This window comes from Phascolarctos cinereus, unplaced genomic scaffold (genome assembly GCF_003287225.1).
Source record: "Phascolarctos cinereus isolate Bilbo 61053 unplaced genomic scaffold, phaCin_HiC Scaffold_3;HRSCAF=262, whole genome shotgun sequence".
Classification (NCBI taxonomy): Eukaryota; Metazoa; Chordata; class Mammalia; order Diprotodontia; family Phascolarctidae; genus Phascolarctos; species Phascolarctos cinereus.
The window spans coordinates 247,213,158-247,335,053 of record NW_027555736.1 but is presented as its reverse complement, the minus strand read 5'-3'; the positions used below and the strand labels follow the sequence as shown (position 1 = coordinate 247,335,053).

At 38.1% G+C, this 121,896-nt stretch overlaps 1 pseudogene; it reads right to left on the bottom strand.

Annotated features, from left to right (window-relative positions):
* Positions 1 to 14,902: 14,902 nt before the first annotated feature.
* Positions 14,903 to 63,105, bottom strand: LOC110220652 (vacuolar protein-sorting-associated protein 25 pseudogene; annotated as a pseudogene).
* Between the last annotated feature and the right edge of the window lie 58,791 nt (positions 63,106 to 121,896).

Here is a 121,896-nt window from a genome sequence, read left to right as displayed (position 1 = left end):
TTCTGCTTTGGGAAAATTACTTTGATACCGGAACTATACATAGAGCCTTTGCAACATGGTAGAAGCCATCACAATTTGTGCTTTACTAGTATTTCCTTAGAGCACCCAGGGCTTCCTCTATTCCACAATGATTTATTGGAATAGAACTTTGTGAAGGAAAGTAAGTCAGAGGGGAAGTAGAATTTGATTTATACACAGTTTTCCAGATACATCTATCCTATAAAGGACAGTATGAGGCCAATTTAAGCTGAAAAGATATTCTTGCCAAAGTGTTTATGAGAGGTACTATTGTGCTAAGTGTAAGAGATAAAGAGAAACTGCTAAAGTACACTTAAAAAGTGACAGATAATATTTTTACCCTTTACCAGTATTCTTCATCCTTGAGGATTTTCCCTTTATTCTATGTTTTACCACCTACAATCATTTCCCTAGTACTGAGAGGTAAACTGATTAGAAATCCCTAAAGCTATTTGGGAACAAAGACAAATACTAAGGATTTTCTTTTTCAGCCAAAGGCAAGGTTTATTAGAACATCTGTTATATTGGGCAGACTCTTAAGAAGTCTGAACATTAGGAAGCTATTGGCTAGATTTTAAGAATCTAAGCATCTTAATGGAGACAAGATGGACCTTGTATACAGAAAGACTATGGGAGGGGTCTAGGAGTGGCCAAGTAGCCTATGAGGTAATACAACTCCAGGGACCTGGATCCCATAGCCAAGGAAGAATGGAGCCTAGATAGGATTAAGGGTGGGAAGTGGCCTGGGTCCACAGAAAGGTAAGGCAATGGAGGGCTAGGCTAGGTTAAGGGTAACAATTGAGAGAACGGTGTAGCCACAATGAAAGGCCAGTTGATGGGATTATAGCCTCAGACGAATGCCAGAGTTTTGGCCATGTGGGAAAGTCCAGGGGTTTTCCTTTCTGGGGCCCAGATCCCACCCCATCATTCCCCCTCAAACAAATGGGACCCAAATTTTTTGGAGTAAGGGGCAAAGGTCTTGGCTTCTGAAACTGCTGCCTGCCATCAAGGGACCCCTGCCTCGAGGGGGTCCCAAAGAGGAGGTTGACTGGAACCAAGCACAGGCTGCATCCAGGGAATGATGGGGGGACTTTGGCTGGTACCTGCTGTTTGCTACCAACTATAGGTGAATGGCCCATAGTCTGGAAGACACAAATCTGACAGAAAAAACTGTAGGGCCCAGATACTAGATTTAGGGCCCAACTTTTAGGAGGTAAAGCATCCTTAGCTCTGTTTGGATTCAGATAATTCAGTTTTCCAACCATGCAGTATCAAATCCACTCCATAGCCAGACTCAGGAATAGCCAAGTGGGTAACATTCCCTTTCAAAGGAACGTAATGGGGAACTGAGCCAGAAGGAGTCCATCGTAGATTGAGGCTAAAGTTGTCCTCTCAGCTTTTCCCAATGCTGACTTCTCATCAGTATCACACTCTGAGTAGCTTGTGCTGTGTTTCAGATGGTGGATTGTTGATTATCAATGGATTATTAAGATCCATTAGACAACTCAAAATAAAATCCCATGAGCTTTTACCTCACACAGCAAGTTTCACTAATTACAGCTGAAGAAAAACGTTTCCAGGATTTATATCTCAAACTTAAATTTGTCCTGGTATAAAAAGCCAATCATTAGAAATTAATTCTATATACTTGCAAATTCTCTGCAAGACAAAACCCAAACACGCTTTTTGGCAAGTTTACACATTAAAACAATAACCAACAGTAGGCAAATTATTTTAGTGGTAACCAAATTATGAAAAGTTGCTTGACACAACTGATAGAAAAAGTTCACCAATTTGAAACTTGAAACAAACCCATTACCAATCAGGTGACTTCAATTTTGTTAAATGCATTTCCAGATTACTTTACACAGAGAATCAACATCTCATTAGCAGTTAAAACTAGAACTTCAAAAAGAGCATGCTTATCCAAGTTCTGAGCCTAGCTTCTTTACCTGGAGCAGGAAGTGCTGAACCTGGGTGATACTTCCAGGCAAAGGTTGCCCCAGGGCCCAAGGCCATTGCCAGTGGGACCCATACTATAGCTGCTGCCCCTCCCCCCTCCTTCCTTTCCCAGGTGGGGGAGGGTGAAATCAAAGGTGAAGGGTAAAGGGTGAAACTCTCTTCTCCTATGAGCGGGGTTAATAGATACTGTCTTGACTCAAGGGAAGGGAGTGGGAGAAAAGAGTGACCAGGGTTGTAAGGAGGAGTTTCAAAACTGCTTAATGATCAATCACAAAATCTCCAGAATCTGCCAAGATATATTTAGCTGTTCTAACTTTTTCCTATAACCTCCATGAAGGAGGATTCAGAGGTGTGGAGGGAAGGGAGTAAGAATGCCTCAGGGAAACAAAAAGCAATTGCAGTTTCCCCCCATTCTCTAGTGCTGAGAGAATTGACAGAATTGGGCATACACTTCCAGATAGGCCATTGGTCCTTGTCCTCTATGCTGAGGAAGGTGTACCCAGGTCCATGGCCTCAAATCGACCCAGTGGACTGAGAGCCTGAGAGTATGAGGCTGAGTGTGAGAGAGCCTCGTAACTCTCTGCCTGAAAAGCACCTCCAAGCCTTGGTGCTTAGAGAATGACCCCAACTTCAGAGCAAGAAAGGAGAGGTGGAGGAGGCTTACATACCTTCCAGTCTTGGCTGGAGAAGAACTTGGGGTTAGACAGTTTCCCCATATGTGCCACCAAAATGTTGAGGTGTAGAGGTGCTGGAATCCCACAATCACAATACGGGGGTCCTACCCGCAAGAATTTGACCCAAACCTTCTTTCAGCCAAAGATAAGGTTTATTAGAACATCTGTTATATTAGTCAGACTCTTAAGGAGTCTGAACATTAGTAAGCTATTGGCTAGATTTTAAGAATCTAAGCCAAGGATTTTTTTAGAAGAACTTGCATAGAAAATCAATAATTAGTATACTTTTTGGTGAGCAAAAGCTTTATTTTCTTGAGGTGTAATCTCTCAGATATGATGAGAATAAAAAGAAGATAAAAACTTATAGAGGGATTAAAAAAACCTGCTATCTAAATTATAGGTGTTTACTAAAGTATGAAATATGCATGATTAAACAGAGCCAACCACTGAGACAGCATTTCTGATAGATCCTTTGAATATTCAATTTTAGATTTTTTCCCCCTAATTTTAACTCATCTTAACTTGGGCATTGTTACTTTCTGATATCAGCTTTTTCAGATCTAGGGACAGAGTAGGAAATGATATCAAGGAGGTTTGAGATGAAGAGAATGGGAGAAGGTGGAGTTCACCTTGAATGGCTTCAATTTTTTTCAGTAGAGGCAAAGTCCTCACTTTGAGAGGAGGGAGGGAAAAGTTGCTAGGGGGAGTGGCTGAGGAGGGACTTCTTATTCTTTTTACTTCAGGAGTCACAGTGCTCATTTGACTTAGGATCTTCATTTCACAATATGCTTTTGATGGTGGGTTATTAGGCCAGCTTGTTCTTTGAAAACGGTGGTACTGTCAATAAAGTTATTAGATCATACATCTCAAAAGGACTTTTAGGAAAGAAAATTAGGAAAGGCATAAGAAGAGAAAACTCCCCAATGATATTTTCCATTCTTTCTAGGCAACTTCCAGTAACCCTGGAAATATTATTGGAGTTTCTGATGTTAGGTGTAGTTCTAATTATTGCCAGCTGATAGCTGGGACAGCAGTTCTCTGGTTCTCACAATAAGGAAAGAAATTTATTCTTTTACCCTATTTCTACCTTTCCTCCACTTTAGAGAGGTTGCTGAACTCTTTAGTGCTTCACTGCCCCTCATGAGAGAGTGGGTGGGCAGTTGGGGCAGGTGGACAATCACTATAATTCTGTAAATTAGGTGGAGAGGTAGAAACGGTAAGAAGTTAACAGATCTGCAGTGGAGAGAAACTTCACTTGTAGCATTGTACCGCATATGTTAGAGTAGGGCATCTTTAATAGCTCTGGGCTGACCACAACAGTTTGGTAGCTCAGATTCAGGGTATGAATGAAATGAAATTTTTGTAAGCTGTCTAACAGTCACCAAAAGGACATTTGTTTAGCAATAGAAGTAAAAAGCTATTTAGATATTGTTGATTCAAGTGAATACAGCTTGCTGGTCAGAAACTGGAGGGAGGAGCAGGGCAAATATTTGTAATCTGGCTTTTTGTACCTATGGTGTCAGAAAATTATACGAAGGTCCCAAGCATTTAGCCACTTGTTGCAATTGGGTCTTAATTTCAGTACTTTTTTATAAGTACTGTACTAGGTCGGTCCTGATGGTGGTGAGGATGATGTTGATGGTGAGGATGATGAAGTTGATTTTTTCCTTTTGTTTGGGACCTGTGATTTTATCAGTGTAAGAACTCCTACAACCAAAGAAGCCTGGCAACTCTACTATAACATGTATCCTTAGACAGTTACTGTAATTACTGAGAAGTTAAATGACTTGTCGCTCATCACATCAGCTAATATTTGTCCAAGGCAAGACTAGAACCCACACCTGCCGAACTCCAAGGCCCTAGGCTGCCTCTCAGTAATAATGATAATATTAATAATAATAATATTGGATATTTATCTCTCATTTTATAATTTTCAGAGCAGTTTATACCATGAGATCATGTTAGTTGCTCTCATGAGTGGTACATCTGTGTCCAGATTTCAATTATGGAAGAAAGAAGCAGCAAAATAAACAACTCATTAAGTTGAAGCTGGTTTTAATCCTCTTTTTAGGGGGTTGCTTTTTGCTAATAAAGCAACTGGCATGAGATTTTGGCAGATTTGTGACAGAAACCACATTATGTTTGATGAGATGCATGCTCCTATTTGAGCTATATCCAAAAAGGGGCAGATGGAAGGTTTTCACAAAAAATCCCAGTTAGCATGAGCCTGGAATTCCTAATTTTCTTTTCTTTTTTCCTTCCTAGCAATAAATAGTTCTCAACAGATGGAATACATCCTAGTTAGAGGCATGATTTCAAAAGTTACAAACTGTAAACAACTTATTCCAATCCATAGAGAGTCAAATACATGCAAATAAGAAGCAAAACCCATACCTGGAGAGCCCAGACTCTATTGCGAGTGGCACCATGTGGTTTAAAGATACTGACAAATCCATAATCACGAAGCAGTCTCTGCCACATTTCTGTTGCTGTTTGTTTTGATTATATGGTTCTTTAGCAGATTATTAATGTAATTTATCTTCAGCATTTCAATGCTGTGGAAAATACTGTGTCTTTCTAGGGGGAAAAGCTGTGTGGTGTAACAGAGTGTGCCAGATGGGCAAGGAAGAACTCACGTGCTCAGATACAAAGTTCACCAGGCGTGACCCTTGCAGATGTTTTATCCACAGTGTTACTGATTATACCACACGCACCTAGTCAGGAATCACAAGTCAGAGACCCTCAAGTTGGCCATCTCCATCAGATACCAAAGGCCTTTCTCTTTTTTGTCCCTAAATTGAGACTCTCTTTGCCAAACAGAGAGGCATGAAAAAAGAGGCATTAACTGGTTTGATGATAGTAAGAGGAAGAACACCCAAAATATGATATCCAAGAGATTTGTAGATAATTCAGCACGAATATGTGAGCTCTTTCATTTCTTGGGCACAGTGGTGTTTGGTCCTACTAATGTAAATAACAAAAATGCAGCACGATGAATTTCGCTGGGGTTTTACTGAAGGGCCAGATCCAGATAGGTTCTTGCCTAGGCAAAATTTTGAAGAAAATGAGGTTAATTTGCCTTTTTGCCCCCACCAACTGTTATTCCCTCAACCCCAGTGCCATTGATCTGGACTTTAGACTGGCCAGAGATACTCCTGGGCCTGCCCTCTCCAGAAAATGCCAATTCTCTTCTTCAGGGTTTTCTGTTACAGTATTATTTTTTTACTGTAATGTATCCCATCAAAGTCAAGGTTTTGCTTCCATCCAATGACAGCTTTCTGAGAAACTAATGCTTGCTAAAAGGTTAAAGTTAGAGGAGAAAATGATTGTCTTTCTTCCCTCCTTCAAAGCAGTGAGTCTAACAATGATCATTTCAGACCACTAGTTAAGAGGCTAGGGCAGTATTTTGGGAGGCACTGTGCCAGGTATCAGTAAAAGACAAGAGACAGGCAGGCTCTCAATGTGACTGCAAAAATTGCTCCGTCTCGTCTTGGAAAAACGCTAGAGCCTAAGCTGTTGAAACTCAAAATGTACAAAGAAATTACATCACTACACTCTGCTCCAGCACTCCCTATCATCCATACAGAATCTAGTTCCCAACTTATTTACGTAGTCCTTTAACCAAAAAGGACAAATGTACCTTCTGTGAGTTGACTTTATGTTATAATAGCGCCTGTGCTATGCTGCTAATTGTCACCACTTCAACAGCTATAGGGCTAGAGAATTATTGCTTAGAGTTGTATTTCCTTCTTGACTGAGGGCAGCCCAAGTCTATGTCTACTGAGCTGTCATCTTCTTCTTCCTCAGGATCTAACACATGAAACAGACCCTGAAGATGCATGTAGATGAGGATATGGAAGGTTTTCTTTGAGTGGTTAATGTGCTCGTTTTCCTTTGACGCAAGTGCTAGTCCAACCAGCCTGTTCCTGGGTTCCAGCTGGTAACCGGGGTATTTATCTTGCACTGAAATATGGCTTATTACACCAGGCCAACCATAGAATCTGACCATTGAAAGGAACCTCAGAAGTCAGAGTACCAGAGTGCTAGTGTTGGAGTAAGGAAATCTTGGGTCTGAGTCCTACTTCCGACACTTAACTAGCTGGGTGACCACAAGCAAATCATTTAACCTCTGTGGATCAATGTTTCGCCATCTAGAAATGGAGATAATGAAATCTCATAGGGTTGATGTGTGGCTCAAATGAGATAACATATATAAAATACCTTACAAACCTTATGTAAATTCTGTTTATCATTGTTACTATCACCTATAGCAACACATTTTTAAAATTAGGAAAACTCTCTACAAGAATTCTTGTGACATTAATCATTTAACATTTGCTTTAAGAACAGAAATGGGAGATTCAGTACCTCTTATGGTAGAACGTGGGAAGGCAGCTATAAGTGGTGGGAAGTTTTCTCTCATATACATATATACATACAAACACATGCACATGTGTGTGTACATATACACGCATGCAGATATATAATACACAGATACACACATATACTATGTAATACATGTGTATATACACATATAAACAAATACATATGCACACGCATATAATGTGTGTATATAAACATGCAGTACACATATATGCACATACAAACATGCTCACACATACATACAAACATGTATATGTCTTTGTAAATTTCACCTACTAGTTCTAGTTCTCTCCTCTACAACCAAGAAAACAAGTCTAATTTCTCTTCCAAGTAACAGCCTATCAAAATTGGAAAACAACTATCACAACCCCCACAAAGTTTTTGCTTTAGGTTAAACATCCACAGTTCCATCAAATGAGCTTCATTTGTCAAGAGTTTAAATCCTTTCATTATCCTGGTTGCCCTCCTCAGTATCTGTTCCAGTTTTTCGATGTCCTTCATAAAATGCCTTACACAGAATGGCACACAATGCTCCAGAAGTGATTTGACAAGGGCAAAGAATGGGGAGATTTTCACTTTGTTCTAGAAACAATGCTTCTATTGTATAGTTCAGTATTACGTGAACTTTTTTTGACTGCCAAGTCACATTTTGGACTCATGTTGAACTTGCAGTCTTCTAAAACCCCAGGACTTTTCTTTTGAGCATTTTATTGATGTTTCTTTCTTTCTTCTTCTTTTTTTTAAAGACTCTGGTCTCATTTTCCAACAACTCACCTCACCCTCCACTATTATGACCTTTCCTTCTAACAAAGAAGTACAGTTAAGCCAAACTAACTTAAATATTCACCACATCTAATACTATATGTCCCATTCTGCATCTATAGATCCACTACCCCCATACCAAGAAGAACAAAATGTATTTCATCATCAATGCTCTAGAGTTAATATTGGTTATTGTATTAACCTAAATACTGGTATTTTTTAGATCTGTTTTCCTTTCCAAAATGGTTACTGTGTACATTCTTCTCTTGGTTCTGCTAACCCCACTCTGCATCATTTCATACAAATCTGCCCAATTTTCTCTGCAATCTTGATACTCATTATTTCTTAAGTTGTGATAATATTCTATTACTTTCATATACTCAATTTGTTCAGCCATTGCATGAACAATAAGCCACCACATTGTTTCCAGTGTTTTGTTACTACAAAAAGTGAGACTGAGAGTTGGGTGGCAGGGGGACACCAAACGTGGATGAGAAACCCTGAAAAGGGTTTGGCAAGCCCTCACACCAGAGGTGCTAGTACTTCGCGAATGCCCAATGCACTCCAGTAAAACCATCTTGGCAGATGGGCGAGACCAGGATGAGGGTGACCAATGGTCCACAAACCTGTCAGTAAGTTAGGGAAATATTTACCCCAAACATATGGAGACTTTTCCCGGCAGAATGGGTGGACGAGAAAAATTTGTTCCAATGGCCACGAAGGCAGCAGAAGCAGGTGCTGTGGAGCTCTTAGAGTTTACTCAGGAATTGAAGACACCGACATCATCCACTGCATCCCAGGTCACCACTGGTTGTCCTGACTTTTGTCTTGCTACTGAGCCTCGGTGACTCAGAAAGAGACAATGAAGCTAATGACTTTGTGCAGCTCTTCCTCACTTAAATCTAATTCATGCACAAGTCAAGATATCACCCAATGATGTCATTGGTCCTTTTCAAAAACAGAGGATGAAGAGCAACAGCTATTACAAAAAGTATTGGCAGAAGTATTTTGATGTATATATGGGATCTTTCTCTCTGTCTTTGACCTTTTTAGGATGCACACCTAATAGTGGCATTGTCTGGGTTAGAGGTTAACCCCAGGTTCTTTTCATATGAAGCCTCCCGGCTTTCCTGGTTTCTCTCAAGTCTCAACTAAAGTCTTACCTTCTGCAGCATTTGGTAATGCTTCTTAATTGTAGTGTTTTTCCTCTGAAATCCACTTATACTGTACATATCTTGTTTGCACATAGTTGTTTGCGTGTTATCTCCTCCATGGGGTCGTGAGTGCCTTGAGAGCAGGGACATTTAAATTTTTTTGTTTTTCTTTGTGTCTCCCGTACTTTGCACAGGGCCTGGCTCATGCTGTTGTTATTCAGTCGTGTCCAACTCTTCGTGACCCCATGTACCATAGCACACTAGTACTGTCCATGGGATTTTTTTTTGGCAAAGTACTGGAGAAATTTGCCATTTCCCTCTCCAGAGGATTATGGTAAACAGAGGTTAAATGACTTGTCCAGGGTCACACAGCTAGTCAGTGTCTGAGGACAGATTTGAACTCAGATCTTCCTGACTCCAGGCCCAGTGTTCTATCCACTGAGCCCCCTAGCTGCTTCCATCTGGCATATGTTGTTCGGTTGTTTTCAGTCATATCCAGCTTTTCATGACCTCATTTGGGAATTCCTTGGCCACAATACTGGAATGGTTTGCCATTTCTTTCTTTAGTTTGTTTTACAGATGAGGAAACTGAGGCAAGCAGGGTTAAGTGACTTGCCCAGAGTCATACTGCTAGTAAGTAACTGAGGCCAGATTTGAACTCAGGAAGATGATTTTCCTCACTTCAGGTCTGGTGCTCTATTCACCAAATCACCTAGCATTACATTGTATACACTTAATAAAGTCCTGTTGATTGACTGAACTATTGCTAGCCATATCTCCCTTTACTCTACTTTTTCTTTTAATTTTTTCAACCCATGTGGGTTAAATTTCATCTTATTAGATTCAGTTTGTTTGTTCCAGTCTGTCATTTTTTTCTTATAATCTTAATTTTGTCATCTAACAGATTTGCTTTATTTCATCAGCAAATTTAATAAGCAAGCCATATGTGAAATTAGGGGCGTTTAGCCTGGAAAAGAGAAGATTTAAGTGGGATATGAGAACTGAATATAAATATCTGAGGCTGTCAAATAGAAGAGTGATGATATCTGTTCTGTTTGGCCTGAAGAGGGTAGAACTAGGGCAATTCACAGAAGATATCAGATTACTCACTATCTTAGGGAGGGGAGAGGGAAGGGAGAGAAGGATAGAATTTGGAACTCAAAACTTAAAAAAACCCAAATGTTAAAAATTGTTTTCACATGTAATTGGTGGAAAATAAAATATTATTAAAACAAACAGAAAAAACTTAATGATCAGTGCTATCTAAAATTAGAATGCATCAGGAGGTAGTGAGTTCTTTTTTAGGGGAGGTCTTTAAGCAAACGCTGGAAATGAATTTTTAAATTTAAATTTAAAAAATTAAAATTAAAAATTAAAAAAGGCATAGGGGTTGCAGCTACTGTATTTGCTATACCTTTAAATACTACTGTAGCTACTATTTTTGCTATGTTTTTAAATGCCCTTGGGCCAAAACTCTTTGCAATCCCTTGGAAAGATCAGCTGGGACAGGTCTAAAACTTGTAAATACACAGTAGAAATACAAACATTAGTGCTCTAAAACAACAAGGATGATTTTCATGGCCAACTAACCTTTGGTGCCATTGAAACTAAAATAAAACAAATACACATTAATAGTAACATGTGGTAGACATGGCACTATATAGGATGTCATCTGATTCTCTATAACATACCTGTAGCATCTATAGGATACTGTAGTGACAACATGCCTAACAACACACAAGATATTTAATATATGCACATTTCAGAAGTGTATGCACGTCCATAGCATCAAAAATAATAAGCATGGCTAACTAACAAAGCAAAGCTGGCTAGCTGCAACAATATCAATAGACCTGTGCATAAAATAAAATTTAACAAAAAGTAGTCGTGTATATACACGACAATCAGCAAATAGAATTGCTATTGCATGAACATGAGATAGTTTCTGAGATGCTCCATCAAAGATGAAGAAATCTTTCTAGATCTTTTTCTGAAAGGTCTGGAATCATCTAGATTCTGTGAATTGCCCTTCAAGCACATCCCACATCCCATTCATGCATGAAAACACGCTGATGATCCTCTTGCTGGGTTCCTGCCTCAACCGGTACTTCTACTCTTATGGTATTGAGGAGTCTCTAAAGTCAAGATCCAGCATAGATGGCGAACAGCTGGGGCTCTTGTGGTGTTCACTGGAATTTCTTGCCTCTATCCTCTTATAAGTTTCTGTACTGTCTGCATAGATGGTCAAATATGCAGGTATTGAATCCCAACTTATTGCTTGCAGTATCCTGTTAGAATTTTGAAAGGATTAGAATTAATTCTGATCAGTGCTGTGTGAGAAAATATTTTATTGTTTATTAATATTGTTTGAACTTAGCTTTATGGGGCTAGAAAATTGTCTAACCCAAAGCTTAGGATATAGCTTAGGCTGACCTCAGAGGTGCTCTGGGGAAGCCAGATGGTTATAAGGAATGCTTCAGTTCCACCCAGGTCTTGTTTTAGGTCAACCCAAAGGTTATGTTTTGGGTTGCCCGAATTTGAAAATTTATACTTACCTGCTGACATACATCTCAGACTGCCCTACTGTCTACATGTGGTGAATCAGGCAAATATCCTTATGTTCTTATCTGAACTTTACATAATATAACCTCACATAACCTCACATAAATTTGAAAAGGGAGCCATATCCTTTCCCCACATCTCTCCTTTACTAAATAAATGTTCTAATAACATTCTTTCTAAAACTATTTCAGATTTTGGGGTTTGTTCTCTACTGATAATTACCAACACTTGACATTCCAGTGAGCATTGTAGAATCTGGACATGCCAGAGTCAGAGTGTCTGCTTTTCTGCTGTCACTAACACCTTCCTTAGGGAATTTCAAGCTCAGCTGGATATATCCAAGTATGGATAGACTTTATCACTTAAACCACCAAGTTCAAGCCCTGTCATAGGTTTTAAAGGCATTTTACTCAAATACCTGTCATAAAAATAGAAAATGATGGTGATTTGAGATCGCTGATAGCATTGCAGTCCATGGTCTCAACTTTTTCCTATCGCCGCTGCATGAAACCCTATGAGTCCAAGTGGAAAAGACCCCTTGGGAACTGATGATGAGGTCAATGTGACTGTTCTTGGGACCCAGGATGACCTCCTTCCCTGGCCCCCTTCCAGTTTCCTGAAACTGGATCAGGAGATTTTAACTTCTTCATGACCAAGGCTGCGTTCTCTTTGCCAGTACGTCCAACATAAGAATGGCCACAATTATAACAGAAGATGGATCTGTTACTCTGATGGGTTACCTGATGGAGGTGGTCTTATATCAGACTCTCATTCCCTCCATTCCCTTGGTCCTCTACCTCTCCAAGGAGGATAAGATTGTGTACTGTTCCATCTCTTACCTGATTGTCTTAGTGTCTATGACTGCCATTCAGCACTGATGATGCTATTGTCCTGTTTTGCTCCTGTGGTTCACACTTAAGAAGTCCTAGAGCCTGCTGAGGCTAAGTCCTGTGGATTATATTGATTCTTGAAGCTCAGGAGTATTTCTCTCTCTCTCTCCTCTTCCCCTCTAATCCAGCTTGCAAACAGAAGTGGAAAAATAGTCCCCAAAGAGACCCCAAGGATGGCAGCTGCTTAATGACCCTTAGTGAGGAAGAGAAATTCTGCCTATGGATTCTAGAAAGGTGCTGGTACGTTGAGCCCAGAAGAGACCTACAGCTAAGGGGAATACTGTGAAGGGAGAAAAAGACTTCTGGGGCCAGTAGGAGTGTGCCTCATACCTATTATACTGTAAGTATGAGCCACCTCTCCCAAAGGACCTTGTGTGTGTGTGTGTGTGTGTGTGTGTGTGTGTGTGTGTGTGTGTGTGTATGCATGTGCGTGCCTGCTTGTGCATGCACTCAAAGGGAGAGTGTGCCCTCCAGGATGAGAGGGATATTTTGTAGCTACTGGTTTGGTTTTTTGTTACGATGTCTTTGAATACCCTTTTCTAGAAATTGATTGATGTTAACTGGTTGACTGATATTGGGGGAAAGAACATTGGATGGGGGTTCATCATCAGTAGTGTTAAAAACCATAACTCTTTAGGGTTGCTCCTAAAACCCTGAGGGGAGTAGTAATCTACCAACCTACCAATATGCCCTTCCATCTCTGTCCTCTGTTGTTGGACACTACCACTCTGGTACCTTCTGCCACCAACTCTTTTTGCTAGTGAAACCTCTCTGATAAATCACCTAAGCTGACTGGTTGCTTCGATGCACCTGTTTCAGGATATTCATTCACCTAATATCAAGAAAAAATAAACATGAAATAAATAGAGGTACCAGTGGCTGGATGGGAGGAAATTTCTCTGCTCTTTCCCATTCAGCAGCTCAGAATCATCCTCCTCACTTGAAAGTCACCAGGGAAAAGAGTCAAAAATTGGCAGCTCCAACATTTTATATGCACATTCTTTTTCAGCTCAGCTTTTCCTGAGTCATCAGTCCTTCAAACCCCAAAGCCAATTAAAAGGCTTTTTCATCACCACACAGTTCCAGTCTCAGTCACTCATGGCTAAAAACTGGCTATCCAAAGTTCCATGGATTGGGGCTGGAATTAGGCAAGGAATATCCAGTGTACACTCTGTATAACCCATCAGCACACACTCTAAGGACTTGGCCCTCATTGGCCAGTTTTACAATAGGAAGAAACTCACAGGTAAACAGCAGTAAAGGATACAGAGGAATAGCATGTAGTAACAGAGATTCTTCTTTCCTTGGTCTCAGCTCACTTTCGTGAGTTCTTATCTCTGCTAGGTCTGGGTGGAGGAGGAGATTGCCAATTTACATTTGTATTTTCTCTGTCTGTCTCTGTCTCTCTGTCTCTCCCTCTCTCTCTCACACACACAGACACCCCCCCCATACCCCAAACTTACTCATGGAAACTTATACTGTCTTATCAGTACTATCTCAGTATATTACTTTTGTGAGTTTTGAATAGATTCAAGGTCTTTTCTGCTCCTCCAGCCCTCCCTTTCTCAGGATGAAGCAAGAACTTTTTTTCCCCCTATTTCTATGTCTCTTTCTGCCTCTCTCTGTCACTTTGTCTCAGTCTGTCTGTACCCAAGATCCAAGACTTTCCCCGACTACATACATGCTAACATTAATTACAAAACAATGGGTAGCAGCTGCCAAATTTTCTTTCATATCAAGGAAATTAAAATGTAGTAAAGGAAAGTAAAATGTAGTAAAGGAGAGGAGAACAGTTTGTGAGAATAGGAAGAAGACAATTCTTTTTCTTTTTTCCTCCTTTCTATCTTTCTTTTTTCAGAACTGAGCATCTTTCTTTCTTTCTTTCTTTCTTTCTTTCTTTCTTTCTTTCTTTCTTCTTTCTCTCTCTCTCTCTCTCTCTCTCTCTCTCTCTCTCTCTCTTTCTTTCTGTCTGTCTTTCTTTTTTTCAGAACTGAGCATGCAGATTTAATAATATAGATCAGGGCCATATGGGTCTAGTGCCTTGTTGCCAGGGCTCCTTCTCCGATCTTCTATTCCTGTGATGCCCTGTGGGCTGCCTGCAGCTAGGTCCTCCATGTAACCTCTACCCCTCTTTAGAAGATTCAGACTGTAAATCTGAGGGGAGAAGTCAATAGGGATTGTGTACTTATAGGTATATGTGAATATACATTTTGTTTACTGACCTTGGATTAGAGGAGGTCTAGAATGAGGAAGTAGAAAGAATAAAGAAAGACCAGGCACATCTTTTCTCTTTGAGGCTGTTACCTCCACTCATTCATAGAGTAGAATGGTGGGATAATAGTGGAATCTTCTGGTTTTCCAATTTTTCCATAGTTCTCCTAGCCCACAACTGGTGAAAGTTGAAAAGTTTCTTTAAGCTAGATTGGGCCTAAAATCTAATTTGTGAGGAGAGAACCCATCTCCTTTGGACAATTTAGGAAAAGAGGAAGGGATACCGTTAAAAGAACTTAACCCCTCCACCATTGATGACTGCAGTGATGTCATACTTGTGCTCTAGTTCCTTCCTATCTTTATAAACTATTCCCTTCTCCTTTTCTTACTGTTCTTTAATTACTATCATTTTAATCTACTTGTGGGACATTTCAAAAAAGTTAAAAAAAAAAAAAAGGAAAATCTTTACTAGGACCCATAGAGCTTCCTCCAGTCTGTGGAATTCCTCATTCTCTGTTTCATCTCCATTGCTTTGTTCATAAAAGGTAAATACAGAGTTGTTCTGGCTCCTCTTTGAAACCCACTAGTAGTTGAGCTCCTACCATTTTTCTGGCTTTCATCACATGATCAAGAAACTGGACTTGTTCTTATCCAGCCACTCCAGGTTCCCCTTTTTTCTTCAGCTCCTCTAATACAATCTGGATACATACCATGGGGACCTTCCTTTATAGCTTGTTGTTACTGAAGAGCAGGCTATCTTATGCCTCCATCACTGTCAATTCAAGCAGCAGAAGGACAGGATGAGAGAGTACCAGGTGGCCAACTGTTTCTGCTGGGTGTCCTCATTTGGCCCTAATGTGAAGAAGGACAGAAAGCGTTATTGCCATGGTCACTTGAAACTTGTCACCCTGGAAGCAGACAATTCTTATGCTGCACATTCATTTCTTATGATGCTACACATCACAAATTTTGACTCCTTCCATCCCATGGGAAGGAGAGAGACCAAAGATTGGAGATGGGCAGTTCATGGGGCTAGATTATTGCTCCACCATGGAGACAGTAGAAAGGAAGCTGTCTTGGAAGGGCATTTTCTTCTTCTCACCAACAATTGTTGTTCTCTATTCTCAGCATTTCTTTGGCCCACTTCTAAAAACAGATCCAGAAGTCCAAGTTAAAAAAAAATGAAACAAAACTCAACAGATGAATGTTGGGATACAATCTACTTCAGTTTCTCTTAACCTCACAACAACACAAGCTCTTCACACAGAAAAGTCAATATAAACTATACAAAGTAATGTGGTGAGTATGGGCAGCAGAGGAGAGCCCTTATAATTAGGGAGATCAGTAAAGGTCCCTTTTAGTAAATGGTGCTTAATCTGAGCCTTGTAGGGGGCTAAGTATTTCAAGAAGCAGAGGACAGGTAAGAAACCATTACAGGAATGGGGTGGAGGTGGAGGGCTCAGCCTGAGCAAAGGCACAGAACTGGTGAATGGAATGCCATGTATAGAAACAGCAAGGAGACCAATATAGATGGAACCTAGAAGACATGGGAGGAATAATGAGTAAGAATTCAGGAAGACTAATCAAGACCCTTTAGAGCTGTCCAACTGAAAGGTGATGAGTTCCTAAGATAGTGGCCATCTGAGTGGAGAGAAGGAGATGGATGTGGGACATAGAATGCCAGAATCTATAAGACTTGAAAACTCCTCCACATCTGTGCATATGGCAGAGTGAATAATTGAGGCTGACTCTAAGGTTGTGAATCTGGGGGACTGGAAGGACTGAGTTAGAAAAATGAAGCACAGTAGTAAATATAGTGGGAAAGATAATGAGTTCTGTTTTGGGTATACTGAGTTTGAGATGCATGTTGGACAGAGAAAGAGAGAGAGTTCCAACAGAAAGTCACGTAGGACTGGAATTTAGGAGACAAACTAGGCCTGAATATGTAGATTTGGGAGTCATCTACAAAGAGATGATGACTAAACTTGTTGGGATTACCGAGATAGAAATTCTAGCAAAGTCCCTTTATATAAGAATTTCAAGATATTGGCTTCTTGATATAAACTACTCCTTATATTCATTTCAAAGCTTGTGTTGAGCTGAAAGGAACCTTAGATATCTGGATCTAGTTCAAACCCCTGATTTTATGGAGTAAGAAAATAGGCCCTACTCTAGGTCTAGGAAGAGACTCCATTATTCACTTGATTACAGGGGGTACTGGAAAGTGGAATGCAACGACTGTGGCTGTTCAGCTTTAATCATATCTCAGTCTTTGTCACCACAATATGTGTTGTGTCAAGTGAAGCAGAATTGTGATGCTACTGCTGTTGCTGACTAGGGGTTTGTGATATCTTTCAATTAGTCCTGGGCCTGGCTCTGCTACTAATCAGTCACGTCCACTTGGGTAAGTCATTCAACCTCAGCCTTTAATATCCTCACCTACTATATAAAGGGGATTGAGTGGACTTAAATTACCTCTGAAATTATTTTCAGCTCTAAAATATTAGGAAATTGTACAGTGTAATGTGCTACTACTATAGAGGCTTGTAGGTGAAGCTGTGGATAAAGCACTGGGCGTGGAGTCAGAGGGACCTGAGTTCAAATTTGGTCTTTACCATTACTAGCTGTGTGACCCTGGGCAAGTGACCTAACCTGTCTGCCTCAGTTTCTTCAACTATAAAATGGGAATAATAATTGTACCTACCTTCCAGAGTTGTCATGAGGATCAAATGAGATAATATTTGTAAAATGCTTAGCATAGTGCATGGCCATGGTGTCAAGCATTAAGAAATACTTATTTCTTTCCTTCTTCCTTCCCATGCTACCTCAAACTGCATGAACTAGGAGAATCATGATTCATTTGTATTGCAAGTCTATGCCCTACATAGTCTGTTCTCAGGTAATTAATAATGTATAAACGAAAGGATCTCTCGCAGTGGAAGATCAGACTGAACTGGGTTAGTTGCCTTTCAAGAAGCTGCTGGTAGAGGAAACTAAAAACCTAATGGCTGCAACATTGATAGTATCCACCTATGCAGGGAAAGATTTTTCCCTGAGCTCACTTCTCCTTATGCCATTGCTTTTTCCTTCTGGTCTTTTGGGGGGGGGGGATTATGTAATGATGATGATGGCAGATTCTTTTGTGAATTGATCTGCATCTCTTGGGAAGCAGGGCATTTTGCCAAATCCATTTCCACATGAATTAACAATTTCATACCTTCAGGTTGACTTGCTAACTTGCTATGTATTTATATCTCACCTGCAAGAGAAACTTGCTGTGAATTTCTGATCTGTGACCAGCTGGGCATACACACCTTGGTAAATGAGTGTCTTCCTTTTGTCTGCAGTAAGGAACTGATCTTCGGTTCGTCTCCACTTTGTACCTCTTTCATTTACTTTTTATACTATACTTTGCATTTTAGTTTTTGCATATCTTTATATTTAACCCTCCCCCAAGAATATAAACTCTCTGAGGATAATGATTCTGTAATTCATATTTGTATCTTTTGTAGTGCCTAACACAGTGCTTTGTGCACAGTTCAGTAAATGTTTGTTAAATGAATGAATGGATGAAGAGATATTTCGACTGACTGTCTGGAGTTTCCTCTGAGATATATATATATATATATATATATATATTATAATATAATTATATATAATATATATATATATATATATATATATATATATATTATATTATATATATATATAATATAATAATATATATATATAAATATATATATATAATAAATCTTCCTTGGGCTTTTGTTTACCCAACCTGTCACTATTTATAAACCTATTCTTCTGCTCTGGATTCTCTACTTCCTGATGCTGAATGGTGAGGAAAATAAGAGGAGACTTGTTTCTGTTTCCTTATTAAGGGGAGGAAAGAAATCCAGGACTCCCAGGGACTAAAAATAGATGTAGAAATTTTGGATTATGTTGACTCTTATCATGCAGTCTCAGAGTTGAAAGAGACCTTAGAGATAGTTTATCAAATCTAACCCTCTCACTTAGCAGATAAGTAAACTGAGGGCAAGAAAGATTTATCATCTTTTTCAATGTTACATAGCTAATTAGTGAAAGAGCCAGGACCATATTCCAGATCTCCTGAGTTTTATTCTGGTATATATTTAGCACCTCCAGAGTTTCCAAGCAAATTTAACCTCAGACCCAGAAATAGATCGAGGAACCCCAAAATTCTAGTCTACAGAGACCTGGGATAACAAGAAAAAAGGTGATGCTAAGAAAAATTTTGGAGAAAAACCACGGGGATAGATGAGAAAGTGTGAAGGAAGGTGGTGGTGTATATGTCAGACAGTGTAAGGATGGGATGGTATATAAATCTTCTATAGTGTAAGGGGAATCTGTGATGTGATGTAGATGTGTGGCACAAGGTAGTAGAGGAGATGGATGGTGAGGTTTCTGTGTGATGCTAAGTAAGTTCTGAGGGCAATGTTTGAATCCAGATACCAGGTCCAGCACTCCATCTACTACACCACACTGCCTCTCAATGAACCGGCTTGCAGCAGGTTCATGTCTGGAGCCTACATGATCAATGTAGGCTTGATTGGTTCCCTAATAGTTCCACTGCTTAATTCATGCTTCCATCAGCCTTTGCTAGCATTATAATTTTCTCATAGAGTTTACAGAAAGACAGCATGGCACAATGGATAGAGCACTAGATTTGGAATCGGGAAGACTTGATTTCAAATCCTATCTTAGACACCTATTAGTTGTTTGAACCTTGGTTTCATTTTCTGTAGAATGAGAATAATAGTAGTACCAATTTCTCAGAATTTTGTGAGGATCAAATGAAATAATGTATATAGAATGCTCTGCAAATGTTGACTGGGTCCACTAACAATATATGTTTTCCAATCTTAACTGGACCCTCACTGGACCAACGCAATCCTTTTACTTCTCCCTATTGATTCTCAATTGTGCTCTCCACAGTGGTTGTTTCAAACCTCTCATACCACCTCCATTCCCTCAGTAGACCTTGTCTTATACTTTATTGAGAATGTAGAGACCATTCAATGTGAGCTCTCTTTTCTTTCCTTTTCTACATCTCAAAATTCCTTCACATCATCCTCTACTGTCTCTTCCTTTACCTGTTTTCAACTAAGAGATCACTCCTTCTATTTGTAGAATTGATCCTGTTTCCTCCCATCTTCTGCAGTAGATTGTGTCGGGAACCAGGGATCTATTGTGGACTCTTTGGAGCAGTGAGAGCCATAGTAGGAGGTAGAGCCAACTCAGTGACCGGGTTCTAGAAGAACCGTGGGGATGTGCATGAGTCTAAAGTGTTATTTCCAACATCTCCCTGTAGCCTGTTGGAGCCACAGCAGGAGACAGAACCAATTCCCAACTGGTATCCTTACAAACAGAAGAAGAAAGAGATTGGCTGAAGTCAAGAGCTCAAAGTGAGCTACTAGTTGATTGAGTCAGAAGCCAGGAATTAAGGCAGGTCCTTATACTAACTACCCCCATCCAAATTTTCAGCAACAGGAGCATGCAGACTACAGGAGGGATAAGATCAAACAAAGTCTATTCAATTTATCCAAGAGTGTCAGGGGAACAGATCTGATGTATAAAATCCCAATCGAAGAATTTAGGTTGAAAAGAAGAGTAAGCAGAAGAAAATGCTGAACACAATAAAGAAAAGGTAAAGGTTAAGGAAAGCCCAGAGAAGAGAGTAACCTTATCATAACCACAAGCAGAGCCATAGAGAAATTTAAAAAAAGGCCTGGCCATAAAGACTATAAGCTAGGAAAATTGGAGCAAGAAGTAAATAATGAAATTATGAATGAAATCAGAAAAAAGGAAGCAAAATAAATACCTTAGAATAGAAGGTAGAAATCCTTACCCTAGTACTGGACTTCCTGAAAAATATGTAACACAGCTGAGCTTTTACAAATAGAATATTTATTTCTAAAAATGGGATTGTGAATATACAAATATACTTCCCCCAACATGTGAGAGGCATAATCTTCCTCCTACTTTTTACCACCTCAGTCTCAGGGGAGGTGAAGAGGATTAGGGTTGCAGCTTAACTTGGTTTCTATAGAGCCCACTCCCAGTTCCCTGTTCAAAAGCCCTTTGGACTTGAGTCCTAGACACTCAGGCTTTTCAGGGCAGTTTGCATTGTGCCTAAAATCCTGGCTTCAAGGTTGCCATGGCTTGAATGATTAGTCTAGTAAAGATGACCTTTGGTACCTAAAACTGGGAACAAATAACATAGAAATGAACCAAACATCCAAGGCCCATTTTGCAAAACTGGGGTGAAAGAGAGAGATCCAGGAAGGACTTGGCTTCTCTCATCAGTTCTATTCCTGGTGTCCATGCTGGGTGCAGCAGATAGGAGTCACTGAAAGGAGCATAGCTGAAAGATGGTGGAAATAAGACAGCTACCAGAACAACCTCATAATTTTTAAAGACTCACATAGCCAGGCAAAGGGCAGGTAGGTGTCACAGTGGATAAAGTCAGTAAGATAAAAGTTCAGATCCAACCTCAGACGCTTACTAGCTGTGTGACCTTTATTTAATCCTGTTTGTCCATTTCCCTAAATGAGATCACAAATAGACATGATAGAAACAACTGAACAAGCCAGTCGAAGGAGGCAACCCCAATCTATGTAGTAGAGGATGCAATGGGCTCCATGTTAGACAAAGCCCAGCTTACACATCTCCCCCTGATTGAAATTTGCTGTCTCTATCAAATAGAGAGGAATGGGCTCAGATTCTTAAGATCTGGCCTGCTTTCTGGTCAATGTGGTGGATGTTCTAATAAACCTTGTCTTTGCTGAAAAAAAAAGAGAGGAATGCATTTTTTTTTAAGCACAGTCCTTATCTCAAATTCAGAATAGTTCTTTATTGTCTCTGAGGAGGCATAAGAAATGCCCATTCACTTCCTTCCCCAGTGACAGACAGTGAAGTCTCAAATATCATACACAATCCCACATGTACAGATAAAATCAGTTGCCTCCAAATGGTTACAAATAGGGTGAACTCAGTGACTCCATGACAAATAAGAAATGTTAGAATACAGTCAAATGCGGGGAAAAAAACAGAAGAAAATCTAAGTTATCTACTACTACTAAGTTATTTACAATACACATTTAGGGAGGAAAATTTTTGAGCAATAAAGATTGCAAAGTAGGTGGTAGCAGAATAGCCCAGCTTGCTCTCACAACTTCTCCAAGAAGGATCAAGGAAAACACTAGACCAATTGGTGACTGAATTATCTAAGGAGAAACCACAGTGAGTCATTTTCCAAACCAGGTCATAACAGGGAGATAGCTGGGGGGAACCTGAGCAGAGGATTGAGCCAGAAAGGCCTTCTGCAGATCCTTCCAGGATGTGGACTGGGCTTGGGCCCACTGCTGTGTATAGCCAGGGAACAAGAAGACGAGTGAACCAGAAGCTGAGTTTCTGTGACCCTCAAGCAGACAGAAGTTACAGTGTGGACTGAAGCCTGGGCTCTGTATGCTAAGTAACCAGTGCAGGGACTGTGGACCGAGTATGGACCTACAACTCGGTGTCTTGGACTTTAGAGCAATATCACAGATTCAGTTCATAGATCTGGCCTGGAACCTGCTGCTGAGTGACCAGGGCAGCAACTTTAGACTAGGACAGAGTCTAAATCATTGTTGCTCTGATTCAGGTGCAAGATCATGGTTTTAGGACACTGACCGCTGTCCTCTGTAGTTGAGTAACTAGGATACAGAATGCCAACCAGGAGTGAACCAATACACTGGTCTCTCTGAACCAGCAAAACTTTCCAGTTACCTGACAGAGGCTAGAGACAGCAACTTTGTATTGTCTATTAGAATGAGAACAGAGGGCAAGCCTACAGCTGTTTTGCCTGGACAAAAATTGAGGGTGGGAGCCTGCACATGGAGGGCAGCGATCAGACCATGTCTCAGACCAAGGGTGTCAAACACCTTAGCCAGTGAAGCCCAAGATTGAAACATAATTGGGAAATACTTAACAAAAAATATAATAGAACATAAATAATGTTAATTTGTGTTTTTCTAAGTCAATATTTCAGGGATTCTTATGTACTATTTAGTGGCTTTATTTCTATTTGAGTTTGACCATACTGTCATAGATCAAACCACTGAGGGCTTATTGAAACTTCGCAACTCCCTAGACTGATCCACTTCTGAGGTCCTTGAAGCAACATAACATTCAATACCTAGAGAAGGCAGCATAAGGATCCCAGATAATATAGATCAAGACCATATAAGGGCCCAACATCCTTTCAGAAATGCCTAAACCTGGTCCTAACACAAAGACCCAATTAAATTGATCAATGAATCAATCAATAAACATTTATTAAGTGCCTACTATGTGCCATTCACTTTACTAAATGCTGAGGATACAGAAAAAAATCAAAAGACAGACTCTTCCCTTAAAGTACTTACTATCTAATGGGGAAGACAATGTGCAAATATAAGCAAAACAAGCTATACGCAGGATAAATAGGAAATAATTAACAGAGGAAAAGCCCTGGAATTAAGAGTGGTTGGGGAAAATTTCCAGTAAAAGAAGGAATTTTAGTTGGGACTTAAAGGAAGCTAGGGAGACCAGTAGGCAGGGCAGAAGAAAGAGAGCAATGTAGGCAGAGGAGACAGCCAGAGAAAATTCTAAAGCCAAGAGATACAGTCTCTTGTTTATGGAACAGTTAGGAGGCCACTGTTGCTGGATCAAAGAATATTTGACAGAGTAAGGTGGATGAAGCCTGGAAAGGTAGGCAGGGGCTAGGTTATGAAGTACATTGAAAGCCGAGTTTCTTATATTTAATCCTAGAGGTGGTATGGAGCCACTAGAATTTACAGTAGAAAGGTGACATGGTTGACTCCATGCTTCAGGAAAATGACTTTAGTGGCTGAATGGAGGATAGATTGGAGTGAAGTGACTTGAGGCAGGCAGATTCACCAACAGGCTGTTGCAGTGGTCCGTGTGAGAGGTGATGAAGGCCTGCACTAGAATGGTGGTGGTGTCAGAGGGGAGAAGGGGACTTATTGGAATGATAGGTAGGAGAAACAGCAAAGTAGAGTATTAATTGCAACACTAATGCATTGTTGGTGGAGTTGTGAATTGATTCAATCATTCTGGAGAGCAATTTGAAACTATGCTTAAAGGACTCTAAAACCGTGCATACCCTTTGATCCAGCAATACCACTTCTAGGTCTGTATCCCAAAGAGATCATAAAAATTAGAAACAGACCCACAAGTACAAAAATATTTACAGCAGTTCTTTTTGTGGTGGCCAAGGATTGGAAATCGAGGGGATGCCCATCAATTGTGGAATGACTGAACAAGTCGTAGTATGTGAACATAATGGAATACTATTGTTCCGTAAGAAATGATGAGCAGAGATTTACATGAACTGATACCGAGTGAAGTAACAGAACCAGGAGAACAATGTACATAGTAGTAGCAACATTGTGCTATGACTAACTTTGATAGACTTAGCTCTTCTTAACAGAATAGACTTAGCAATTCAAGGAGCTAAGACAACTCCAAAAGAGTCATGATGGAAAACGCTATCCTCATCCAGAAAAAGAATTGTGGAGTCTGAATGCAGATCGAAGCAGACTATTTGCTCTTTTTTAAAAAAAAATCATTTTGTTTCTTCTTTCCCATGGTTCCTCTTGTTGGTTCTAATTTGTCTTTATAACATGACTAACATGAAAATATGTTTAATATGAATGTATTAATATCAGATTGCACACCATCTTGGAGAGCAGGGGAAAGAAGGGAGGGGGAGAACTCAAAATCTCATGGAAGTAAATACTGCAAACTAAAAATAAATTAATTAATTGAGAGAGAGAGAGAGAGAAAGAGAGAATTCAAAAAACCTAGATAGAAAAGAGTATCAAGGGGGCAGCTAGATGGTGCAGTGGATAGAGCAGTGGCCCTGAAGTCAGGAGGACCTGAGTTCAAATCCGGCCTCAGACACATACTAAGGCTGTGGAGAGGTCAAGGAAAATGAGGATAGAGAAAAAGCCATTGGATTTGGCACCTAAGAGATCATTAGTAACTTTGGAGAGAACAGTTTTGGTGGAATGACAAGGTTGGAAGTTGGATTGTAAGAGGTAAAGAAGAGAGTGGGAGGAGAGAAAGTATAGACATCTATTGTAGATGGCCTTTTTCAGTTTAGCTACAAAAGAGCAGACAAGAGATAGAGTGATAGCAGAGATGCAAGAATCAAGTAAGTATTTTTTCAGGATGGTGGACACATAGGCATGTTTGAGGCAATAGAAAATGAGCTAGTAGAGAAGGAGAGACTGAAAATGAATGAAAGAATGGGGATGGCAAAGAGGGCAATCTGTTGGAAGAGATGGAATGGAATGGGATCATTTGAACAAGCAGAGTGATTAGCCTTGGTAAAGAAGTGAGGTCACCTCCCATGAGACATAGATGAAGGAGGAGGGAGTAGTAAAAGACATCTCGGTGATATAAGATGAAGAAGAGGGGAGAAGAGGGACTTTAAAGCAAATGACTGATATTTTTATTTTGTAAAATATGAGACAAGGTTCTTAGCTGAGAGAGAAGGGGAAGGGGAAAGCAATGGAGTTTGAAGAGGGAAGAAAAGGTTTCAAAAAGCTGCTATGGAGAATGGGACAGGGAGTTGATGAGGAAATTATAGTAGGATTGCATAGCAGCAATGAGGGCTCAGATGAGGTCATGTAATTTAAATTTGTAGAGGGTCTAGTCAGAATGGTTTTGTGATTTTCTCTTATCTTCTTTTAGAAGCATTTGTGTGGCAACAAAGGCAGGGAAGGTTGAGGCTTGGCTAGGCATAATCAGTTAAAGATAAATGGACTAGGGATTCAAGAGAGGAGCACTGTATAATGGAATTGTTACACCAAAGGGTCAAGATAGGGAGAATAGGAAAGAGTGGTTTTTGCCGGGGAGATAGGTAAGTAAGTAAGCCTAGAGGAATGAATAAACAAAAATAGACTGATGATAAAAGCTACTGGGCAGTCAGGAATAATGAAGACACAAACTCAGAAGAAGAGAATAACTTTAGGACATCTACAAACAAAGCCTCAAAGAAAAACACAGCTTGGCTACAAGGTCAACTAGAATTCTTGGAAAAAAATTAATTGAAATGACATATATTTTTTCTCTCCTTGTCTTGTTTTCCATGAAAGTTATTTGTCATTGAACAACCCGAAAACCATAACCAAAAAAGAGCCTGGATATCACATTTCTAAAAGTCAGGAATGAAAACTGCCAAGACCTATTAGCTGGCGAAGTGAAAATAGAAGGAATCCATCATATATCTCTTGAAAGAAATCCCCAGTGAAAACTCTCAGGAACATTATAATACAAACCCAGAGCTTCTAGTTAAATACAAAAGTATTGCAAATATACAGAAAAGATATTGCTCGAGTATGAAGGAGCCACAGTCATGCTTATATAGTATTTGATAGTTATCGTTATAAAGGAGCAGAGAAATTGGAATATTACATTCCAAAAGACAAAGATATAGGCTTGTTACCAAGAATAATGCACCTAGCAAAGCTGAGTATAATCTTATGGGGGGAAAATGTATCTTTAATGATATAAAGGCCTTCCAAATATTTCTGCTGAAAAGACCAGAGCAGCATAGGAACTTTGAAATGCAAATAAAGGATTCAAGATAAACATAAAGGATGGGAGTTGGGCCTTACATGAACTTCACTTTAATCTGAACCAGTTAAAAGAGGGCAGAACACCCCCCCACACACACCTACCCTCACAAATTTTCCCTTCCCCTCTCCCCTTCCACACAAAGTGTTTGGTGTAGAAATATATACCTTAACAGAGAAACAGGAGGTAAATAGAAGGGAGAGAAAGGGAAAATAAGAGGCCAGTTATATTCAGGAAAGGATTAATCATAATCGAAACAAATTCTAATCTCAGAGAATAGATCATGAAGAGGAGTTTAAACAGAAATAAAGAATGGGTAAGAACATATATTTGAGGTCTTATTAATTGAAAATAAAAATAAAATATAATTTAAAATATAAAAATAAAATAAAAAAGTTGTCATATGTATGACTTGCTACAAATAATTAGAATCCTATAACTATAGCTGCAAGATATATTTATATATTCTGTTATATATTCTCTAGTATTTATATATTACATACAATATGTGTGTGTTATTGTTGTGCTGGTTGTTTTTCAGTCACGTCTGACTCTTCATGACCCCTTTTTGGTGTTTTCTTGGCAAAGATACTGGAGTGCTTTGCCATTTTCTTCTCCAGGTCATTTTACAGATGAGGAAACTGAGGCAAACAGGTTAAGTGACTTGCCCAGGGTCACACATCTAGTAAATGTCTGAGGTTAGATTAGAATTTAGGTTCTCCTTACTCCAGGGCTGGTGCTCTATCCACTACACTACCTAGCTTCCTGGTGTGTGTGTGTGTGTGTGTGTGTGTGTGTGTGTGTGTGTGTGTGTGTATGGGGGAAGTAGGTGGCACAGTGGATAGAATGTCTAGCCTGGAATCAGGAAGACTCATCTTTCTGAGTTCAAATGTGACTCAGACGCTTAATGCTGTGTGATCCTGGGCAAGTCACTTAACCCTGTTTGCTTCAGTTTCCTCTTCTGTAAAATGAGCTGGAGAAGGAAATGGCAAGACATTGCCAAGAAAACCCCAAATGGGATCATGAATAGTCAGACATAACTGAACAACATCACCAACATAGGAGCAGGAATGACACTGCCTGGAGCAGTGGTGTCAAATTCAAATTGAAATGGAAGCTAATAAACCCATAAGGATCCTTGGGGGTTCATGTTTACTTTGAAAACCACATGTTAACATTATTTATGTTTTATTGTATTTTTATTTATTTTGTTACATATCTCCAATTACATTTTAATCTGTTTTGGGTTACATTTGTGAGTGTTGTGGGCTACATGTGCCCTCAGTTACCTATTTGACACCTCTGACCTAGAGCATTTAGAGGGCTAGTGATTTGCCTAGGGGTCACACACTCAGTATATGTGAGAGGAAGGGCTTGAACCCAGGTCTTTCTGGTTCCAAGACTGACTATCTACTACGTATACTGTCACACTGGATGAGCATATACAAAAAATAGAATGCTTTTCATCTACCTAAAATACTCATATTCTTGCTGGGATCTTTGAAATCTAAGTGGAAATCCTTTGTATAATGGCATTGTGAAACTAAAATCTTTCACCTAAATCTTTCATGCAACTTGGACTATTACAAATACCTAGGAACTTGGTGACCTGTCTTCAGAAACCCAATATTACTAACTGGGGGGTTAAAATTTAATTTTGAATCTATTTTGGAAATATTTTGTGAAATTTGTATTTCATATGTATTTGGTCATTTGAAATATCCAGAATGCAGTAAATCTAACTACAGGATTCCATTTTTTCCATTAAGAACCCAGTAACCTAAATAGAAAACACATATACAACTAGACTGAACCAACTCTACCCACACAGCTCCAATATGCTTTCTGTTGCTTCCAGTAAAGAAAATGTAATTTTAGCCGAAGGAATCATATGCTATTATTAGGAACATTGAAGTTTAAGTAGAGTATAAATACATAGTGGCTTAAAAACAAAGGAAACATGAAAGCTCCAGTGAGTACTTGCTTATTACAAATAGCTCTAATCCTGGGAGCAGAGGAAGTAAATAAGTATTACCCTTAGCAAAGGAAAGTCTTTGTACAAAATACTTAACATGTTGACAGCACTTAGTCTGCCTAGAAGACTTTGTTTCTAATTACCATATGCAGTTAAAATACTATAGCCATAACAAATAAAATTTTTAAAAGAAATGAAAAGGGGAAGAAGATTTTTTTAAAAATTAGCAATATCAATTGACTCATTAAAAAAACCCCTCTGAATATATGTGCTGTTTCATGCTCACAGACCTCTTATCTTTGCAAAGGAGTGAAAATGATGTCTTCTTATATTTCTTCTTTGGGATCCTGCTTGGTCTTTGTAATTTTGCAACATTTAATTCTGATTTTTAGGGGCTGTTGTTCTTTCTACGTATATTGTTGTAGTCATGTATCTTGTTTTCTTGGTTCTGTTTGCTCTGAATTAGATCATTTAAGTCTTTTCATGCTTCTTTGTATTTGCTGTATTTATCAGTTCTTATAGCATAGTAATATTCCTTTGCATTCATTTACTATGATTTGATCTCTGTTCCCTGATCAATAGATGTTACTGTGTTTCTAGTTCTTGGCTACTACAAAAATGCTGCTTTTACGTATTTTGGTGTACATGAGGACTTTATTTTTTCCAATGACCTCCATGGAGTATGTAACTAGTAATGTAATCTCTAGGTCAAAAGGTATGGACATTTTAATCATTTAATTTGCATAATTCCAAATTGCTTTCTGAAATGGTTGTATAAATTCATAGCTCCATCAATAATGCACTAATGTGTCTATGTTCTCATAGCCCCTCTAACATTGCAGAAAGTAGAATTTTATGTAGGATGACTTGGAGGAAACCAGAGAATCTAGGAGGCAGAGATGAGGAGGGAGAGAATTCCAGACAAACTGGAGAGCCAGTAAAAATATCTGGAGTTGGAAGATGAAGCATCTTGGTCAAAGAACAGCAAGGAGGCGAGTGTCTTTGGATTGCAGAGTATGTGGAGAGGAGGTAAATGTGAAAAGGCTGGAAAGATAGGATAGCCCAGGCTGTGAAAGGCTCTAACAGCCAAACAGGATTTTATTTTTGATTTGGGAGGTAATAGGGAGCCACTGAAGTCTATTGAATTGGGGGAGTGCTGTTGTCAATGGACAATTCTTTCCTTCCTGAACTAAAAATCTTTCAGGATGGGAGTTTCAGGCACATGGGAGGGATAGTTTTCAATGCAGAATTTTGCTCAACACCTATTAAATCATATTATGTAGTTCGTAATTTACTCTGCCTTGTTGTGAGGCTGACAGAACTAATTATGGTTTGGCCTGGCATTGCTTTTCTTCACATGCAGAGCCAATGTGTCCACTAGATGGCATTCAAATAGAATGAATGGTCCAGATTCTTATATCTATAGTTGTTTCTCTCTCTCTCTCTCTCTCTCTCTCTCTCTCTCTCTCTCTCTCTCTCTCTCTCTCTCTTCTCTTTCTCTCTTCCTTTCCTCCCTCTTCTTCCTTCCTTCTTTCTTTCCTTTCTTCCTTCCTTTTTTCCTTTCTACCTTCCTCCTTCCCTCCCTCCTTCTTCCTCCTCCTCCTTCTCTTCCTTCTTCTCCTCCTCCTTCTTCTTTCCTTTTCATTAGAAGTTTTCTGTTTTCTGTCAGAGTATCAAGTTCACACCACCTTTTGCAAAGACTTATAAATCTATTTTCTGTCATCTGTTGTAAGCAAACCTCAGCAAATAAATCACTTTTCATCTAACAGCCTGGTTTCATGTAGATTAAAAATGCTATATTTAGACACAACTGAGTATAAATTAACCAGTCAATAAAGATTTACTGAGTGTACCTAGCATTATCTTACTTGCTATAGATAAAGAGACAAATAAAAGACAAGGAAGACGATGGCCTTATTGGGAGAATAAGTTAAACAATTACAGACAATACAATCAGGTCAATGAGTGCTATGGAAGGTGAAAGAAGAGAGACATTGCTTTAGGCTGGGATAGTCTAGGAAGTTTTCATAGAAGATATGAGAGGGGAGTTTAGCTTTGAAGAATGGGTGGGATTCATATTAGTGGAAGAGGTGAACAGCAGTGAGCAAAATCTACAAAGATCGAAATTCACATGGAAAGTAGATAGGAGGTAAAGGGGCTCATTCTTTTCTTTGTAATGCATTTATTAGATAAAGTGGGACATTCTCATGCTTTTAAAGTGGGACACTCTTACTTTTAAAACAAGAAAGGTGGCAGAAGTTTTCCTAGTTTGTAAGATGATGTGAAAGAAAGATTGGTTTTCGGAGAGAAGGACTTAAAGGAAGGAAAGTACCAGTAAAGGCTAAAGTCAACATAACCAAAAAAAATTATTTGACATTTACTCTACGCATAACTATGGGGGGTATAAAGAGTTATAAGCCACAATGCCTGATCTCTGGGAGCTTACAATCTAGTTTCTATAATCAAACAAGTATGTCCAGTCATTTACAATCCTGCACACATTCTTTAGTGGATAAATGTTCAAAGTATATGAACAAATAGTTCTTAAGAGAACAATTGTAAAAAAAAAACACCCTCAATGATTAATAAGAGAAATGCACATCAAAATAACTCTAAAGTTTTACCTCATTCCCAGCAAACTGGCAAAGATAACAAGAGGTGAGAATAGTCAGTGTTGGCAGGTTGTGGAAGGATGGGCATACAAACATGCTGTTGGTCAGACTGTGAATTTCTCCTAACAATCTGGAAAGGAATTTGGACATGTTAAGAAAATATCTGACATATACATTGACCTAGAGATCTCACTGCTAGACATATAATTCAAAGAGGTTGAAGATAGAAAGTAAGGTCCCACATACATAAAAATATTCATAGCAACACTTTTTGTAATAATGCCCATTGATTGGGAAATGGCTAAACAAATGTGTATGGTTCTGAGCTAATAGACAAATAAGCAAGCAAACAAATAAATAAAAATGAATGGATTAATGAATAAAAGATATATAACTGGAAGTATGACTAGGAAGCACTGGAGAGAAATATCTCAGGGAATGGGAGTATGAGTCATTAGCTCAGGCCCCATATTCTTAATGACAGCTTATTTATTTTTGGAAGAACTCTGTCAATCACTTTTTTGTCTGCTCACCTTCCAGTGTACTGAGTTTCCTTCTCACTGTGGGAAAAAGGGTTCCTGTTCTGCTGCCTGTTCTGAGATCCATGTGCCTTCTGAGTAGGATTCCCTCCTCCCCAAGACCATCAATCACCGCAGAAAGATATTCTGGCCTCAGACTAGGCTACTTTTGAGCCTGTCTGTCAGGTGGTCTTGGAGAGCTTAAGGAGGCCAGCAGAAACTTACAACTTACTACCTCTACATGAATGAAATGCAATATTACTTCATTGTAAGAAATAATACATGTGAAGAATACAATCAAACTGTGGAAAATATGAATGATGATGCAAAGTGAAGCAAGTAGAAAACGGGAAGCAATATATACGCTGATTACAACAATGTTAAACAACAACAAATATAAAAACTGAACATTGTGTAATTATAATGACTAAGCTTTGACCCAAAGCAGAGATATAAAAATGCACCTCCTTCCCCTCTTTGATGAGATGGGAGCACTTTAAAACTTAATTGGCAGGTGAGTTAGTTTTTTTAACTACTTTTCCCTTTTTTTGTTGTTGAAAGAAATGTCTCTTTGGATGGGAAATGGACATATTTGGAAGGTATCATAAAAACGTATGTGAGGATTTTTTTTTAAAAGATAGTAAAAAAAAGTTTTCAAAAATAAAAACTTCCATAACATGACTCCCACCTATCTTTCCAGTCTTACTTCACATTACTTCCCTTCATGCAGTCTCTGTTCCAGTCAAACTGGCTTGCTACCTGTTCTCTACACAAGATATCCTATCTCCTCCCACTTCCCTGCCTTTGCACAGATGATCCACCATGCTTGCAGCTTCACTTTTTCCTACTTTCCACCTCATAGAATCCCTAATTTTTTTTAAAAAAGAACACCACATAGCTCAAGTGCTACTTTTTTGAATATTCAAGTTATCAGTGTTTTTCCTTCCTGTTTACATGTCATGTCCTCCTATCACTCACCTAAAAGGAGATAAGCTCCTTAAGGGATGGCACTATTTTATTTTTGGCTTTATAGCCTCATTCCTAGCATAGTGTCTTTTAATATATGTTTACAGAAATTGTTTAATTTACTAAAGCCATAATTAAAATACAAGACAACATATGTCTAGGGCCAAATGAATGCCACAAACAGTACTGTCCTAGAGACTCCAGAGGGCAGAAAAATCACTGTGGGATAGGAGGGGTTAAAAAAGCTTAATAGAAAAATAGGAGAGATCAATGTATGTGTAGGAATGTGAAGTAATGTGAAAAAGGGTTCACAGCAAAATATTTCATATGTTTGATGAGAAATCAGCACATTGTTGGATTGTCAGAGAATTTGTTTAAGGGAATGTGTAAGATGAGGTAATTTGGGGGAAGATTATGTAATCTTAATAGATGCTAGTTCAAGGGTGGGGAATCTGTTGCCTTGAAGCCACATGTGGCCTTATAGGCTCTTAAGTGTGGACTTTTGACTGAGTCCAAGTTTTACAGAACAAATCCTTTTATCAAGGGGAAGTTTGGATTCAGGCAAAGGGAAGCACTTGAGGACCTAGAGGGTCACATGTGGCCTTGAGACCACAGGTTCCCCACCCTTGTGTTAGTTGATTAATAGATCATACGTGTATAGGTGTGGGTGACGAAGCTCTGTTTCACAAAGAGTAGGGAGTCACTGAAGGCTTTTGAGCAGGAGAGTGATGTGATCAAAGCAATATTAGAAAGATTAATCTGACAGCACAGGCAGGGTGGATTGGAAGAGGGAGAAACTAGAAGCAGTGGTTCCTTGTTGCCTCTAGAATAAACTATGAATTCCTCTGCTTGGCATTTAAAGTCCTCATAATCTGGCTTCAATCGTGTGTATGTGTGTGTAGGCAAGCAAGTTTAAGTGACTTACCCAGGGTCACACAGCTAATAAGTGTCTGAGACTGTATTTGAACTCAGGTCCTCCTGACTCCAGGGCTGGTGCTCTATCCTGGCTTCAATCTTATTTGATCTTTACAACAACCTTGGGAGGTGGGTGCTATTATTGTTTTCATTTTACAGTTGAGGAAACTGAGACAGACAGAGGCTAAGTGACTTGCCCAAGCTCACATAGCTACTAAGTATCTGAAGCTGGATTTGAGATCAAGTCTTCCTAATTCTGGGTCCAGCACTCTTTCCACTGTACCACGTAGCTGACATGAGCACTTTTCGATGTTGTTTCTTTTGTGTTTATTCTTTCTTTTTCTCAGGTGAATAAGTATTCCAAGAGGAAACTTCCCAAGTGACCACAAGATACATCAGAGCCATTAGAGATTCTACCAGCAAACAGAGTTGACCCCAGAGTTTGCCAGTGTGGTAATGACTGATGACAGGAATGGCCTGTTAGATTAAGGTGGAAAGAGTTCCTCAAGGTCAGCAGAAGCTCCCTGGATTGTGACCCCTTGTGATGGATAGAAATGATGTGTAGGGACTCTAGAGAAACACCGAAACTTAGGGCCCAGCAGAGCTCCACCTAAGCAGAATTTCATAAGGCCTCTACAAAAGGTAAAAAGGATGCACAGAAACTAAGATTCATAGCTGTGAGTCACTCCTTTAACATATTGTTTTCTACACATGTGTTTCATTACATTTATACTTTGCATTTAGTACCACTCTTTTCTTATGTATGCACATTTGAGAGGACTGTTTTGTAACTACTCTTGTTATGTCTTATCAGTAAGACTTTTCTAAAAGCTAATAGAGTTGTATTGGCTGATTGATAATGTGGAGCACACTGGATGGGGCTCATGAGCAACAGTACTAGAAACTCTAACCCCTCCCTCAGGTTTACTCTTAGAAACCTGAGGGAAGTTGTAGTGAGGTAACCTCTATGAACCAGTGCTGGTGCCAGTTAGGCTAATGAGCCCAGTGTATAGTAGTTAGAAGGTACCGAGGGCTACAGAAGGAAGAGGCCAGGTTGTGAAGAATTTTAGATGCCAAACAGGGCAAGTTATATTCTATCCTGGAGGTAATTAGGAGCCAATGGAGTTCATCGAGTAGGTGAAAACCAATCTTCCCTTCAGGAGATCACTGGCAGCTAAATGAAGAGTGGATTGGAGTGGGAAGATACTTGAGACAGAGTGACCTCTAAGAAAGCTATTGCTGTAGCCCAGTTGAGAGATGATGAAAACCTGTTCTCAGGTGCTGGCTGTGTGATTGGAGAGAAGGAGACATATATGACAGATGTGGTGGAGGTAGAAGTAACAAGATTTACTTATCTGTGTGCATGTTGTTTTCCTAAGTAGAATATAAGATCTTTGACGACATGGACTGCTTCGTTTTTGTCTTTGTAGCCCTGGTGCCAAGAACGTAGCAGATATTCAATAAATGCTTGATTTGAATTGAATCACCCTCTAAGTCTCATCCTCCACTCCTACCCCCCACCACACACACACACACATACACACACACACACAAAACACAAATGTATACACCATGACTAGCAATATTGGGTATTTCTATTTGGCTTCAGTGTGGCTCAAATTGGTTTGGTAAAAATGACAGAGGAGGCAGGTGATAGCAATGAGGTTAAGAAATGAAGGAGTAGGTTTAGGAATTCTGGGAGCCAAGAAGATGTGGTAAGAAGTAAGTTGCTTTCACTCTTCCTTATTGACCTCTGAAAGCCCAGAAAATATCACCCCAGGAAAAACCCTGGAACAGATGTGCCAGCAGAAAGACAGGGTGCAGGAGTCTTGTAGCCTGGGAAGCTTGGGGGATTAATGAAAAAGGTAACTCTTGGTAGAGGGGAAGTAGTACAGGATGGGAGGCATCCCAACAAGACAGCGGCAAAGCACAACTCAGCAAACCGGGGGGAGATCCTGAGTCCCAGGGTGGTGGAGCAGGCAAGCCCCAGCACCAGGACCCCCAAGTGCCTTGGCATAGACAGGGGAAAAATAGACTCACTCAGAAAACCACCAGGTGCACTGGTGGGCAGGCATCCTCCAGCAGCCAAACCTCTTGGTGCTTCGGCACAACTCCAGGAAGCAGAAGTCTAGGAGGCACAACTACAGGCAGGCAGGTGTCCTCTGATGGCTGAGACAAAACATCTGGAGTGAGCAGGCATCCTCAGGGGCCAGATTCCCCCTGCCAAGAGCTTCAGTATTGCTAACTCCAGCTCAGCACCAGGTAAACTGCCATACCCCAATAGCCACCAGCTGCCAGAACCTGAGGCCCCAGCACACAAAGCCAGGTCTGTGGACCCCAGCACAAGAAGCTTAGGTCAGTGATTCCTGTGCTCCAGCAGGAGAGCTCAACTTTAAAAGCCAGGAAATAAATCAAAGATCATGAGCAAAAAGCAAAAACGGCCAATGACCATAGATTTTTACTATGGGGATAGGGAAGATCAAGGCACAAATTCAGAAGAGGATAACATTGTCAATATACCCATACCTGAAACCTCAAAGGGAAATATGAACTGGTGTCCAGACCAAAGAGCCTTCTTGAAGAGCTCAAGAAGGATTTTAAAAGTCAAATAAGAGAGGCAGAAGAAAAATTGGGAAAAGAAATGAGAGGTATGTAAGAGAGAATCAATAACTTGGAAAAGGAAGGACAAAAATTGCCTATAGAAAACAACTCTTTAAAAGTAGAATTAGCCAAATGGAAAAGGAGGTACCAAATCTAGTTGAAGAACAATTTGTTAGAAATTAGAATTGGCCAATTGGAGGCTAATGACTCTATGAGGCATCAAGACTCAGTCAAAATCAAAAGAATGAAAAAATACAAGAAAATGTAAAATACCTCATTGGAAAAACAACAGATCTGGGAAACAGATCCAGGAGAGATAATTTTAAAATTATTGGTCTACCTGAAAGCCATGATGAAAACAAGAGCCTGGGACATCTTTCAAGAAATCATCAAGGACAGCTGCCCTGAGGTCCTACAACCAGAGGATAAAATAGTCATAATAATTCACTGATTACACGTGAAAGAGATGCCAAATTGAAAATGCCAAGGAATATTGTAACCAAATTCCAAAATTATCACACCAAAGAGAAAATACTGCAAGGAGGCAAACCCCCCCCCCAACAATTTAAATATTATGGAACCACAGTTGGGATTACACAGACCTTGCAGCTTCTACACAGCCTTGCAGGCTGTGGAATATGATATTTCTTAAGGCAAAGGAACTTGTATTACAACCAAGGATCAACTACCCAGTGAAACTGAGCATAATCTTTCAGGGGAAGAGATGGGCATTCAGTGAAATGGGGGACTTCCAAATGTTCCTGATAAAAAGACCAGAACTCGACAGAAAATGTGATCTTCAAATACAAAACTCAAGAGAGGCATAAAAAGGTAAACAGTGAAAGAAAAAATATGTTACTAATAAGGGCAAACTGTTTACATCCCAACAAGGGAAGATGATACTTACAATCCTTGAGAACTATATCTTCATTACAATATTTAGAAAAGGTATACATAGAGAGAGGGCATGGGTATAAGTTGACTTTGATGTGATGATAAAAAAATCTAATTAAGTGGTGAAAAGGGATTGTACTGGGAGAGGGGAAAGGAGGAAGCAGAAAAGGGTAAATTATATCACATGAAGAGGAAGAAAGACCTATTAACAGTAGAGGGAAAGAAGGGAGAGAGATTAGCATTATTTGAACTTTACTTTCATCAGATATGGCTCAAAGAGGGAATAACATATCAGTTAGGTATAGAAATCTAATTTACTTTATAGGAAGTAGGAGAGGAAAGAGAAAAGAAAAGGTAGGGGGAGGATAGAAGGGAAGGAAGAAGCAGTAAGGGAAAAGGGGAAGAAAAGGGAGGGAGCTGATAGGAGGAAGAGCGGACTGAGGGAGGCCGTCATCAAAAGCAAAACTCTAGTGAAGAGGGAAAGGGAGAAAAGAGAAAGAAAAGCATAAACGGGGGGGGGGAATAGGATGGAGAGAAAGACACAGATAGTAATCATCACTGTGAATGTGAATGGGATGAACTCTCCCATAAAACAGAAGCAGATAGCAGAGTAGATTAAAAAACATAATCCTTCCATATGTTGTTTACAGAAAACACATTTGAAACAGAGGGACACACACAGGGTAAAGGTAAAAGGCTAGAGTAGAATATATTATGCTTCAGCTGAAGCAAAAAAAAAAAGCAAGGGTAGCAATCTGATCTCAGACAAAGCAAAAGCAAAAATTGATCTAATTAAAAGAGATATGGAAGGAAAATACATCCTGCTAAAAGTTACCACAGACAATGAAGTAATATCAATAGTAAACCTATATATACCAAGTGGTATAACATCCAGATTCTTCGAGGAGAAATTCAGGGAGTTACAGGAAGAAATAGATGGCAAAACTATACTGGTGGGGGATCTCAACCTCCCCCTCTCAGAACTGGATAAATCTAAACACAAAATAAACAAAAAAGAAGTTAAGGAGGTGAGTAGAATTTTAGAAAAGTTAGATGTGGTAGACCTCTGGAGAAAATTCAATGGGGATAGATAAAAATATACCCTTTTCTCAGCGGTACATGGCACCTACACAAAAACTGACCATGTACTAAGACATAAAAACCTCACAATCCAATACAGAAAGGCAGAAATATTAAATGCATCCTTTTCAGATCATGATGCAGAAAAAATTACATGTGATAAAGGGCTATGGAAAGATAGATTAAAATTAATTGGAAACTAAATAATCTAATCCTAAAGAATGAGTGGGTCAAACAACAAGTCATAGAAACAATCAATAACTTCATCCAAGACAATGACAATAATGAGACAACATACCAAAATGTATGGGATGCAGCAAAAGCGGCCCTTAGGGGAAGTTTAATACCTCTAAATGCTTGCATGAATAAAATAGAGAAGGAGGAGATCAACGAATTGAGTATGCAACTAAAAAAACTAGAGGGGGCAGCTAGGTGGCGCAGTGGTTAGAGCACCGACCCTGGATTCAGGAGGACCTGAGTTCAAATCTGGCTTCAAACACATAACACTTACTAGCTGTGTGACCCTGGGCAAATCACTTAACCTCATTGCCTAGCCAAAAACAAAGAACAAAAAACAAAACACTAGAAAAAGAACAAATTAAAAATCATCAATTGAATGCCAAATTAGAAATACTGAAAACCAAAGGAGAAATTAATAAAATTGAAATTAAGAAAACTATTGAACTAATAAATAAAACTAGAGTTGGTTTTAGGGAAAAAAACCCCCATAAAGTAGATAAACCTTTGGTTAATTTAATTAAAAAAAGAAAGAAGAAAACCAAATTACTAGTATCAAAAATGTAAAAGGTAAATCCACCATCAAGGAAGAGGAAATTAAAAGAATAATTAGGAGCTATTTTGTGCAACTATATGACCATAAATTTGACAATCTTAGTGAAGTGGATGAATATTTCCAAAAATATAAATTGCCCAGATTAATGGAAGAGGAAATAAAATATTTAAATAGCCCCATTTCAGAAAAAGAAATTGAACAAGCCATCAATGAACTCCCTAAGGAAAAATTTCCAGGGCCAGATGGATTTACAAGTGAATTTGTTTTTTTTTTTTTTTGCAAGGCAATTGGGGTTAAGTGACTTGCCTAGAGTCACACAGCTAGTAAGTGTCAAGTGTCTGGTATGAGACCAGATTTGAACTCAGGACCTCTCTGACTCCAGGGCCGGTGCTCTATCCACTGTACCACCTAGCTGCCCTACAAGTGAATTCTATCAAACATTTAAATGAACGATTAATTCCAATACTATATAACTATTTGGGAAAATAGACGAAGAAGGAGTCCTACCAAATTCTTTTTATGATACAAATATGTTACTAATCCCTAAACTAGGAAGAGTCAAAACAGAGAAAGAAAATTATAGACTTATTTCCCTAATGAATATAGATGCAAAAAATTTAAGTATAAAATTAGTTAGGAGATTATAGCAACTTATCATGAAATAATACACTATGACCAGGTAGGATTTATACCATGAATACAGGGCTAGTTCAAAATTAGGAGAACTATTAACATAATTGACCATATCAATGACAAAACTAATTGAAAACATATCATTATCTCAATAGATGCAGAAAAAGTTTTTCACAAAATATAACACCCATTCCTATTAAAAATACCTGGAGAGCATAGGAATAAATGGAGTCTTCCTTAAAATGTTAAGCAGCATCTACCTAAAACCATCAGCAAGCTTATATGTAATGGGGATAAGCTAGTAGCATTTCCAAGAAGATCAAAGGTGAAACAGCGATGTCCGTTATCACCACTGTTATTCAATATGGTGCTAGAAATTAGTTTTAGCAATAAGAGAAGAAAAAGAAATTGGAGGAATTAGAATAGGCAATGAGGAAAAAAAACTATCACTTTTTGCAGATGATATGATGGTATACTTAGAGAATCAACTAAAAAACTAGTGGAAATAATTAACAACTTGAGCAAAGTTGCAGGATATAAAATAAACCCACATAAATCATCAGCATTTCTACATTTTACTAACAAAGTCCAACAGCAAGAGATAGAAAAAGAAATTCCATTTAAAGTTACTAAAGATGTTATAAATATTTGGGAGTCTACCTGCCAAAACAAACCCAGGAACTATATGAATATAATTACAAAACACTTTTCATACAAATAATGTCAGATCTAAATAAATGGGAAAACATCCATTGCTCATGGGTAGGCCAAGCTAATATAATAAAAATGACAATTCTACCTAAATTAATTTACTTATCCAGTGCCATACCAATCAAACTACCAAAAATTATTTTATAGAGCTAAAAAAAAATAACAAAAATCACCTGGAAGAAAAAAAGGTGCAGAACATCAAGGGAATTAATGAAAAGAAATGCTAAGGTGGCCTAGACGTTTCAGATCTTAAATTGTTATTATAAAGTAGTAATCATCAAAACTACTTGCTACTGGCTAAGAATTAGAGTGGTGGATCAGTGGAATAGGTTAGGTACACAAGATGCAACAGTCAATGACTATAGTAATCTACTGTTTGATAGATCCCTAAGACTCCAGCTTCTGGGATAAGAACTCACTATTTGACAAAAACTGCTGGGAAAACTGGAAAAGAGTATGGCAGAAGCTAGGCATAGACCAACATCTTACATCATATATCAAAATAAACTCAAAATGGGTACATTATTTAGATATAAAGGCTGATACTACAAGCCAACTAGGAGAGCAAGGAATAGTTTACCAGTCATATTTATGGAGAATAGAAGAATTTATGACCAAACAAGAGATAAACAACATTATGAAATGCAAAATGGGTAATTTTGATTACATTAAATTGATAAATGGTTGAAGGATATAAACAGGCAGTTTTCAGATGAAGAAATTAAAGCTATCTATAGTCATATAAAAAATGCTCTAAATCACTATTGATTATAGAAATGCAAATCAAAACAACTCTGAGGTACTGCATCACAGCTATCAGAGTGGCTAACATGATAAAACAGGAAAATGATAAATGTCGGAGATGTGGGGAAATTAGAACACTAATGCATTGTTGGTAGACTTATAAACTGATATAGAGATCTGGAGAGCAATTTGGAACTATTCCCAAAGGATTATAAAAATATGTACCCTTTGACTCAGCAATACCGTTTCTCGGTCTGTATCCCAAAGATATCATACAACTGGGAAAAGGACCTACATGTTCAAAAATATTTATAGCAGCTTTTTGTGGTGGCAAAGAATTGGAAGTTGAGGGGATGCCAATCAATTGGGGAATGGTTGAACAAGTTGTGGTATGTGAACGCAATGGAATACTACTGTGCTATAAGAAATTATGAGCAGGAAGACTTCAGAAAAATGTGGGAAGACTTATATAAACTGATGCTGAATGAAGTGAGCTGAACCAGGAGAACATTATACACAGTAACAGCCACATTATGTGATGAATAACTTTGATAAAGTTATCTTATCTCCTCTTAGCAATGCGAGGATCTAGACAACTCCAAAAGACTCATGATGGAAAATGCTGACCACATCCAGAAAAAGAATTGTGGAGTCTGAATGCAGATCGAAGCATACTATTTGCTCTCTCTTTTTTTCTTTTTTTGTTTGTTTCTTTCTCATAGTTCTCCCCATTAGTCCTAATTCTTCTTTACAATGTGACTAATGTGAAAATATGTTTAATATAAATATATATGTAGAGCATATCAGATTGCAGATATGCAGAGATATAGCAAATTGCATGCTGTCTTCAGGTGGTGGGAGGGGAGGAGAGGTAGAAAATTTCAAACTCAAAGTCTTGTGGAAGTGAATAGTGAAAGCTAAAAATAAATGAATTAATTAATTAAAAAAAGAAATAGAAAGAAATGAAGGAATAAAAGAACAGAGAGACATGGGAGGAGTGGAGAGAAATACTTATGGTTCTGGAGCCTGCAGCACCTGAGCAAGGAGCTCCTAGCTCCCCTAGCCTGAAGTGGCCACTTGGATATGGCATATGGATTTACCAAAACATGAGCAACAGAAGGTGAGGGACAGAACGAATTGTGACTAGCAAGTATGGGGATCATGGAGAAGAAGCACAAAGGTATTTAACTCATGGTGACCAGCATACTCTACCCTCCTGTACCTGTGACTAAGAAATCTTCCATTTCCAACTTCTCCATTTAAGGTAGGAGAAAAGCTGTGCTTAGATGGAGGGTTCTTTCAGTTGAGTAAATTCTACCTTCTCTACTAGCTTCCTTTCTTTCTGGGCTCCCCATTATTCTACCTCCAATTTAATGTTAATATTAATGGATTCTTGATAGAACAAAACTACAATTCTGGTTAGAGTCTTAAAGAATTGATTATTTATTGAATGTAAAGACCTGGTCATCATTTTAATCCTCCAAGTGAAGGCCAGTAAGATCTGAGATGAAGTCCATTTCTCAAGTGCAGGCTGGATATAATGGGATTTCAGTTCCTTGCAACCACATTTTGTAGTATTCTTAAGACTAGGTTATTAAATTGCAAGCTGCTGTGGAGTTGTACATAGAAACTTCCAAGCATGTTAAACCTAGAAGGTGGTTTCATGTGTTAGTTTCTGACTGAAACAATTTAAAGTACTGCAGAAAGCAAAAAGCAGAGTGGCAAGGGCAAAGTGATTTAAACATAGCCAGATTTACCCTAGCAACTGAATCCAAGGTTATAGACTCCAAGATCCAGAAATAAAAATAACATTACCAATAAACCAAGATGGTAAAATTTATAAGAGCTTATTTATTTTCACATTTCAGGGCTTGAACCAGTCAGATGTGGAAGAGATGGGAAGTGAATGAGAAAGAGAGTTGTAACCCATATCTACCCAGAAGTACCACTGCCATCAGATGTATTCACATATGCCTTTTCCTTTTACCTGAAACTATTGCCTTGGGCTACTTTGTAAAATTGGACTAAACTATCTCTAGGTTATAAACGTTGCACAAGCCCATAAAAACTTCACCAGATCTTTTACTAGGTAATAACAGCTGAGGGCTTTGAACATGAAAAGGTCAACGAAGTTGAGTTTCAGCATACTTCTCTACTCCCCACGCCACTCCCCACCCCAACCCACTCTCCACCATTTTTATTTAGCACCTTTCCTTGCTTAAGCCAAATTTTAGATCACGCATAATTCCCCCCAGGTATTGTATAAATTTTACCAGATAAATTAGGCAGATCATAATTCAAAATCTTTAGCATAGTGCCTTGCAGCCTTGCACATAGTGTGAGCTCCGACATTTCTAGAAAGGAAGAGGAGAGAGAGGAGGGCAGAGAGAAAGAAAAGACGCTAAGGAAAACAGGAAGGAAGGAAAAAAGGGAGAGAAGGAGAAGGGAGGAAGGCAGGAAGGTAGAGAGGGGAAGGCAGAGAAGGGAGGGAAAGAGAAGGGATGAGAAGGTGATAAATAGCTAGTTGGAGCCCTAAGAAAATTAAAGAACTTGTAGAATCAAGATTTTCAAGAAGGATTGCTTGGGGCTCTGAATCTTAACTCAATCCATAAGGCCCTTAAAAAGGAAGGTTTTTACATTTACAAAGCTGAATTTCCCCATCCCCCCCTCATCCCAGAGAAATGTCTTAAGGAAGATTAGGAACACCAGTCCATATTGTAATAGACATGTTAGATGCTCCCATGTTAAAAGTTTATTTTCTACTTGTAGTACAGAGCAACATGGAGATAGCTGTCAAGATTTTTCCAATTTTTTTGTAAGTACACCCAAAATATGAAAACTATGAACCCCTGAAGAGGGCAGTAGCACTTTAAATTTCAGCACAAGAAAGAATTTTTGTTCGTGAAGCCAGAGCCTAACAGGCACATGATAGTAGCAGCCTCTGTTCCTAGACATGGACACTTCTAGCCACAATTTAAGACAAATCCAATTAATTCCCAACTACATTCTTTGAGCCTTTTATAGCTTAGAACACAAAGACAAATTTAAGACTCTGTTTGTGAAAAGGTTTAAGTCTAAATATTGTCTAATCCTTTCTCTATTGGAGCAGAGGATTTTTAAACTCTTTAAAAGCTTCCTGTTTCCATCTCACCATGGATCTTCTTTTTATTTGTGAATGAAACTGAAAGAAAAATGGAGACTACAATTCAAACCCTAATTTTTAAAATGGCTCTGCTTAACTACTAAGGAAAAAAGGACAAATTATGTTTTCAATTTCCTATATTTCAAAATACAGAATTAAACTTATGTCTAACTTGACAATGTAAACCATAGGACCTAGTCTAATTCCTTGCACCTAAATAATTTTATCAGTGTGGAAATTCCTTCAACTGGAACAGATTGTGACTTTTTCATGACTTCTTTTCCCCTAGCCTTAAATTACCATATGTATATATATATATATATATATATATATATATATATATATATATATATATATATATATATATATATACATATATATATGGTGTATGTGTGTGTGTGTGTGTGTGTGTGTATATATGGTGTATGTGTGTGTATATACACACATATAAGATTTCCCTGTCTCTGTATATGTAGAGGTAGTGTGGCCTAATGAATAGAGAGCCAGTGTTGGAGCAGGTATGACCTAGATTCAAGTTCCATTTCTGGTACAGACTGGCTGTGTGACCCTTGACAAGTTACTTAACCTTAGAGTCTCCTGACAACTCTAAATGGAAGTTGTAGGGCCAATATTAATCTGCCCTGGTAGAAAGACTTTCCTCACTGATGAGCTTATCCTGATGAAATCATAGTTCTGAGCCAAAAAAGAAAAAAAGGATACATTTATCCCACAAGTAGAATATAAGTTTCTTGAAGGTAAAGGCTCTTTCCTTTAGTCTCTCCTAGAGACTAACATGATGCCCTAAACATAGTAGATGCTTAATAAATGCTTGTCGAATTGTTGAAATTGAGCTGTTCTAAAAAAAATAATAATAAAACTAGAGAGCAGCAACATAAGTAGCTAGAACAAAGCTACAGGTCTGGTTAGATGCTTAAAGAATTAAAAAAAAATTGATTGTTTAATGAATGTAAAGGTCTGGTGGTTATTTTATTAACCAGCTGATACAAATTTGATTTTTTAAAGCTCACTGCATTCTAATGGCATGGCACACTTGGGAGAGAAGATGAAAGTTTTATCAATGTAATGCCCTCTCTACTTGAATCATGATCCTCTCTTTAACATGTCAGACAGGTGGTCATCCAGCTTCTACTTGAAGACCTCCAGTAATGGAGAACTCCTCTACTGAAGTGTATATTATGGCAATGTTGAAGTATTAAAAAAGTTGAGTCAAGTGACCAGAGGGAAGAGCTGCCAATAAATAATAGCTCTAAGCAGTGAAACCTCTCTCCCTGAATCTGTTTGCAGTCAGGAAAAGGAATGAGACAGAAGTCAAAACCCTGGGCTTATGTATTAGATGGGCCTATTACGGTGGTACTTTTCCTGATTAACCATAAAAGAGATACGTGAGAATTCTTCAAGGTGGAAGAGTGTAACTGGGCATCTGGTGTTCCTGGGTGGCTTTATCTGTTCTCCTGTGTTGTGTTCTTCCCTGGGGAAGTTTTGTGTATTATTCTGTGCTGTGAGTTCCTAATATTTTGGAGATAGAGAACCACAAAGGGTGTGGTTACCTTAATAGTCTAAATCTTTTGTTCCTCAGAATGAATTTGATTATTATTTTGTCTAACTTTGTAAAGTATCCCCTTGGGAATTTGATTGATATGGCAGATCTGTAAATCAACTTAAGTAGCATTGCCATTTTTATTAATTTGGCATGGCCCAGTCTTGAGCACTGAGTATGTCTTTAGTTTTTAAATCATTAAAAAAATTTTTTTTTATTTCTTTAAGGAGCATTTTGTGTCTATTTCAATTGTGCCACTTTAGATTGAGTCTCGGATATTTTATGTATTTTGCAGTTATTTTGAATGGGAATTTTAATTTCTAATATTTGCTTCTGGATTTGTTATTGCTATGTTAAAATCATATTAATTTTGTGGGTATCTTTTGCATCTAACTACTTTACTGAAGCTGTTTTCTCAATTTCTTTGCTGACTCTTCAGGATTTTTAGACTATCAGCAAATCTAAATAATTTTATGTTCCTTCTTACCTCTCTTTATGCTTCTGATTTGTTTCTTTTGTTATTAGCACTCCTTGAATTATGTCAAACAAATGGGAAGAAAGAAACCTTTTTTTTTACTTCTATATTTATTTGGAGAGCTTCTAGTGTTTCCCCATTACATATAATAATAGCTTTTGCTTTTAGATAGATACTTTTAAAACTCACATTAAAATGAACTTCTTGCATATGTGTTATAAGATTTTTATCTAAGCCACTTTGTCAAAAGGCTTTTTCTGTATCTATTGATATAATCATGTGGTATTTGAGATTTTAATTTCTAAGGATTTTTTTTTCATATATGTGTACCTATATACATATATGTATATATTACAACTTTGAGATAACCTCAAAGGGAAAGGACAAGGATTAAGGAGCACTGGGAGAGACCTCTTTAAGAATGTGAAATTTTGAATGAGACTTGAAGGAAGCCAGGAAAGACAAGGAGAGGAGTTGAGGAGAGAGAGCATTCAGGCATAGGGGACAACCAGACATCCTGTCTTCAAGACCCATCTCTTTGGCTTGCAGAGCATTTCTGTGTTATTCTAAGGTTATTGTCCTTTGCTTCTCTTTTGCTTTTTCTGTTTGTTTTGTTTTGTTGTTTTTTTGTTTTTCTCCACTTCAGTTCAAAATCTACTGCGCTCTCTCTCTCCTCTTCTTTTTAGAGAAACTTTATATGTGGATTCAATATTTTTTACTCTGCAAAATAACTTTCAAAATTCTGCATTTCATTCCTCATTTCTTCTTTTATAGATTTAATTTCTTTTTTGAACTATTTCATGGTTTCTGGTTGTTTCGTGTTATCTTGGGAGTCTACAATATTCCTATTTCATTAGTTCACTTTCCTTTTTCATTTGACATTAACTAGGATTAAGGACTTACTCTCCACCCTCCATTCTGACTTTAGAATATTTTCTCTTGTTTCCTAGATTACTGAGTTCTTATTGAAGTCCTTTCTCTCAAAATCTTTGGTAGCGGTCACTCACTTTCTGGTTCCTTCCCCTTTGCTGGTGGGCACACTCCTGAGTCAAGCTGTAAGGTTGCTTGATGGTAATGTCATCCATGTCACCTCATCTTGATTTCCTACTTGGTTCTTCTTTACTTTTTTCTAGTTAAGCTGAATCAGCAACTGCTGCCTTCAGAGGATTGGAGGGAGTTGGTAGTCCTGTTGAATTTTTGTAGTCTTGGAGGTCCCTAACATAGAACTGGGCATCAGTCAAAAGGCTGCCTGCATAGAGGCATATGGGATAGGGCTGCTGAATAAACACTTTAGAGGATTAGAGTTCTTTGGCATTAATTCATGAGGATTTTGCCTTGTCCAAGTTTTGTCATATTTCTACTACAGATTAAACTGTAATTATTCTATATCTTGTGCATTTTTTTTTTGTTTCAAAATTTGTTGTGGTGAAGGGGTTTGGGAAAAGTGTCCAAGATGCCATTTTGCCATTTATGTGTTTATTGTCTACCTTGTCTTTGAATTGATGATTGTGAATGTACAGTGTCTAGTTCCTTGGATTTGTTGATTTGTAGACTGATAAATTCTTAGCTATCTTTGGACTATATTACTTTTTATTCTATTGATTCCTGTCCTTTGTCATTGAATGATCTCTAACCTGTGCATTGGCTTTCACTCCTTAACTATTCACTAGTTCCCAACTCATGTAGACTTCTATCCCTGATGGATCTACTGAACAAGACAAAAAAAACCCCTAAAAAACAACAAGGGCTGTATACACTCAGTGCCTTTGCGTTCTCACTTCCCACTCTCATTGATCCATCTTTCTATTTTCTCCCTCTAAACTCCAGTTTTGAGTCATCAACTGCCTATAGAACATCACATGGATATCCTATAGGCATCTCGAATTCAGCATGTCCAAAATGGAAATCATTATCTTTTCATCCCAAAACTACTCTCTTCCTAACTTTCTTATTTCTTTTGAGGGCACCTTTATCTCTTCAGTAACTTAGGCTCAGAACCTCAGAGTCATACTTCTCACATCCAATCAGTTGACATTCCTCATTTATTGTTTACTTTTGCAGTATATCTTGCAATATATCTCTTTCATTTTCTCCACTCACAGCCTCTTCCATATTTCAAGCCCTCATTACCTTTCATCTGGACTATTAGAATTGCTAATTGGTCTCCTTTCCTTCAGACTCGCCCTTGTTCAATCCATCTTCTACACTGCTACCAAATTGATATTTCTGAAGCATAAGACTGACCATGTCATGTCCCTTTTCTAGAAAGCCCAATGACTCCCTCTTGCCTCTAGAATAAACTCACACTCCTCTTTGGCTTTATATCCTTTCTCAAACTGGATCCAGCTGCATTTTGAGGCTTATTGCATATTACTTTCTTTCATTCACCCTATGTTGTATCCAAACTTCCCTGCTTTATCTTCCTGTATATTACATCTTATCTCCCATTTCTGTGTCTTTGTATGTGCTATATCCCCTGAGTGAAATGCACATTCTTCTCAATTCTTCCTTCTTTGATCTCTAACTTGTTTCAAAGCTTATTTTAAGAGCCACCTTCTATAGGAAGCTTATTCTGACTTCCCTAGTTGCTAGTGTCACCCCTTACAAATTACTTTGCATGAATTTGTATTTAATTTTCTGTATATACTTTGCTTCCCTCAATATAATGTAAAGTCTTTGGAGTAGGATCTCCTCTGTTTTTGTCTTTTTATCCTCAGCATCTAATATGGTGTCTGGTACATAGTATGCAGTTAATAAATGCTTGTTGAGTAAATGGTTAATATTAACCATAACTCAGACAAGGTTATCAGAATGGATCTGTCTGCAAGTCAACTTTGCTCTCAGGCCACTTATTTATTAGTGGCTCAACTAACCTAGGGTCAAGCAGCATATATAGTTAATCCTCAACTTTCACCAGGGTAATGTTCCTAGAAAATGGGGTGAAAGTAAAAAGAATGTGAATGTTGATATGTTGAACCATGGGAAATAGTGGTTAGGTTCCTGTGACCACCAAAGCAATAATCTTTTGCTAGAGATTGCTGAAAATACACTTTTCCACATATAATTCTTTATAAGAAAACATTAATTCTGGTAATATATACTTTTAAAAACACACTAACCATGAAATAACCCACAAAATGAAGTACACAAAAGAAAATTAATGACATGCAAATCATTTTTTCTCAATAGGAATTCCCTAGAATTCTGTGACTTTTTGTGCTAACATCTTGTCAACTGCACTGAATGAGCCTTTAACTTGCAGATGGTCGGAGCTGAACAGAGCAAGCTATAGATAGGCGAGTCAGGAATAAAAAAGAAGTTTATTTTCTATATGAGGGGAACAGATTGCAAGCAAGGAGGGAAATTAGACATGTGTGCTGCCCCCTTTCTGCAGTGGTGGAACCTGCTTTAGTGTGGGTAGATATCAATACTTTTACTGATGTCTACACAGTGAACTGTGGCCCTGACAATGAGGGGTAAAAGCAACATGAGACAAATTTGATTCATAGCAGGGCTTCATGACCAAAATTTGTCCAAGCTTGTTCAGTATTTGTCCAAGCTGAGAGAACACCAGTGCTGGTCAAAGCAATACAATAATTATGTATTTTTGCCGGAGGGTAAGAGCATCCATAGGTTTAGTGCAAAGGATTGTTGTTATGCCAAGCTCAGGGCACAGAGGGTATCTCCTAATATCTTGACACTCTCAATTAAAAATTTATTGTGGACAATATTCACTTTTCATAACACATGAAATATACAGGTATCATATAGCAAATAAAATTCTTAAAACTAAAACATTTCTTAACCGAATCTTACCTTCCACCATGTCAGATGATGGTGTGAGGGCATTGTACTCTATACTATACTGATGTAAGCCTCTCTACCTTGGCTGCCCTCTGAAAACCAAAGGAGAGTTTGCTAAGACTTTAGTCACTGCTGTCAGAAGATGCCAAGACTGGTGAGGTCTCAACATTACCTCTGATACTCTGTCTTTCATGGCTGTACTGGAGACTGTAATAATCTGTCAGTACCCTTTGAGATCCTTAAGTGTCTTGGAATATGGGAGCATAGCAGAGGTGAGTTGACTTTAACTTTGAGGCTGTGACTGATAATGGGATTGGCAGTCTTGATCCCTCTAGATTAGACCAATGGTGGCTGCAGACATTCTGGCATGAAATTTATCTAATACCTTTATTTTCTCACTAAGTCACATCACTGACCTTGCACACTTGGTTTTAGAGCCCAAAGGACTTGCCCTATGCTTTGAAGACATAATTATAACACAAAACTTAAATTATAAAGGCAAACAATAAAAGTATGTAATGAATGCATGGGGAGATTTTTATGGCTGGTCTTTACCAATGAAGTACCAAGCAGGATACTGGCCACTCTACAAATCTGGAGGCATCCTACCTCTCATTTTTTCCTCTACTGCACATAGCCATAGATGTACAGGGTTGTCAATGTAAAAGTGAAAATGAGGTTACTAATAAAATTATGTGAATGGTTGATGTTATGAAAGTTAAATGTGTGAATGTTGAGGATTGGCTATATAGAGAAGCAGAGCTCCATGAAGGAAATTTATCATTGAGCAAATAAAGAAATGATGGCTTGCCATAGGGAGAACAATATGATAAGGTGCCACCCCAGGAAGGTGAGGCTAGTTTTCCTTACAAGGTATTAAAAATGTTCTTGAGATTTAACTGGCTCAGGGAACTAAAACTTAGGCTGTTGTCATAGACTCATATTTACTTGAGTACAATAACAATCACAACATGAAGAACTAGCACTGTTTCCTTGGACTTTGGACCACAGACCAGCAGTTTACCAACAGTAAAGCTGAGGTCAGCTGAGTCAGATGTATCCCCAGTGAATATCTTTTCTAGGTTCTGAATGCCTTTCTCTTGCTGTGGCTAAGCAAGCTTCTGATTTGATACATGTTAGATGAACTATGAGTTTCTCATTTCATTCTTGAATGGCTTTTGAATCTGATCCACCAGACCAGCCTAGCCCAAACTGACCTCTTACATATATTTCTACTGGCCCAGTGGTAGCTGCTCAAGTTTAAGAGTATAGCACGTAAGTTACCACACCAGGAATGGAGGAAGAAATCAGTAGATACTGTGAAGGTTTCTATGAATCTTATAATAATCTCATCAATGCCAGTGAACCCAGAGTTGTAAGCTATGAAAAAAAATGCCTATATTGCTGAGGGATGCTTGGGTAGAACCAGCAGGTATGACCCTTGTTAGTCTATGACTACTTGCACCACTATTGCAGCCTAGATAGGAAAAGGCACCACTTGACCTTGGTATCTCTCAGTATGTACTGCTATGTGGTGAAGTTCACTTATTTCCTGAAAGTGTCAAAGCTCCCCAGGACTACACTGAATCAGCACCATGGCCAGCGGTCTACTTCTCTACTTATCTATAGTAGCTAGTTATGCAAACATAAGAAGCTAATATTCTGAGAATCTTCTTAAGTGAAGACAGTTATGAACGTAGGCAAAATATCTCACTGCCTATAAGGTATAGTATGAGGAATGTCATGCTTATTACCAAATATTTCTTTTGCTAATCTGCTATCTATCATTAGAGTTACTCATCTGACTTCCCTGGCTTTCTTCAAGACTCAGCTCAAATCTACAAGATGTCTTTCCCAGCCCCTCTTCTCTTTTGCTAATGCCTTCAATCTGAGATTTTCTCTCATTTTTCCTATACGTATTTTGTATATATGTGGTTGTTTGCATGTCATCTACCCCATTAGAATGTGGGCTCCTTGAGGGAGGTACCATATTTTTGTCTTTCTTTGTATCCCCAATTATTAGCATAGTACCCCATACACAACAGATCATTAATAAATGTTTGATGACTGATTAGTTTACCAGTGTTTCTTAAACTATGGGTTGCAACCCCACATGGAGTCACATAACTGAATATGGGGGTCAGGAAAAATTTGGCAACAGTAAAATGTTTCTGAACATGCAACAACCGAAAATTAATTCAAAATCAAAAGCATAATGAATTTGAGGTGTTTCTGACAGTGCTTGCCCATGTTGTATCATGTGACTTCACTGCAGCTTTGGTTCTGAATGCACATCGTGTACAATTTGCACTGCACATGCCATCATGCCATGCAACACCAACAAATGTTGCCAGAAACACCTTGGCTCAGATTCGAGACCATTGCATTATGAATGGCAATATTTTTATTGTACATGAAAAGTTTTTTGTTCTTACAGAAACATAACTATTTAATTATGGAAAACAAAGCCTTTTAAATATTATTCTACCATCATTCCTCAGCATGTAAGTATCAAATTAGTATATCTTTCGATTGTATTGTGTTAGAATGTTTGATTTTTAAAATTGCTGTTTTCTCCTTCTTTTTGCAGAAACAGAAGTGTTCAGCTGCAGCAAGTAAAGACAAAAGCCCTTTAATAATATTTCTTTACCACCACCACTATATGTGTATGCAACTATAAACATCAATTTTTAAAATTAAGCACAAATACTAAAGCTAGTATTTATTTGAGAAATCATTAGCAGTATTTATTTATATTTTAGGACAAAGTATTTTTTGGTCATGGTTAAGTGGCTAGATTTAGAGAGAAGAGGTAAAAATACTGATGACAATGAAGCAGAGTCTTCACTACCAGATTGCAGTATTCCTAAGTTGACAAGAAAAAGAATATATGTCAAATCATTTTTGCAATATGGATTTACTTCTAATAATGATTAAGGTGGGGGAAAACCTATTTGATTAATTTGTAATGAAATTTTGTCTGTGGAGAGCATGAAACAAGCCAAACTAAAATGACATGTTAATGCCAAGCATGCACTGTACTGCAATAAACCAAAGGAATATTTTCAATGGCTTTTAAAATCTTCAAATAAAGAAAAACAATGTTTTGAGAAATTGATTACTGTCAGTGAAAAGTATTTACTTGCATATTATGAAAATTCTTATTTAATTGCAAAAACTAAAAAGCTCTACATGATAGGAGAAGATCTCCTGTTACCTGCAGCTATTAAAATGTCAGAAATAGTTCATGGGGAAACTGTACGGGGATGAAATTCATAAAATTCCTTTACCAAATGATACTGTTTTCAAAAGAATTTCTGAAATTAGTAATGACCAATTCAATCAGTTTACCTCCAGGCTTCAGGGCAGCCCAAAGTTCACAATTCAGTTAGATGAAACAACTGTTATTTCTAACATAGCATAGTTGTTACTTTATGTAAAATATATTTATGAAGGAAGCATACATGAGGAATTATTGTTTTATCACCCTTTGGAAGGGCACACAAGAGGGGAAGATACATATATATCTTAAAGTCAATGAATTTTTCCCAAATGAAGGTTTACAGTGGAAAAATTATGTTGGAGTCTGTACAGATGGTGCTGGAGCAGTGATGGGTGAGAATGGTGAGTTTGTAGCAAAAGTTAAAGCTGGTGGCAATGAACATATCACTTTTACTCACTGCATGATCCATCAGGAGGCACCTGTAGCCGAACAAATATCACCTGAGTTAGATATGCTTTGCTATACTATCAAAATCATTACCTTCATTAAAAGCCATGCCCTTAACAATCATTTGTTTTCAAACCATTGGGAAAGACATGAACTCCCATTACAAAAGCTTATTACTACACGCAGAAGTAAGGTAAAGGGCAAAGTTTGGACAGACCATTGAAAAATATTTTTGACTGAGCAGAAATCTGATTTTATTAATTTTTTTTTCATAATTACTTATGGCTTTCAAAACTGTGTTATTTGTCAGATATTTTTGAAAAAACTCAATGATTTAAACTTGTCACTTTAAGAAAAAAATGTATAATGTATTTATGTTAAAAGATAAAATTGAAAGTTTTACTAAAAAGTTAAGGAAGAATAGGTGGAAAATGGTTCTTTAGAAATGTTTACAGCTACAGATGATTTTATAATTGAAAATAACCTTGCCAAAGATTTAATTGTAAGAATGATAATTGATCATCTCAAGTGCCTGGAGACACAATTTCAAAAGTACTTTCCTTCAAATTTTGATTCTGAAAGACTAAGTTGGGCTCATAAATCATATTAAATTGAAATTTAAAAAGCCAGTCGTCGGCCACTAAAGTTCAAGAAGAATTTGCTGAGTTATCAAGCAACACAGGTCTAAAACTTGAGTTTCCTAAAAAAATTATTAAATGAATTTTGACTTGAGATTAGAACAGAATTTCCAACAATTTCTGAAATGGCCCTAAACATACTTCTGCCATTTTGTGCTATTTTTTTTTATGTGAAATGGCATTCTTGAGCATTGATGACTATAAAATCAAAATATCAATCAACTGAAAAATACTGAAGATGCTTTATATCCTTCAGTATAAAATAATCCACCAAGATTTCTTTATGTGAAAATAAACAAGCCTATCCATCTCATTAATATTCAAATTTGCTTTCATCTTTAATAAATAGTAAAATTATATGTATACCAAATAATTGTTTTAAAATAAATTTCTTTATGATTTATTATCAGCAAATGTTTTATTTGTATACCTATTTTATATACCTATATACTCAGGGTTATGTAAAAATTTCTCAGGCTAAAAGGGGTTGCGAGTGTAAAAAGTTTAAGAAGCCCTGGTTTAGACAATAAAGATGGAATCCAACGTTAGACCAATGAATGTAAGTTTTGGACAAAATAATAAATTTTGGGAATAAAAGTGTATCATAGGTGAGTCACAGAATACTAGAGGGGGTGTGTGTGAGGAATTTATTTTGAAAATTGGGTTGATGCCAACACAAGCTTTGACTCTTATGAAACTACTTGAAGAATCATACCGGAGTGAGATAATTAAAGATGATATTTGATTTTTTAGGATTTCACATTTTTGTGGCTGTCAGAGTCCTGTGAATTTTAATTTCCAGGGTCTCTAAGACACTGATATATCCAAGAATATAGGGAAGGGCTCCTAAGGTATTGTTAAGAATGCAGCAGTCAGAATTTCATCATTACTTAAGCCTTTAGATGAATGTTGTATTTGAAGACCTTCATTAGCTTGCAGCATAGTCCACACCATGACATACTCCCCATATATATTCATAACCAAAGGAACATGAACACATTCATGGAAAGGTATCCAGATAACCAGACTGCCAAGAACTACACTTCTCTGTTACACAGATGTCTCACTTGGTTCACCTGCCTCCTGCCTTTATAATTAGCTCTATAGATAAGCACAAGTTTAAAAACAATGGCTTGGAAGCCTGGGTTAGTTTTATTTTCATTGGTTGGATACAGGCAGCCTTAGAAGAAAGATACTGGTGCCCTGATTAGAATTATTCACAACAGCAGCTTTCTTCCTGCTCCAAAAATCAATTGCCTTTCCTTACTGATAGTGGTAACAAGCTGCTTTAGAATATCAAGTAGGGTAGGGAGCGTGAGTCCTTTAATAGACTTTCAGTTTGGGTTCAAAATGTTCATATTTTGTACCTTGTTAAAAATCACTGCAGGTCAATGGGTATTCTGATTCAGGAAAGGGACTAGGAACTTAAAGTACATTTTGACTGGGTAAAATAACAAGAGGTTACCTCCTGTTCAGATTTTTCTGTTTGCATCAAGTGATTCTATAGATAACAGAATAGATAAACTACTGAGCTCTTGTCACAGCCATAAAATACATATTTTACTAATCATTTTATCTGTAATTAGTAGCTTGTGGTGGGAATAATAACCACAAGAGTCTTCTACCATACAAACAAGGCTGGTTCTTTCTCTAAAAAGACAAGGAAATTGTGTCTGAGTCTTGATTGGCTCAAGGGGATAAGGTTTAAGCTGTGCCACTGTTTACATTGCTTTCAGGTCACTTAATGACAATAAACACACCAGTCTACATAGAATCAGTGACCTTCAGCCTTGGCAGATATCCCATAGCTGCCCTGAGTGGCAATCACTACTTCCTTCTCAGATGAGCAGATGTACTTCTGTAAGGAAATGAGGGGTGGATGTACCTAAGCCAAGTGCTTTATCTTTGTTGAAAATCTTTCATGCTGTGGCTAAGTAAATGTTCCACTAGTGTCTTATGTTCCAGTTTGAACCTGAACTGCCAAGCTACCTTATGTGGTGTCGCATTTTGGCAGGATTGGAACAAAACGGCATGGTGGTTAACATGGTTGAAGTGAAATAAGGGTAAGATAGATGTAGATAAAGATAATGCCAAGTAATTTTTTTTAACAGTTCTAGAGAAGCTATATTGCTGGCATTAGGAAAATCAAAGTGACTTGGATCAGCATATTCAGCAGCTAGATACAGAGCTCTTGGTTTTTAGAGAGTGGGTCACCAAAATAGAAGAGCAGCTGAAAGAATTTGTAAAAGCACAAACTGATAGGTTTGGAGGTAGGAACTACAATGGGAAATATGATCTCACACCCAGAGTTTTCACTGAAAAAATGTGTTGACTCTCTGAGAACAGGCATATAGGAGAAGAAAATGACAGCAACAGTGAAAATGAGAATTAGGGATGTGACCCAGTAGTATTTAATAGAACTTTGGGAAAGCATCCTTATGCAGCTTCTGTAAAATAAGGGAACAGTCCCTAAGCAGAGGGATTTGCAGGAGAAGGGATTTGGTACTATCCCTCTTTGATGTTTACAGAGAGGAGTATGTTGTTTCAGGTGGACTGGTAAACACTAAGAGAGTAGAACTATAGGGTAAGGATTTGTATCTACACTGTAATTAGGACAGGCTGCACACAATAATGTAATGACCTCTTAGGTGCTTCTACTTCATTTCCTCTCAAGCTCTTCTTTAACTCCTTATTATCCAGCTTATGATCTCATCATTGCACCAAAATTGCTCTCCAAAATTGCCAATGATTTCTTAATTGCCAAATCCAGTGGCCTTTTCTCAGTCCTCATTTTCCTCAATCTCACTGCAGCATTTGACAGTGGCCATCTGCCTCTTCTCCTTGATACTCTCTTTTGTCTGTGTTTTCAAGACATCTCTCTTGGTTCTCCTACCTATTTGACCATTTCTTCTCAGTCTTATTTGCTTGATACTCATCCATATCATGCCCTCTATTCATAGGTATTCCTCAGGGTTCTGTCCTTGTCTTTCTCTTCTCCCTGAATATGACTTCACTTGGTGATTTCATCAGCTCCCATGGACTTAATTACCACCACTATACTGATGATTCTCAAATCTACCTATCCTGCCCTAACCTCTCTGCTGAGTTCTAATCTCACATTTCCAACTGCCTTTCAGACATCTTAAGCTGGATGTTTGGATGTCCAATAAACTTCTTAAACAAGTCCAAAACTTAACTTACTATCTTTGCCTAAAATCCTTCCCTCCCCATCACCACCTTTCCTATTATTCTTGAAGGCAACACCATTATCCCAGTCCCTCAGGCTCACAACCCATGAGTTATCCTTGACTCCTCACTACCTCCCTCTCCAATTGCATATCCAATCTATTGCTAAGGTCTGTTGATTTCATCTTTCCAGCATCTCTTTAATACATCCCCATTTCTTCTCTGAACTTGCCATCACTCTAGTGGAGGCCCTCATTACCTCACACCTAGGCTGATGAAGGAGACTGTTTTGGATATATCTCTGAGGTTCCTTCTAGCTCTAAAATTCTGTGTCTTTATTATGAAAGAAGAGATTAAATAAGAACATCGCTCTAGGAGTTAGGAAACTTGAGTTTTTGGTGCTGGCCCTTGCCTCCTTTACTAACCCTTAGACAAGTTACTTTGCCCCAATTGTAACCCAGTTTCCTCATCTTTAAGATGGTGAGAGTAGGTAAAATGCAAAGTCCATTTCATGTGTAAAATCCTATGAACATGTAAGAGAGTTCAGCCATAAACTGAAAGATTTTTTCTTTTTAAAATTCAAATGTAGTTATTGCTAATGTTTATTAAGGACTTTTTTTGAGATTACCCGATGATCTTTCCTGTTCGCAAATAGATGATATATTAGATTTTAAAATTTCCACACAGGGAAACACAAAGTTGTGTGGGATGCCACTCAAATTAAAAAAAAAACACAGAGGTATCCAAGGAGAAACAGAAAGTTAATTTTTTATTATTATTTCAAACCTTGAGATTTGGGTGTCCCTCCACCAGGATGCTCTGATGAGGGGAGACACAGACAGAAGCAAAAGGACCTGATTATATATCCTAATGGGCAAATTCCCCCCTCCCACCAACTGGCCAATGTTTTGGCTCCCAATCTCAACACGAAACTTTACCATAGGAACAAACAGTATGCATATGTTAGTTACAAGTTACAGATATCCATATTTAGTCCTTAGTTTGTTGAAATATTACCAAAAAAGCAATTAAAGATGTGCAGTCAAGCCAGACGCTGTACTGTATAGCCAGGTCACCATGACCGAAATATAGCAACAGGTGTATCAACAAAATACAGGGGGGGGGCTTCTTCAGGAGTTTCAGGCTTGGCAAACTTTAACTGCTGAAATAACAATGGCATAGAAAAGGGGGTACTTGGGGCTAGACTCCTGTAACTCAGGTGATTTCTGGTAAACTAAATCTTTGGCCTGTCAGACTGCTATGCCTACCTTGTGTCATAATACAATTTCAATTTATTCTTCTAAGAAGTTTTCACGGGACCCCTCATCCCACTCAGCCTTATCCCAAACCTTAATTACACTGAGGAGTCTTCACTGGGACATCCCATTCAATCCCTCCTCTTCTCTCATACTATCTGAAGACTCCTCACAGCTAACCATCAGGGTGTTCTTAGACTGGCACCCAACCCTGACCCTTTCAGAACCATCAGCTTGATTTCTCCTTTCCTTTCCATCTTAGCCAGAGTCAACAAGGAGTCTTACATACAGGGGAGACACACCAAGAGTAAGACAATAATTCCCCTCAAATTCTATAATCTAAAAATTTTAGAAAAGCAACACAATTTAGAAACAGTAACAATTTTTTGTAATACAAACAATAAACTTCAAGTAACATCAATTGCATTTCCATATTATCAAACACCTAGCCTTAGGCTCTTATTAAATCTGAATTCAAATTCTTCTCAACTCTTTTTCTTCACTCTCTGACCATCACCCCTTTAAGTGAATGTAGGAACGATTGATCTAAGCGTTGACAAATCAGAGGGGCAGTCCCTTTATAGATACAGATACAGAAACCCAAAAGAAAACAATAATGAAAAGTCCCTTTAAGATTCAAAAGGTCTTTTCTTCTACAGCTGTCTGGCAGAGAACATCATCAGTGAAGTCCTCTGGTCCTTGGTACTTGTTCCAGCCATCTCCAGCACAGCATCTCAGCATCTTCTTCTTGTCTTCTTGCAGGAACCTGCTTTCTGTCCATTCCCCTACAAAAGTGATCTTAGCACAATTTTAAATTACCATTTCTAATCCGTATAACCCTGATCATTTTTACAAACTCAAAATTGAAATCATGGCCAATTGTCATATTTAAGAAATTCACATCAGGACCCAGTGTCTTATACTTTACATTAATCCATTATTAATTTCCTTACCAGGGGGATGAGATTTCACTAAGGAATTAATAACAGGCTCCAATACGTACATATCAATGTTTAACACAGTACATATAAAATCTCAAACTTTTAGTCATGCCTTGTTTCTTTGATGGCATTTACAAAATAAACCACAAGCCATTCTTCTTTTAACATTATTACTTATAACAAAGCTTTAGACAAATATGATATTATCCAAATAACAAAATAACATTCTCACAAGCCCCTAATTTCTCCATACCATTATCAAGAATTAAAGGACCCTAACTCAAAAGGAACACACACAGGACACTAGTCCCAGTTCTATAGTAACCAAGATGTTCCATACCACTTATTTTAATAAATTTGTTACTGTACTTACAAAACCTTCTAATTATAGAAACTAATTCCAGGATCAGTGGCTCAGACAGCCTTCCTTGATATTTACACCTGGAGTTAAACTCAGAAACAGTCAGTCATTAGTCCCAGCAAGTTCCAGCAATCAGTTTAAGATATGACTATAATCTCACATTGCCTAAGGATCATCTCTAAAATGATCTCCATAGTTTGCATGCATTTCCACTCTTGTTCATAAAACCTTACTAAATTGGTACAGAAGTTCTTAAGTAATACAAATTCCAGAGTATTATCAAGAAACTGAATTCCTAGTTATCACAGAATCCCTAAATATCACAAAATTCCTTGGTCAGAAGGTGTTGTAATAAAGTCTCACATTGGTAACAGTAAGAGACTGAATACAGGAAAAATACGACCACTCTCAGAATCCTTTTAAACAAAGGGAACATTTCAAGGTGAGTCTTAAGCAGTTTGCATAAATTTCTGCACAGGTTCTAATTCTAGATAAAAATATTATTAGATTTCCCAGTAAAATAACACACCAAAAAAAGCTCATATCTTATACTGACTACTTGCTCTGATCACAGAAACTTACTATAGAAGGACAAAGAGCCAGGACAGGTGACATGTCAAATATGACAGGATAAGACATCCTTAGCTTTGTTTAAATTCAGATAGAGTCACAGTTCTCCAATCATGCAGTATCTGTTTTTCCTCATAGCCAGACTCAGGAATAGTCAGGTGGAAAACATTCCTTTCCAAAGGAACACAATGGGGAAACTGAGCCAGGATTGAGACTAAGATTGTTCCCTCGGTCTTTTCCCAAATCTAAATAATCTCCACCTATCACCAGTACAGAATCACACTCACTGGCATCTCTCTCAGATACTGATTTTAATGCAGGCAACTATATCCAAATTCAAACTCAAAACAAAATTAGTTATAGTCCCAAGAGCCTTTTACCTCAAACAGCAAGTTTCACTAATCACAGCTTAAAGTCAGATACAGTTAATTTTGCTCTCATAGGATTGCAATAAGCAATAAAAATTTACCAGGACTCACATACATAAGAAATCTCACTTTACATCTTTCTTTCTCAAATTTAAACTTGCTCTGGTGTGAAAGCCAATCATTAGAAATCATTTCTATCTATTGTACATAAACTTGCAACTTCTCAGCAAGCTAAGTTCATTGTTTAGGAACTGCATAATAAGGGGAATTGCCAAGTACCCCAGAGAGAGCTGATATTGGTGCCCCAATCCCTTTCTTTTCCACATACAGTAATTAATTAACCCTCTTAGATTTTAGCATTAGAACAGTAACCCCAAATAACTTAATTAACAATGATAACAAAACAATTTTAACTAAAAACTCCCTTTAAAATAAAGACAAAATTTGGAAATTTTATACTTCCTTAAATTACAATACTTAAAAGGAAATGTTACAAAACAGGATCATACAGAATGCCCCAACAGACAGATTCATTCCTTTTTCTCTTTTCTTTGAAGACACAATTAATTTAACATTCTAGTTTATGAAAGTAATTGCCCTTCCAGCAACATAACTAATACAATTGAAAACAGACCCAATAAAAAAAAATCTTTCTTTTTTTTTTTCTAGACCCCTTTACCAGGTCCAACAGTCTCCCGGGGCCACTCCCACCCCTATAGACTGGTTTCTCTCTCTCACTCTCTCTCTCTCTTTTTTTTTTTATCTATGCTAACCCATCATTATCTTTTACTGGTCTGATAGCCCCAGACTACATCCAAATTCCCGATTAGACCTCAATGCCATTCTCAATCAGAATACTTCAAAGCCTAGACTTCCCCAGGACCACTAGTCCATGCCTTAAGAACCTGACTCATACTGCCCATCCCCCAACAAACCCGGTTGTTAACCTGAAGAAGGAACCTAACAACATTTAGCTTATATAAAAAAAATTGCTTTTCTGACAACACAGATGATACAGTTGCCTACCAAATTATACAATAAAGGAATACAACAATACCATACTTTAGAACCAAAACCAATTAATAATATCTCTGGGCTACCACCATCCCCTCACTAAACAGTAAACTAAAATACATAAAACTTTCTGGGGCCACATAGTTAATACATTTCTTAATGCCAAATAACAATATGTGCTCTTAAAATTATACAGATATACATTTCCAAATTCAATACCTTGGCCTTTGTAAAGAGGTATTATCCACAAATTCATATATTTCTTCAATATTTGAGTTCCCCATTCATGTCCACATTTTCTTGCAAAAGTTTTACAAACAGTTTGGAATCACCTATTGTAATCAAATCAGTTTAAAATGTACTGGGCCAGTATTCTAACTATTTCTTTTTGCTTTCCCTCCAGGTAGACACCTCTGGAGCTTAATAATTAATTGACTACTACACAGCTTTCTTTTTACATTTCTGAAGGCAGATTATTGAATAGGGCTCTCCCTCCCCAACAACTCACTTGTTTTTTTTTACTGTAATTTTTTTCCCGTTTCTTTCAATTTACTTTAATAACATTTAAATTATGAAAAGCCACTTGACATAACAATACAAAAGTTTACCAATTTGCAGATCCTTACATTTTCCCAATTTACAGTATAATAAATTCTAAGCATTACGTTTCATTTTCTTGGCAGCTACCGAACCCAAACAAGCACTTGGCACAGCTCCCAGCTGCCCATAAATTACCTTTTGTTTGTGCTCTGGTACACAAAAACTTTTTCTCTTTTAGGTAAGGCAGGGAATGGTTAAAAACTTATTTAGCTGGCCTCCCTTTGATCTCATTTTTTTTTCTGCTTCTCTCTCTCTACATTCAACAATTTAGCCAAACTTGGAATGCAGGACAGAGGAAGAAAATATTTTCCAACAACTCTTCAAGAGTTCCAAACCTTTCTACTTTCAAAACCTCTATTCACACTATAAAGTATTTTCTTTCTTTTTCTCGTCCACCCCTCTAAGGCTGCTGTTACCAGGGAGGAAGGGGTGGGGGAGAAACAAAGAGGCTGCCTGACTGCAAGGGATCAGAGTACACATACGAACAATCAATCATACCACACACACAGAGACACAAACACAGAAATTGGACATATAACAAATTGCTGTTATATTCTCAAATCATTAAATCATATTTAACCATTTTCTTTTATCTTTGCCTTTATATTTTGGTGGTTCATTCCAATTCTAAAGCTTATTCTCTAAGGGACTATTTTCTTGGTATACCATCCTTCTGCTCCATGGTGCTGGGTTAAAATTTATCTGAAAGTCTGTCGCCAGACTCTCCCAGGTCAGGGACCTACGAATTTTTCAGGACCTCACCTTAGGCCCTCTCGGATGGGTCGCCCCCATCCTTCAGTCACCTGAGCGCTCATTTGTCGGAGTCTCTCCAGGGATAGCCCGTCCTATCCCAAAGATTCACAAGTTCTGGCACGTCCTCAGGTTCCTCAGGTTACGCCTGAGAGCTCACTTGTTAAAACCCACAAATTCTGGCATGTTCTCAGGTTATACACGTATAACTTACATGCCTGCTCTCTCCACCAGCTGGAGTTTTACATGTGCACCACTATTGGAGCCTTCCCCCCCCCCCCAGGATAGTTTCTGTATCTCCAAGTTCTTCTCTTCAGGACTTCTGCTGCTCGGGGGGGAGACCGATCCCCAATCTGAGAGCCACCAAGAAAAATGGCTGGTGGGTGCCTGCTCTCAGCCCTTAGAGAGGGTCAACTCCTAAGAGGCTTATTTCCCAGCCAATGCACCAAACTGTGTGAGATGCTACTCAAATTGAAAAAAAAACACAGAGGTATCCAAGGAGAAAGCAGAAAGTTAATTTTTTATTATTATTTCAAACCTTGAGATTTGGGTGTCCCTCCACCAGGATGCTCTGATGAGGGGAGACACAGACAGAAGCAAAAGACCTGATTATATATCCTAATGGGCAAATTCCCCCTCCCACCAACTGGCCAATGTTTTGGCTCCCAATCTCAACACGAAACTTTACCATAGGAACAAACAGTATGCATATGTTAGTTACAAGTTACAGATATCCATATTTAGTCCTTAGTTTGTTGAAATATTACCAAAAAAGCAATTAAAGATGTGCAGTCAAGCCAGACGCTGTACTGTATAGCCAGGTCACCATGACCGAAATATAGCAACAGGTGTATCAACAAAATACGGGGGGGGGGCTTCTTCAGGAGTTTCAGGCTTGGCAAACTTTAACTGCTGAAATAACAATGGCATAGAAAAGGGGGGTACTTGGGGCTAGACTCCTGTAACTCAGGTGATTTCTGGTAAACTAAATCTTTGGCCTGTCAGACTGCTATGCCTACCTTGTGTCATAATACAACTTCAATTTATTCTTCTAAGAAGTTTTCACGGGACCCCTCATCCCACTCAGCCTTATCCCAAACCTTAATTACACTGAGGAGTCTTCACTGGGACACCCCATTCAAAGTGATTCAGAATAATGCATGGAGTTAGTGTGAGAGGTAAGAAGGGATCCAGGAATTTAGACTTCCAGACCATTCATATCAGAAAATACAAATTTTTGTGCCTGTACCTAACCATTTGAATATTAGCTTCTCAGGCAAGTCAACATACTACTGATCAAAAATAATGTTTACTGTTTTTTTTTTCCTGAATTTTATTTTTTCTTCTTGTTCCTGGTCATTTCAAACAGATAATTGAGAGCTGATTATATTTCTTTCTTGATCATTTTCTGAGTCCTAAAGTACTGGACAATAGTAAAATATCAATGATGTTGATGGTGACAATGATGATGACAGTGATGGTAATAATGGCGATGGCAATAACAATGACAACAGTGAAGTCAATTAACTTAGTTAAGTCCAGCCTTGAAAGTCAATCAATGTAGGGCTGACTTGGAGTTAAGAAGGCTTAGACTCACATTCTGTCTGTTATGCATTCTAGCCATGTCACCACAGGCAAGTTACTTAGTGACCCAGAAAACTCTTTAGGACTACAAAAGTTACAAGCAAATTTCAAATATGAATTGATGGATGGAGTTTCTATATCTGAGGGAGTTTTGTACATGAAACCATAGATTTAGACTCTCCCCCAAACCTAAAATATGTATATTGTGTTTTAGGGTTTTAGCAATGGAACTTTTTGGAACAAGCAGAAGAAAAGGTTGTTCAAATAGAAATACAATAATGTCATTCCATACTTCAAAAATTCTTTTTAGAAGTTCCCAGGATGAATTGGAAAGGTGAACAAAGGAGGATTGTGCCAAGAATTACACAACAAAGGAATTGAGGACTGCCTAGAAAGCCACTTTTAAAGAAATATTCTTCAAGAAGAACAATGGGGATTGGTGAAGTTGGTGGCCATTTGAGTTATTTTCATGTCTTGCTTTGGGCACTTACATTCATACCCAAACTTTCTTGTTTTGTGATGTTAAGCAAGTAATTTGACTTTTCCATTTCATTTGCAACAAGAGTTTCAATGTATCCTAACATCCAGTAGAAAGTTGTTTGCTGAAGGGATAGAAATGATGTAAAGTATTTTAGAAATAAGCTCTTCTGTGAAATATAAAATGCTAGAAACTGACATAAAGTGTGAGGAATGGTATCCACTCTCCTTTGCCTAAAAGAGGCACATGCATCTGACTTCTAGGAGCACTAAAAATCATTTTTCTGTGTTTGAAATAGCAAAAGGGACAGACTTAATGATCTTTCATCGTGGTTTTTTGTTTTGATCTGAGTATCTTCAAGAGTTTATAAATGCCACACATTCAGATATGCAAATTGAAAATACTTCCCACTGACTTTTTTTCTTCCTTGAATTTGAGTTTAAATAGATAGAAAAATTGAGTTTTTTCTCGTTAACCAACTTCAAAGGTAGCTTCAGTTTAATAGACTGCAGCTGAGTGCTACCAGCCTAGCCAAACTCTCTCTGCTTGAGAGCTGGCAAGAGTGATTCACTCTCAGTAGGAGGGAGAGAAGGAATGTGCTATTGTCCAAAAAACTGAAGTTAAAGCTGTGAATCTGACAGGTGGTTACACTAGCCCCACTGACTGTGGAATAAGTCTGCTGAGAACACTTTCTATCACTATTACTGAAGTATGTGGATTTATTCCCCCTGTGGAATTTCAACATATCACTCCTTGAAGCAACCTTCCTAGAATGACCTCCTGGCAAGACCTCATCTTCTTTTCGCATTTTAGTATTGTTCCTTGGAGGGGGGTCATATAAAGGAAGGGAAAGTAAGCCTCATTGCAGTCAGGCCCTGAATAGAAAGCAGCTTCCTAATTAGTAGTGTTTACTTTGAAAAGACCAGTAATTCTCTGGTTGTACTGTAGAATTCTGGGTTCTTTCAAACTTTGCAACTTCGGATATTATTCTCTAAATGAGACCTAGAAATTTCACAGCATGGAAATCACTATTTTCTGAATGTTTTAACTTAAAAGGCAAGAATTGCCTATCTAAGTTTCACAATATTTGTCCAAAGCTTTCTACTCCCCCTGCTTCCATGTTGGAAAATACATCCGGACTCATAACCCTGAATGCAGGTGTGTTATCAGTCTGTTGGTTAAACAAGAGGATTCTTGATAAATATTTTCTTTCATCATGTCTATTTGGCCCTGGTCTTAGAAAACAAATAGAAGAAGAGAACAGGCATATATCCTGCAGTGTGCCCAGCACCTCCCCTGATTGTTAGCCTTGAATTTTTCTTTAAAGTGTAGCTAAAATGCCAATCCCTCACCATGTAGTCTTCCCTGATTCCCATAGCCTTTTCAAAAAAAGTCAATAACAATCCTTCTCCTTGGCTGTGCATAATAATTGGTATGCATCTCTCTTAACGCATTTATAAGTCATTTTATAGACTTTATTTCCATCAAAATACTGCATCTTTTAAAATATTTCTGTTCCCACAATACCCAAACAACACTCTGCGCACAGTAGGTGCCTAATAAGCATCTGTTGAAGTTTGCTGAAGTTAATGTGTAGCCACTCAGAGCAAGCCAGACAGAAATTTATTGGTGGCATTTTATTTTCATAACACATGCAAAAGGTCCTCCATGAGAGTCTTGGTCAAATGTCTCATTATGGTGTAGATGTAACAATGGGTTTGAAAGCTATGCTAGTGAGAATAGGTTCTGATTGGTTCTACTAAATCACAGGAAAGGCTTTGAGTGTGGTTCGTGCAAAAGAATGTATTTCCTGCCTGAACAGTCAGCCCTTAGGGGCTTATTGCCAGTTAGATGGTCACTAGATGCTTATTTTCTTTTGCAACTTATCAAAGAGTGAAACTGCGAAATCAGCTTCACTCCTGTTTGGACATATATCATCATTTGTGTTGATGGAGTCACAGAAAAGACTAAGAATGATGAAGTTTTTAGGCCATCTGTAAATATTGATTTAATGACTTGTACTTTGAATTTAAGATTTCTCTAATGACCAGTGAATTGATATAATACTAGAAGAACTGAGATGAGCCAAGATGGTGTAGAAGAAGGAAGCAGCACAGCCTAGATCTCATTTACAACTATTCCACAAATATCTAGAAAATGTATCAGACTGAGTCTTGACTGGGAAATCCAAGAAAAAGAAATCACAGTGAATCATTTTTCCAATTTAAGTTGACATAAGAAGCAGAGAGGTCTGTGGACTCAGGGGATGTGGCTAGCCAAGAGAACACCATGTGGAGCCTTCCAGCATGAGGACTTGAACAGAGACCTACAGTTGAGCGTTAGAGAAAGAAGAGGTCCCAGATCCAACACAGAGGGCACTGCTGGTGTGTGGGAGCAATGACAAGTACTAACTAGCAGCTCTGTTACTTCTATCTCAGAGCAGGGTCACAGATTGAGTGCAGACTGAAGGGACCTGCTCTTAGGGATGGTAGGCCAGAGAAAGTCAGAGTAATGGGTGAGCTCCCAGTAGTAGGAATACTGGGAAAGGAGCAGGCAGGATCTGTGTGGCTCTAAACTTGGGAGTACAGTAGGGTTTCAGATCCAGTCCTCAACCCAGTCTGAAGCCTGCAGTAGAATAACCAGAGTAGTGAGCCCAGACCAAAAGAAAGCTTGTAGTTCTGCCATTCGGAACCTTGCAGGTACTCTAAATAGCTAACAGTGGTTGAGTCCAGGTGTAATCTCCTGGAGCTTCAACCAGAGCCTAGCACGCAGTTATGTTCCTTATACCTAAACCCAGGTCAGAACTTGTAGAGCTCAGACCAGGAGAATGCACTGAAACGTTGCAGTTCTCTGGAGCTGTTCCTGAGATACTTGAATAAAACGATTTATATTCTGAGGAAATATCAGTTGGATCCAACAGAATACAAAATAGGAAAGTCCAAAGGCAGTAAGCAGGGCTGAAAGAATGAACAACAGCCACTAAAAAGACTTCCACCATAAAGAACTGTCACAGTGACAGGGACATTCAAGTCACAAACCCAGAACAGAATAATTCCAGGACAAATATAAGAAAAACCTCAAAGAAAAATATGGCTTGGGTACAAGTTTATGCTGGAACTTCAACCGCATTAGTTCACATCCTGCCTCAGATACTTAAATGCGACCCTAGGCAAGTTAACCTGTTTCAGCCTCAGTTTCCTCATTTATACAGTGGAGAATATAATAGCACTTACCTCCCAGAGTTATAAAGCACTTCACAAACTTTAAAGTGCTGTAAAATGCTAACTATCATTACTATAAATGAAGTGAGAGTTAAAATGATTTTGTGAATGAGAGTGTAGTAGAATAAAATATCATTATATAAGGTCATTCTTTAGAGGCTTAATGAAATCATCCTTGGAACAACTCCAGCGCTATATAGGACAACAAGGATCATGTGCATGTTATTTAGTTCTGCATGCTTTTGATTTCTGCTAGATTTAATTATTTTGAAAGCTTATTTTTTATAAACCTTGTGGATTATGAATATTTGGAATAATAACATCTATCAAAAACATTGTTTTAAAGGATTTTTTATGGACAAATATTATTTCCAAATGATCTTGGGCAACGATTTGATCTGTGACAATGGGAATGTTTCACGTGTAGTTTATAGGTTGAATTGTCTAGGATATTTTGAGGTCTGTATGTGTAGTACTGAGATTAGTCATTGGTCAGTCCATGAAGGATAGCTTCTGATCTAAAATTCTAGTTACCAGGAAAATTGCTACATGTTCACAGGTGCAACATTTTTACAGCCTGCATTGATATGTTGCACAGTTTCTCCCATTTCCTTGAATAATCTACATGGATTAACAAATTTAGGCTTTTTAAGGATAACCCTTCTGTAATTTCAAATGGCAATAATGGGGTCTTGAATTGCCATCATAAACACATCTGTTTCCCCAAACAACTCCATATGACTCAGCATTTGTTTCACCCTTCTTTGTTGATCCATTGTCGGCTGAGTTAATGAGAATGTCACTGTTGCAGGGCCCTTTGATTCCTTCTTGGATCTAAGCCATTACATAGACTCAGTACAGAAATAAACAACTTGGTTAGATTGGACAAATCCATTGGTGTGCAGCTGTTTTTAACCTTTGCTTTGCTTGCTGACATGATGTCGGCTTTTTTCCAAAAGTAGGGTTTTGATCTGTTTGTCATTTGCTCCAACAATGTCTATCAATGTTTTTTCTCCTTTTGGACCTTACTGGCAGTAGGAGAAGAGGATGACCCCCTTCCCTCCCCAGCAGGAGGGTGAACTGGACTTCTGTGCTGGTTTTCCAGAAAGCAAGGACTTAATATGAATTATATGGACAATGCAGAAGAAACATAAAATATAGATTACCTTTCCTGCAGTCCTACAAAGTGCTTCATGTCATGAAGTTTAAGACCCAACTTTCCCAGGAGAATATGACAGTAGTTATATTATTACTTCTGCTTGCTTCCAGTTGTCATGTTAATGTATGCTTGTGATTCTTGTGCATGTTAAAATTTTCTTTTGCACAGAGGAAATAAATAGCAGTTCTATACCTGATTTAAAATGTACATCACGTACCTTTCTATTCCCCTTTGTTGGAGAAAACCTAACATGAGCCAAATGTAAGGGTTTTTTTTTTAGTTTTTTTTTCTAAAGTAGATTTACCTGGGATTCTAGGGGGTAGAGATGCAAAGAGCTAAAAGGTTTGAGGAAGAACCTTGCCCCTCTCTTTAGAGACCAGATTCTCCTTGGGCTTGAACTTGATTTACATATACAGCTCCAGAGCAAAGAGGGATCCCTTAGAACAGGCTTGTACAACATATGGTTAGCGGCTACTTGTGGTCCACCAAAGAATTTTGGGTGGCCCACAAAAAATGTAGAGGATGTAAAAGAAAGTAAAGATGTAACGAGTGATTTGTCTGTGCCCCGCTTAACCCACCTTTCACTAGTCACTGTTTTTGTGCCTGTCATGTAACTTGGCAGGTGGGTTGCCACTGCACACTGTCTCCTGTTTGTCACATGATATGTGACAACCAATTATCGTCAATCTGTCTCTAGTCTGAGAGGAGTGAGAGTTGCATCTTTTCACTGTGTTTTTGGTCATTATTGGCATCGAACAGGGAGAAAATGAGTTCAGCCAAACGCCAACACAGCTGATGCCCGCTATACGATGAGTGGCAACAATGCGAGGGCGTCTTCCCCTCTCTCACTGCGTGGCCGCCCTCCAAGTTACATTAGTGTCTGACACTCTTTCCAAGGTCAGACACTCAGTTTAGTATTTTTTTGTATGTGAGCAGTTGCTGTGGAGATTTTTTTGTTCTAACATTAAAGTTTTGGGGGTGATTTTGTAGAATGAGTGATAAAAAGAAATGGAAGATCGAATCAGAACATAGAGTATTTAATCTGGAGTGAACAAATAGATACTTGTTTACTCACAGAAGAGCCAAAACATTGTATCTTGTTTGCTGAGAACTAGTAGTAGTTGCAAAGGAATATAACTTCATTGTCATTTTGAATCAAAACATCCTGACTTAAGCAAATTGGACACCAATGAAAAACAAAGTGTCCAAAATTGTTAAAAAATCGCAGGAGGAACAATGGTTTTTCAAGAAAATAAACTCAACAGATGAAGAAATTAAAGCTATCTATAGTTATATAAAAATGCTCTAAATCACTATTGATTAGAGAAATGCAAATCAAAACAACTCTGAGTCTGGCTATCAGATTGGCTAACATGACAAAACAGGAAAATGATAAATGTTGGAGAAGATGCAGGAAAATTGGAACACTACTGCATTGTTGGTGGAATTGGTGGATCCAACCATTTTGGAGAGCAATTTGGAACTATGCCCAAAGGGTTATAAAAATGCAATAGCGCTTCTAGGGTTGTATCTCAAAAAGATCATAAAAATGCTAAAGGACCCACATGCACAAAAATATTTATAGCAGCTCTTTCTGTGGTGGCAAAGAATTAGAAATTGAGGGGATGCCCATCAATTGGGGAATGGCTGGACAAGTTGTGATATATGAATGTAATGGAATACTATTGTGCTATTAGAAATGATGAGCAAACAGACTTCAGAAAAACCTGGTAAGACTTGTATGGACTGATGCTGAGTAAAGTAAGCAGAATCAAGAGAATGTTGTACACAGTAGCAGCCACGTTGTATGATGACTAACTCTGAGAGACTTAGCTCTTCTCAGCAATGCAAGGATCTAAGACATCTCCAAAAGTCTCATGATGGAAAATGCTATCCACATCAGAGAAAGAGCTATGGAGTTTGAATGCAGATTGAAGTATACTATTGCTCTTTTTTTCTTCTGTTTGTTTTGTTTCTTCTTTCTTGTGGTTCCTCCTATTGGTTCTAATTCTTCTTTACAACGTGATTAATGTGAAAATATGTTTAATAGGATTGTGTATGTAGAGCCTGTATCAGATTGCATGCTGTCTTGGGGAGTGAGGTGGGTAAGGAGGAGGAGAAAATTTAAAAGTCAAAAGCTTATGGAAGTGATTGTTGAAAACTAAAAATAAATGAATTAATTTAAAAAATCAGTAAATATTTTAAGAACTTAAAAAATAAATACTTGCACTATGTACCTCAAAAACTGTTTTGAAGGAAAGTGTCTTATAAACCCAAAAAAAGGGTACTATGTATGTGAGTTGTTACAATAAAAGTCTTAATTTGGAAAAAAAAGTAAACTCGGAAAATGAGGTGGCTACTAAGTTAGTTTTCAGATTTCTAAAGAAATCAATTTCAAATATGATTGCAGAGTACAATAAACTGATTGCTGACAAGAAGTGTAATATGTCCCATTAACTAAATGTAAACAATAAGAAAACCTGAAAAATGTATTAAAACTTGTACTGCTTAGCAAAGTAAATTTTTTGAACATTAATGTGACGTCATGATGAATAAAAATCTTAAGTAATGAGTGTAATTAATTGATATTAATTGAAATTTCCCATATATATATTTGTTTTTGCAAAATAATTTAATCATTAATTGTACCTTGACTTGCAAAGTGAGTCACTAGAAACCTATATGTGGCCTGAAGAAGTTTAGCTTATTTTAATTTTGGCCCCTACCTACTGCCAAGTTATGTAAGTCTGCTGTAGAAGAAGAGGGAAAAGGCAAACACCATAATATTCTAAGCATAATAATGATTCTTATTCCTATTGTTGTTATATATCATACATGCACACACATATAAACATGACAGAGCTGACCCTGGGACTTGAGGGGCTACAGATCAAGCTATGACTACCTTGATACAATGATAGATAGATAGGCTTTGGTCTTATTGATGTGGCTTCCTGGCCACCTATTAAGGCCACAGAAAATTCTACTTATGGGGAGCATTTCAGAGTTGGAAGATGTTTGAAGACCTTGCAGGTTGCCACATTTTGCCCTACTGGCCATATGGAGGTGAGGGAAGAGCTGGGATATCCTTGTTGAATATCCTTTCTGTGGTATGGCTAAACAAACCTCATTTTGTTAACCGACTTAAGAGGCCTTCTTTTATTTCAACATCAAACCTGAACTAATAGGCAGGACTGCCCATCACAACTCCTCTTCTAAAGTTAATACTCCACAGTTTGCTTTGCTTACTTTAATCTTTTCCCCTTCTTTTTGTCTCATATCACTCAGACATGTCTTCTATTAGAATGTGAGTTCCTTAAAGGCAGAGAGTATTATTTGCTTAAATTTGCATCCATAGCATTTAGTACATTACTTGACACAGTCAGTACTCAGTAAATGCCTTACCATTTTATTTATTCATTCATTTCCCTTTTACTCTTTCTTTTTCCGAACTTCCACATTTCCACTGAGGCTATCACCATCCTCTTAATCTTCCAGGTTAACAACCTCAATGTCCTCTTTGATTTCTGACTACCACTCATCCCACATATCTTATCAGTTGTCAAATCTTGTCATTTCTACTTTCACAACATGCCATTGTATATGACCCATTTTCACATAGCCGCCTCCCTAGTTTAGGCCATCATCACTTCTCTCTCGGACTATTGCAATAGCTTTCTCATCATTCTCCCTGCTTCCAGTCAGTCTCTTCCTGCTCCAACCCATTCTCTACATAGATGCTAAAGAGATTTTTTCTAAATTGCTGATCTGACCACATCACCCCACTGCTGAATAAACCCCAATGGATCCCTACTACCTCTTGGATCAAATATAAAGTTTTCTGCCAGACATTTAAGTCTCTTCACAAACTGGTCCCTTCCTACCTTTCTATTCTTCTCATTCCCCTCATTCCAGTGATATTGGTCTACTTATTGTCCATTTCCCATCTCTGTGCCTTTGCATTGACTGTCCTGCACGCTTGGAATGCTCTCTGGCCTCACCTCCATCTCTTGATATCCCCATTACCTTCAAGAGTCAGCTCAAATAGCACCTTTGGTGCTTTGGAAGGCTACAGCCTTCCCCTCCAAAGGTTATTTCACTTCTACTCTGTATTTTGAATTTATCAATTTATTTAAATGTTATCTCACTTGTTAGCATGTAAGCAAGTTGAGGTTGGGTCTGTTTTTGCCTTTTTTTTTTTATCCCCAGAGATTAGCATAGTGCCTGGTATTAGTAAGGGCTTAGAAATGTTTGTTAATTAATTGTTTGCTAATTCCTAGGGGTCCAATCCCATTCTTTGTCTTTTCCCTCATTGGTTGTCCCTTTTGAAATCACACCCTTTCAGTTTATTATTTCCTATTAATTTCCTTTTGACTTATGGCCCCTACCTCAGGTTCCAACAATATTCTCCCCTTAGTATAAGTTAGCACCAAAGGTTAAGTGGCCCTGTCTTATAAAAGCTAATTTCTGGAGGTGCCAAACCCCTCCCTAGCAGAGTGGTGGGGTTGCTTCAGGCTGTTGTCGGTTTATTTCCTTTCTGCTTGTGTTTCCCTACTTTGATTCTTCCTTCAAGGATCTGAACTTTTTTGGCATCTCTTCTCCCTCAGAATACTCACTTCTGAATTATTTTAGAGGAATGATTCTACTTCATCCCCTTTGATGAACACCCAATTATTTTCTTTGATGTTTGAGTTTTGTGTGTTATGCTATTTGGTATGCCAATAGATCTCCTTTGTTCTTTTTGATATCATATTCCATTTTCCCCTTTGAGTTCTTATAAGCACAGTATAACCCTGTTTTATTCTGATCTTTGGAATTTGAGAGAGCTTTCCCTTTCTTTAAATAAAATTTCTTCTTTGATGATATACTTAGAGAACTTGATTTATGGTGTTTCTTTATAAGCTAAAATTGAGTTTTCTTTATTTTGGTGTTCTGTGGATTTTCTCAACATGCACTTTCCCAATTTCTTCCAATATTTCTGGACAATTTTTCTATGTGATTTCTTGGAATAACATATTCAGGATTTCTTTCATATGATCCTTTACTGAAATCATTACAATTCTTAATATTTTTACACCCTATTTTCAAATTCATCATTATTGTTTCATAAAGTTCTAAAAAGTGTTCTTGCAATCTTGTTTTAAAAATTATTTTCCTATTGTCTTTCCTTCTGCCTCTGAATTTTTGCATTCCAATTCTATAATTTTCTTTTTAAGAAAATCAGCTATTTTAGAGAATTTTTCTTCCTTTTGTTCTTAATTCACTAAGCTCTGGTTAAACTTGTTTATTTCTTCCTTAAGACTTCTAATTTCTGGCCTTATTTCTTTGAGATTTTCTCTTAATCTTTTAATTTCTCTTCACCATTCTGAATGTTCCTGGCAATAATAATTTTCAAAATATTTTAAATTTAATATTTTAATAAATTATTTAATAATTACATTAATAATAATATATATTAATAATAATAATAAATTATTCAATAGATTTAATATTTTAGTATTCTTTTTAAACTTTATTTTTAGTTCATGGAATAAAACAAGAATTTCCCTAGCATAGTACAATAAAAAAGATGATTGCATATGAAACTGCAAATCTACTATGTACAACTTGCTATTAGTTTCAAATTTACAACAAAATTATCATGTAAATTTCCTTTCCCCCCCTTTCTTGCCCATTCTAGAGATGGCTACCATTGGTCACAAATAGGTATATATACATGAAAAATTTTTCTATACACACTTCTATTTATCAGCTCTTTTTGGCATTTTTTTACGCAAAATCTTTCCTTCTTCAAATGATTTTGCTTTGCTTTGCTTTGTTTTCAGGTACTTGCCATAGGATAATAGGATCATATTTTTAAAAATGGAAGATACTTCAGAGGTCATCCATTCAAGCATCTTTATTTTACAGGTGAGGAAACTAAGATTTGGAGACATTATATTAAGGATTTGCCCAAGTTCACACATAAAGTAAGTTGCAGAGCAAAAATCTGGTCTTGGATCCCTTGACTCTAGATCTAGCCCACAATGCCTTTCCACTGAGATTTTTAAAAAATGTTTTTATTTTTTTTTCCTTCTTTCAGTTTTTGGCTCTTTTAATTAATTATTCTGCTGATTTTTCTATGGTGCCTTTGTTTAAATCATGTTTGCTATTCAAGAGGCTACTCCTACCTCTTGCTCCCTATTTTTTGTTCTCTTAGATTAGAGGGATTGGGCAAAGTCTGTTTCTGTCAGAGAATGAAAGTGATGAGCTGAGATGCTGTTGCCGGTAGATTCCAACTGACCATAACATCAAAGCCCATTCTCCAGCTTTTCCAGTTCCAGTCTTCTGGATTCTGATTTCCTCTCTTTAACTTGTTTGCCTCAGTTTCCTCATCTCTGAATTGTTAATTCTGAGAATGGTTCCTTGGGCCTGGTCATGAAGAATTAAATGGAGACTTTCCCCAGGACGCTGTTAAAAGGGGTGTTCTGAGAAGCCCTTATCCTTGGATCTCTCTCTTCTTTACCTTTCTCTCCTTCTACAGGTTGCCTGTTTTCTCCTGTGTTCATGTTTTTTCCCTTTCCCTCTTCCTACAATTGCTGAATTTTCTGCATTTTGAGCCTCTTACATTATTTCGTGTGTTAAGGGGAGAGCTGTCTCTAAGATAATTCTCGCTCTGTAATCTATCCAGGATTTCAACTCTAAAAATATTTTTTAGATATAGTTCTAATTAGCCTTGCATCACTTAATAGCGTAGGCAGGTTCACTAAGGGGGTTGAGGAGAGGCAAATTTCTAAGTTATATCAAAGACAAATTACTCAGTGTCATCCAGTTCTAACAAAAAGGAGTCCAGCTAATCATACTTCCTCCTTACAATTACACTCTAACCTTTACTAAAAGAAAATGGTTATGCATTTTGTTATTGTCCAGAAAACCACACCAAGTTTGTTTATAGATAGATACACAGTCAGTGAAGAGTTACTGTGGTCTAGCAAGGACCTGCCCAAAGAGGGATTTTCGTAAATTAGAGAGAAGGATCTATTTAGGAAAATTAAGCAGATAGATGAGCATAATGAAGAGAGATGGACTGATGCCCAGAAATCTCTGCATTGAAATAAACTCAGGGGGTAGCTAGATAGCACAGTGAATAGAGCACTGGCCCCGGTGTCAGGAGGACCTGAGTTCAAATCTGGCCTTAGATACATAATACTTACTAGCTGTGTGACCCTGGGCAAGTCACTTAACCCCAATTGCCTCACCAAAAAAAAAAAGGAAATAAACTCAGAATTTTGGGGTGAAACAGGGGGAGGCCCAATCCAGGTGGATCTTGAGGTGTGTTTTGCTTTCCCACACAACCTAGCTATGACTGAGGAAGAATAGTCTCTTAGATGGCACAGTGGATAGAGCATCAGGCCTGGTATCTGAAAAACCTGAGTTCAAATGCAGCCTCAGACACTAGCTATGTCACCCTGGGCAAGTCACTTAACATTTGCCTCAGTTTCCTCATCTCTGAAATGGGGATAAAAATAGTATCTACCTTGCAGCATTGTGAGGAGCAAATGAGATAATAATTATCAACAGTAAGAATATACTGCTTCACATACTGCTTAGACCAGTGCCTGGGCCAAAGTAAACACTGTATAAATGTTAGCTATTGTTAAGTCTCTTGTCTTCTGACCAGATATAATGTATTGTAGTACTGGTGACCCAGATTGTTAAAATCGCAAACATAGGATCATAGATATAGAGGTGGAAGGGACCTGAGAGACTTATCTAGTCCAACCTCTGCATTTTACAGATGAGGAAACTGAGGCACAGAAATATTTAAGTGCCTTGACAAATACCACACTGATAGTAAGTAGCAGAGTCAGTATTTGAACCTAGGCCCTCTGTCTCCAGAGTCAGTGCTCCTTTTATTGTGTACACTGCCTCTTAAAGAAATTATGCGTTATTAATCCATGTTTCATCTTCCATGTGACTCTAGTCACATTGATGAGAATGGGATCTAGACCTCAGAAAGGAAAAACTTTGGACTTTCCCACATGGCCAAATCTCTGGCATATCCCTGAGGCTATAATCCCACTAACTGGCCTTTCATTGTGGCTACACCCAATCTCTTATTACCCTTAACCTAGCCTAGCCCTCTCTGTTACCTCCCTATGGCCCCAGTCATTTTCCACCCTTCATCCTAGCTAGACTCTGTTCTCCCTTGGCCAGGTGGTCCAGGTCCCAGGAGTTCTGTTCACCCCAGCTTACTGGCCACTCCCATCCAGATCCTCCTTAGACCCCTCCTCCAGTCACCCCGAACTACTTGGCCACTCCTAGATCCCTCTCACAGTCTTTCTGTATGTAAGGTCCATCTTATCTCTATTAAGATGCTCAGATTCTTAAAATCTAGCCACTGCTCATATTCTTATAATATAGCTAAGAGGTCACTAACATTCAGACTCCTTAAGTGTCTGTCCATGCAAATGGGAAAAGGACCCACATGTACGAAAATATTTATAGCAGCTCTTTTTGTGGTGGCAATTGAGAGGATGCCCATCAATTGCGGAATGGCTGAGCAAGTTGTGGTATAGGAATGTAATGGAATACTATTGTGCTGTAAGAAATGATGAACAGGCTGACTTCAGAAAAATCTGGAAAGACTTATATGATCTGATGCTGAGTGAAGTGAGCAGAACCAAGAGGACTTTGTACACAGTAACAGCCACAGGCTGTTATTGATAAACTTAACCTTTCCCAGCGATACAAGGATCTAAGACATCTCCAAAGGCCTTGTGATGGAAAATGCTATCTACATCCAAAGAAAGAACTATGGAAGTTGAATTGCTATTTTTTTTCTCTTCTGTTGAGTTTTGTTTCCTCTTTCTGATGGTTCCTCCTATTGGTTCTAATTTTTACTCACAACATCACTAATGTGAAAATATGTTTAATAGGAATGTATATGTATAGCCTATATCAGATTGTGTGCCATCTTGGGAAGGGTAGTGGAGAGGAAGGGGGAGAAAACTTTTAAACTCAAAAGCGTATGGAAGTGATTGTTGATAAATTAAAATAAATTATTAAAATTTTTTTTAAAAAAGAGTCTACCCAATATGACGGATGTTCTAATAAACCTTGTCTTTGGCTGAAAGAAGGCTTGGGTTGAATTCTTTCAGACAGGACCCACGTGTTTTGATTTTAGGGTCCCAGCACTCCTGAACCCCTAAACCTCATCAATATGATGTGATACTACAGGAACCATTATAGCTGAAGTTATACACTATACACTACCTTTCCCATCAAGTATTCTGCTGATCTTTATCCTGTGTCTAGTGCCATATACTATGAATAACAGTTATTCTTAGCAATACAAAGATCCAAGACAATTCTGTAGGTCTTATGATGAAAGGTGCTGTCCATCTCCAGAGAAAGAAATGGTAGAGCCTAAATGCAGATCAAAAATACTTATTCTTTACTTTATTTTTCTTGTTTTCTTGTTTTTGTCTGTATTTTCTTTCACAGAATGACTTACATGGAAATGTGTTTTGAATGACTATACATGTATAATCTATGTCAAATTGCTTGCCTTCTCAATGACAGGGGGAAGGGAGGAAGGGAGAGAATTTGGAACTCAAAATGTGAAAAAAAGAATGTTAAATTGTTTTTTACATCGGGAAAGATAAAATAATAAGAAAAAAAGAAATTGACATTCATAGACAAATGTACTGTTCCTTATACACAGTACTTCATTTCCCAGCTCTGTGTATTTGTGTTGGCTGGTTCTCATGCCTGCAGTACTCTCTCTCCTCACCTCCTATTTCTAGCTTACCGGCTTCTTTCAAGTCTCAGATCAAAAGCTACCTTCTGCAGACCTTTCCTGGTCGTTCCAGCTGCTAGTGCCTTCACTAGATTAATTTCCATCTACTCTGTATGTATCTTTTATGTAACTGGTTATTTACATATTGTCTCCTCTATTAGGATGTGAACTCTTAGAAAGAAGGGACTGCGTTTTGTCTTTATGATTCCTGGAGATTAGCGGAGTGGCTGACACATAGTAAGCACTTTATAAATGTTTGTTGACTGATTGACTTCATCTCTGTAAAGTACAGAAAAAGGATTGCGTATGGAATGATGAAGCTTTTTAATACAGCTTCTTTTTAAAGTATTGTGAAAATTTATTTTTCTTAGTAATCATTATCTGGGAAACTCAGGGCTTCCCCATCCCCCTTTCTAACTTCAGTTCTTCTTCAGAAGGACATCAAGATATAATCTAAATGGGTCTGTTCCTGTTTATTATATTGCCTAAAAAGGTCTGGGAAAATGTAGATCCTTCCTAATTGTCAAGACAAGTGATATGGAAATTGATGTCTCTTTGACCAGGATTGAATGACCTGGGTCAAGTACTGAAAGACCCTCATTTTAATATAGCCTAGAGTTGATTGGCATTCCTTGGGAACACCTACTCTTCAGAGGGCATATAACCTGTGCCCCCAAAAATCCCAATTTGAGCTAGTTCTGACCTGGCCCCCTTAGGGGGGGCCCAGTTTTAGACTGAACTCCCATGCAATGCATCTCAAGCCAGCTTAGAGAAATTAAACCATGAACACATGCGCCCTGATTTCATTTGTCTCTTTCTTAAAGCAGACTCTGTCTTCAAGTTGGGGTTCATGGGGGTAAATTGGGGTTCACAGCATATATTACACTTTTCTTTGAAGTATAACTGCTTGCAATCTCTTGCTAACATATTAAGTCCTATAATTTTTGGCCCTAAGTTACCTTCTCTGAGAAATTTTACTGTATAGGTTTTGTAGCCCTTTCCCATACCCCTCTACTGTATTCTGTAAGGATAGTAGTAGATTCTTCCAAATGTCATTTTCAGGATGATTATTTATACCTGCAGTGGACTGGCTGCCCTATGTGGGATAACAGCTGCTTCTCAAGGTTACTATATATGTGTCATCCTTGGGTGATTATAAGAAACTTCATAGTACAGCCATGCTGAGGTCAATCAGGGCAAAAGACCAATCATGAGCTCAGAAATTCCTTCTATGGACTCAACTACATGTGCCATGGCTAATACTCCCCAAACCCTCAAAGCCACATTTAGTTGATAATTTGCTGGTAAGTGACATAAAGAGTGAATTTTTTTTCTATAGAGTTGAGATCAACTCAGCCCCAAATCACACTCTGCTGAAAGCTGTCGTGCTGTCAAAGAGCACTGTTATTGAAGATCATCGCTGCCTGTTCTAGATAGATACGGGAGCTGCTGAGACATGAAGACATCACACATCCAGGAGGAACATTAGAGTGAGAGAAAATTTGGGGTGGATATGATAAGGATTTTCAAGTATTTGAAGGCTTGTTACATGGAAGAAAGATGAGAAACTAGTTTTTTATAGTGCTTACTATGTGCCAAGCACTATGCTGAGCACTTTACAATTATTAACTTATTTGATCCTCCCAACAATCTGAGAGATAGGTGCTATTATTTCCTCCATTTTGCAGGTGGGGAAACTGAGGCAAACAGAGGTTAAGCAATTTGCTCAGGGTCACCTAGCTAGTAAGTGTCTGAAGTTGAATTTGAACTCAGGTCTTCCTGACTCTAAGTCCAGTGCTCTATCCACTGTGCCACCTAGCTGCCTAGATTTGATGAGAAGGCAGAACCAAAGTCAATGAGTGCTTAAGTAGTTACAGAAAAACAGAATCCCAAGAATTAGAACTGTCCAAAAGTTACAGGAGTTACCTTTCAGTGATGTACGGGTGGAGGCAGGATGACCACTTGAGAGTATTCCTGCTCAGGTGAACGTTGGGAGCATTTATTAAACACCTACTATGTGTAAAGGGGAGAGACAGCTTGGGGTAGTGGAGAAAAGACTAGCTTTGAAGTCAGAAAGATGTAGCTTCAATTCCTTCCTCTGTCACACCCCAATTGTGTGATGCTAGGCAAGTAAAGTAATCTCTTGGTGGCTAACTATCAGACATGAGTTGCTGATATGCATTGATGAAAGAGAGCAGCTAGGTGATGCAGTAGATAAAGGGCCAGGCCTGGAGTCAGAAAGACTCGTTTTCTGAGTTCAAATCTGGCTTCAGATACTTACTAACTGTGTGACCTTACTCATGTCATTTAACCCTGTTTGCCTCAGTTTTCTCATCTGTAAAATGAGCTGGTGAAGCAAATGACAAACTGCACCAGTATCTTTGCCAAGAAAACTCCAAATGGAGTCATAAAGAATTGGACACAACTGAAACAACTGGTGAAAGAAATTTACAAACCAGAATTTCTCTACCCTAATGAAATAATAGATCTGGACCAAAAAAAAAAAAGTTCAAGGCACTGTTCTAGGTGCAGGTTTTACAAAAATAAAAGGGAAAACAACTCTTGCCTGCAAGAGGAGTTTGCTATGTGCCTTTTGAGTCCCTTCAGATTCTTTGGTTCTGGTTTTGCCACTAAATGGTCACTCTGCCTGTAACACTTTGGGCCACTAGATTAACATTTCTTGGATTCAATTTCCACTCTGTCAAATGAGGTGAGATAAGTTGGTCCACTTCTGATCCTAAACACATCCTTTATCATTTTTGGTTAAGAAAGGGCTGCTAGTTAAAGTATTTGACCTTTCACCTGGATTATGACATCTTTCTACTGAAATTCCCTGAAGTTTCTTTCATTTGCCTGATGCAATTTACTTTCTATAGTAAACTGCCTTGGCTTTGTTTAATAGCATAAGAGAATGGAGAAGAATTTTTCCTAAATGAGGGTTGGATGCAGCCCTAAGCTGGAACCGGACTGTGTCAGTTACTGAGAGGGGAAAGCCTTTTAATATGGGCAGCAATGGGACTCACTAGGTTTCTTTTGTGAAAGAATTGGTTTCTAAATAATCAGGGACCCTTTGATTTCACACCACCCTGGAAGAAGCTGAGCTTTGGTGGTGGTGAAATGTGCTCCTTCCCCCAATCAAGAATTCAGAAGCAGACACTGCAACCTCAGAAGAGGTATTTCTTTTGTTTTGTTACCCTTTCTATGCTGTGTGCCTTGGTCCGCAGTTCTGTGAACTACAGCTTTCCATCTCAAAAGACTTCTCTGAGTTAAATGAAGGTATCTTTCTTCTGTGTGGGAGGCTTAAACGTTTGGTTTTGTAATGAGTTTGCCTTTGCTGCTGAGAATAAAAAGAAAGCAAGAGTTAGAGACCAATCTTCCTAAACAAAAAAGAAGCCAAAACTTTTTTCATAAAAATGAGGGAAACAAGTAGCAACTTTGAAGCTCATTATGATTTAAATCCAAGATAGTATAAAGTGGTGATAATGTGACTACTGAAGCTTGATTAAATTATGAGCAGGACAAAGAAAAGAAATAGAAGTTATTAGCACCGGCCAATTAAGATAAATTCCTGTTATAGTGTTATAGTTTGTGAAAGTATTACTGTAGGAATGAATTGTTAAAAGCTACTAAATCTCTCCAAAATTGCATTTGCTCATTGGCAGTTCTCTGAAAAGACCCCAAAACGTTAGTATCCCCTCTGTGGTTGGAAAAATGTGAAGTCTGTGTCTTGTGTCAGAAATATTTGAGTAAAAGTGGTGAATATTGAGACCAGGTTGCTCAGTGTTGGTCATAAGCATCAAGCAAAAATTTTTCTTTTCTAAAAAGGAACCATTCTGTGTATGGGGTGGAGGTGGGCATGGGGAGGAGGATTATTGGCAGTTTGGTCTAGTAAAGAGGTAAAAAATCTTAAAGGGCCAATGTCCTATTGGTTTCATTTACTTGCCGAAACTGAAGTAAACTAATTAGTCTTTCTGTGCACAGGGAATCATCATTATTATCATCTTCATCTAACATTTCCACCCCCCCCCAACTCCAACAGTGTCTCTTTCTCTGTTTGTGAAATAGAAACCTATGTTTAACGCCTCATTATGAGCCAGGACCAGATGGACATAGACTTGGGAGTTCATCAATATTGGAATATTCCCTTCTGTGGAATTCCCCCCACCAGTGGAGATGGACAATTGTTGTTTTTTTCATATTCAATTTTTTGTGACTCCATTTGGTATTTTCTTGGCAAAGATGCTGGAGTGGTTTGCCATTTCCTTTTCCTCTGCACTTTATAGATGAGGAAATAAGGCAAGCAGGGTTAAGTGACTGTGAGAGATGGTCTCTCAGAAGTGAAGCCTCCTCAAAGGGTCAATAGTTCTTGTTAATAGTTCTTGTATTGTTTTCAAAACCCTCCCCTGCTCAGAACCTGTTTTAAGCACTGTAGCAAAAAGAATAGCCCTACTCCCAACCTGAACTGCTTGCCCTTGCAAAACTTCCCTCCTTTTCTTGTCTCTGGGCAAGCTTGCAGTAATCGTGAATAGATTGTGTCCCCTGAAAGCCCAGCCGATGGGATAAGGGGCAGGGGGTTAGGGAGGAGGAGCTCACATTAGGGTATAAATAAGCCTTGATTTCTGTAATGAACTCATACTCTCCTGGCCAGCAATGGCCACTAAGGGCAGTACCCTCTCTCATGAGAAAGCAATAAACTTTCTACTTACAAGGTGTGTAAGTCTTTGTTTTTAATTTTGAGGAAGTAGTCTCTGTCCCACACATGACTCATCCAGGGTCATACAGCTAGTAAGTGCCTGGGGCCTGATTTGAACTCAGCAAGATAATCTTCCTGATTCTAAGCACAGAACTCTATCCACTGCACCACCTAGCTTCAAACTGAAATTTATAGTCTCATGGTTGCCTGAGGCACTAAGAGACTGGGTGACCGGCCAAGCTTACAAAGCTCAGATGCCTCCCAGGAAGAACCTAAGTCTTCCTGACTCCATCTTACCCAATCAGCTATTATTTGTTCATTGTGAGAGGATAACAGAATCACAGATTTAGATACAGACTTGTGCTGATATTAATTGTATAATATTGAGGGGTTCTACACTTTCGGTCTTATGTGTTAGAGGAATTTAATATTTAACTGCATAATTATTTCACTTAGTTTATGCCCAATATGCATAATTCCAGGAAGAGATTTGGGAAAAAATTATGGTTTTGGCCTATGATTCCCCCCCCCCCCAGCTCCCCCGGCCACTGTCTCTACTTATGAGATTGGGATTGTGGAGGAGGTAAAGTGGAGGAAACTGGAGGAGGTTCAGAACAAGCCCTTTAATCCCAGCGGAGGTATCTGTTAGAGAAAGAGTTTTTTTCTTGGGACACAGGGTTCATGCTCCTATCCCTTCTTCTCTACTTACCCCAAATGGAATATTGGGAAGTAGATGTGGCTGATGGGGGTGGATGGCTGGTGGATCAGACCCCTGATAGTTCGAGGTTTATAAGCTAAGGTGACTTGACACAGTGCCATAGGTCAGGCATGTCAGGCAGAATTCTTGTGAGGTGCTTAGGAAGCAGCATGGATTGTAGGGGCAAAAAGTGGAGAAAACAAACAGATCTATTTGTCACATACTCACTACTGGAAATAACTCAGGTAGGGAAAAGGATGCTACTCAGATTTTGAAAAAAAATATTAAAAAAAAAAGCATCTATCCCCCAACTGTATGGCTATAGTAGTGTGGTCTGTTGTAGAATATGATTTACAAAAGCTTGGTTATTCCTTTCTCTATTATTCATTCATGATGCCTGACATACATAGGTAGATTATTCTCATAAAGATGGAAAAATAAGCATCTGAATTGATAAATATAAATATTCTCTCAATTTTTCAATCATAATAATAATGATGTCTGTAGCTTCTCTTCCTGCCCCTAAGCATCTGATAAGTCTCACTTTTTCAGATATCTTAAAAATTTATCTTGGGGTCAGCTAGGTGGTGCAGGGGATAGAGCACGGCCCTGAAGTCAGGAGGACCTGAGTTCAAATTCAGCCTCAGACCAAACACTTGACACTTACTAGCTGTGTGACCCTGGGCGAGTCACTTAACCCCAATTGCCTCACCAAAAAAAAAATTTATCTTTCAATTTCATCAAAATTGTTACCTCCAGTATGGGAAGTCCTCGATGTGTATGTGGTTTGTTTTGTTGTCACTATTTTGATTTCTTTATTGTCCTTTCTCCTTACTGACGCAGTATGCCAGGAATTGGGTCATTGGAGCTCAAAGATCCACTGTCATCATTAGAGAAAAGAGAGAAATTTTGACATATCTTTTCCTTTTTTGTCTGTTGTCTTCCTTCTGGATTTATCCTTAAATGCTCTAATGATGACCTAATTCAGGGGTGGGGAGCTTGCAGCCGCGAGGCCCCGCATGATATTCTAGGTCCTTGGACGCAGCATTTTGACTGAGTCCAAGTTTTACCAAACAAATCCTTTTATTAGGGGGATTTGTTCTATGAATTTTGGATTCAGTCAAAGGGCTGAACAAAGGGCCCCACCCCTGACTAACTTAATTGGTCTCCTGCCAATTTTTTTTTTTGATGCAAACTTACCCCCCCCCCCCACATTACTTCTCACTGCTTTATGAATTTTTGGTGCAAACTTGCTTCCCCCCCTCACTACTTCTCACTGTTTTATGAAGTTGTTTTGTTCATAATTTCCATAGATCATCAGATCACATAGAGCTAGAAGGTACTTCAGAGGATGTCTCGTCCAACTCCTTCTCTTGACAGATGGAGAAACTGAGACCCAGAGAAGTTAAGCAACTTGCCCAAGATAACTAGAAGAGTCTCTAGATCTAGACATAAACCATACTTCATCTTTGTTTCTAAATTTTCCTCAGATTTCTGCTCTTGGGTGGGCATAATAAATCAGAGTTCAAGAAAAGCCTGAGACCCCTCTTTTGGGTCAGGCTGCTCCCAGGATAAGCCCAGGCCATGTAAGTCCAAGGCTATTGAATCTCTTTTCTGTGGGATAGCACACCAGGCCACATGTGACTTTTTCCACAAGAATAACATTGAGGAATTCTATTAAATGCTTATAAAAGTCCAGGTTAACTGTTCCTACAACATTACTCCAATCTGTGAATTTAGTAGTTAAAAAAAAAAGAAAAAGAATTGTAGATTTAGCAGTCACCTGATCTATCTCTAGCATGCAAAAACGTTGACCAAGAGAACCTAAAAGACTTGTCTAAGGCTGTCTTTTGCTGTCTGAGTTACAAATAATAACTCATATTTACATAGCACTTTAAGTTTTGCAAAGCTCTCTCCTCACAATAGCATAGCAATCCCATGAGGAAGGCAGCACAAATGGAGTATGATTATTACCACTTTAGAGAGGAGGAAGCCGAGGCTCTGACAGATGACCAAATAGCTAAAACATATCCAAGAAAGGACGTAAACCCAGGTGGCCAGTCCTCTTTCCATGCTGCACAAGACAACTGCTGGTGGAGGTATCCTCCTGTTCTATGGATGGGAATAAGAGGAAACTTAGCCAATACTATGCAGAGAGGCAGTGCTAGATTAATTGTTCATTATTGCTTCATCCACCACAAATATTTTGTGTGTGTGTGTGTGTGCGCGCACACATGATTAGTAGCAACATGGGACATGATCCTGATTGACACAAACATTGTACACGCTCTTACTCCTACCCCAAGAAACACCAGCAAACCGTAGTGATGATAGAAGGGGAGGTGACTCAAGGTCAAAGTATTCCCAGTATTGCAACCTTGTGTTTTCTAGTCTTTTTTGATCTCTCCATGACAAGCCCTTCCTTCTTCATGTTGCTCATGACCAATAATGCCCTCTCTGTTTCTCCACTCTCCAATACTTCTTGAGATCTGTAAACTCATTCATAGATGTACTCCCCTCCTTGCCCTCTCATCCTATGGGATTCCTGTCTGTGTCTTCCTCTGTAGATCACTCATTCAGAATCCACCCAGAATACTGCCGATCTTCTTCCATATCTAATGGAACACTCTGGCTTGTCCATTTCTTATCATTCCTTTGTTGTTTCCCACGTGTACAGACCACCTCCTTTTCTGATAAGACATTAACTTAGAATATCTATTTTTTTTAGAATATCTTTTAATATGTGATTCATCTACTTATTACTTCTCATAATGGTTAGTAAGTTATTCATACGCAAGTGGCATTTCTACTTCTTGTTATTCTTCAATTTCCCCTTATTAAGGTTGGCGCTGATGAGGGGAGTGTAATCATAGTCGTAAGGGTAGAACATCTTTGCAACTCCTGGCATTCCAGCATCTTGACTGTAAAGACCAAATTCCTTAGGTTGGCATTCAAGGTTCTCTACAAGCTGACTCTAACCCACCCACCCATCTATGTCTCACTCTCTTCCTCTTCCTCTTTATGTTCTCTGGCTAAATTGGACCTCTCTAAGCCTCGTTTTAAAAATGTAGATAATATCTAGAGTTTCTCAGAGGACTGCAAGGAGGATAAAATGAAATTAGTTTTTCTGAAGCACAGCTCTGATCAGGCCACTCTACTGCTTTGCATTTTCCTATTTGTTCCTTTCTTCATACATGCTATGTACCTTATGCTCATGCCTTTCTCTATGCCTTCCCCTAAGGTGGCACAGTGGGTAAAGCCCTGGCCTGGAATCAGGAACACTTGAGTTCAGATTTGGCTTCAGGCACTTACTGGCTCTGTGACCCTGGGCAAATCACTAAACCTGCTCACCTCAGTTTCCTCAACTGTAAAATAGGTTTAATAATAGCACCTATCTCCTAGGGTTCCTGTGAAGATCAAATGAGATAATAGTAGTAAAAACCCTTAGCACAGGGTCTGACACATAGTAGGTGCTTACTAAATGTGTTTTCTTCCCTATCTCTTGTTTATACTTTATCATGTTGTTCACTCATGTCTGACTCTTCACGACACCGTAAGAGGTTCTCCTGGCAAAGATACTGGAGTGGTCTGCCTTTCCTTCTCCAGCTTATTTTAAAGATGAGGAAAATGCTGCAAACAGGGTGAAGTGACTTGCCCAGACTCACACAGTTGGTAAGTGTCTGAGGCCAGGTTTGAACTCGGGTCTCCCTGACTCTAGGCCCAGCACTGTATCCATTTTACCACCTTGCTGTCACCCACTTTATCTGTACTTCAAGCTAATAATAGACATTTGTATAGCTAATAACAGACATGTACATAGTAATTTAAAATTTATACAGTGATTTCAATTTTACAAAGCATTTTGCATGCATTATTTCACTGATTCCTCATAACAACCCTATGAGGTGAGTCCTCCAGTTATTATTTGTAATGTCCTTTTAAGAGATGAGCCTGTGAAAGGGCAAATGACTTGCCCGTTAGCACGCTGCAAGGATGTATCAGAGGTGGCATCCAAAGCCAGGTCTCTTCTGACTCTAAGTTCAATACTCTTTCTATTTTATTGTAATACCACATCCAAGGTATCATCTGCCAGTCTGAACATAATATCTTTTTTCCTGGGGAATGAAGAAGCAAGTTTGTTATATAACATATCTATTGCTAAATTTCATTGATGTACTATGTGTTTGTAAGCAAAATTTGAATCTCTGCTGTATAATAATTACTTGCTACATCTTGGTGTGCGCAAAGCTCTCTCTTACCACCCAGAGGTGCACAGCGTTTCTTCCTCCTCAATGGGAAGCAGCCAAGGAGAGGGAGAGAGTTCTGTTTGCTCATTCGAGCATTTTGTATGCACTACGAGTTCCAGCTTAGCGGCTAGTGAAAAGACTTTTCGTCACCCTACGACAGGCCAGCAGGAGGCAGTCATATGCTCTGAATTGAGGAAAGGGTCTCTCATTATAATACACATGCCTGAAAGCAAGCCCCCCAAACCTCCATGTGGGTCGGTACGAGGCAGAACATGTTGCAGGCACAGGGCCCTACTGGCTAGCTCTACGTCACTTCTGTATGTGTTGTTTCTGCCGGTAGAGTATGAGCTGACTGGGGAAAGCGGTTCTTTCATTTTCGTCTTTGTGTCCCCAACATCTAGCACATAGAACATAGTAGTCACTTACTTAATGGATTGATTGCTCAGATGTTTTAAAACCAGGACACTATTCTGAGATACTTCAGGAATTGTCATAGAGGATTCTCTTAGCTACCCTCTTGGCTCTGGCTCTGACCCATTCCTGATACTCTTGGCTAATAATAATAATAATAATTCGCTCATTGATAGCACTGTGTTTGCACTTGTCATCTGCAAATTTTCATTATGTGCTTGTATTCTAAGTGTAATCTTGCTCTTGCATTCTAATTGTATTTTCATATGAATCATATTCGAATTTGTATTGTATTTGTATTTTTTAATTTTTGTATTATTTTTATTTTTTCATGTTTTATCTCTCCTACTAGATTGCAAGCTCCTTAATGGTGCTGTCTTTTTTTTTTTTTTGGCAATTGGGGTTAAGTGACTTGCCCAGGGTCACACAGCTAGTAAGTGTGAACTGTTTGGTCTGAGGCCAGATTTCAACTCAGGTCCTCCTGACTTCAGGGCCGGTGCTCTATCCACTGCGCCACCTAGCTGCCCCCTGCTGTCTTTTTCTTACTTACTTTTATAGCTCCCAAGCATATGGCACGGCACACTGAGCATAGTAGGCACTTACTGAGAGCATGAATGAATGAAGAAAGAAGGCAGCCAGACAAGAAAACATGGAAATCTTTGTTAAGGAATATGTGGATATTTGAATGTCATCAAAGCTTATACTGTAATGAGTAAATGAGCAACAGGGCAGGCGCAGATTTCAGACAGCATGGAACTTTAAATTCTACTCTCTCTTTGGCCCCTGCCACTCCCCTTCACTTCTCATGTGCTTTACTCTTCTTTTATCCCATCTTCTATTTTGAGGTCTTGCAATTAAGGGGCATTCTCAAGAAAATTGGTCATCACAGTTTTCTCATTTAAAAATTAAATTTAAAAATTATTTCTTTTATTTTTAGTTTATGAAATAAAGCAAGCATTTCCATAGCATAGTAGCATTAAAAGAAGATGATTGCACATGCAATTGCAAATCTATTTTGTACAACTTGGTATTCTTTTAAAATATATAATAAAGTTATTATGTAACTTACTTTTAAAAAAAATTGATCTAACCATTTTGGAGAACCATCTGAAATTATGCCCGAGGGATTATTAAACAACCTATACCCTTTGACCCAGCACCACCACCACGAGGTCTATTTCTAAAGATGATTAGAGAAAAGGAAAAGAATCTATATGGCCATTTTCTCATCCTGGGATTATATTATTTTTGTCTTTGCATATCACTGAAGCCTCGAACGCTGCTTGGCATATAGCAAGCATTTAATGATCTCTCTGTCGTCATTCTGTTATTCTTGCTGTTGTTCTTCGCTGCCTCATTTGTTTACTTTTTTCTTCTTTTTGGTATATCTGTAGTATTTGAAAAGCAAATAATTTCTTCAGGCCTAGTTTCCTTCTAGAAATATTTTGACTGCTTCTATTTTGTTGACTACCCATCTATTTTCACTAATTGTTAGGGTCAAGTTTGCGGGGTAGGTCATCTTGAATTACATGTTGAGCTCCTTATATATTTCAGAACACATTATTCTATTCCATCTTGTAATTTCGGGTGGGTGCAGAATAGTTGTGTTATTTGAATTTTCTTTCTTTATATTTGGAATCTACAGGGTCCTCTGACTCATGAGATGTTGATTCATTTTCCGTGTCTTGCAATATTCATTTGGTGATGTCTGGACTTTTACTTGATCTGGAGGCCATTTTTCCTTTTGTTATTAATATCATCCCTGTTGATTTATCTACTTTTGCTTGGGGTCTTTAACTGAGAGTTCTTCCTCCTGAGATCTTTGGTAATTTCATCTTTTTTTCCTTATATTCCTTTATAGTTCATTTTCTGACTCCTCCCTTGGATTGTGGTTTCCCTGGGGGCTGGACTACAAAGTTTTCTCAGCTTTCTCTCACATTGGACAAATCACACTTTACCTGTCTTGGTCTCTGTCTCAAGTGATGTCTGAGGGAAAAAGATCTGGCCCGTGATGGATGCTGCACTCTTTCCTTCGGGCCTAGTAGAGTGCTACACAGACCCACTCATGGATGTCCTTCTCCAGTTACCTTCATCCCTTAGTTCTCTGCCTAAGCTCCATTGCGGCACAGAGTACTGCTGAGTTGCCATCCCAACCAGGATTCATTTTTATCTTTTGGATTTCCCTGGCACTTGGAGGAGAGGTGGATGTAGAGGTGGATTCTATTGCAATCCCAGTGGTCTGGGCTTGTACAATTCTGTAATTGGGAGTGTGGTAGGTGGAGGGGTAGAGGGTATAGAGTTAGCCAGTTAGAGACTAGTGATTAACCTTTGCTCTTAGTTTATTGAATTGCTACCTCATTTGGGATCTTGGTGTTCTAGACTAGTTGTGGAGACTGTTGAAATTCTTTGGTTTCTTACATATAATTCTTATTTTGGAGAGGTTTAAAAGGTCATGAGGATCAGAGAAAATGTCTAATCTCCAACTTGTTGTTTGTGTGATGAATGAATGAATAAAAAAGCACTTATTAAAAATTTACTAGAAGCCAAACCCTGCACTAAGTGCTGTGGATACAAATGCTCTCAAAGAGCTCACATTCTTATTAGGAGAGACAGCACATAGAGGATGCTTATAGCTAGAGGGCTAATGGAATCACTAGTTGTCTTTATGGATAAGCAGCAGAGTAAAAGTCAAAGTCCTGGAATCCTTAGGATTCAGCTGCAGGAATGATAGTGAAACCAGGTGGTTTAGCATCAAATGTTTAGCATGAGGACAGATGGCAATTCTTGGGGGAAGGCCTGAGCCCATGAGTATTGGGAAGGAGGAAGTGAATGCAACGGTTAGAGTAGCATAGTTACTCTTAGATCCTTCTTGCAGGTATGGAAAGAGGACTTCACTTATGTGCTAGACCAAGAAGTCAGAGCTTCCAACATTTACCATCGTGAGATTGAATAGAAATCGTCTAAACAGAGACTGCTGTGGATACTGACACATAGCACTCATGCTATGAGTTTCGAACTAGGTATGTCCTGTTCTTGATGTGCTGGGACTTGGGACGAATAAAATGGGGAGTAGACTATAATTTGGGGGGTATATTTGTGGAAGAAATCTATGTGAATGGTTGCTAAGAGTATGGTTAATTAGCTCAGTGTCCTTGATTCACCTGCTACCTTGTTTTCATTAAATCCTCATTACTGATGGTTATGTGTCAAATTCGGCTTGCTTCTCAAGAGAATTTACTGGAAAGGGGGTTTTATTTAGGGACTGGAACACCTGAGAAACTCAAAATAGTACCCGAGAAGTATTGAGGGGTCATATGGTCACATGGAAGGCTAAGGGACACCATGCTGTATTGTTTTTACACATATGCTATACAGGCCAACATGGAAATACAGTATAGCACGGACTAAGGTATCATGAACTTCAGGAAATGCTGTGTAGATAGAAACAGAGATGTCCTGGAAGCATTTCTTCTACCAGCTTGTGAGAACTGATGGTTAAATTTCCAAAGTGAGCATTTATACCTCAGATATTGGCAAATGCTGCAATTAGGAGTTAATTTATTGATTTGTTGATTGTCTAGACTTTATTTTCATTTATTTATTTATTTATTTTGGCAATTGGGGTTAAATGACTTGCCCAGGGTCACACAGCTAGTAAGTGTCAAGTGTTTGGTCTGAGGTTGGATTTGAACTCAGGTCCTCCTGACTTCAGGGTTGGTGCTCTATCCACTGCACCACCTAGCTGCCTCAATTGTCTAGACTTTAAAAAGTGGTGGGAAAATGTTAATAATTCAGATTAAAGTGTGTCATGTGTACATTTTTTCCCCTATGGAGGTGGTCATTAAATATTTACCTGCACAGCCTAGCATAGGACTGTGAGATGTTAGAATTCAAAGGGATTTTAGAGGTGGTTTTGTTCAATGACCTCAATAGGGATAGAATCTGAGACCCAGAGAGATGACTAATTCATCCAAAACCACATAGCTAGGACTATTCCCACTAGAAAAATAAAAATTGGGGAGGGGGAGAACACTTTGGAGAGTGAAGAGCTCTTGGGTGGATACTAATCCTTGCTTTATACTGAGGGCTATGAACCGCTTCTGATATGCTGAGACTTGGGAGGAATTAAATGGGGAGCAAACGAGAACTCTTGGAAGATATTTGTTGAACAAATCTACGTGAGGAGGGCTAAGAGGATGGTTGACTAACTCACTGTCCCTGGTTTGCCTTGCTACCCTGTTTTCATTAAATTCACCTAACTGCTGAGTTCATGTGTCACTAAGACTTTAAACTAGAAGAGAAAATGCAAGAGTCCTTATGTCTTCTGATGTCCACATATTCTTAGGAATTTCACTTTGCTTTTTATCCAGTTTTTAGGTGAACTTGAATCTTGCTGCCCCATAAAACAGGAGGTAGAAGGCTAGAACATTCTAGCTTTAAAACTGAGATTCAGAGTAAGGAAGAGAGTGTGTGTACCCCAGGTCTCATAGACTTTGGACATTGTACTCCCTGTGTATTATTGTCGTTCTGAGGCTTTTAGTCTTCATTGTAATGCACATGACTTGGTTTACTTCCAAACTCCAAAGAATCCAGTGTTGCCACTGTTTTTACCACCCTTACTTCTTGCCTCTACTTTGCTTGTTTTCCGTATGTTGCCTTTTGTAAGACATTTTTCCTTAGTGCTTTTCCAAAGGTCCTGTTGGGATTGCTTACACTATGAGCTCACATACAGCCTTCTGGGAGCTGTAAGTACGTTCAGTGATGCTCCTCACAACTCATTCATACCTATCCATTCTGTTTAACATTTGTCCATATCCCCTCAATTTTCCTTTGGGGCTGGTCCACTGAACAGGCTGGGACACTTACTCCAATTTTCTTGACATTGTGTGGCTACGAGTTGTACATGGGTTGTCCATGAGTTTAGTTAAGAGATGACTTACTGCAAAATAAATTGCTTGAAGTCATAGAAAGCAGAATTCCTGACATTAAAAACATGAATTCATAAAAAGTGACATTAAAATGCCCTGTGCTGCCCATCACCTCTCATTTCATGTTGAGCTCTAGACAGCCGCCTATTTTGCCCACCTTCATTTCTCTCTTCTGGGATGTTTACTAAAACACTCACATATCTGTAAAACACAGAAGCAACTTTTTTCCCCCCTGCTCCTTTCATTACCTTCCATCTCCATTATGCTCCTCAGTAATTCCTAATCCCCAATATTAACTTTTGTAAACATTAGTACAGACTAAGCTAAAGTGAAACAAAATACCTGTGGAACTCCTCAGTTTCCTTCTTTCTGAAATGGGCATCATTCAATTCAAACCAGTGCTCTAAATTTGAAACAGGTACCTACTATGTATAAATTGAAGAATTGTGCTGACCCCTTTTCATCTTAAAGTTATACTATCTAAAATGTAATTTGAGCTTTTGGGTATAAACAGTATCTAGCAAGCTATGAACTTATTGACATCAATCACTCTTCTCCCGTGTTTCCACTGCTTTTACAGTGAGAGGTTTTATAAACTGCCTTAAGGTAGCTGTAGCTACAATAATCCCTTGTAGTTCAGCTGCCTGCTCTGTGAACAAATATGCTTTTGGAAAGCCTGCCCTCCACTTGAGTGCTGGCCTCTGGCTTATAGAGAACATAGTACTGCACAATGGCTTCTAACGAAACATGTTGGCCTAACCATTACAGAATCTGTCAAAGGTGACTGGCAGGTGTGACAAACGGCAGTCTCCCCAAAGCAGCATGAAATGCCTTATGCTGCCAAGTCATTGACTTCATTTCAGATATTGATGGAGCAGCTTATTGAGTGGGCTTTTGATAAGCTCTGTCCTCTTTGGCTTGCTCCAGAACACGGGCGGCTTTGTAAGTGAACCTTCAGAATGTTAGCATGGACACCTGCAAAGCCTTTCAGCACTGGTATTTCCTGATCATCTCCCAGAGCAGTCTTGGCCACTTCCTCTGTTGAGCAGAAAGCAGGTTATAAGCAGGAGACACGAACCCTGAAGTCACTGCTTCTCAAAATTGAGAAGTTGAGTCAGTGCATAAGGCGTGTGCAAAACCAAAACTGTCTGATTTAACAGCATGGACAAATAGAAAGAACACTGCATTAGAATCCCGAGACCTGGGTTTGAGTACTGGCTGTGTGGCATGGGCTTCTCACTCATCTCTCTAAGTTTCCTTATTCGTAAACTGGTGATAATATTACTTGCCCTTCTTGGGAGATGTGGTAGAAAATAAATATTAAAGCATTATTTAAATGTATTATTGTGCAATATTATTATTGTGTAACACATGTGCAGAAAATTCTTCTGTAACTCATGCATGCATGCTCTAACATTGATCATACACACATTCATGTATGTTGTAGTCTAAAGAACATTGGACTGGAAGTCAGAAGACTCAGTTCTACTGTAGGATAATCAGCTAACCTTAATAAATCTCATTTTCCTCATCTGATAAATGGGAATAAAGATGCGTCCCCTGCATATTGCATGTAGCTGTTGCAAGGATAAAACAAAGAATGTGTAAATGCTTTGGAAAATGTAACGCATGATATAAAGTGTGCTGTTAGTATTATTGTTATAATATAATATTTTAATTGTTATAGTTATTGTTATTATTATACATTTATACAATTGCATGCAAAAAATGAAATTTGTAGAAGTCTTTTTCCCGTGCCTTATAGTGATATGGGAATGACCCTGGGTTTTCAGGGGTGATCCTAGTGGAGTGTAAGCTTTGGCTACTTCTACCAAGCTAAGAGAGGCTCTGAGTGTCAGCTTGTGTCTTTTGTCCAAGGTCTAACCTCTTTACCAGAAGGTTGGCTACTAAGTGGCTAATAAATGCTTGTCAACTTGAATTGAGTTGACAAATCTTTTACCCATTGCCAAATGGATTCCTGGAATAGAAAGTATAATGTAGTAGTATCATTGGAAAAGCAGTGGATTCTTATTCAGAGGATTTGGGTTTAACACCTGCTTCTGTCATTTACTATGTGCCAAATCATAGTGACTCTTTGAAACTTAGTTTCCTCATGTCTAATGAGGACCTTGGACAAGATGATCTTTAAAAATATCCTACTCATCTCCTTCTTGCCAGAACTCTAATCTCTGTCCCTGGCACTTGGTGTCTGATAGGTGAAGTCTTGCCTTATCTTGCTTCAGTCTAGGCCCCTATATCATTTCCTAACCATTCCCAAACTACATAGTCCTGAATAGTGCTATAAAGAGTTCTTTGACCTTCTCCCCTCTGAGGCCCTGTGTGGCCCTGTGAGTACAAGCCTGGGTTCTTTGTTTTCCTCATTATTTGTTCTTTTGTTTTAGATGAAAGTTTCCAGTGTCCACGAAGGACAAGGACTAGGGCAAGGGCTCATCTGACAGCAATGCCACCTTTGGACATTAACTTGGTAACATTTGTATAACAAATGCTTTGTAGCTAGAGCTAGGTTTTGAGTTTACTCCTTCAGAAACCAAGATGGTGTGTGGAGAGTATGCACCTGAGATATTGGGGGCAAACGTTTCTACTTTGTTCTTGCTATATCTTTGAAGTAAATATCTCTTTTTAAAAGATACTCATTGTTAAGTGGATAACTAAAACTAGGTTGTTAGCCATTGGTCCCTAACAATGGTGTTGGAGGGAACACAGATAGTAGGGACTTGAGATGACAGTAAAAGAGAAGGAATACCCACAAAGTTCTCTGGGTACTCTATAACCTTGAGGGGCAGATGTAGCAATCTAGCTCTGGTAGAAAGGGCCAGAGCTTCTCACTACTACTTAATACAGATACACTAAAAGGCATAGAACCTATATACTTACAGGAAAAGGTAGTTGAATGACAGGGAGAAATAGACATTGAAACTACAATAGTTAGGAACCTCAATGTGACCCTTTTAGTTGAGAGAAATGATAGTTTTCTCTTATGTTAGTAATCAATTATTGATTTGGAGCCAGAATTTTTTTTCAGAAGCCTGTAGGTTGTTCAGTCTCTGGAGGGCATTGTTGATGGATGAGATCACTCAAATCTCCTGACTACACGCCTTTTAATCCTGAGTGGGAATTGTTGTTCCGCCCAACTACAGAACCTTACCAAGAATTTAATCTAAGGAGAGTCCCAGTCCATTGTGTTCTACTCAAGATTTAGGAGAGGGAGGATCCTTTGTCTAGGTTGACTGAGACTGGAGGTGGTCCCTCATTAGAATGGGTCCAGTTCTCATTATAATATTCATTCTTTGCATTAATTGGTAAGCAATCAGAGTTGATTGCCACTCTCAGGAATACCCATTCTTTCTTTCTTTTTTTTTCCGGCTAGGCAATGGGGTTAAGTGACTTGCCCAGGGTCACACAGCTAGTAAGTGTTATGTGTCTGAGGCCGGATTTGAACTCAGGTCCTCCTGAATCCAGGGCCGGTGCTCTATCCACTGTGCCACCTAGCTGCCCCTGGAATACCCACTCTTTCAAGAGTATATAAGCATTGAGTGGGTCCCATGAGGGATCTTTGGCACTAGAGAGTACCACTCACCCCCTTTATTAATTATTGCTAGTATGATTACTAAAATGATTAATTACCCAGAAACTATGTCTCTTGAACTTTTTATACACCACATAGACAAAGACAACAAAAATACAAACAAGAAAGAATATAAAGACCTTAATAGAATTTTATAAAAGTTAAATATAACCAATCTTAAGATTACTGAATGAGGATACAAACAAGATGTTCTAGACCTGATATCTTTATTTGGTGAGAAGACAAGGCATTAAACTAGCTGAAAAAAGTCCTTCATCAAGTTGGAAAAAGTCACTGGATGAAATGAAATAGTTCTATACAGGAAGTGTATTGGGATTGGTTGAGGAGACTAACTAGCCTTGTGGGGTTTGGATAAAATAACAAGAGAAATCGGGACCTAGCAGCATTCCTGTGATGAGCTACACCAGTGGTGAAAGTAATTCAAGTTAAGACCTTGAGAAGAAATTATTTTTGGGGTGACAGGAAGCATCTGTCTCCTTCCCTCCTTGATCAGAGAACCTTATAAATTTCAAAAAAATGTGTCTCCAAGGTACTCACATTTCATGTCATCATGACTTTCTCAGAAAGAGTTTCTCTAGACTTTTCCATATGGAGAGATGCTGCCTGTGCATGTTTCAGATTTCCATTACAAAATATGACTACTATGTTATAGCCTGTCATGTTTTATGTCTAGTGCAATAAAGAGGCAGTTAGGTGGCTCAGGTGATAGAGTGCTGGGCCTGGAATCAGGAAGACCCAAATTCAAATCCTGCTTCAGACATTCTTCACCTGGGTGAACCTGGACAAATCACTCAATCTCTGTTTGTTTCACTTGCCTCATCTATAAAATAGGAATAAGTAATATCTATTTCCCATGGTTGTGAGAATCAAATGAGATAATATTTTTAAAGCACTTAATTGTCCTTAAATCACTATATAAATGGTAGCTATATGAATGATAGCTGTTATTATTAATGTAGTTTCCTTGTCTATCTCATTTAACCATATATGGGATCATTATTTACCCTTGATTTTTTGAGTTTTTCTGAAGCATAACACAATCTGCTCTAGCCCTTTACTTTTAAAGAACTCTGTGAATCTTTATGTTTTAAGTATGTTTCTTGCAAACGTGCTATTGTTAAATTCTGCTTCCTAATCCATCCTGCTATCTTCTTCTCTTTCATGTGTCTCATTCATCATGATCATGGTTATGATTGCTAATAGTGTAGTCTTTCCATCCTAGCCTACTGTTTTTTTTATTTCTTCCACATTGCCCTTTTTACAAAGAAGGAGATAGAGAAAGAGAAAGAATATGATCGATACTAGTAATCAAGTATTTTCCGACCATTCTATTGCCCCTTCTCTTTTCATTTCTTCTTAGACATTATTTTCTTTTAATCTTCCCTAACAATATGCTGTCTGAAATTGAAGTTCATTTTTCTTTTGACTATTCGTTCTCCATGGTAAAAAAGATCCTGGACAACATCTTTGAAGAAATTATCAAGGAAAACTGCCTTAAGGTCCTAGAACCAGAGGGTAAAATAGTTGTTGAAAGAATCCCTTGATCACCTTCTGAAAGAGATAAAAAAATGAAGATGCCAAGAAATATTGTAACCAAATTCCAGAATTATCAGGTCAAAGAGAAAATACTGCAAGCAGCCAGAAAGACACAATTTAAATATAGTGGAACCACAGTCAGGATTATGCAGGGCCTACTAGTTTCTACATTAAATGATTGGAGGGCTTGGAATATGATATTCTGCAAGGCAAAGGAGCTTGGATTACAACCAAGAATCAACTACCCAGCAAAATTAAGCATAATCTTTCAGGGGAGGAGATGGACATTCAATGAAGTAGGGGACTTCTAAACTTTACTGATGAAAAAACCAGAGCTGAACAGAAAATTTGATCTTCAAATACAAGACTCAAGAGAAGCATAAACAGGAAAGAAAAAAAATGTGTTATTCAATAAGGTTAAATTGTTTATGTCCCAACATGAGAAGACGATACTTGTGACTCTTGAAAACTGTATCTTTGTTATGACATATAGAAGGGATATACATAGACAGAGGTTGTGGGTTTAAGTTGACTTTGATGGGATGATTAAAAAAAAATTAGGGGGTGAAAAAAGGATTGTCTTGGGAGAAGAGGAAAGGAGGAGGCAAGAAAGGGTAAATTAAACCACAAGAAGAGGGGCAAAGATCTATTACAGTAGAGGGGATAAAGCGAGGGAGGAGAGCATTGTTTGAAACTTATCATCAACCAAGATAAATCTCATTAGGTGTGGCTCAAAGAGGGAATAACATACAGAGTGAACTGGGTGTAGAATCTATCTTACCCTATAGGGAGTAGGAGGGGCGAGGAGAAAGAAAAAGGACGGGGTAGATAGAAGGGAGGGCAGATTGAGGGAGGAGGTGGTCAGAAGCAAAACACTAGTGAGGAGGGAAAGGGAGAAAGGAGAGAGAAAAGTATAATGGGGGGAAACAGGATGGAGAGAAAGACACAGTAATCATCGATGTGGATGTGAATGGGATGAATTCTCCAATAAAATGGAAGTGGACGGCAGAGTGGATTAGAAACCATAACCCTACAACATATTGTTTACAAGAAACACACTTGAAAAATAGGGATACATGTGGAGTTAAGGTAAAAGGCTGGAGTAGAATCTATTATGCTTTAGCTGAAGTAAAAAAAAAAAAGCAAGGGTAGCAATCCTGATTTCAGACAAAGCAAAAGCAAAAATTAATCTAATTAAAAGAGATAAGGAAAGAAATGACATCCTGCTAAAAGGTACCATAGACAATGAAGTAACATCAATAGTAAATCTATATGCACCAAGTGGTATAGCATCCAAGTTCTTAGAGGAGAAGTTAAGGGAAGGAAGAAATAGATAGTAAAATTATACTAGTGGGGAACCTCAATATCCCCCTCTCAAAACTAGATTAAATCTAACCACAAAATAAACAAGAAAGAAGCTAAGGAAGTGAATAGAATTTTAGAGAAGTTAGATATGGTAGACCTCTAGAGAAAACTGAATGGGGATAGAAAGGAATGTACCTTTTTCTCAGTGGTACATGGCACCTACACAAAAATTGACCTGTACTAGGGCATAAAAACCTCACAATCCAATGCAGAAAGGCAGAAATATTAAATGCACCCTTTTCAGATCATGATGCAATAAAAATTACATGTAATTATGGGCTGTGGAGAGACTAAAAATTAATTGGAAACAAAATAATCTAATCCTAAAGAATGAGTGGGTCAAACAACAAATCATAGAAACAAGCAATGACTTCATCCAAGAGAATGACAATAATGAGGTAGCATACCAAAATTTATGGGATGCAGCCAAAGCAGTTTTTAGGGGAACTTTTATATCTCTAAATGCTTACATGAATAAAATGGAGAAAGAGGAGATCAGTGAATTGGGCATGCAACTAAAACACATAGGAAAAGAAGAAATTAAAAGTCCTCAATTAAATATTAAATAAGAAATTCTGAAAATCAAAGGAGAAATTAATGAAATTGAAATTAAGAAAACTATTGAATTAATAAGTAAAATTAAGAGCTGATTTTATGAAAAAACCAATAAAATAAATAAACCTTTGGTTAATTTGATTAAAAAAGAGAAAGATGAAAACCAAATTACCAGTATCAAAAGCAAAAAGGATGAATTCACCACCAATGAAGAGGAAATTAAAACATTAATTAGGAGCTATTTTGCCCTCTTGTATGGCAATAAATCTGATAATCTAAGTGAAATGGATGAATATTTACAAAAATATAAATTGCCCAGATTAACAGAAGAAGAAATAAAATACTTAAATAATCCTATTTCAGAAAAAGAAATTTAAAAAAAAGAAAAAGAAATTGAACAAGCCATCAATGAACTCCTTAAGAAAAAATCTCCAGGACCAGATGAATTTACAAGTGAATTCTATCAAATATTTAAAGAACAATTAATTCCAATACTACACAAACTATTTGGAAAAATGGGTGAAGGAGTCTTGCCAATTTTTTTTGATACAAATATAGTGCTGATATCTAAAGTAGGAAAAGCCAAAACAGAGAAAAAAATATAGACCAATTTATCTAATGAATATAGATGCAAAAATTTTATTTTATTTTTTAGATTAATTAATCAATTTACTTTTAGTTTTCACCATTCATTTTTATAAGATTTTGAGTTTAAAATTTTCCCCCCTCTCTCCCTTTTCCCTCCTCAAAATGGTATGCAATCTGATATAGGCCAAATATGTATAATCATATTAAACATATATACATATTAGTTATGTGAAAGAAGAATCAGAACAAAAGGGAATAACCATAAGAAAGAAAAAAACAAACAAACAAAAATAGTAAACTTCAATCTGCATTCAGGCTCCATAGTTCTTTCTCTGGATGTGAATAGCATTTTCCATCATGAGTATTTTGGAACTGTCTTAGATCATTGCATTGCTGAGAAGAACTAAATCTATCAAAATTGGCCATCACACAATGTTGCTGTTACTGTATATGATGTTCTCCTGGTTCTGCTCATTTCTCTCAGCATCAGTTCATGTAAGTCTTTCCAGGTTTTTCTGAAATCTGCTTGCTTATCATTTCTTAAATCACAACAGTGTTCCATTGCATTCACATACCACAAGTTGTTCAACCATTTGCAAGTTGATGGGCATCCCCTCAATTTCCAACTCTGATGCAAAAATTTTCAATAAAATATTACCCAAAGAGATTGCAGCAACTTATCATGAGGATAATATATTTTGAGCAACTGGGATTTATACCAGGAATGCAGGGCTGGTTCAATATTAGGACAACTATCCATGTAATTGACCATATTAATAACAAAACTAACAGAAATCACATGCTTGTCTCAATAGATGCTGAAAAAGCTTTTGACAAAATATAACATCTATTCCTATTAAAAACATCAGAGAGGGGCAGCTAGGTGGTGCAGTGGATAGATCACTGGCCCTGAAGTCAGGAGGACCTGAGTTCAAATCCGACCTCAGACCAAACTTGACACTTACTAGCTGTGTGTCCCTGGGCAAGTCACTTAACCCCAATTGCCTAAAAAAAACCAAATCAAATCAAAACAAAACAAAACAAAAAACCATTAGAGAGCATAGGAATAAATGGAGTTTTCCTTAAAATGATAAGTAGCATATATCTAAAACCATCAGCAAGCATTATATGTAATGGGGATAATCTAGAAGCATTTCCAATAAGATCAGGGGTGAAACGAGGATGTTCATGATCACCATTGTTATTCAATATGGTACTAGAAATGTTAGCTTTAGCAATAAGAGAAGAAAAGGAATTAGAATAGGCAATGAAGAAACAAAGCTATCACTCTTTGCAAATGACACAATGGTATACTTAGAGAATCCTAGAGAATCACTTAAAAAACTACAGGATATAAAAATAAACCCACATAATCCTTAGCATCTCTGTATATTACTAAGAAAGCCTAACAGCAAGAGATAGAAAGAGAAATTCCATTTAAAATAACCATAGACAATAAAAAAACCTTTGGGAGTCTACCTGCCAAGACAAACACAGGAACATACGAACACAATTACAAAACACTTTTCACACAAATAAAGTCAGATTTAAATAATTGGAAAAATATCAGTTGCTTATGGGTAAGCTGAGCTGATATAATAAAAATGACAGTTCTACCTAAATTAATTTACTTATTCAATGCCATACCAATCAAACTTATTTTATTGAGCTAGAAAAATAATAACGAAATTCATCTGGAAGAATGAAAGTCCAGAATATCAAGGAATTTAATGAAAAGAAATGCAAAGGAAGGTGGCCAACCATACCAGATTCAAAACTGTATTATACAGCAGCGATCATCAAAACTACTTGGTACTGGCTAAGAAACAGAGTGGTGGGTCAGTGGAATAGATCAGGTACACAAGACACAGTAGTCAATGACTATAGTAATCTACTGTTGATAAATCCAAAGACCCCAGGGTCTAGGATGAGAACTCACTATTTCACAAAAACTGTGGGGAATACTGGAAAATAATGGCATGAACTAGGCACAGACCAACACTTACACCATATACCAGGATAAAGTCAAAATGGGTACATGATTTAGACATAAAGGGTGATACTATAAGCAAATTCAGAGAGTAAGGAATAGTTTACCTATTAGATCTATGGAGAACAGAAGATTCATGACCAAACAAGAGATAGAGAACATTATGAAATGCAAAATGGATAATTTTGATTACATTAAATTAAAAAGTTTTTTGCACAAACAAAAGCAAGATTAGAAGAGAAACAGAAAGCTGGGAAACAATTTTTACAACCAGCGTCTCTGATATTTCTAAAACAGGTAGAGAACTGAATCAAATTGATAAGAATACAAGTCATTCTTCAGTTGATAAATGGTGAAAGGATATTAATAGGCATTTTTCAGAGGAAGAAATTAAAGCTATCTATAGTCATATGAAAAAATACTCTAACTCACTATTGATTAGAGAAATGCAAATTGAAACAACTGTGAGATACCATATTATACCTATCAGACTGGCTAAGATGACAAAACAGGAAAATGATAAATGTTGGAGAAGATGTGGGAAAGTTGGAACACTAATGAATTGTTGGCTGAGTTGTGAACTGATCCAACCATTCTAAAGAACAATTTGGAACTGTACCCAAGGGCTATAAAACTGTGCACACCCTTTGATCCAGCAATACCACTACTAGGTCTGTATCCCAAAGAGATCACGAAAAAGGGAAAAGGACACACGTGCACAAAAATATTCTTAACAGAATATTTTGTGGTAGCTAAGAATTGGAAAATGAGGTGATGCTCATCAATTGAAGAATGGATGAAGAAGTTGGGGTATATGAATGCAATGGAATACTATTGTTCCATAAGAAATGGATTTCAGGCAGATTTCAGAAAAACCTAAAAAGACTTACATGAATTGATGTTGAGTAAAATGAGCAGAATCAGGAGACCATTGTACATGGTAAAAACAATATTGTGTGATGACCAACTTTGATAGACTTAGCTCTTCTCAGCAATGCAATGATCTAAGACAATTCCAAAAGACTCATGATGAAAAATGCTATCCACATCCAGAGAAATTATTATGGAGTCTGAATGCAGATCACAGCACACTATTTTCTCTCTGGTATTTTTTCCTTTCTCATGGTTTTTCCCTTTTGTTCTGATTCTTTTTTCACAACATGACTAATGTGGAAATTTTTTTTTTAGTTAAAAGTGTTTTTATAAATAAAATGAGAGTCCTGAGAAAAAAATTGGAAAAGAAATGAGAGCTACAGAAGAAAACTGGAAAGAGAATTAACAGCTTGGCACAAGAGGTACAAAACCTTGCCCAAGCAACAAACGCAATGAAAATTAAATGGACCAAAGAGAAGCCGGTGACTCTATGAGGTAACAAGACTATATTCACACCATGACCAAAATAAAAATCTGAAACACTGAAGAAGGAAGACAATCTAAGTTACAGGAAAAACAACTGACCTAGAAAACATATTGAGGAGAAAAAAATTTTAGAATCATCAGACTGTAGGAATGCCATGACCAAAATAAAAAACGCCTATAGACATTCTGTTTCTATACTTTTAAAAGCAAACTATTCAGATCTCTTAGAACAGGAGGGTAAAGTAGAAATAGAAAGATCCACCAGTCACTTCCTGAAAGAAACCCCCAAATGAAAACTTCTGGGAATATCATAGCCAAAATCCAAAGTTTTCAGGTCAAAGAAAAAATACTGCAAGCAGCCAGAAAGAAAAAAATTCAAGTACTGAGGAGCCATAGTCAGAATTGCACATGATTTAGTAGCCACCACTATAAAGAGGGGAGAGCTTAGAATTTGATATTCTAGAAGGCAAATTATGTGGGTCAAGAACAGTTTTCCCAGAAAAACTGAGTAAAATGCTACAAAATAAATTTTAAGGCTGTATGAAAATATTTATAGCTATTAGCAATGAATGGGAATCTGAGGGATTCCCACAAACTGGGGAAATGAATAAACAAGTTATGGTGCATAAAATGATGGAAAACTATTGTACTGATCCCTTATCAGCATTATGAACAGTCATGATTTTAGAGGACAGATGATGAAACGTGCTACCTACTTCATTACAGAGAAGTGAAGGACTCAGAATGAAAAGTCAGACAAATCTTTTTTGAATATACACAGTATAGAAATTTGTTTTCATTGACTATAATATTTGTAATATGATAAGAGAAGTGAATTTATTAAAAATTCAAAGAATAATTAATTCTTATAGTATATAAATTGATTATAAAACTAGAGAGAGATCCTACCAAACTCTGCCTATGAGACAAATATGATCCTGATACCTAAACTAATGAAATATAAAACTGAGAAAGAAAAGTATAGACCAATATTTCTAATGAGTATCAATGCAAAGTTATTAAATAAATTGTTATCAGAAAGATTACAGTAACATTGAAATATGCATTATAGCATGATAATATTTATATCAGTAATGCAGAGTTGGTACAATATTAGGAACAACATAAGCACAGTAGACCATTTAATAATAAAAACAGCAAAAATCACATGATTATATCAATACATGAAGAAAAACCTTCTGATAAAATACAACAGCAATTTCTGTTAAAAAATAAAAAGTAAACAGTATTAAATTGACTTTTCTTTGTTATGGTATATAGTGTGCATTTAAAACCAAGAGCTATCACTGTCTGCAGTTGAGAAAAACTAGCCTATTCCTTTTAAATAATAACTGGGATAAAACAAAACTGCCCATTGTCAACAATATTATTTGATACAGTTCTGGAGGATGTTCTAGGATGCTCACCAGTTGCCATAGGATAATGTAAGTGTCACCTGTATGAGTCCCAGTTCATGAAAGACTGCTCATAAAGAAACCCCTTCACAGACACTTGGATTCCCCAGGGTATCTTGTATTTTACCGAAACCAAATTAATTCTTGATAGAATGGTTTACAAAGGGCATGGTAGCTCATTTCCCAGACAAATGTTGTTATCTAGTTTGAGAGTTCAAGATTATAGCACCTGTGACATTAAGCATGAAAGTCATTAGAAATTGAATTGAATGGAAACAAAATGTATAAAGAAGTCTCCCCAATTCTCTGGTATTGTTCTTAAGTTGGTGATGGGAGGGAGAAGAGAGGATGCTTCAACACAAGGCTGACTCAGGCTTAAATGTGCATTGATGGACACGTTTATGAATTGTGGGCATGCCCCTTTAAATAACTGTAGAATGAAAAAAAATGAGTTCAATTGTATAGTCGCTAAGAAAAAAATGTGTTAAACAGTTTCTGATACTAAATCATACACCACCACAGTTTCGCCTTGAGAGAACATGCAATCATAATGCCTTGCCTATTATGAGAGCTCAATACTTTGAAAACAGTAACACCTTTGTAGAACATTTGTATTTCTATCACATTGGAGATAAGATCAATGCAGTTTTGGAATATATTCCTGTATCCGTCAAACTTTACCTCTATGACTGTAGACACTTATGGTTTTTGGGGAGAGAGAAAAAACGATTTGGGGATATCAACATATCTATATTCTTTAAAAATCTCATAATGAAGTACACCCAGAGAAATTTCAGTATGAAATTCAATATACAACATGGGCATATATTGACTCAATCTCTCCTCCCCCCACCCTTCCCATTGCAATTTAGATCAAAGGATTACAACTGGAAAGAATCTCAGAAGCCACCTAGTCTAATTCCTTCATTTTTCAAATAAGGAAATTGAAACCTAGAAAGGTTAAGTAACTTGACAAAAGTCATGTAGTGTCAAGTATCAGGAAGATTTAAATCTAGGTCCTTTGATTCTAGAGGGAGTACTCTTTCCATTTGCGTCCTTTGATTCTAGAGGGAGTACTCTTTCCATTTGCTCACATTGCCCAAGATCCATCAAATTCAACATGAATTTGAACTGTTTCAATGTAAAAATTTTGAGAATGAGTTTTTCTTCCTGTGTTTTGCTATTTCTCTTTTTCTTCCTTCCTTCCCTCCTTCCTTCCTTCCTTCCTTCCTTCCTTCCTTCCTTCCTTCCTTCCTTCCTTCCTTCCTTCCTTCCTTTGTTCCTTCTTTAGTTCCTTCTCCTCTCTCTGTCTTTCTCCCCATCCCTCTCCTTCTCTCCAGCCCTCCAGGTTGGCTAGCTCAAAAAGAAAAAGAAAACTCTTGAAATAATACTCTAGTTCCAATCAGATAATTTTGGGAGTAATTTCTTTACTGAAAAAAATTCCATCTCTTTTAAAATTGACTCCAATTCCAGTATGTGTTGAACAGATTCATCACATTTAAATAGTTACATACATAAAGGAAAATAAAAATGGTTTTGCTGGCATTCACTTGTCCATACAATAACAGAACAGATTTAATACAATAGTTAGCTAACTTTTCTGGGATCCACGCCAGGTCTTACTACTTTCTCAACTGCTTAGGAGGGATAGAAGTGATTCTCTTTTATTTTCTGCATTTCTTTGAACATTTCAGTTTGGCCCTGGAAGTTTCCCAGCACTAAATTAAGGGTTGTTTGAGCTATTTCTGTTTTGGAAACAGTTAAACACTTTTTTCAACAGACTGGAAGGGGTGGGAATTTTTTTCTACAAACTCTTTTGCAAACAGCTTGCATCTTCTCTCTATCAGGCTCCATAGTAGCTGAGAAGAGCAAACAAAAGGTGAAGGATATTGCTGAAATCTCTTGTGTGTTAACTTTGCTGTTCTATCAATTAAAAACAGTATGCCAAGTAATACTCTTCCCTTCATTTTGAATTTCCTTTTTATTAAAGCAAGCTATGTCATTGAAAATCCTAGGAACGTTGTGTGCAGAAGACCAGAAACATACGACTCCTAGATTATTAGATACCAGGGACCTATATCTGACCATTCTATAATCCTTAGGTCTCCTGACTCCTAATTAGTTTCCTCACATTCTCAGTTGGCATTATTTTAGTATTCTACCACTGCTACCAGTTGTGTTAGGCTTTCTTTGGATTACTGAAATAATGAGACATACATGGTCCTTTTTCTCTCCAATGCAGAGTCTTTCTTTCTTTCTTTTTTTTTTTTGCAAGGATGGTAATTGGAACAAACATACTAGTATAGAGTGGTCATAGTGGCCTTTTATCAGTGACTGATGAGAAGTTTCCAGGATCCCTCTCAGATTCATAGAGAAACATGCAGCCGGGACCCTGGTAGAGCAATTTACATGAAATGTGGGGTCTTGTCAATTCTCAGAAACCATTCAGGACCTCCCACACAAGTCCTTTATGACTTGTCCCCCAAAGCTAAGCCTGATCACTTGGATGTAGCTGTGGTCATTCTTTGGTTTAGCTGGATGTTTTAGAATGTGTGGGTTATTCTGGTAATTTTTCCTGGATGGCTTGCATATGCAGATTAAATGTCAGGAGGAAGAGTTATATATTGGAGTTACCCAGTATACAGCTCTAAGAGTCATCCCATACATGGTCTCTCCACTCACATGTTCTACCCTTGTTCCGGCCTTCACAACCTTTTGCCTAGCCTGTTATAGTGATATCTTACTTGGTCTTCCAGCTTCTAGTTTTCCCCTTCTCCAATCCATCCTCCACATAGCTGCTAAATTATTATTCCTAAAATTTAGTCTGACCATGTCATTCCTCTATTTGATCTTCAGTGGCTCCTTACTTCCCCTAAGATAAAATAGAAAATCTTTAGTCTGACCTCGATATCCTCTTTTCTAGCCTTATTTCTTGTGATTTTTTCTTTCCAGAAACTCCAGTTCAGTTACAATAACATACTTGGCTTTCCCCTAATGTAACATTTGAATAAGTGGTTTGCTACCTCCTACACAAGATTTTTCTTGATCTTTCCAGTCGTTAATTCTCCATCCTCTTTGAAATTTCCTTGCATTACTTTGTTTACACTTTGTTTTTACATTTTTGTGTAGGTTGCTCCCTTCCCCCCCCCAATAGAATGTAAACTCCTTGAGAACAGGGATTGTTTTGTATGTCAGTGTCTTGAGCTCAGTAGTAGATGCTTAATAGAAGTTTGTTGCATTGAAGTGGCACAAACGATATAGTGACTTCCTCATGCCCATCAAGGAAAGAAGGCCATTTAGGTGCTATGGACAACTCAGGTGCTACATTGGTACCCAGGAAATAGTAGATAGACAAGAGAAAGAATTTCAGTATGTTAGATAATTTGTGTAGGATGTATAAAAAGAGAGAGAGTTGCATGGGATGAGGAAGTATGAATGGGTTGAAATCTCCATTAGGGGAAGCAATGAAATCAGTAAAATCACAGATACAATAGAATATTCAAAAACATATTTCAGGTAGACAAGAACTTAAGAATATTTGCACAGAAATGCAAACCATTGTGCTTCTTTCAATTTAATTCAACAAATATTTATTAAGCACATACTATTTGCAAGGCATTGGAAATGCAAAGACAAAAATAAGACATTTCCTGTCTTCAAGGAGCTTACATTTTATAGGGGGAATATAACATGTACACAGACAAGTAAAAACAAAGTACTTTCACACAAAACCAATACAAAGTGGAATTTTTGGGGAGAGGAGGGATGAAGGAAACAAGCATTTATTAAATGCTCATTATCTGTCAGGAATGGTGCTAATTGATTTACAAATATTTTCTCAGTTGACCCTCACAACAACCCTGAAAGGTAGGTGCTATTATAATCTCTATTTTACAATCAAGGAAACTGAGGCAGGCAGAGGTTAAAGGATTTGCTCAGGGTCACATAGCTAGGGGGTATTTGAGGACTGATTTGAACGTAGATCTGTGACTCCAGGCCTAATGAACTGGGCCACCTAACTGGAAGAATAATCACAACTGGGTAAAAGAGGAAAGGCCTCTTGCAGGAAGTTACCCTTGATCTGACTCTTCATTGGAGCCAAGGGATTTCAAAAGGAGATAGTAAGAAGGCAGGTTAATGGTACATGAGATGAAGATGGAATATTGCATACAGAACACAGGAAGTGGGGCAGTTTGGCTGCAGGTAGAGTGTTTTCAGGGAAGTAATAAGAAGTAAGCCTGAAAAGTGATTGGCACTGTATCAGAAAGGTCTTTAAATACTAGGCAGATAACTTTGTATTTTTTCCTAGAAGAAATAAGAAGTCACTGAAGCTTCTGACTTTGTTAGACCTGTGCTTGAAGGACATCAATTTGGCAACTGTGTGGAAAGTGGATTGGAGAGAGGAAATACTGGAAGCAGGGAGACCTAATAGGAGGGTATTGAAATAGTTGAGTCGAGAGGTTATAAACTGAATTAGTGAGGGAGTCGTTAAGTAATAAAAAAAGAAAGGATAGATATGAGATGCTGTGAAGGTAGATTTGGCAAGCATTGAGCCATTATTGGAAGAAGAAGTGTTAGGGAGAATGAAATGATAAGGATAATTCTGAGGTTGAAAATGTGGACAGCCAGAAAGATTGTGATGCCTTTGACAGAAATAAGTTCATTAGAAAGAAGGGGGGCAGGGCCAAGATGGCAGAGTAAAAGCAGTGACTTGTTTGAGCTCTCCCCCAAACCCCTCAAAATACCTGTAAAAATGACTCTAAACAAATTCTAGAGCAGCAGAACCCACAAAAAGACAGAGTGAAACAAATATCAAGCCCAAGATAACCTGGACGGTTGATTGGAAAGGTCTATTGCACTGGGCTGGGAGAGGAATGCAGAAAAAAGGGTGAGATTAGAATAAAAGATAATATACTTTTGTTGATAATTAAGACCACAATAAAAAGGAACAATTTTTAGTTTTTAAAAATATAATGATTTCACATACCTGTCACTTGTACCATTCATCCCCAACCAAGATATATGCATAAATCTAATTTCCTGAATGGAGGTCCTCATTACATTAAAATTCAACACATGTGATTGAGTATTGACTATATTGAAGATATTTTGCTAAGCCTAAATGAAATATATGATTAATAATACATGGTCTTTGCCCTTAAGGAATTTACAATTTAATAGAGAACATAAGACAAGACTAGAAAATCACAATGCTGAATTGAACTCTTGACTACAACTCATATTGTTGTACTGGTCACCTGAAATCCAAAATGTGTGTGCTTGATAAATGCACAAGCAATGTAACAGGGTTTTTGGTGTATGTGCAGAGCACTTTTGACAGTGTCTCACTACGTGGAGAGGATACAGAGCCTTTTTCTGGACATTTTGTGATGACATATAATGGAGGAACCCTTAGAGCATCAATATTTTGTAAATGGTTCTAGTATGCTAAGCTAACCATATGGTTAGGAGAAATATTTTCTATTAGCTACATAGTTAGAAAAGCGGTGCATTTAAAAAGAAAGTAGCCTTGGCCTAATCTCTTTGGCTCTTGGTTTAACTCCTTTCCTCACAGCAATCAGTAAGAGATGATACTGTAAGAAGGCCATTGGCCTTCTCCCCTTTGAAGCCGTGTGTCTCTGCAAATACACACCTGGGTCTTTTTGCTGCCTCAAAATGTGTTCTTTTGGTTAAGGTGAAGTAATAGCAGCATATCAGTGTCCCAGCATCTTAGCATCTGGGTTTTTTGTTTTTAGCTAGTTCAGCATTGTTGCTCCAAAGATCAAGGAATGACCTTTGGGACCCTTTGGTAGCTAAGATAAGGCTTCATCCATCAATGGTATAATGGAGAGAATATGGTCCTGAGGTCTAGGGGAGAAATACTTGCATTTTGTTATTTATATATCTTTAAAGTAAATCTCAACACCTAAAAGCTAATTGAAGTTAAGTGGCTAAATGGAACTGGGATGCCGACAATGGAGCCAGACCAAACCAGGGTCAGGTTGTATCTCTAACCTCCATAGTCTCCAAAGACAGGTTAAAATATTGTAAGTCAGGGATTACCTAAAAGGACATGTATTAGTTAACTTTGCGACATTCTTAGCAGGAATTTTGGATAAAAAGACAGTATCTCCACAGAGGCTCGTAAGCCCATGCCTTCTTAGTGAGTCTATCTAAAACTACACATATTAGTAAAATCACATAAGCAGAATCTCCAAAGTGTCCCAAAGCTATGTGTTCTGTGGTCAATGAGATGATATTAATCCAAAGCATTAGTGCGTAATAAAAGATGAGAAAACACCAAAATGCCCGAATGAGTTCCAGACTGCAACCCATGTTGTTGTATTGGCCCTCAGCAATCCAAAAGGTATAAAGTTGAATCAAGCAGCAAGGGAAAAAATCAATACCTCATTCGTGTTAAGTATGCCCTAATGACCTCTATTATACAGCTTGCCACAGAGCAATTGATCACTTTCATTTCTGGTGGAACACATTAGGGTAGTAAAATTTTCATTTTCATAATAGGGTAATTACATATTAATTTTTCAGAAGAGCACTTCAAGTACATGGAATAATTTTCCCCCTCCTTACAACTTGTTGATCAGTAGTATAGTTTCAGAGATCTCTAGTATTCAGTTGATCCCAAGTCCTGAATGATAGTTTCTAACTTCTTGGAGGAAGAATCCTTGGATTATGGCAGAGATAATAATTACAATGAATAAATGTCTCATCTTAACAGAGGCCTCTTCCTCCAGGGCACTTCTAAGCACTGCTTATAAACCCTTCCTCATGTTTTACGTGTCTTGGAATCCCTTTGAGAGCAGAGCATACAGATGATACAAGGATTATAATGGCGAATGTCATTATCAGGCTTGTCCTATAAGAACAACATTCACAGATCACTCTGTCCTCCTCTGGGATGGAGGTTAATAGCTTGCATAGAAACAGACTGCTTTTTTTTTTAAAATAGGAAGTGATGGAGATTCTAGTTATTGATGTATGTGAGTGGCTATGTACCTCTATGAACCATGAAATGCTAGAAACAGTCTCTAAGTACTACTTACTAATTCCTTTCTTGAAGTTACAAAGTTATTTCAAAAAGGAATTTTTTTTGTTACTCAGAAGTATCCTGTATTTGTCCTCTCTATTATTTCCTTCTACCACTGTTTCCTTGTTTTAGCTGGATATTATGTAGTAGACAGAGTATTGGACTTGGAGTAAGAAAATCTGGATTCAGTTTGTGGTCCTGCCGCTTACTACTACTTGCTACTAAGGATTTTCATAAATCCCCCTGAGCCTCTGTTTTCCCATACGGTAAATGATGTGAATTTGTATGATCTAGACATAGGATTATTTTGATGATCGAATGAGATAATATTTGTGTTGAGAGATCACGACGCGATCTGTTGTTGGGGGCAAGTAGAACTAAGGCCACTAGGCTTTTTAGTCTTCTCTAATCAGCCCAATCCTTATCATTTGGAATTTAAAATCTGTTTACTCACCATAACTTTACCCAATTCTTTTTTCATTTGAAGAAGTAGAGCCTTTAGGATTTTGAGTTTCATGAAAACTAAGAACTAAATTTATCTACCTATTGAACCATAGGTCAGAAGAGTTGAACTGAAGGCTTCCTGAAGGGAGTTCAGAGAAAAGCTTGAACAGCAGAGTTGATCTTAGCCAAAACAATTGTCTACTTCTGTGAATAGCCTTTCTAAGGGGAAGTATTTCATAGCTATTGTTTAAGAGAGCTAAGAGAATTCCATTGCCATTGGCTTACACAGCTCTAGCCCTCCTCTGAAGTTGAGGAGTTTACTAACTACAAGTTTGCCAACCACATCTTTTTTGAAAGACAGAGCAGCAGGAGCCCTTAGCATAGCAGCTCAACTGAAGACTTGAGATAAGGCAAGAAAGCTCAATTACAGTCATCCCCTGAAGGAGAGAGGCTTACTAACCACAGTATCTCTAGTGAATGTTGGAGAGGGTATTAGATGAGCCTGAAGAAAGTTGACTACATAAAGATGAGCTGGAGCTGAGATGCCTTCAGGAAGCAGCAGAGAGCAATGACCAGCAAGGAACAGTAGAAAACAACACATGGCGTGGAGTGAGCCAATTGGGATAGCATCACCAGAAGTCACTAGTAACTCTGCAATATCAGATCCATAAGGCATTTCTACAAACATGTGCCTTGCTAACAAGTGTTCCTTGTATATGCATTCCTTTGCGTGGTGCCGTGGCCATATATGTTTTCTATGTGTGTGTGTTCAACATGTAATCCCTAGGTATATCAGCTGTTTTCATTGAGTGTATGTATATTTATAAAAGAATGAAATCAAGGTTTGTCGGGGAAAGTTCTGTTACTATTTTGTCATATTTCACTAAATGCCTTTTTAGTAAACCAAATGTGTCCTCTGACCAGTTAGTAGAAGTAAATACATTGATATGGGCTTTTAAGTCTTGACTTGGAGCAGATTCTGACCCAAAAGAATACCTAGAATCCAGGGTAGCTTTCAGAGCCCTATGGACAAGGAGAATTTTTGGTAAAGCACCTTCACTTTTTATAAATATAACCTATTATTATTAATAAACTTGCATAGCAACCCCCTTCCTTTCTATTATATGATTATGTTATGTCATGATGTAATTATTTCATATTTTGAGCCATCTGAGCTACCACAGTTGAAGGCTACAGTGCTTTTCTAATATAGCTTTGCACTGAGCATCTTCTTTAGTGATAAATTTCAGTTGAGTTGAAGGCCTGACATTAATACAAACACAATAATTTTCATTATGCTTTATGTAACTTCTCCCTTACTTCTCCTTAACCAAGTTGCAAGGGCTTTGTTGTCCCTCACTTACAAAACTAGACTGACAACTAGGAATTCTGCCACTTATGGCAAAGTCAGCAATGGGGTGGAGGAGTGGGAATGGAGGAGAGGTCTTGGAACTTAGGATTCAAGGTGATATCCAGTGAGAGACTCTGGGAAGGCCACTAGGAGAGGGATCAGGAATTAATCATATTGGGAGAAATTTACCTGGAATCCAAAGAACTCAAGATCTATGCATGGCCAGTAGGTCCTGACACTGCTGATGATCCCAGGTATACTCATGAAATGCTTGGTGTTGATTCCAACGCCTGGCAGCACAATTCAGGACAAAGTGTAGTCTGTTCAAGTCTGGTGGAATCACACCTCTAAAGGGGTAGGCCAGTCTAAATAATAACAGTTAGCACTTACATAGCATTTTAAAGTTTGTAAAGTGCTTTGCATATGTTGTATCATTTATTCCTCACAACAACCCTATGAGGTAAAAGTTATTATTATCCTCATTTTACAGATGAAGAAAAATGAGGCTGAGAAGTTTAGTGATTTGGCTAGGGTTACAAAGTGCCTGAGGAAGGATTTGAACCCAGGAAGATGAGTCTGATTTCCACTGCGCCACCCAGCTGTGTGAGTATTCAACATAAATTTATTTGTGAGTTATTACTTAGAGTTACTTTAATACATCATTTTTGCTAATTGATTTGTGTAAATGTATGAACATCTTCTAAAGTGATGATACGTCATTGTAGTGTGGAAAAGACCCTTAGTTCTCTGGATGTTTTTCCAGTGGGACACAAGCTTTGGTGGGTCTTATTTAGTTCAAAAAACTTCAAATGAAAGTTGGTCAATGGCAGCTGTCCGTTGTTTGAAAATCTTCCCAATTTAGGGTAAAAAGTTTCATTATTTTTTAGTCATCATTCATGAAACCCTGGATAAATCATTTAACCCTGTTTACCTCAGTTTCCTCATTTGTAAAATGAGCTGGAGAAGGAAATGGCAGACCACTCTCATGTCTTTGCCAAGAAAACCCCCAATGGGGTCACAGAGAGTCAGACACACCTGAAATGACGCAGAGACAAACCAGAAATAATGACTGTGACTTCATGGTTTCATTAAAATTTTGAAAGAACTTGTACGAACTAGTGAAAGAGAAGTAAAGAGAGCCAGATCAACTTACATGGTGACCATAACAATGTAAAGGAAAATGAAATTAAGACACTTCTGAATTTTGATCACCAATCATGACTTCTGAAGACTGATAACAAAGCTGGCACCTAGCCTCTAGGCAGGGGGCTGTATTATGAGAACAAGCCCACATGTTCAGAAATGACCAATGTGTTGGTTCATTTTACCTGACAGTACTTATTTATATCAAGGGGGATCTCATGGGTGGGGGAAAAGGGATGGCTCATTAGGAAAGTTCAGTGATATCTAAAAAAGCTTCAATAAAACATAAAAAAAAAAGATAATGGGCTGTGATTCAGTTCCAGACATCGGGAATCAAGATAAAAGATCGTCTTCACCTGGCACTGCTCTACCTGGCTTTGTTTCTTGTGTGGTGGATCCTAGACCCTACAGACATATCAAAGGGATGATTTTCCTATTGTTGTCACTATACTTTAGTTGACAGGAGTCATGATTGTCATCAGACGGTCATGAAGAGATGAAGCTAGAAGCAGTAATGCTTAAAGTGACCATGAAACCAATGACATAACTAAGAGCACCGGATGGCATTAACAACAGAAGGGCCCCAGTAGCGTAATGCTTGGATATCCTGAATGTCCTTACCATAAGGGCTCCTGGCATGTGCTTCTTTGTGTATGCTCCCTGGGCGCACATCTCCTATGTGTATGTCCTATGTGAGTACTCCTTAGGCATGTGTGTTCTTCCTATGTGTGACTTCCCCATATTAGGGAGTATATTCCATATGCAAATGAGAGGAATCTTCTGTTAAATTTTTCTCATTATTTTATGGATAAAATATCCTTTGTTTGACAAATGTATTCTCCAGAGGAAAGGTAAAAGAAAACACAAGTGGGAGAGAGGGGTAAACCATGAGGGGATACTAATTAACTGAAAACCTTGAATATTGGGTAACTTTTCTGAGAGCCCATTTACAAGAAGATTTTAAACTTCAAAATATTTCAGATATCAATGGTGAAGACCCTTCTAGTGGGAAGTCCTTTTCACTAATGGGTTGAACCAGATGGCTACTGAGAGCCCTTCCAAATATCAGATTCTGTGATTCTATGATTCAGTGAGGATACTTTCTCCATGGATGCCTTAGTACAATAAACAGTTTTGTAAATTGCTATGGCATTCAGAAATTCACCATCTGGTGGCCAACCTTTGAGTGATAAGGCTGCTCTTAGCTAGGGTGGTCCTGGAATGACAGTCAGCCTTTGGATCTATAACTGAAATCTGGGTAACTTGGTAAGACCTATTTGAGCTTGCAGTGCACTGGCATCACCTTTGAGTATCCAAGGCTGGCCCACGAAGCTGCCAAGAGGCCTCAGAAGAGGACTTCAATGGAATGGAAATTTGTCTATCTCTTAGCATAAATGATTTAAGCCATACATTTGTTTTTGTTTTTGTTTTTTTGTTTTTGCTAGGCAGTGGAGTTAAGTGACTTGCCCAGGGGTCTCACAACTAGGAAATGTTATGCGTCTGAGGCAGGATTTGAACTCCGGTCCTCCTGAATCCAAGGCCGGTGCTCTATCTACTGCGCCACCTAGCTCCCCCTAAACCATACATTTGTATTGTTATTATACACAGAGATGATAGGACTAATGACCGCTCTTGTCCAGATCATTCCCTGTTGGGGCAGCTAGGTGGTGCAGTGGATAGAGCACAGGCCCTGAAGTCAGGAGGACCTGAGTTCAAATACGGCCTCAGACTAAACAGTTGACACTCACTAGCTGTGTGACTCTGGGCAAGTCACTTATCCCCAACTGCCTAAAAAAAACCCCAAAAAACAAAAACCAGATCATTTCCTGCTGTTAACACATGACCATATCATATGTTCAGAAAAGGTAGCAAGCCATACAGCCAGATGTTATGTATTGGTAAAGGTGTGGGTTCAATTTTGAAACCATTTAATCTGACAAGTTGAATTACTCTTCACAAACCAAATGAATGCCAATATAAATCAGGCCTCTCAAGTGGAATGAGATCTCCTCAAGCTGGGCCTGGGAAACATAATTAAATGGAGCAAACAGTCCAGCTCACAGATTGCCATTTCAGTATGCTTTAACCCAGCAGGCTGGAAACACCTGAAGTGTTTGTCTCCTTTAGGAAGGGGAAGCCTGCCATCTAGTGGCCACTGTTTAAAATTACACTCTTTAAAGTTCAAGAACTTTTACTTTTCCTGCAAGTTTAGGACCACAAGCTATGACTCACTTACTAAGTCCGGGCGAGCAACTGGGGTCAACTGATAACAAGTAACTGCAAGGCATTGCACTAATTATTGGGGGCAAGAAGTCAGTGATTGCAAAGACAAATAGGTAAACTTATCTTAAAAATTATGAATAAGAAAATCAACAAATTATTAATATTTCCATATACCAAGGCCAAAAAATAAGGATTGCACAAGAAAGTAAAAATTCATAGCATTCAGAAACATTACCCTGTTTATCAATGGTCCTTTGAATTCTAAAAAGATTTCTTTGATATTCTTTCCTCACTTTTGTCTGTCTGTCTGTCTGTCTGTCTCTGTCTCTTTTTGGTACTATTGTCAATATTTTTGTACACCTAGAGGTAACCTTGTTATAACATAACACACTAGTTAGAAAGACTCCCACAGAATAGAGAGCACACATAAGGGATTAGTCAGCCTGAGTTATTTGCACGTTTAGTACTGGCGGATGTAAACTAGGAATAATTGTTAGCTTGGCTGATCCTGCCTAGAAAAAGATAAATTTCAGAGCCAAGTCCCTGAGTGAGAAGACGCCTCAGTCAAGGGTTTTTGCCCTCTCTGAAAGAGCTTAATGAACTTGACTAGAAAAGAGCATTGTACCACTCCAACTAAAGTAGGCCAGAGAGTTCAATAGGTCAAATTATCCAGGATGGCCAGTCTCTGGAGGTTTTGAAAGAAGTGCTGGGACTGTTAGGACAGTGACCAGACTTATGCATGATGCATCAGAATGAACAGGAAAGATGTTTACTCATCCAGTCAGAAGCAACGCATCAATGGAGTTTCTCAACTTGTGATATATACCACTACAATATATTTTGATGTCTGTTTCACTATACCATTCATTATTGCTATTAAACCAGGGATGTGCTGGTAAAAATTTAAGAACTAGCTCTCCAAAAATGTTTAATATACTTTAAGATTTAATTTGCATTATTATGTTCTCTATCACTTTGTTAAGCCTAGACAATCAACAGAACAATAGATCAAGCCCTGATCTATAGGATTTGCTGATTTGTGAGTGCTTAAAATGAGAATTTAATAATTGACTCTTTGAGCCAGTATGTGTGAGCTGTCTCTAGTATACTCCTGTATTGAACTACATTTCTTTACTGTGTTGATATGTACACTGATACACAATATTTGTTATATACTGTTGATACGTGCTTCTCTAACTTCTTAGCCTGTAATATTTCTCTGCCATGCTGGTCCCCTTCTCCCATTGGTGAGTTCCTTTGGGGACTTCTGTTTTTGGGGAGAGACCTAGGTGGATTTTGCTTCATTCTATGCCCAACTATTCTTTTGACTCTAAAAACGTTGCCATCATGCCCCCATACAAGTACCCCTTCCAGCTCACTTTTTTTTTTAGGCAATTGGGGTTAAGTGACTTGTCCAGGGTCACACAGCTAGTAAGTGTCAAGTATTTGGTCTGAGACTGGATTAGAACTGAGGTCCTCCTGACTTCAGGGCCGGTGCTCTACCAGCTCATTTTCATATGTTGCCTTCTCCAATTAGAATATAAGCTCCCCAAGGGCAGTGATCATGTTTTTTTTTTGCTTGTATTTATATCCTCAGCACAGTAGCTGGCACATCGTAAGTGCTTAATGAATGCTTGTTATCTAGATTCTCTTATTACATATACATTTATAGTGTTACGTAGGACTTATATATCTGGTTAGTATATGCAACTCAATTATATGTACTATATGTGAAAGTAAGGAAAGTGAAAAAAGCATATTTATTTAGGAACTATTATGTTCTATCCACTGTATTAAACACTTTAAAAATATTATTTTATTTGATCCTTACAATGACCCTAGGTAGTAGTTGCCATTATTATCCCCATTTTTACAGTCGAAGAAACTGAGGTAGACGAGGTTAAGTGACTTGTTCAGGGTCACACAGCTAGGATGTGTCTGAGGCTGGATTTGAACTCAAGTCTTCTAGACTCCTGGCCCAAGTCTCTATCCACTATGCCACCTAGACACTTTTGACATGAGGCACTATATATGATTGTGTACAGTGAATGTTCTGTATAAGGTATATTGTATTCTGAATCTGTGCTAAGTGCATAAACTCTGTGAAATGCTAACGTCTAAGTGCTATTTTTGAACGCTCAAATATGTCCAGGTTTCTCACAGTGATTTTTCAGGGTTTGTAAGTTGTCATGGAGAAGAGGATATAATGTTAACTCTTGTAAGGGGAAAATGACAAAGACAATGAAATATAAGGATGAGCCCTTTCATGTGTAAATCGAAGCATTCCACACCTTAGAAAGGATTCTGAAGCTTTGAGTAACTGACTTACATATGAAAAAGTCATCAAAGGTGGTGAACTTGCCCCAGGGTGTAGACTGCCCCAGTACCATGATCCCTAGATCCTCAGTTATAGTTGTTGAGTCATTTTTCAATCATATCTGACTCTTTGTGACCCCATTTGAGGTTTCCTTGGAAAAGATAATGAAGTGATTTGCCATTTCCTTCTCCAGCTCATTTTATAGATGAAGAAACTGAGGCAAACAGGGTTAAATGACTAATTTATTGAATTAAATCACAGGGCTAGTAAACGTGTAGGACCAGATTTGAACTCAGGAAGGTGAGTCTTACTGAGTCCAGGCCTGGCACTCTATACATTATAATCCTACTTTTGCATTAAATCTAAAAGGAATCTGCGATTGGATGGTCACCATAAATTAGGGTTCTTCAGCAAAGGAACCAATTTGTGAATCAGGAAGACTGTTGAATTGGAGAGGCTAAATGCCTCTCCCACCCCTTGCCTGGTAAGTGGCAGACCTCAGAACCAAGGCTCTGAGAGTGAGTAGAACTGAAGCGATTACTTTCAATTCTAGGTTAAGCATCTCTGTCCTTTCTGGACAAAGCAGCACCCCCAACAGAAAAGAACACCATAACAGCCCAGATGAAAAAGCTCAGGGAGTCTAATATGTTAGTTTGTCCAGTAAAGACACTGTGCTATATGAGAAGCCAGACCAGAATCAACCATAAACTGTTTTT